The sequence below is a fragment of the Nyctereutes procyonoides genome, unplaced genomic scaffold, assembly GCF_905146905.1.
Source record: "Nyctereutes procyonoides isolate TBG_1078 unplaced genomic scaffold, NYPRO_anot_genome, whole genome shotgun sequence".
NCBI classification, from domain to species: Eukaryota; Metazoa; Chordata; class Mammalia; order Carnivora; family Canidae; genus Nyctereutes; species Nyctereutes procyonoides.
Window position 1 is genome coordinate 2,726,599 of NW_026575117.1, and position 118,931 is coordinate 2,845,529.

Below are 118,931 nucleotides of genomic sequence, written 5' to 3' on the forward strand. Positions count from 1 at the left end.
CCATGCAATAGGACCCTTGCATGGCAAAACATGTCCAGGCTGGACTAAGGCTAATTTTCCTGCCATCTCTAACCTGCTTTGGCACCTATTAAGAATTCTCTAATTCGACGTGTTGATCCTCCAGGACCCAGGCTGTCCGCTGTACTTTGATTCTCCGCGGTTCCCAACAATCAGCACGAATTTAATGCCCTGCAATCGGATGGCTGCTTTGCCTCTGTTACCTGGGAGCTAAGGAAGCTTGTGCAAACCTCTCAACAGGCTGTCAGGCCCACAGTGCCCCGCGCGGCGCCTGCAACAGCCTGAAAATCTGACAACTCTCCCAAGTTCAGGACCGCGGCCGCGTTTTCCGAGATTACTTTTCTGAGCATGAGCGGAAGTCACCCTTTGAGCAGTCTGCGTGTTTTTTTTTTTTTTTTAAGATGTTAGGTACCATACTAAGAAGCAACCCGCTCCATTCTGATTTTCCCCCCTGGCACCCACAGCAAGTGACCAGGGGACAAATTTGCTTTCGTTACAAGAAAATTAAAGCTCTCGCTCAAAGAAGTCCGAAGGCAGCCCAGCACCCTGTCTTCCCACAGTAAAGATGGCGGCCCCCTGCGTGTAGACTATACGGGCGATGCCACTTCCGCGTTTCTCTTTTGCCTTCGTCCAAGATGGCGGACGAGGCCACCCGGCGTGTGGTGTCTGAGATCCCGGTGCTGAAGACTAACGCCGGACCTCGAGATCGTGAGTTGTGGGTGCAGCGACTCAAGGAGGAATACCAGTCCCTCATCCGGGTTAGTTGTGCCTCTGCGGCCGATCGCGTCGCGGAAGGGTTGCGGGGAGTCCGGTGTCCCTGAGAATAGGCTCCGTGCGGAAGCCGCTTCCGGTTATAAAATTTAACGCCCAGATTCTTAGAAGCTGGACGATTGGGGGGCTGGGGGAGCTCAGCGAGCCTGGAAGGGGAGGAGGCAAAAGAAACTCGGTTTAGGGGCCCCAGTGGGGCCAAAGCAGCAGTTATTTTAGGGACACGCCTCCCCGGAAGGTGACGTGTCCCTCTGGCTGCAGGTGTTTGCTCTGCTGGATGTAGGGAGGTTGTCCGAGGAATTCCTGGGGCTCCAGGCCCCCGTGGCTTCTCTCTGCTCCCTCCTCCACCCTTCCCGAGGAAGGAACACACCCTGGGGCTGAAAACCCTAGTAAATGTTGCAGAGAGTTGAGGGGTTAGGCTCACAGCTGGGAATGAGCCATCCTCTCAGCAATTCTCCCCAATGTGCAAAGGGGAGAGTTTCTTTTCCTTGCAGTGGTCTCTGCCTCTTTCCAAGGCAGCAGCAACCCTGACACACGTATTTATTTTCATTAACACACACCCACACACACCCACACCCACATACATTTGTTGTGCACGTAGCACCTAGAATCGAGATCCAGAACCGGATAAGCTGGAGCCTACCGAGATAGGTAGGAACAAAGTCATTATAATAGATCAAGGGAGGGAGACGAAGAGATTGCTAAGATGTCCTGAGAGCAGAGGTGAGACACCTAATCCGGTGTGGGTCGGTCCGGGAAGGCTTCAATGAAGAAGGGTGCTGGAGCTGAGCCCTAAAGGGTAAACCTAAGTGAGCCTGATAAACATGAGGATGCTCCGGAGGGATGTTCACAAGAACGGCAGGAGCAAGAGCATGGAAGCTACAAATGGCACGAGGGGTACGAAGAAACAGAAGTAGTTCAGAGTTGCTGAAGTCATCCAGTGTATGGGAGGGGATGCTAGGCAAGGCTTGAGAGAGAAGCTTGAGTACTTGGATGTTGTCTTGGAGGCACTGGGATACCTTTGAAGTATTTTAAGCTGGGGAATAACATGCTCAGATTGGTTTTAAACCAATCACAGTGACTAGAGAGAAAAGTAGAACTAAAAGAGATGCGACTGAAGGCGGGAAACAAATTAGGAGGCTGGCATTAATCCAGGCAAAAGAAAGGTGATGATCTAAACTGGATGGTTCTAGTGAGGATAGAGAGAAGAGGGAGATCTGAAGACCATTCAGAAGGTAAAAATCAGTAGTATGTCGTCGGGAAGGATTGGTGTAGAGTAGAAGAGAGGGAAGGTCTGGGACGCCCGGGTGGCTCAGGGGTTGAACACCACCTGCCTTCGGCCCGGGGCGTTACCCCGGGGTCCCCGGATCGAGTCCTGTGTTGGGCTCCCTGCATGGAGCCTGCTTCTCCCTCTGCCTGTGTCTCTGTGTGTCTCATGAATACAATAAAATCTTTTAAAACAAAAGAAGAGAGGGAGAGTCCATGATGATTCCCACAGTCTGGCTTGCAGGACTGAGCGAAGGCTAATACTGTCCTCTGAGATCGATGCAGTGGAGATATGGCCTGAAGGACTGGGTGGGGGGATGGCAAGTTTGAGGTACCTGTGCAATGAAGTTAGAAGTTTCAGTATACAATTGGATAGTAGGCTCCGAAGCTCTGAGAAAGGGTCTGGATTAAAATAATGATTTGGAAATGATCAGCGTGTGGGTACTCGTCAAAACCAGGACCACATGAGGTCCTCCAGGGAGGGAGTATACCATAAAATGGCTTGTGGGCTGAGGGGCAGACACTATCAGAAATGGGAAGAAAACTCAGGCAATATTGAGTGTTTTATGCTTGCTGAACTAAGTGGGACCCAACCATTCTATTCTCTGCTCTGAACAAGTCTCCTGCTTCCCAGTGTAACTTTGTCTTCGGCTTTGCTCGTGTCAGAAAAGCTGGGTACATACTAAGAAAGAAAGTAATCACATACTTTGCTTTTGAGGGAAGAGGGACTGCCCCCTCAAAGACCTCATTCTCTGCTTTTAGTATGTGGAGAACAACAAGAATGCGGACAATGATTGGTTCCGACTGGAGTCCAACAAGGAAGGGACTCGGTAGGCAGACCCTCTTGGGAGTCTTGGGGGGTGGGAATCTTACATGGCTTGAGCATTTTAATGTCCCAAAGCCCGCTGTCAGACGCCTTCCGTGCTTCCTATTAGCTGTCCCCGCTCCCACAGCTCCAGAGTTCCCCAATTCCCATCCCATGAGTCTCCCAAGCTGATCACCTAAGCCAAAAACATCGTATGAGAAGGATGGCAGATTGGACTGAGGTTTGGTCTTTCTTACAGGTGGTTTGGAAAATGCTGGTACATCCATGACCTGCTCAAATACGAGTTTGACATTGAGTTTGACGTGAGTATGATGGAATGGGAAACATGGAGGTTAGTCCAAGGGGAGGGTTTAGGTGATTATTACAAGCTAACCTTTCTTGGATGGGCCAAAGAAAACTTTTAAAGTGGGAGGGAACCGCTAAGGCTTGAAGCAAGCATAGATGACAGCTGCTGGTCTTCATATCCAGGACCCCGGTGTGTACATGCTGCTTGGGGGTGTTTGTCAGACATTTCAGTTCATCCAAGAAATGGGTATTGATTAGATTGGTTCCTTTCTATCCTGATTCTGTTTCGTTAAGGCCTTATAATTTCTCCAGATTCCTGTCACATATCCTGCTACTGCTCCAGAAATTGCGGTTCCTGAACTGGATGGAAAAACAGCAAAGATGTACAGGTAGGACTCAATAGGAAATGGGAAAAGGGCAAAGAGGCGTTAGGAAAGAACTCTGGGCCTGGATTTTTCCCAGAGTTGGCTTGCCTAGAGGGTCTCCAGCCCTCCGTCTGCCAAGTCTGAGCAAGGTACTTAGCTGACCTTGTGCTCAATTCTGATCACTAGTGGTTGATTATCTTTTGCTTCCAAGAGGCTACTATGCTTCATGGTAAACTTTGCATGTCAACACCTTCTTCTTCTCGTCCCTCTCATAGGGGTGGCAAAATATGCCTGACTGACCACTTTAAGCCTTTGTGGGCCAGGAACGTGCCCAAGTTTGGGCTAGCTCATCTTATGGCTCTGGGGGTAAGTTTGGGGTGTTTGGCATATAAGGAGGGCGGAGAGAATTAGGCACTGAGCAATATAAGAAAAGTAATTGAGAATAAACAAGGTATGACAGTATTTACCTTGAGCATGTTCCTATAGAATCTGTATGGGAAGGAGCTTCTAATGGAACAAGAGGCATTGAGAGTGTGGTAGTCATCTCACAGGGTCTCCCTTATATTGCAGCTGGGTCCATGGCTGGCAGTGGAAATCCCCGATCTGATTCAGAAGGGCGTGATTCAGCATAAAGAGAAATGCAACCAATGAAGGATCAAGCCACTGAGGCAGGACAGAGGGACCTTTGATAGGCTACGTTCCTGCTTTCTCTGCATCACTCTTACTCATCCAGTTGCTTCCCCCAAACCCCTTCACCCATAATTGTTACTAAGTAGCTGCATCAGGCATTGCTGGGGGGAAAATAATAACAGCATTGCTACTGAATTTCCAAGGCTACACAGGGAGGGGAAAAGACCGGGGCTTTGGGAAACCAAAAGACAATCTGTATCCCTTCTCCAGGTGGGGCAATGTGAGATTCCGGAAGGATGGGGAGGGGGGGTGCCTGCCGAAAGTGGGTGCATAGCTTTTTTGGTTTTTGGAGATAAACTCATCAATAAAAGCTGCTTTCCTCTGGTGGCCCGTGGCTCTCATTGGTGGGTGTGAAGAGAGGGTGAGCTGGCTAAGCCCCAAGGCACAAGTACAACTACATTAGTTTGGGAGGGAGGGGAAATGGAGGATGATGCTGTGGTCAGGAGCTGGGAACTAAAAGGAAATCTTGGACCGCTCTCCCTCCTGCCGAGGTCTGCTTGTGTCCTTTACCGGGTGGGTACCTACTGCTTTGGTCTGCAAGATGCTTGAGGAATGGCTTTGCAGGACCAGCATTCCCCGCCCTCCAGGGATCTTCTCATCCCTGCCGCTCCACCGGTCTGCGGGCTGGACGGGCATTGCAGCTCCTCCCAGGGAAGGCTCTGTGCTGCAAGCCTGGGGGCCAGGCTACGGGTATCACGTCCACATCCCTACGGTCCCAGGACCCTGCACTTCAGGGACTCAGGAGCGATGGTTTAAAAACAATTCAGGGCAGGTCTGGGAACTGGCGCTCCCCTAGTTGGCTGCGTTTCCATGGCGGCGGCGGCGGAGCCAAGGGGGTGGGTTCACGCAAGCGCAGAGGAGGCAGGTGGGCGGCCGCCGAGTGTGGGCGCGCAGGCGCCGTGAGAGGCGGTGAAGCCGGCGGCCGGTGGCCGGGCGGGACCAACAAAGATGGCGGCGGCCCCTGCGGCGGGACAGACCTGGGCATCGGCTGCGGCCACGGCTGCAGCCCGGCCCTCGGGGGGGCTGCACGGGGGGAGCAGGGGGTGGCCCTGAGCTGGGGCTTGGCCCCAGCTGGGCTCCCCCGCCGCCTCACCGGGGGACAGGTACGGGCCCGGGCGCTGGGGCTGGGGCGGGGGGGGGGCGCGGGGAGACGGCCCGGGACCCCAGAGGACGCCGTCCGCACCGGCGGGGGGGGCCGCGCAGGCCCGGGGGAGCCGGCCTGGAGGGACAGCATCCTCGGGCCGCAGGGGATACGCCGCCGACCCCGCAGCCAATCAGCGGCCTCGGCCTTCTGCCCTCGAGGGGGGCGGACCCGGCTGAAGCCTGCGGCGGTGGGAGAGGTGCGGAGATCCGGGTCCGGGAGTAGTTCGTCGTCCCCCCCCCCGCCCTCCCCGACACCTCGTGGGCGCCCAGGGCTGGCGGGGGGGGGAGGGCCCGGTCGGGCGGCTTCGTTTGCAGCCCGGAGGGGCGGGGGGTGGAGGGCGGGGTGCTCCTTCCCGGCACCTCCCCACGTCCACACCGTGTTTGCCCCGAGGTTCTGAGTGACCCGGGGCACCCCCCGCTTGAGCAGCCGGGTGCGGGGCCCTTGGGAGCCTTGGATGGTGAAGAGGCCGAGATGGAGACTCTCCTCGGCTTTCCAGCCCAGCTGCTCCTGCAGGAGGGGCGTTCCGGAAGCCTCCGAGCCGCGGGCTGCTGTCACCGGGTCCTTTACTCGGTGGATACTAAGTATCTGCTGTGCGGAAACACCACGCCCGGCACCGGGGACACTAACTGAGAGAGATGTGCTTCCTCCCCTCAGTGCGGGTGCAAGCTAGTTGGTGCCTCCACGTTCACACGCTGACCCTCTCTTCTCCTCGTAGGTCCAGCCTGTGGTGTCCACGATGCCCCAGGCCTCTGAGCACCGCCTGGGCCGGACCCGAGAGCCACCTGTTAATGTCCAGCCACGAGTGGGATCCAAGCTACCATTTGCCCCGAGGGCCCGAAGCAAGGAGCGCCGAAACCCAGCCCCTGGGCCGAACCCCATGTTAAGACCTCTGCCTCCCCGGCCAGGTCCCCCCGAGGAACGGCTCAAGAAACTGGAGCTGGGACGGGGACGGACCTCAGGTCCTCGTCCCCGAGGACCCCTCCGGGCAGATCATGGAGTTCCCCTGCCTGGCTCACCACCCCCAACTGTGGCTCTGCCTCTCCCTTCCAGGACCAACCTAGCTCGTTCCAAGTCTGTGAGCAGTGGGGACTTGCGTCCTATGGGGATTGCCTTGGGAGGGCATCGTGGTGCTGGAGAGCTAGGGGCCGCGCTGAGCCGCCTGGCGCTCCGGCCTGAGCCTCCCACCCTGAGACGGAGCGCCTCTCTCCGCCGCCTCGGGGGCTTTCCTGGTCCCCCCACCTTGCTCAGTATACGGACGGAGCCCCCTACTTCCCATGGCTCCTTCCACGTCATATCTGCCCGGCCCTCTGAGTCTTTCTACTCCGATGACAAAATGGTGAGGACTCGCCAGCACACGTGGCCTTCCAAGCCCATGCTCCTCTCTGCCTCCAGCTTTCTTGCCATCACGTGGCTTTCTTTTCCCTCTTTTCCCCAATCCCTCATTACAGCAGCTGGGACTCTTCTCTCCCTCACTTAAGTACCACTGCGCCTCATAGACCTTTTCCAGGGTTTTCTGTGACTCCCTAGCATGATGTGCCATTTCGGTCCCCAGAGATTTAATCCAGCCATTGCGAATTCTTCTCTGGGTCCCCAGGGCCCTTACTCTCCCTTGCTTCACTTTCTCTCCTAGGACGCTGCCTAGGCCTAATTAATCTCTGGAGCTGACGAGGGGCGGGCTCAGAATATCTGAGTTAGTGTGGTTGCCCATTTCCCAAGCCAAGTGAGCTTAGGTTGATTGCAGTTGGAGCCATCAGGAGAGGGTTCAGGAAGGGGCCACGGGGGCAGGACGGGGCTTTGGGGGAAGCAAGGTGGGTGTGGGGAGCAGCTGGGCAGCCATGCCAGTGCTTGGGGAGCTGCCCCAGGAGCTGCAGCGCCGGCTAGCTGGGCAGAGGAGTAAGTGGGGAACAGGCGGGACAGCCATGGCCGAGTCCGTGGTACACTCAGCTGTGATGGGCTTACTGCTCATGGCCAGTGAGGTAGGGAGCCCCCAGTACCCCGTGAGGGAAGGAGGGTGGAGTTTGAGGGTGAAGGACGGGGATGGGGAAGCAGTGGGCAGCATGCTGTAGAAAGGTTAAAGTGCCAGGTGGGATACATGGGAACCTGCTGACTCTACTCTGACCTTCCAGGCTCATCACACACTGCTTCTGGGCTCTGGTCACGTTGGCCTCCGAAATCTGGGGAACACGGTGAGAGCCATTCTCCTGTCCAGCATTTCTAAAAGGAATGGAAATGGTGCTGGGGGCAGGGCGCTGACTTTTAGAAGGTGGGGAAGGTGGGGAAGATGGGAAAGGAGAGCACTGAAGCTCTTCTAGGCTTCCGGTCGGTCCCTGGTCTGCAGAAATAACAGCGGTGTCTCCTGCTCCCCAGTGCTTCCTGAATGCAGTGCTACAGTGTTTGAGCAGCACTCGGCCTCTTCGGGACTTCTGTCTGCGAAGGGACTTCCGGCAAGAGGTGCCTGGAGGGGGTCGAGCCCAAGAGCTCACTGAAGGTGCAGCAGCCACTCCTGCTCCCACCTTTCCAGTCCTCTCCCCAACCTCTGGGTCCATCTGCCAGCCCCGACGGCCCCGACCCTTGAGTCTGGGAGTTGTATCTTTTTACTGGTGCCTGCTTCCTTAGAGGTTGTCTTCTGCCCTCTGAGCCTCCTGTGGCTTGCCTCTTCCAGTCATTAACCCCTCTTTCCCCACACCCACCCCAACAGCCTTTGCAGATGTGATTGGTGCCCTGTGGCACCCTGACTCCTGTGAAGCTGTGAATCCTACTCGATTCCGAGCTGTCTTCCAGAAATACGTTCCCTCCTTCTCTGGATACAGGTGGGAGAGCTAGAGGGTATGACATTCTGTGGCCACATCTGGGGGTTGGACCAAGCAGGGGCCCTGGCACCATTGTTCTGAGCCTTCAGATGTGCTTGATCCAGGAAGTGGGGACCGATGTCTGGGCAGGAGATACTGTCTGTGGACCAGGGGCGGGGGCTGCCAGTTGCCCAACACTCTGTTTCTGGCTGTAGCCAGCAGGATGCCCAAGAGTTCCTGAAGCTCCTCATGGAGCGGCTGCACCTCGAAATCAACCGGCGGGGCCGCCGGGCTCCGCCAATCCTGGCCAGCAGTCCAGCTCCCGCCCAGCCCCGTCGCGGAGGAGCTCTGCTAGAAGAACCTGAGTTGAGGTAAAGTCACTTTCTCTCCCTTGTGTTCCCAGTAGTTTCTCAGCAGCCACTGTCCTTCATAGAACTGAGCTCATCAAGACAGGCTGTAGGGTCCAGGGAAACACCCAGTCTAGAAAATGGTTTGAGAAGCCGTGAAGAAGTCCGAGGAAGGAGGCCAAGGGGGGCAGATGGCGGCAGAGGCTAGTGCTAGGGGTGGCCCTGGGCTGAGGGGAGGAGAGCTCATTTACAGCCCGGTACATACAGTGTTTAAAGCCAGGTCAAGTCAGCTGTTCCCTGCCTGTGTTCCTGCCTTTCCCTCTCGCCTTGGGTTTCCCCAGAAAGTCTTCTAAAGCAGTACTCCTTTTTTTGTTGTTGTTAAGATTTTATTCACTTATTTTAGAGACAGTGAGGAGAGAGAGAGAAAGACCATGGACAAGCAGAGGGGAAGGGCAGATGGAGAGGGAGAAGCAGGCTCCCCACCAAGCAGGGAGCCCGATGTGGGGTTCAATCCCAGGACCCTGGGATCATGACCCGAGCAGAAGGCGGACACTTAACCAACTGAGCCACCCAAGCGCCCCTAAAGCATTACTCCTATGACACTTCTTTGAAATGTAGAGAAGGAGCTGGGGTTTGGGTGGGGTGCAGGGCTGTATGGGTCATTGCCATGGTGTTGGGGATGCCCAGTGTTCCCCTGTCTCATGGGTGCTCCCCACTTCCCTTGATCTGCGGTAGTGATGACGACAGAGCCAACCTAATGTGGAAGCGTTACCTGGAGCGAGAAGACAGCAAGATTGTGGGTACGGAACAGACAAAGCCATGTGGGATGATCGGGGGGGGGGGGCATTGCAGGCTTGGGAGAATTGACACTGTGGTGAGGGGTGTGGGGGCAAGGCCAGATGATGGAAGTGTGGACGGGCTTTGTTAGGGGTTTGTTAGGAGCGTGGGGGTTAGGAAGGGAAGTGTCGGCCCAGCCGTGGGAAGAGAGGGGAACCCAAGGAAGCATCTCGGGCTCCCCACAGTGACTGTTTCTCCCGCCTCTTCGCTTCTGTCTAGACCTGTTTGTGGGCCAGTTGAAAAGTTGTCTCAAGTGCCAGGCCTGTGGGTATCGCTCCACGACCTTCGAGGTTTTTTGTGACCTGTCCCTGCCCATCCCCAAGGTGGGATTCCAGAGGATTCCTGGGGTGGATGGGACATGGGTTCTGTGACCCATCCCTACCCACCCCCCACCCCCGAGCGTGGGAGGGAACCCTGCGGGTCTCTGGAATACAACTGAAGCCTGGACTGATTGAGAGGAGTTGCAGAAGGAAATTCAGAACATGCTGACCTTTCATTCCCGTCCCCCCTACCCCCCCAGAAAGGATTTGCCGGGGGCAAGGTGTCTCTGCGGGATTGTTTCAGCTTGTTCACCAAGGAAGAAGAGCTAGAGTCCGAGAATGCTCCAGTATGTGCGGTTTCACAGGGATGCAGTAAGGGTGGGAGGCCTGCTGGGGGAGGGGGTGCCATATGGGTAAAAGGGGGTGCATGGTGCTTGGTATGGGGCATGATATCCGTACTTCTTGGTGTGTGTTGGAGTCTCAGATACGTCCTAATAATCTTTGGGCGAAGGGCAGTGGCCCAGGGGATGCAGAAGTGATGGGGAGCATAGTGACTGTGAGTCGGGGTGTCAGAAAAGCCGATTGACGTGAGGGGCACATTCACATGGTGTTATCTGCCCTTTACTCAGGTGTGTGACCGGTGTCGGCAGAAAACGCGAAGTACCAAAAAGTTGACCGTACAAAGATTCCCCCGAATCCTCGTGCTTCGTATCCTAACCTTCAAATCTTATTTCTCCCATCCGTTCCCCCTGCATGTGCCCGGTCTGCGGAGGCTGGACATTTGGGAATTGAATTTCCCTTAGGAAAAGTCTGCCGTTCCACCTCACCCCACTGTGCCCCCTGGTGCCTTCCAAGAGGGGAGGGGACGGCATCCAAGACCTCAGCCCCTTCAGAGGCCCTCTGCCCCCCAGATGCTCCTTAACTAGGGCTTAGATCTTAATCGCTTTTCCGCCTCCCGAGGCTCCATCAAGAAAAGTTCGGTAGGTGTAGACTTCCCGCTGCAGCGACTGAGCCTGGGGGATTTTGCCAGCGACAAAGCCGGTGAGTGTGGAAGGGGAGGTCCTGGCAAGCTGGGGAGTGGGGGGCACGGCCGTGATGGTGGGGTTCCATCCACTCCAACGCCGCAGGAAGCCCTGTGTACCAGCTGTACGCCCTCTGCAACCACTCGGGCAGTGTCCACTACGGCCACTACACAGCCCTGTGCAGGTGCCAGACTGGTTGGCATGTCTACAACGACTCTCGGTGAGCACAGCCTCCTCGGGTTCCTGCCGGTTCTGCTCCCGCAGCCCCCCGCAGCCCCAGGGAGAGCAGTGATCTTCCTAAGGCGGGAGCTTGGGTTCATGGGGAGGAGGGAGTAGCCCTGGGCAGGAGGGAGCAGCCTTGGGGAGGAGGGAGTAGTGGTGGACAGGAGGGAGTAGCTGTGGACAGGAGGGAGTAGCCTTGGGGAGGAGGGAGTAGCCGGGGTGATCACAGCCCGCCGCTCCCTTCTTCCCAGCGTGTCCCCCGTCAGTGAAAACCAGGTGGCGTCCAGCGAGGGCTACGTGCTGTTCTACCAACTGATGCAGGAGCCGCCCCGGTGCCTGTGACCAGCCCTGTCAGCCCGGGCACCTGTGAAGCCCTTTCGACACCCCGAAGCCCCAGGCTCCCCATTTACCTCAGAGACGTCTATTTTTGTGTCTTTTTAATCGGGGAGGGGGGAGGCGGTGGTTGTAGCTCCCATTATTTTTTTTATTAAGAAGCACCCCTCCACCCGGAGGCTCCCCGGTCTCCCAGCCCCATGTACAGAGCCCCCCGGGCCCCGCCCGTGTACAGCCCCCAGGCCCTCCGCAATCTCACTTTTTGTGAATAAATTTATTAAGAAAAAAGTGATGCTCTTATTTGTATTTGTGCCGGGCGACTGCACAGGGAAGCGGGCCAGCGGGGGTCCTCCTGGGGCCCAGCTCCCTCTCTGGCCGGATGGGGGCGCTCCCGGGCCGGGCGGACGCTCGCGGGCAGCGGAGGGCGGGGCGGGCGGGGGGTGCGGGGGGCGGCCCGGAGGCCGGGGGCGGCCCGGCGCGCCACTGCTGCCCGGAGGGCCGGTCCCGGGGGGCGAGGCACCGCGGACCCCTGTTGACAAGCACGGGGCGCGTTGCCGGGCGGCCCCGGCTCCCGCAGGCCCGGGCCGTTGCTAACATCAAGGCGCTGTTTACGGCGCCGCCTCCCCACGGAGCGGCCCCAGGGTCCCCACCTGCTCTCCCTGCCCCAGCGCTCGCGGGGCCTCCCCCAGGGCTGCCGACGCGCTCCCGCCCTCGCCCCGCCCCACGCGCCCGCCGGCGCCCAAGCGGTTAAGCGCCGCTCCCTCCGCGGGGGCGGGGCCGGGGCCGGGGCCGGGGGAGGAGCCTCCGCCAGCTCCGCGCCCTCATTGGCGGGCGTGATCCGGGGCCTCCCGCGGCCACCAATCCGGAGGCGGGAGAGCGGGGGCGCCGGCGCGTCGGGCCCAGAGGGGCGGGCGGAGCGGCGGCCTCGCGGCGCGGGGGTCGGGGTCGGGGTCGGGGTCAGAGGTGGGGGCGGGGCCGCGGCGCCCCGAGCCCTGCGCCCGCAGATAGCGCGGGCGGGGCCCTTATCCGGCGGCCGCGGCGCCCCGAAACCCTCCCTCCCTTCCCTCGGGCCTCCGCGGGTGCGCCGCGGGCCCTGGGCGGGGACCTCAGTGCCCCGCCGGGTCCCCCGCAGCAGCGAGCGCCGGGGGCTGGAGCGCGGAGCCTGCGGGGGCTGCTGCGGAGCCGGGACCCCGGGGCAGCCTGGCCATCGCCGCCGCCCCCAGGCTTCGCGATGGGCCGGACCGTGGTCGTGCTGGGCGGCGGCATCAGCGGCTTGGCCGCCGGTTACCACCTGAGCCGGGCCCCCTGCGCCCCCAAGGTGAGCGCCCCGTCGCGCCGGAGGGAGCCTGCTGCGGTCCTCTCCCCCGCTGCGGCCCAGAGGGAGCGGGGCCTCGTCCCCTGCAGACCAGACCCTCTGCCGCAGCCGCAGCCGTAGCCGTGCGGCGTGTGCCCCTCCCGTCCCCAGGTGGTCCTGGTGGAGGGCAGCGAGCGCCTGGGAGGCTGGATCCGCTCGGTCCGAGGCCCCGGCGGTGCTGTCTTTGAACTTGGACCTCGAGGAATTCGGCCAGCGGGAGCCCCGGGAGCCCGGACCCTGCTCCTGGTGAGAGGCCGGCGGGGTGCCTCGGAGGGATGCCTGGGGGGGGGCTTTCCGGGGTCCTCCCTGGAGGTCACGCGGGGCGGCGGTGCTGTGGGCCAGGCCCTTCCTTAGTTTCTCCTCTTCCCGAGGACGTATGGAGAGCAGGTCTCTGAGCTTGGCTTGGACTCAGAAGTGTTGCCTGTCCGGGGAGACCACCCAGCTGCCCAGAACAGGTTCCTGTACGTGGGTGGCGCCCTGCATGCGCTGCCCTCTGGCCTCAGGTAGGTCCCTACCGCCCATCTTTCTGCCCTGCCCTCCCTCTCCCCTTTCCATTACCCCGACGCCCAGTCTGTGCGAGAGGAGCTGGATGGATGGAAATGACTGTGCCTTCCCTGGTGCAGGGGGCTCTTCCGCCCTTCACCTCCCTTCTCCAAACCTCTGTTTTGGGCCGGGCTGAGGGAGTTGACAATGCCCCGAGGCAAAGACCCTGATGAGACTGTGCACAGTTTTGCCCAGCGCCGCCTTGGACCTGAGGTAACACAGCCCGGAGGCCCCCAAGTCCCTGCCCTCCCTCCTAACCAGCGGCAGAGAGCCCCGTACTCAAACCTTCCACCTGGGGGCTCCTCTCTACGCACCCCGTAGTCGCCACAGCCCAGCGCTGGGAGTGAATGGCTTGGCTGCCTTCTTCTGTCACAGTGGGACCACACCCCACCCCACCTGCCCCACACCCCCTCCGGAGCCCGCAGGGGCAGTGGAAGGTAGTCTGTGCACCCTCTTCCTTGGCCTCTCAATCCCAGTCTCCCCCTCAAGGTGGCGTCTCTGGCCATGGACAGTCTCTGCCGAGGCGTGTTCGCAGGCAACAGCCGGGAGCTCAGCGTCAGGTCCTGCTTTCCCAGTCTCTTCCAAGCTGAGCAAAGCCATCGTTCCGTTTTGCTGGGGCTGCTGCTGGGGGCCGGTGAGTGGGGGCTTGGTTCAGGGCAAGAAGATACTAAGGGCCTGCCGGGAGGCCCGGGCTGCTGATCTAATGATTCTTCTTTGCGCCGCCTCTTCAGGGCACAGCCCTAGACCAGACTCGGCGCTCATTCGCCAGGCCCGAGCTGAGCGCTGGAGCCAGTGGTCACTCCGTGGAGGGCTGGAGACGTTGCCCCAGGCCCTTAACACCTACCTGACTAGTAGAGGGGTCAGTGTTCTCAGAGGCCAGCCTGTCTGTGGGCTCGGCCTCCTCCCTGGAGGCCGCTGGAAGGTAGGAGAGCCCCCTGCTGTGTCATGTGTGTTAAGTCTCCCTCTTTGGGCAGCCCGGGTGGCTCAAGTGGTTTAGCGCCGCCTTCAGTCCAGGTGTGATCTTGGAGACCCGGGATCAAGTCACATGTCAGGCTTCCTGCATTAAGCCTGGTTCTCTCTCTGCCGGTGTCTGTCTCATGAATAAATAAAATCTTTAAAAAAGGGGGGGGGGATCCCTGGGTGGCGCAGCAGTTTGGCGCCTGCCTTTGGCCCAGGGCGCGATCCTGGAGACCCGGGATCGAATCCCACGTCGGGCTTCCGGTGCATGGAGCCTGCTTCTCCCTCTGCCTGTGTCTCTGCCTCTCTCTCTCTCTCTCTCTCTCTGTGTGACTATCATAAATAAAAATTAAAAAAAAAAAGTCTCCCTCTTTGCCTGAATGTTTTAACCAGGCCAGGGTTGGCAGGACTAGTTATTGTTGTTTCCCTGCCCTAGATACAGTTTAAACATGGGCTACCCTAGGGTCTTAGGCCTCATTTGTAGATGGTCCTCCAGGGCCTGTTTGGTCCAACTCTGGATAGAAGTGGTGTTTACAAGTGGCTTCGTTAGGGGAAGGGACGGCCCAGCTCCACTGAACAGCTCAGAGCGGCCACACTGGCTTCAGGCCCGCTGCCTCAATAATAGAGGGGGTGGGCTCTGTGCCCACTGCAGGTCGGTCTCTTCATCCTGGGGCAGCGCCCAGTCTCTCCTGCCAGTTTGGGGCCTGGGAATCTGAGGCAAAATTCCCATTATCTCTCTGTCTCTCAAATGCTTGCATCCTGGCAGGTATCTCTGGGGGACGGCAGCCTGGAGGCAGACCACGTGATTAGTGCTGTTCCAGCTTCAGGTACTGGGGTAGCCCCCTCCCCTTCTCCAGCCAGAGTGAGGCACAGGGTTGCTTCCTGGGCCCGCAGGACCGTGCTGTGCCCCTGAACCGGTCATCCCTGCGGGAGGCCTGGGGAATCTGCCGGAAATGCCTCCTGAGCAGGCCCCTGGCTGCTCTCCCCCAGTGCTCAGCAAGCTGCTCCCTGCCCAGGCTGCGCCTCTGGCTCATGCCCTGAGTGCCATCACTGCCGTGTCGGTGGCGGTGGTGAACCTCCAGTATCGAGGAGCTCGTCTGCCTGTGCAGGTAGGCGTGGCACGGAGGAACGAGCCCCTTGGGCCCACCCGCAGTCCTTCCTTCCTCACCCGGTCTCTTCCTTTCTCCAGGGATTTGGACATTTGGTGCCATCCTCAGAAGACCCAGGAGTCCTGGGAATCGTGTATGACTCAGTTGCTTTTCCTGAGCAGGATGGGAGCCCCCCTGGCCTCCGAGTGACTGTGAGAAGCAGCAGCTTTGCTCAGTGGGGGTTTGCAGAGGGTTCATCTGTGCTCAGTGCAGGTCAGGCCAGGCTGGTCAGTGCCATATTCTCTCCCCAGGTGATGCTGGGAGGGTCCTGGTTACAGACGCTGGAAGCCAGGGGTGGTCTCTTATCTCAGGAGCTGTTCCAGCAGCAGGCACAGCAAGCAGCTGCCACCCAGTTAGGACTAAAGGAGCCACCAAGTCACTGCTTGGTCCACCTACACAAAGTGAGTTGAGTAAGCACCCCTCAGCTCCCGCTGAAGGCAGGGGCTGGTATGGTAGGTCGGTTGTCGTCTACTCGGGCTGATGTTGGCCATCACCAACAAAAATGTCTGTGTATCCCCTCTTCTCTCCCCAGAACTGCATCCCCCAGTATACACTAGGCCACTGGCAAAAACTGGGTGAGTTTGGGAGGCAGCTGTGCCGAGGTGGGGGCAAGGAAGCCAGACCCCCCCCCCCCCAGCTGTAACAGTCCCTTCATCTTTTCCTTGCAGAGGCAGCCACCCAGTTCCTGGCTTCTCAGAGGTTGCCCTTGACTCTGGCCGGAGCCTCCTATGAGGGCGTTGCTGTCAATGACTGTATAGAGAGTGGACGGCGGGCAGCGGCTCGGGTCCTGGGCTCAGAACCTAACAGCTGATCCCCAGCTCCCACCTCCTCCTGGCCGTGCTGGCGTCACCTCTTCACCCACAAAAATAAAAGTTGCTGGAACTTGGCTGGATCTGGTGGCTCGGTCACCTCCAGGCATAGGTGGCGGGGCTGGTGGTGGGGAGGAGGTTGGGGGTGGAGGAGCCGGCCACGAAGGCAGGCACAGGTGCCGGGAATGCAGCAAGCAGGAGCAGAGGCAAGACAAAGTCCTTTATTAGAAAATATATCAAAATCCCAGCCCCCTGAGGCAGGTCCAGAAGAGGAAGCTAGTCCAGCACTGGCAGAGAGTACCCAGGGAGGGGGTTCCTTCACCAAACTTACTTCCTCGGAACCATAAATAGAATAAATATTCACAGAGATCCCAGGAAAAGCCAGATCACTCTTCTCTCCATGGAAAAGGAAAGGACTTGGGGTCCAGCCCTGCTCTTACCCCAGGGGCCAGGGACTTTCAGGAGTTATCACATAAAATCATGACATCAGGGATTCACAGTCATAAACCCTGGCAGGTGACCCTAGAAAGAGGGACCCCCAGGTCCGAAGGAGCCCAGCTCCAGTACAGCACTGAGGGGAGGCCCCTGCCAACAGCGTAGCCCTGGAGTTCAGTTCCTCCACATCCCTCTAAGAGCAGTGAGGAGCTGAGGGTGGAGAGGACACAACCCCTCTGATTCAGTTTCATGATTGAGGTGGGCAGGAAGGAGTCAGTGTGAACCGTGGGGGGCTGTGTGGTTGGCAGTAGGCAGAGGGCCAGGCCTGGCCGGGGGCCGGCGCTGCAGCATCTCTTGACGGAAGGCCTGGGAGGAACCAGGTGGGTAACGGGGACCAGAGGGAGTCCGGGGGCCCCGAGGGTCAGTTCCAATGTCTGCTGTGATGTTGGTATAGAGAGGGCCCAGCTCTCGAGCCAGCAGTCGGTATGTCAGTGAGTTCATCCCATCTTGTGTCCAGGAATTCTGGGTACGGACCAGGAGGTCAAATCTGAGGGTCAGAGGTTGCAGAACTAAGGCCCAGAAAGAAAGGGCCAGGAACCTAAGGAACTTTAGGAGTTTCCTGGCTAGAATGCAGAACCCTGGGGAGCCAGTAGCAATTCCCAGGCAGGCCTCCCTACCTGTGAGGGTTTTCCTCATTGCCCTTATCTCCTCGATGCTTCACCATCTTGTAGTGCCCCACCGATGTGGGGGGCCGAGAGATCTTCATTCCAGCCAGACGTACCCTGCAGGGAGAAGTGAGGGCCTTGCCTTCTGAGGGAAGGAAAGCTGCTGACGGGTGAACAGCAAGCCAGCGGGGAAGCCATTACATGTTTCTGAACACAACAACTAGTACTAGTCGGGCCAACAGAGTGCCACATACTCGAGAGAAAGTCAAACAGAGAAGGAAACTGGCACAAGAGGCTGTAGGTCTCCACGCATCCAAATTCTCAGGGGCTGTGCTGGGTGCCCTGGGGCCCTTCAACAGCTGGCAAAGGTAGGTTTGCACCTCCCATCTTTGTTTTTTAAGTAGCTCCCAGGAACTGCCCTGGCATTTGGGTCAAAAGGACAGGACAAGACCGGGAGTTGCAGACCCAAGCTCAGCAATTCCTACCTAGAACAGTGGCTGGGCTGCCTCGGCTCCCTCACCCCACACCCCCCACCTGCCCCCAGGGTTAGGAAAAGAATGAGACCAAGTGACCAGGACCTGGAAAGAAACCAAGGCCACCTCTGACACACAAGCAAGAAATGGAGATGGCCTGGGAAAGTACTGAAACAACACATACATTTAGAAATCGCTGGGTCCTTTACACACATACAGAGGACAAGAATTCAGAGGTCATCCCAGAGGGCACGAGGGGGAGGGGAGGCAATGGGTCCAGCGGAGCAAGCCCGAATATTCACACCATAGATAGGAAATGGGGTCAGCTGAGGTGAAAGGTCAAGATGTTTCACATGCTAAAAATGAGCCGGCATCGTGCCAGTGGCACAGACTTCAAACCTAACCGTGATTCTGGGTGATTTGGAGCAGAGCCCCTCTTCCCCAGCCCCATAGGAAGTGGTCTGGATGCAACGTTAGCAGAAGGCAGGACTGAAGCATCTCTAGGCCCCTTTCCAGCTCTGGAATCCCGTGGTACTACAGCCTATTGATCTTCTCCTCTCTCCCAGAAACATAACTCACCAGAGCTAGGAGACTAGAGAGTGACAGGATGGGGAGCGGCGTGCAAAGCTCGACCCCGGTAGACAGAAAGAGCAAAGGGAGAGGAACCGTCGCAGTGCAGGGGCAGGAAGCTAAAGATGGGTGGTGCTAAAGGGCTAGAGCCAGGGATGGCCTTGGAGAAGGGGATCCAGGCCGGGGTGGGGGGTGGTGGCAGGAAGTCTGACCTGGTAGCAATGTCATCATCCTCACCACCCCAGCCCCAGTATTCGTTGGGGAAGCCGTTCATCTTCAGGTACTGGTCAGGGGTGAGTGCCGAGACTCCTCCAAAGTACTGGGGGTACGGGAGGCTAGGGAGAGAAAGATCCTTGGGTTCCACAAGTGTTTTGGGGAGGCATTCCTACCCCACGATCCCCTTGGCTCTCCTTCCAATGGATGGTGAATTTCCCTACTTCCCAGCACCCACTCGTGCCCTCTACCTGTATCCAAACTTATTCATGGCAACAGCAACATGCCGGGGTCCTCGGGGGTCACACACATACAGATTGTGATCGTTCTCAGGCAGGAGGTCCACGTCGTGCAAAAACAGGCAGTCCCACTCCTCATCACGCAGGGCTTCCCGCACACCAACGTTTAGCAGCTTGGCCCTGTTAAATGTTCCATTTCCAGCCTGGGAGGTAATGGAGAAGAATCAGACCACGTCTGTAGGTAGCATGGAGAAGGGGGTGGGGGCAGAAGGGCAAAATAGAAAGAAGAGGAATCAAAGGGGGGAATGAGGCAGGGAGAGTGAACACACTTTCATTTGTCATTCAAGTCATTGTTTTTGAGCATGAGAATGTGCCGGATTACCTACAGGCTGCTGTTCAGCATTGAATCCCGACAACCAACAGCCATGGAAGACAGGTGTCTATTAGTTTTCACCTTTTGCCCCATTATAGGGGGTGAAGAATCTTGTTCAAAGTCACATATGGGACAAATGGCAGGACTGATTTTGTCCAAATCTGTCCAATTCCAAATTTGTACATTTCCAAATTCAACCAAAGGAAAAATCATGGAAGGTACAGGACAGTCAGAGTGCCCTAAACAGAGTAAGGAGCATTATGGGGCTAACAAGCTGGGAGAGCAGTGCCAGCCTGACCCTCTTAAAATTATTCCAGGGACCCACTATGTGAGAGCGGAGCGGCATTTACTTGAGGCTTCCTTACAAGAAAGAGTGGAGTAAAAAAAAAAAAAAAAGAAAGAGTGGAGTAGGGTTCGGGGTACCTGGTGGATGACATAGATGCCATAAGCAAGCTGCTGGCGCTGCAGGAAGGGGTGCAGGTGGTAGAGCAGCAGGCGCAGGTGGTGCTCCCGGGCACGGTGGGGCACAATGATTGCTGTTCGGGAGCGGGGTTCACACCCTGCGGGACGGTACCGGCCCCCCGGTTCCACACGGGGATTCCTCTCTACAATCTCTGCCAGCGACGGCACTGGGCTAAAGGACACGGACACGGGACCCACTGTTGGGAGGGAATGACAAGGTCAGGGATTAGAGGGACAATGAGAAAAGAAAGACCTCTAGGGCCTGGGAACACGAGTGGCCCCGGCAGTCTGCTCCCCAAAGGGCTTACTCCGAAATCTCACACCTTGAGTTTCCCATCATTGGGACAGCTTTGCAAAGTCTGAAAGGCGCAGCCTCTTTAGCCAGCCTACTTTAGTTTAGTGTTCCATAACTCTCTCCTGCCTCACTAGGTTAGAAGATGGAGAAAACAGGGGCGCCTGGGTGGCACAGTCGGTTAAGCATCTGCCTTCGGCTCAAGTCATGATCCCAGGGCCCCAGGACAGAGCCCTGAGTGGCTCCCTGCTCAGTGGGGAGCCTGCTTCTCCCTCAGCCTCTGCCCTTCCCCCTGCTTGTGCTCACACAGCAGGCGCACATACTCTCTCTCTCAAATACATACATAAAAACAATCTTAAGAAGAAGATGGAGAAAACCGAAGGATTTCCAACTAACTACCTAAACCAAGGCTCACGTACAAAGGAAGCAATCCCCAGCCCAAGGCAAGAAGCACATGGATTGGGCAGGCAACGAAAAGTTGAAACCAGTTACATCAACCCCAGGTTCTAAATCCACTCCTGGGGCCCTAGCCCTCACCCCACTCCTTGGCCTTCCCTTTACTTCCTCCTTTCTGCACTCACCTAAAAAAGGAGATCGTTCTGGACAGTAGGGCAGGCCTTGAGGAGCTGGAGGGCCCCCTGGGGCAACAGGGGCCCCTGGTAGGTGACTGAGGTTACTGTAGACATCATGGGGATGAGAATAGTCAAATGTCGGCCCCTGCTCTCGGCCAAATAGGGCACTGAGGCTCCGGAAGCCCCCCAGTGACAGGTACATCATGACAGCCAGCTGGGAGCCCACCAGCAGGGCCAGTGTGCAGGGCCGCTCCAGCAGCCTCCGCAACATCCTGGGCTGAGGTCTGAGGAGGGAGAGAGGAGAGTTCTGGGGGCCGTCAGGCGAAGAGCAAGCCAGCAGAGAGACCATCAGTAAGAACCAAGGTGGTGCCAAGAGTTAAGAGGAAAAGAAGCAAAGAAGAAAGTCACAGAAGGGAGCACACAGGTGTAGAGACAGAATGTAACCACCAGCGGCCCGACCACCTGCCATTTCCAGCCTAAGTTTCACTCTCCTCCACCGCCTCCCCAAACCACTCGTGCCAACTACTCTCAGTCCCCACCCCCAAGGATGCTTACTTACATCATTCAGGTCTTTGGCAAAGGAGTCTCTGGAGAACCTCCCTCCCAATTTCAGAGGGGGATGGACTCACCTAGGTTCAAGCTGTCTTCTTCGGGATCATGGGGGCTTCAGGGGGTCCCGGGGGCGCAGAGATGTGAGGCATTATCTAAAATTGGAAATGTCACAGAGGACAGAGAAAGGCCATCCAGCGCTCCAACAGCGATCCTGGGCCCAGCTGGAACAGAAGTGGTCTAGGATAACCAGCACGCAGAGGGGCAGAGGTCAGGATGAGGGGGAAACCGGCTTCCCAGCAGGGGAAGTAAGGCCAAGTCGCTGGAGAGAAACGGGGAGGGCCCGGAGATGCTGGGTCCTCTCCGCCAGCTGCCCTACAGTGCCAGGTGCACGTGTACTTCACCATGCCCCAGCCCGACAGGACAACCTGTCCGGGAGAGGGGACAGGGCTGCTAATGGAGACAGTCGCCAAGGGGTGAGTCCGTCACCACAGGATTGCGGGGCGGCCTCAGGAGGGCCCAGGGCGGGGTAGCAAACAGGTTCCTTCCCGTTCTTCACGTGCCGGGGAGCCAGCTCCGCAGGTGCAGGGAGCGAGACCGCCTGGGAGCCACAGGCCAACAGCCGGAGCGCGGCGGGGGGGCGGGGGCGCCCTCTGCCCTGCCCGCCGGGCCGGGTGCGAGCGGGGGCAGGCGGGGGCTCGCGGCCAGGGCCCCGGGGGAGGGCGGCGGGGACCTGGGCCGGCTCACCGAAGGGGCGTGGCCAGCGCTCCGCGGGGGTCACGGCCCGGTTCCCTCGGAGCGCCCCAACCTCCCACCCCAACCTCTTGCATGTGCGATGTGAGCCCACCGGCCTCTGCCCGTATTTCCATCTGGGACCCGCTTCCCGCTCACGCCGGCGCCCAGCCGCTACCCGAAACTTCTCATCCTCCCGGCCGCCCGGACCCTTCTCCCGGGCCTCTCGCCCCATCATCCCCCAGCCCCGTACCTGCTCTCCTGCTGCCCGGCGTCACCGCCACCCCAACAGCCTGGCAGACATCGCCACCGCCATCTTGGAAGCGGGCGCCGCTGGGCGGGGCCTCGCGTCACGGGGCGGGGCTTCGCGTCACGGGGCGGGGCCGCCGGGGGCGGGGCACGGGGAGATGGGGGGAGGGCTCTCCTCTCCGGTGCCACCCAGACCTGATGCCGCGTCCCCCCCGCCGCCCCCGCCCCGGCCTGGGAAGACGGCGGCTCACCCCGGGACTCCCTTCAGGGCCGAGCCTGACCCCGAGGCCGGGGCGACAGTTTCTGGCGCGCCCCCAGACCTGCCACCGCGGCCCAGCCTCTTCCCGGAGTGTCCGTGGGGCGCCCGCAACTTAGTGCCCCTAGGGATCAGGACTGTATCTCGCTCAGGATACATTGTTGCGACTGATTGGGTCGCGCTTTTGTATCCTTGTCCCGCGCTTTTGTATCTGTGTCCCGCAGGCCTTGAAATAGAACGGTTAGTTAGTAAGACAAGGACACGTCGAGTGAGGAGGGAAGAGCGGCGGCTGCTTTATTTATTCATTCATTCATTCATTCATTCATTCATTCATTCATTTATTGGCTGCTTTAACGTAAAACTGTGTTTTTCCAGATACGAGAGTAAAACGGGCGCTTCATCAGTCCGCAGTTACGTTTGTCTCAGGGCTTCCCCACCCTGGTAGCGCGGTGCGTTCCTTAGACTCAGGTGTCACACCCGGAAAACTTAGAATAAACTCACAGCGTCTACATGCAAGGGAGGGGGAGGAGGATCAACAGTATCTGCCATAAATACGATCGCCCAGAACCTGCAAGTCGCTCACACATGGAGACTCGGGAAAGACTTCTTCCCAGAAGCCAGGGTTTGTGGGGAACCTGCTGGCACATCTCTGGCTCATCCTTCCGCCTTAGGAGTTTGTGTTTCCGTGGGATCTCTCTTCCAACTTATCCACGTCCACATTCTGTGCAGATTGAGGGTCAATGAACCCCCGACTCCCTACATTGTACCCCCCAAAAAAGAACAGTTTTTGCCTCCATTTTCGTATTCATTTCTGTATTCCAGAGCCGTAAATGTGTCTATTCTTCAGATTTCTTTTTTTTTTTTTTCAGATTTCTTTTAAACTAGGTATCACATGGTGTTGAAAGGATGGAGCTTTCTAAAATGTGTCCCGTGTAACCCACCACCTCACCTGCTCCTCGGCAGGCAGGCCGGGACTGCTGCTCGTGAGACTTCATGCTGCATAAGTGACCTCAGGAGCCTGGGTAGCTGACATTAGCTGGCCACCAGGTCAAAACTGGCCCCTCTGGTCTGGACGCCAAGAGCTAGAACGTTGCCTTGCTTCCCCTCCGACTCCCCTGGAAAGGAATCTGGGAGGGAAGGCAAACACACCTGGCCCAGGCCCCTCGACTGTAAGGACAGGATAACACGGAAACGCAGCTCGCTCCAAACTGCACGTAGGCCAACAAATGTTTTTTTTTTTTTTTCCAACAAATGTTTAACTTCAGATTCCATCATTTGCCCTGTAAATTCGGCCCTAAGGGGGACAGTCAGCTGGAAGTCCCACCTGAGGGGAGGACACTGCCCAGGCCTCTCAGTCGCCGCCTGCCTGGTCCCGCCACGGGACTCCCCGCACCTCGCCCTGGCTAGAGGTTGGATCTTCCAAGTCCCCAGTTCGAGGTAACTCTTATTTTCCTTTACTGCTTACAATTGCCCTCACCTCTGCTCAGATTTTCCTTTTCTTCTATTAGATTTTTATAATATCAATAAAGTGTTTTTTCCCCCTTTGAAACTGACGGCAGCCGTGAATCTTTTCCTTAGAACACACATCTGCCACTTCCCATGTGAGTTAAATAAACTCTGTAACATGTGTCCATTTTTACTTGGGTAGCGACAAAAACCCTGTTCTTGGCCAAACTTTAGACAGCCTCTTCGGAGGCTTCTTTTCTTTTTTTTTTTTTTTTCTTTTTTTCTTTTTCTTTTTTTTTTTTTTTTTTTTTTTTTGGAGGCTTCTTTTTGAATAAGCCTCTTCCTTGGACGACTAGCCACTTTCAGCCAGGAGCCTGGCAAGTCCAGTTGGCCAGAATCTCCTCATCCCTGATTAACTTTCCCTCCACCGACCCCCTCATTCCTCCTCTGGCTGCAAGTATCTGTCCCCTCGTCCTAGCTGGATTCAGAGTCGAGCCCAGCCTCTCTCCAGTTGGGATGGTCTTCACATGTATTACAGTAGTCCTAAGAAAAAAAAAAGGCTTCCTTACCATTTTTTAAAAAGATTTTATTTATTTGTGAGAAACACAGAGAGAGAGAGAGAGAGTCAGAGACACAGGCAGAGGGAGAAGCCGGCTCCATGCAGGGAGCCCGACGCGGGACTCGATCCCAGGACCCTGGGGTCACAACCTGAGCCCCCCAGGAGGTACCAACACTTATCAAATCTGGGGACAACCGGGTGGCTCAGCCTTGGGCCCTGCTGAGCAGGGAGCCTGCTTCTCTCTCTCCCTCTGTTTGATGCTCCCCCTGCTGTGCTCTCTCTCTCTCTCTCTCTCTCTCTCTCTCTCTCTGTGTCAAATAAATAAATAAAACCTTAAAAAAAAAAGAATAATTTAAATCTCTATTTAGTTTCTCAAGGAAACATCAGAGGTCGAGGCCCAGGGAGGGAGAGAAAATGGAGCAGGAGCACATTTAATGCACAGCCCAGTCTTTAAAATCCTCTCTTCCATTCAGCATTGTCCATTGAGATGGAAGCTTCTCCATCCACCCTGCTTGGCTTCTTACAGTATTATCCTCCAGCTTCAAGTCTGTTCACTTTACTTCTCTTCAGTTTTGCATAACAGAGAAGAGCCCTGGAGCTGACCCAGCAAGCAGAAATTCTCTCTTCCTCCATCACCATCCTACTCTCCTCGGGGGGCCTTGCAGCCTTACAGTCTATTTCTGGAAAAGGAGGCAGACACTTCCTCCAAGAATATTTCTGTGACCCTGTATTCCGTGCTAGGTGCCCCTCATCTACCACGGCATCTGTCACACTGGTCTGGCATTCTGGTCTCACCTTACTGTCTCAGCCACCAGACTGTGAACTCTGAGGATGGGGACCACGTCTTCCCTTTTATCATACCTTGAACGTAACCCAGAACTCTTAGCACAACTTCTGCAAAATAGCTCATCTTAGATCTGACCCAGACAGTTCCCTCGTATAATTACTTTCTCATGCTAATGAAGGATGGTAAAGGGGGACAGGCAAGGAAGAGATTTAAGGGGAAGAGAAGCTGCATGTACTGACACTTAGAAGCCGCACACGGAGTCAAGCACTTACTTAAATTCTGACAACCTCTCCATAAGGCAGGTAGTAGTAATACCCATTTTACATGGGACGTCTAGGTGGCTCAGCGGTTGAGCATCTGCCTTTGGCCCAGAGTGTGATCTTGGAGTCCCAGGATCGAGTCCCTGCATCAGGCTCCCTGCATGGGGCCTGCTTCTCCCTCTGCCCATGTCTCTGCCTCTCTCTCTCTTTCTCTCTCTGTGTGTCTTTCATGAATAAATAAATAAAATATTTTAAAAAGGGGGGCGGGGAGAATCCCTGTGTGGCTCAGCGGTTTAGCTCCTGCCTTTGGCCCAGGGTGTGATCCTGGAGTCCCGGGATTGAGTCCCACATCAGGGTGGCTCCCTACATGGAGCCTGCTTCTCCCTCTGCCTGTGTCTCTGCCTCTCTCTCTCTGTGTCCCTCATGAATAAATAAATAAAATCTTTAAAAAAATAAAAAATTTAAAAGTGCCCCTTTTACAGATAAAGAAACTGAGGCTCACAACAACCAAGTAATTTAAGATCACATCATTACATGTAAATAGCAAAGCTTAGATTCAGTTTGACTCCAAAAATCTGTGTCCTTTCTCTACATTGTGAGAGCATGATTTGATCCCAGTGTATAACTCAAAGGCTTTATTTATTGAACAAATGCAATAAATAGTCAATCCTCCATGGGAAACTAGGTCAATTTATATATTTTCTTCCGACTCATTTCCAGGCCAAGAAACTCATATTTCCAGCTTCTCAATGCTTATATGCATCTGCATTATCAAGAGAATGTGCTGGTGTATCTTTGTGAGGTTGGACGGGTGCATGTCCGAGTGTGTCACTGTTTCTGTACTTGTGTATTACTGGGTTCATATGGCCTGTGGCTGGTTTCCCAAAGACTGCGAGGGATGCCTTAAACGTACTTCCTCTCCTCTGTTTCCTTCCTAAGACAACTTAAGTAATCTGGGTCTGTCCCTATAGAAGGTCCTTTCTGGGGAAATTGGTGGGGATTGATGGTACAACCCCATCCCCACTCTGTTCCTCTCAGCCTTCCTCAGAGCAGTTTTAGAACTGGTGGTTTCCCTCAGAGGTCAGCTGGTTAGGTCTTGCTGCCTGTGTTTTGGCCTCCCCTCTGGCAACAGTCAATGGGGAAGTATTCAGTTGGTTCAAGAGTATTCTCTCAGCCAATAAAATAATACATTGAATTCCATTCTCTTCCCCCCCCCCCAAAATTCCATTCTCTCCCCCCCCCCCCGACCAATGAGATGCTGGTATTTCTCCCTTACCGTCCATCTGATATTTTAGAGACTAAATACAGTAATACTACATAGAGGTTAAAGAACTGGGGCTCGGGTTGGAGTAGGAGTAAACAAGAGTAGCTCACCCCAGAAACCTGGCTTTCTCATCCCCACCGCAAAAATAGAGGTTGGACAATTGCCCAGATTTCCTCTGTGCTCACCACGGAGGCAGAGAATGTGAGTGAGGAGAAGAAAGGGCTTAAAGAAATTGGCTCTGTTCAGTTATTGTCCTACCTCCCTACACCCAGCCCCCATGCACGACACTTACCATCCAATAAAATGGGTGTCTGCTGGAGCTTCCCCAAGGATAGGGCGCTCACTGCCCCCCCACCCCCCTGGCAGTCCCTGACTGGTTTTTCTTCCTCATCATTTTTCCCTTTTCCCTCTAAGACCAGATACTTGAGCTGTCTGGGTGCCTACTTCTTTCCTGTTAGGCCTGTTTCTCCTCCGATTGCTCGCCCAGACCCCAGCACAGGCCCGTGAGTAGGCCAACTGGGGAGAGACACAGCGCTAATATTGGCTCTTGCAGGGAGGTATGAACTCCTCCCATCCCAACAAGCGCTGGCTGGACTCCTGAGTTCAGGACATTAGGCCGAGTCTATAGCCCGGGTACAGGAAGGGTGGTATGAGGGAGAGCATTCCAGAAAGGGGTCGGGCCTTGCCTGGGATTGAAGGCGTGATGCCCATCACTTCGCTTTGAGGAGCTGGCCCTCTGTCCTCCCCTCACTGTATGCCTCCGTGCACACACACACCCCCAATCACAGACGTGGCTGCTGAGCTCAATCCCTTTCTGGGAAAAACTACTTCTTTTTTTTTTAAGACTTTATTTTTTCATTTTATAGAGAAAGAGAGAACGAGCAGGGGGAGGAGCAGAGGGAGAGGGAGAAGGAGACTCCCTGCTAGCAGGGGCCCCGACGTGGTGTTGGATCCCAGGACCCCGGGATCTGGACTTGAGATCCTGAGACTCACACCTCCCTTACCCTCCTGGCCATGAAGCCTGGCCTTGGCCTCCCACAGATCTGGCCCTTATCATGCGGTTCTTTGTATCTCTCGTTGCTTCTCTTTGCGGGGGTGCAGCGTCTTCACTGTGTGTACCTGGCACAAGGCGCAGGGCCTCGGCTCACCGTCCCCTGAGCTCACAGTCCCGAGATCTGTAAACCCGCTCTCGGTGGCCTGGCTTTGCTAGCTCCATGCAACAGTTGGGGACCCCTTGGGCCTTGTCTGTCTCTGTCTCGCCTCCTCCAGGCTGGCCAACAGGAGGGGTGGCGAGCCCAGGAGCCCGGGCTGCAGGGGGAGCACTGGAGAGAAGGGAGGTTCCCCTTGCTGCTGAGCCCAGGGAGGAGGCACTGAGTGCAGCACTGCCCAGTGCAGGAGGTACAGCCCTGGGGGCGCAGCGCCCAGTGCTCCCACAGGCTCCTCGACCCCGCCCCCGCCCCCCATGATCACAGACACTCGAGTGAAGCCCCCAGCTCCCCCACCCCCTGGCTGCGCCCCCATCTCAGGGAGTCTTCACCCAGGCTCCCCCCCACCTCCATACCCAGGCCCTTTCTTGGTCCCCAGAGGTCCCACTGTTGCCGTTTGGGCAGGACCCACTGGCATGCCACCCGTCCCAACCCTGTGGCCTTCCCGCGTGCCCCTTAGGTGTAGTGGAGCCTGGAGCCCCGCTAGCACCCCCTGCCCTTCCCCTCAGGTGGCCCGAGTTGCCCGCCCCCACGCCGTCCCTCTTGCCCCCTGGGCTGTCCCCTACCAACCCAGGTCCCGCTCCTGTTTATTAAATCCCGTCCTAAGGTCACGTCTTCCAAGAAGGCTGCTGTGTTTACACTGGCTGACGGCAGGCGGCCGGACCTCACCCAGGAGGCAGCAGGGGGACCTCCCACGGGGCTCAGCCTTCCATCGGATCATTTGTTCCCCCCGGACGACCCAGTGGGGCCCCGACACACACCATCTCCCCGGGCCACCAAATAGTAAGACGCTGAACCCGGCTCAGACGCAGCCCCCGGACTCCCCCATGCAGTGCTCTCCCTCCGCCGCCAGCCCCAGAGCCCCCTAGAACTCTCGTGGCTAAGTGCAGGCTTGTTCCTTTGCATGGTCTTTCTCTTACCAGTTGTGCTTATAGCCCAGTACTTATGACTTCTCTGATGCCTGGAGGTCTCTGGGGATCGGGACATGACCGTCCTTTGTCTGACGCTGTCCTGCCAACCGGAGGAATGTGGCCTGGGGCCAAGGGAGGCACCACTGGTGCGGGCAGTGCCACCTTCCGGGGCGCTGGGAACCCCAGGGGCCGCGGAGCGGGTGGTGAGGTGATGACAGGTCTAAGGGCGGCTGTCACTGCCAGGCACCGACCCAGTGCCAGGTGTTGTGCTAGTTCTTTATTTACATTATTTAGGCCTCACAACACATTTCCAAGGGAGGTATTGTTATTGGCAAACGAGGAAACTAATGTTCAGAGACGGGGAGCCAGGGTGCAACCCACATCTCTCTGACTCCAAAAGGAGCACATAAATAGCAAAATTCAATATATATTTTAAAAATATGATAATCCCTTACTCCCTGAAGGCCTATCCAACCCTCAACTCTTCCTTTCCTAGAAAACAGAATTCAGGGAGAGGAAGGCAGGGCAGGATGTACCTCATACACAAACACACACACACACACACACACACACACACATTCACATACACACAGATCACTTATGCCTATCGCCACCACCCTGGATTTCCTAGCCAGGGTGAGGGTTATGAGGGGTGGAAGTCAGCTTCCCCAGGACCCTAGCCCTCATCCCCTTCCCTGGTGCTAAATAGAAGTGAATAAATACTAAATAAATACAACTGCCCTCCCCTCTGGCTTCCCCCTCCCTCCTGTGACCAGCAGGGCAGAGGGGGCAGTTTAGAGAGGGTACTGTCCTCCAGCCCCGTCCGTCCACCACCCGTCACTGCCGTCCAGGGCAGGAAACCAGGGCAGGGCCAGCCTGCGCATCAGGGCAGGGATGAGGGCAGGCCTCATCCTCTCCGCCCCTCCCCGCGGTGTCCGCGTGTCCGTGGAGGCAGCTGCAGGAGCCACCTCCTTTTCCCTGCTCAGTCCGAGGCCCCGGTGCCCGAAAAGGGCAGCGGGGATGATGGGGTTATTTCCTGCCCGCCCAGGAGCGCCGCCGGAGGATCTCCAGAATCTGTGCCTTGCGCTGCAGCCAGTCCTGGGGCGTGGGACGGGCTGTGGCAGGGGCTGGTCGAGGGACGAAGAAGCTGTACCGCAGGCGCGCATTCTGGGGGTTGCCCGCGACCAGGACCTGCAGCGTTAAGGGCTGGGCCAGCGGCCCGTGGCCCGACAGCGTCTCAGAGGCTGCAGTGGCCCCACTGTAGCGGAGACTGACTGCCCCGGGCAGTACCACATCCGTGGGAGAGGGCATGAGCGTGTATTCGCCATTGAGGGCGTAGGAGCCATCGGGGAGCTTCAGGGCCAGGTAGAGGCTCCGGAGCCCGGGGGTCCCCTGCTGCCGGACAAGGATATGCGTGGCCCCCGCGGGGATAGTGACCACATTGTTGTATCCGTACCTGCGTGGAAGAGGGGTGGCTCAGCACCTTCCCGAATCCCCCGGCCTTTCTGAGCTGCGTGTGTGACTGTGAGTGTGAGTTTGTGTGTGCAGAGGGTTGTCTCCCCAAACCCGCATGAGGTGTCCAGCCTACATGTGAGCTCCATGCAAACGCACTCACTCTCCTCCCTCTTGGCTCCAGGCCTTCACGGCTGGGGCCCCCTGCTGGGGCCCCCTTACTGCGGTGCTGGCCTAAGCCCGCCTCTTTGGGGGTGGTCCAACTCCCCCTCTCCCTCCAGGAGCAAGTCACCCCCTGGGGAAGCCTTCCCTGATGCCCCCCAGGCCCTCACGGCAGCCCCAGGCTGACACCTGTTGAACAGGTGGGACACTGTGCTATAACTACTCATCCGTCTCCCCCACTAGACTATGAGCTCTTTGAGGACAGAGTGTCACGTCCATGTCTGTAGCCCCCGGGTCAGCGAAGAGGAAATAAATAGTGAATGAACCTGAATTTTCTGAAGGAGCCAGACTGCTTACTGCAGCTAGAACCATCCCCACCGCACACCATGCACTTGTCAAACTTCTTTTTGGAGCCAATGACACGGTCGCAGCCAGCATGGATGCAGCGGCCCTGGACACACACAGAGGAGCTGTCCGGGGAACAGGGAGTCCCATCTACCACCTGCCAAGAGAAGGAGCAGTGCAAAGGGTTCTTCTCTTCCTAAGTCGGGAGGGTTGGTGAGCCCGACGTGACCCGCAGCCTGCCAGGGAGGGGACGTCATAAAGGCTGGGTGGGAGGGGAAGTAGATGGGGTGTGGGGTGAGCCCCAGCCACGCTAAGGGGTAATAATCCCAACAAGAGTAGAAATTTTAAAGGCCATCATCTTCAGAACGCTCGCTCTGAATCAGGCGCTGTGCTAAGTGCTTTAGAAGTTAGGATATAGGGATCCCTGGGTGGCGCAGCGGTTTAGCGCCTGCCTTTGGCCCGGGGCACGATCCTGGGGACCCAGGATCGAATCCCACGTCGGGCTCCCTGCATGGAGCCTGCTTCTCCCTCTGCCTGTGTCTCTGCCTCTCTCTCTCTCTCTCTGTGACTATCATGAATAAATAAATAAAATCTTTTAAAAAAAAAGTTAGGATATAAATCTTACAACCGCCGTTTGAGGTTCCTAGAGACGGAACACTGAGGTTTAGAAAGATGAAGAGACTCTCCCAAAGCTGGGACAGCTGGCAAACAGAGGAGCCAAGACGAAACTGTGGGTCTGACTCTCAACACCAGCCCTGAACCTGGACGGAAAGGACCCAGATGGACGCTAGAGGGCGGCCGACGTGTAAGATTTCTCCCCAGGGTCAGGCCGCAAAGTCTGCTAGTCGGCTAAGGGCTTGTTCTTCCCGAAGCCTTCGACATTCAGCCCTATCCCAGACAGGGAGTCTGGGGACACCACTGACTCCAGGAGGCCTGTCCAGTGAGGGACTGGCCTTCCATGAGCCGAACGAGGCCTCCCCTGTAATTGATAGAGGAGCCCACAGAAGGGTCAAAGACTTGCCCAAAAGGCCACGTCCGTTCTCACGAAGTAGAGACGTGGGAACTGGGAAGGGAAGGGATGGGAAGGGAGGGATGGGAAGACGTGGGATGGGAAGGGAGAGAAAAGAAACTAAGGGAAATGAGATAGGCTAGAGCTGCCTGGCTGGTGACTTATTCAGAGTCTGGGGCTCGTTTCCCAAATGCCTGCAGATGGTGAGTGTGAGTGGACCCTATGCTGGCCTGACGTGGCTGTGGGGGTGCCGGCCACGGTGCTGCTTTGAGGGATCTTGGCCATCAGAAAGTTGGGGGCTTCGGGAAAGAGCGAGCGCAGACAGTGCCCAAGCATCTGGCCCTCACCCGCGGCTCCAGCACATAGTAGTAGCCCAGGGCCCGGGCCTGGCAGGTGAGTTTGCATTGGTCCCGGGGTGCCACACCGGTGTAGCGCGGGACCCAGTCCATGGGCCCCGGGAAGCTCTTGAAGAGGTCAGTGCGGTGGTTGTAAGCAGCACACTGCTCCTCACGGAAGGTCAGTGCTGTTGGGATAAGAATGGCCAGTCAGAGCCCTGTCCTCATGACGTCCCACGCGAGCCCCTCCACCGGAGCCACCCAGACCTCAGGGCAGTGTGGCACCTCGCTCTCCCACAGACTGCCAGAGAAGGTTCCTGAAGGGTGACGTCACTCCCCTCAACAGCAGGGATAGTCTCTACACTCAAGGGGACGATGGTTCCTGCTCGACCACCCGCCGATGGCTTCTGTCCCTCCCATGCCTCACCTGAACCAGTCGGGCAGTCCTGGGTGTTGCAGGAACGGAAGCGGGTACGGCGGCCCTCACAGTATTTGCCACCGTTCCGTGGGACGGGCCTTGTGCAGTCCCGGGAGGAGAACTGGACGCCGCCCCCGCAGCTCCGAGAGCAGTCGCCCCACGGTCCCCAGGGACCCCAGCCACCAGCCTGTGGGATCTGCGGAAACACAGAATGGGAGGGTGGGATAAGTCCACGCTCTCCTGGACTCAGGGCCGGCCCCACTCCTCCAGGCCCGCTGCCCCATCCCTGCCCTGGCATCTCACGTTGAAGTCCTGCAGCTGGTCCACGTGGAGGCAGCGGCCACCCATGCAGGCCTGTGCTGGCCCACAGGGGGTGCCGTCGGCCCAGGGCGAATGCTTGGTCTGGCACATGGCATGGCCATTGAGATGGCCAGAGCACCAGAGGGCAGCACAGGGCGGCGGCAGCTGCGGACAATGGCGCGAGTCGGGCCCGAAGGTCAGCTGGCACTGGCGATCAGCATCATAGTCCTTGCCGGGAAAGTCACAGGCAGATGCAGGGGAGCCTCTGGCTTGTCTAAGAGACAGTGCCCTGGGAAGGAGGTAGGGGTAGGAACTCAGCAATGGGCTGAGCGAACAGTCTAGATGGCTAGCGGAAAGCCTGGCCTCCCCAGGGCCTGATGGATTCAGGGGCTGGAATCCAAATCCCGGGGCTGGAAAAGCTTCAAGTAGCAGATACAACTTCTCGGGCACTTATGATGTGATGGGCACTGGCTAATGGCCTGACCAACCCTTCTGGGTTACCCATGGCAAACGCCCACGAGGGGGTTTCCGTTATTATGCCTTACAGGTCAGCCACGCGGAGGTGAAGAATCCTCCAGGCACGTGTCTACACACGTCTGAAGAACAGAATCAGGATAGGGATCCCAAGTACTAAGTCTTCCTACCTGTTCTAACCAACTACAGAGCTCTCGAGTCTGCCCAGCGGTAGCCATCCTGCCAGGCTTGCACACCCCGGGTGACAGGCAGTCACCTCCTTCACAGCCAGCCCTTTCTCGGGTGAAGAGCTTTGACCCTTAGAAGGTCAGATGGAACTCTACTGCACCGAGAGTGGCCTGCCTTGGCCTGCCTTGGCCGTGCCGATCGTGCGAGAGGGAGTAGGAACCACACAAAGGCAGAAGCGTCTCGCACCCCATCCCACACTGCAGAGGAAAGCCAGGTGAGGGAGCCACAGGGACCGTGCAGAATGCAGCAGGAGAGAGGACCACGGGCGGGAGCGGAGCGCCCCACAGGGAACAGCAGCGCCATCTGCTTACCATAGCCGTTGTCCAGGAACTCGGTGATGAAGTGGGCACTACAGGGGGACCAGGGCTCCTCGGGGTCCACGTGAGCCATGACAGGAGCCATGACATGGCGGGAGGTGCTCCCAGGCCCATTGAGATCAGCACATGACTTTGAGTTGTCATGGAGCATGTTGAAGACGTGGCCTGTGAGAGCAAAGGCTTTGCTAGGGCCCGCGGGTCCCATCTCTGTGCCTTCAGGGGGCTTCAAGCCCATGAAGGGCATGCAGGGCCGCCGCAGCAGCGGACGGTCAGATCCATTCCCTGTCCTGCCCTGCCCCCCCATCTCCTTCTGGAGCTCTAGGGCTCCTCAATATGAGGCCCCTGCTGCTCTGTCTCTGCTGCTCCCCAGACACACTAAGGGCACCTCCCTCCCCACTCCTCCTGTAGCCAACATTCCTAACCCTGAACCCCCCTCCCAATTCCATCACTGACCCTTAGGAATAGTATCTCTCTCAAAATTGTGCCCTCCCCCCACCACACACACAAAGGGTTCACAGTAAATGTCCACACACTATCTCATTTAATAGAAAAATCTGAATGTCAACGCCCACAGCAAAGAAGGATAAGACCCCTAGGCCTGGGGAGGAGGGAGCACTACCCTGTGACCCCCATTTGCCTTCTAGTGGCCTCCCTGTCCCCTGATACCTCTCTCATCCATCCCGGTTGCCCCACAGCCCTACTCCCACGTTACCCAGTTCATGAGCAGCAGTGAAGGCCGACTGAAGCCCATCATCCTCCACGACAGCACAGCTCCGAGCCGGGTCACACACAGTGCCCACGTCGGCCATGCCCAGAGTGTCACAAGTAGACACCCCGCACAGGTCCTGTGGAGAGGGATCGTAGAAGATGCGTGAGGAACTAAGACCCCAGGGCCACCGGGGATGAGGGCTGGGTCAGTGGGGACCTGGGCACTGAGTGCGCCGTCAGGGCCCGGATGGCAGTGTGGCTGGGGCCAGGTGCCATGTTGAAGAACTCCAAGGGCACCATTTCTAGCACAGCGCACACGGCGGTGCTTCTGGGAGTTGGGCAGCGCCTGGCCTAGGGGGCTATCGGGGCCTCACCTGCCGGGTGAACAGAATGGCCGTGTCAAAGTGGTCAGGGTCCGAGTCCTCAGGGGTGTTGAGTCCTCGCTGCCAGGCGCAGAAACTGCGCAGGGTCTGGGCAGCGCTGGGCCCCACTTGGGGCCCTTCCTCGCCGGGCCCCAGAATCACGAGCCGAGTCACCACCAGGCTGACGGGGTTGCGGATGCTTGGGTGCTTGAAGGCCTTGGCTGCCGCGGCCATGACCGTCAGCAGGTAGCGCTTCAGGCCTGCGCCATGAAATGCTGCCATCTTGTCGTCGGCCACGACCAGAGTCTCCACAAATCGACTCAGTGAAGCAAAGCGCTGGATTGGAAGAAGGAGGGAGCGGCGTGAGGTAGGCGTGAGGTAGCCTCCCGGCCGTGGCCCCCTCCCGCTCCCCGTCTTCCTGGGCCGCAGAGCCCAGGCAGAGCCCAGGCATTCCTGGCGGGTCGCCGGGCCCTCCCCCAACCCCGGGCCCAGGGCGCTCTGGTGACTCTAGACTCAGCTGTTGGTTCTGAGAAGGGGAGGGGAAGGGGATGCCACGTCCCCGGGCTGCTGCGGAGCCCCAGAGGTGAACGGCAGCTGGGACTGCCTCTGGGAGGGGCTCCGGGGTCCCCCAGGCCCGAGTGCGCTGGGGCCTGCAGCGGTGCAGCTAGAGGGCCGGGCTGCAACGTGTCTGCCCTGTGTGGTTGGAGTAACAATTCAGTCAGCAGCTAGGGCCGGGGCCAGATCTCAGCGTGGCGGGTGTGGAGGGCGAGCGGCTGGTCTGGATTAGAGCTGGAGAGGGAGGGGGAAGAAGGGGGAGGCGGGGAGGGTGAGGGAGGGAAGGATGGAGTGTCAGGCAGCCCTGCAGTCGGTCCGCAGTGTGGGAAGGGGACCGCCGGGGGAGGTATGGGACGCCTCTCCTCCCCGTCCACTTTTGCCCTACTTTGCAGTTTTGCCACAACTATTTCGAAGGCAGCACCAGGAGACAGAGGCCAATCCCTTGGGCTTCAAACCTCCCTCCTTTAGCCGGTGGTGGGGGTTGAAAATCAAATTGGGGGCACAGCAAAGAGTCAAGGCCAAGGGGGCGGTTAGGAAAGCCTCATGGCAGGAGGTGGTGCCAGCAGAATGCAGCGGCCAAGCAGGGTCGGGGTGGGCAGAGGGGCGGGCACTCCCAGCCTGGAGACTCTGGCCCCTCTGGGAACCCTCCTTAGGTCCCCTTGGACCAGCAGCCTGGCCAGGGGCAGGGCTGGGGCAGGGAGAAAGCAGAGCCTTCCCAAGGAACGAGGCCGGCGGGGGGAGGAGAGGCAGGCAGGAGGCAGGGATGCAGCAGGATGGCCAGCAGTGGAAGTGGGTGGAGAGAGGGTGAATGGGGGTCAGTAGGACACGCATGGCGGGAGGACGCTGCAAGACAGACTCTAGGGCTGCCTACCTTGGCTCTTCGAGGGCTGGGGCTGGGATTCCCTGGGGGAGCCTTGACGTTGCACATGGGGCCCTGGCCGCTGGCTGGACTCTTCCGGCGTAGGATGTGAGCCCCGGGCCCTCCGGCGGAGTTCAGGGAGCCCCCCTCCAGGGGCTGGATGTGCAGTTCGGTCCCCCGGTACTGCAGCACCCCTAGCAGGGCTCCCCCGTCCCAGTGCAGGGACGCCACCGACTCCGGATCTCCGTTGATGCTGCCGGTGAGGTAGGTGCCCGGCTCTGCGCCCCCCAGCAGCTCAGGTGCGCGGCCCAGGTACTGCACCGTCAGCCCCTCGACCCGCACGCCGGGGTCCTGCTCCAGCTCTAGCAGCAGCGTCTCCCCGAAGGCGGGCAGGCGGCACAGAAGCCGGGCGGGGGAGCCCAGCCCTGGCGGGACGCTGCCGTTGAGCCGCTCGGGAAACACGATCTCCTCCTCCCAGGGGAGGGGGCCGGCCGGGCGGCCCGAGGGCAGCAGGGCGCTCAGCAGCAGCGGCAGCAGCAGGCGCGCCGCCGGCCGGGCCATGGGCAGCGTGGGCAATGGCAGGCGGGGCCCGGCGCCCCACGGCCAGCACCCCGCCAAGCCTCTCCGGGGCCACCAGTCCGTCAGGGCCATGGCACTGGCACCGCGGCCCGGGAGGGATGGAGGCCGGCTGCGCACCAAGTTCTCCCCGCCCCGGCTTTGGAAAACTCCTCTCCGCAGCCTGGGGGCTCGGACTTGTGCCAGGGTCAGAGGCAGAGTTTGCAGGAGGGCTCCGGACCGTCCGAGGAGATGGAGGGAACCTGGCCCTTCGGCTGCGGAGAGGCGCCCGGTGGCCTGGCTCCTCCAAACTCCTCTCGCACCCCCTCCTCTCCCGGGTCTTTGTCTCCCCCTGCCCGTGCCTCCTGCAGCCCCTCGGGCCTCCCTGTGCCCCTCACACTTTCTGGCCTTCCTCTGGGCCTGCCCTGTCTCTGGCTTCGTCCGCTGTGCCTTTGTCTCTGTCTCTCTCCTCCTCTCTTGCCCGTGTCTATGTGTCTGTGGGTCTCCCCGTGGGTCCTTCCCAGCCTCTCTCCGCGCGCCAGCGCTTTTAAGCATCTCGAGCTTCTGCGATTGGCTGAGCTATAAGCCATTCAGCCAGGAGCTCTGTTGGTAGGACTTAGATGGTGTCTCATTGCTTCCCAAAAATCCCAGTTTTGTTTTCCTTTAAAAAAATAATGGGACTTGCCCAGGGGAGGAGAATCTCCAGCAGCCGGATGGATCATAGGCACTGGGCCAGCTGATGACATAGCCTTTCCCCAAACCCCACAGTCGGCTCTCAGCTGTCTCTTTCCCTTTTTGGTGGGACAGAGCCCCAGGAGGGGTAGGAAGTCAGGGAAAGGGCCTGGTCAACACGCACAGAAAGGCCGCGGTCCCAGGAGAATTCTCGCTCTCATTCTCTAACCTGGCACGGCCACCCTTTTCTCAGGGCTTCCTCGCGCTGCCCTCTGCCCCTAGAGGCTGGTTTCTAGAGCCCAGGCAACTGAGTGAACTGCCAGGGAAAGACCCTGGGGAACAGGTAAGGAAGCACCCAGAGGGCAGAACAAAGAGAGGAGATGGCTGGACCTGGACCAAGGGGTGGGTGGGAGAGCGAGCAGGCTGCAGGGATATGGGGCAGGCGAGGAGACAGGGATCACAGGGCTTACTGCCCAAAGGTAGGATGAGTCTGCTTAGAATGGGCAGGCACACGCAGCAGGCAGGGGAGAAGGCAGGAGGGGTTAAGGACTTTTCCTTTTACAGAAGGAAGATCCAGGGTGGCACCTCTTTTTCTTTAACAGCCCTCTCCTGCAGGCTCCCCGTTCCTGAGTTACCACTACCCACCCCCTCCAAAGCCCCAAAGCCCTGAACAGCCAATCCGCCGCCTCCATTCCCCCCCCAGGGCTCCCCCTCCCCACTTCCTGACTCCCCATTTCCCTGGCCCTGCTCCCGGTAGCTTCCCCCAGGCTCTTGGCCCTGTTCCTACCCACTCCCAACTGCCCTGAACCCTCCCCCAGCCTCAAGTCAGCCAGCCCCCAGCACAGAAAGACTTGCTCTCTTAGGAACCCAGATGCACCCAAAGTGAATCCATCCTAGGGAATCCCCACCTGACTCGCTCTTTGGCCCCACCTTGCCCTGAGAACGTAATGGTTCCTGGAATAGCTAGTAATCTTTTATTTCTCATTCCCCTTGGGACATGGAGAAGGTGAAGGCTGCATCGTGTACCTGGGGAAATCAGAGCACTGAGAGACAGGAACCCAGGGCCTGAGGTTGGGGAGCGTGCCTGGGTGGGGGGGGGAGAGGTAGTGGTAGAAGAAGGAAGCCAGATGATTCCCTCGGTTTGGTCCTGGATCTTCTGGATGGGAGACGAGTCAGCAAGGAGGTTTTGGGGGTGGACTCTCAGGATAAGGAAGTAAAGGGTACAGAAATAGGGGCAATGGTCTGCACACTCTATGCGAGGGCCACTCCTTTCCCCAGGATATCCCCAGGAAAGAGAATGCAGTCAGCGGTCCCCTTCCTTTCCCAGAGGCAGATCACCTGCCCCTACTCCCATTCCTCTACCCACTCTCTGCCTTGTCACCTCCTGTGTCCCAGATCATATCCGCCCCATTGCTTCCTTTCCCCCTCCCTTCCTGCTCAGGTCGTGAATACCTGCCCTGGTGCCCACTACTTCCTGAGTCGCCCACCAAGGCCAGACCTACCTCTTGACCCACCACATGCCCTGACTTTGGTCCTAACTCTGGAGGGGGTTGGGGCTGCAGGAGTCAGACAAAGGAAAGGAGACCAGAAGGGGCAGGGGCAAGAGGAGCTATCACCAGAGGACTCTTACTGCGCCTTTCCAACCCCCCATCTGAGATGAGGACAAAGGGGGTGACTAAACAGTGAGAGACAAAGGGCCTTAGAGTCCCAGCAGCAGTGTGTGGGGGTGTCGGCTGCAGGGAGAAGGCACAAAAGATGCAGTGTCCTAGGTAGCCCCCCGGGGAGCCCTCACCCTGGTCCCAGCTCAAGCTGCCTCCAGGGCCTAGCAGCGCAGACTCCATCCTGACTTCTCCCAGGCTTCATTCCACCGAATGAACGCAGCCCCCCACCTCCCACCTCCCATTCACCGTGTTCCAACTACAGAGGGGGAGAAGCCCCAGGGGAAGAGTGGAGAGGGAGGCAGGCAGGGAGGCAGAGCCTCTGCCGGGCTGTGCAGGCTGCCCAGTCCACCGCGGCCCGGTCAGTTCCCACAGCCAGGGATAAGGCCCCACCCTTTGGGATCCTTCCCATTAGGTCAACTCTCAGGCTAGAAGTCTGGCCTTCTCCTTCTCCACGGCAAAGAATTCCCGGTCTCCGCCACTTCCCTGGTCTGTGTGCCCCACCCTGCTGCACTGCTGGTGGGCTGTCTCGGGGACCCTGTCTGGGGGGAGATCTGGGGAAGGCCTCTTTCCAGGCTCAGAGTGGGAGGCATGTGCAAACTCAACGGGTGGCCCAGCTGGAGCCGGGCTTGGAGGCACGGGCAGGGGACAGGGACCGGCCTCCCAGGCTGCACAACTCTTGGTCTCTTCCACGCAGCACTGGGATGGGACTCCTGGCAGCCCGCCCTCCCTAAGCTGTCGCCACTGGCCAGGACTAAGGCAGGGTCAGAAGGACCGGAGGGCAAGAGGGCGTGACCCAGGGCGGAAGTGGGCAAGATGCATCTCCAGGGACGCTTCCCGGCTCCGGCTCCACCGTCCTGCAGCTTCCGGAAGCCCGGCGGGGCTCGGGGTCACCCCGAGGGGCCCTCCCCTCCTGCCTGGGCTGAGGTGGCTCCTCCACCCGGCAGCCTGCTCCAGTGCTGGTGGCCTTGGCGTCCTCCTCTTCTCGCCTTCGGGCTTGGCGGGAGCTCTCAGACCCGCCCAGCGCCGCCTGGGCCCCCATCCCTAACCCACTGGGGCCATCTGGAAATTAGCTGGCGGTCCCCGCTCCCAAGCATTTGGCAAAGCCTGGGGCTGCCCCGGGAGGGCCGGGCTCCGCCGCCGCCGCCGCCGCCGCCGCCGGGAGCGGGCGGCCCCGGGCGCGGGGCTCGGGCGGGCGGAGAAGCGCCGGGGCGAGCGGAGGCGCGAGCCGCACGCCTCTCCCGCTCCGGCCCCGGCAGGTCGGGCTCGAGCGGCAAGAAGAAGCGAGAGCGCGCAGGCGCAGAGCGCGCACGGTGCCGGCTCGCGGCGGCCACCCTGCCAGCTTCCAAGAGGGCGGCCCCGTGTGCCGAATAGGCAGGAAGCCGCCAGGCGGCGCGCAGGAGGCACTTCCGCCCGTCCTCCTTCCCGCAGTCCGCGGCGAGGCAAGATGGCGGCGCTGAGGGCTCTGCGCAGCCTCCGGGGCGCCGCGGCCCAGGCGCTGCGGTCGGGGGCCGGCGGCCGGCTGCCGCTTCAGCCCAGCAGGTGAGACCTCGGGTCGCCCCCGACGCCGGGGTTCGTCGTGCCCGGCGCCTCCGCGGGCCCGGTGACACCCCCCCGCCCCCGGGGAAGGATGACCCAGGCCTGTGACCCCTCGGCCGGGCCTGCCGTCCCGCGCTCCAGGATGCAGCGGCGCCCGCCCCGGCCGAGGGAGGACAGAGGGGGCCGCCAGCGGGGGGAGACGCTGCCCCTGCACGGTAGTGGGTGGCCGTGTCCCCTCCGTGGCCCTGCTGCTTCTCCCGAGCCTCATCGTGGGTGGCGTGCGGCTGGTGGAAAGTCTCCGTAGACGAGAGGAGGGGAGCGTGCCTGATGGAGTTAAAGGAGGAACACAAACCCGCGCTCATCCCCCCTCGGTCCCCAGGACTCCTCTCGGGTCTCCCCCAGGCCGGGCCGAGCCCGAGGAGGCAGCAGCCCCTCCCCCCGGGCACCGCACACCTTAGTCTCCCCTTGACCTTGAACAGGCACCTGGCTTGCATTCGTGTTCACCGAGATGGGAATAGGAATGTGCATATGCGAGGTGTTTGGGGGAGCTCGGGGGAGCCCCGGCCTTGCATGCACAGCGCTGACGGGTGCAGTGATTCCAGGAATAAGTTGTTAGTAGTAATGGAAGCTCTGGAGCTCCAGCTTGTTCTCCCAAAGCTGCACTGTGTGCCAGTGAACCTGGCCTTGGAGAATCCGAGGCTCCCTTCTCTGGGCTCACCTGACATTGCCTGGGGATGGAGGAGCCCAGCACTGTTGAGGCCCTGTTTCTAGGATCTGTCTTTGACTCCCTAGAGGTGCTCGGCAGTGGCAGCCAGATGTGGAATGGGCAGAGCAGTTTGGGGGAGCTGTCATGTACCCCACCAAAGAAACAGCCCACTGGAAGCCTCCACCTTGGAACGGTGAGTTCCTGAGCCCCACGCTGATTCCTAAGCGCTCTTGAGCTCTGTCCAGGCAGGTTTGTGCCCTCGCCCTTCCCTTTTTGTGTCTTTGAGCAACTCGGTGACACTGATAATAGGGCAGGTGTTTGTCAAGTAGAGGAGGAAAAGAAGAACGTTCCAGCAGAAAAAGAGTAGGTCTTCGTCAACCCTTGGAGGTCCCTACCAGATTTATATTTTTGGCTTCAGCTCTTTCCAGAGATTCAGTATATTTCCATCTCCCTTTGGTAGAGAAGGTACTTTCTCCCTGGTAGTGAAGTCTTCCAGGCTACGGAGCATTCCCCGCACCGAAAGTAGCTCTTCCTTGTGATTTTTAGATTTTCATCAGTGGTACCCACAATAAATAAATAAAATTAAAAAGAAAAAGATGTAAGATTTTATTTATTCACGACAGACATAGAGAGAGGGGCAGAGACATGGGCAGAGGGAGAAGCAGGCTCCATGCAGGGAGCCTGACATGGGACTTGATCCTGGGTCTCCAGGAGCAGGCCCTAGGCTGAAGGCAGCGCTAAACTGCCACCGGGGCTGCCCTGTATTAGACCTTAATTATTAGGGGGTCTCTTCACTGGGTTTTTGCCGCTGATCTGGTCCCCTCCCTGCCCCCAGCTCTCCAGTTCAATGTAATCACCTTAATCTTCCCCAGACATCATTTTACCATGGCATTCATTCTCTTGGTCAGAAACTTTCGAAAGCACTTGCAGTTACTTTTCAAAAATCTAACAGTAACAGTAGCTGAGTGCTTTTCCATGTGTCAAGTGTTTTGTATGCATAATTTCACCTAGGCCTTGCAACAACTCCATGAGAGCAGTACTGGTATTTTACCACTTTTGAGAAAATTATGGTGCAGGGATATTAAAACTTGATCGAGGACACATCCGTAGATTTGTACTCGGGTCTGTCTGACTCCAAAGCCCATGGGAAGGATTTTGGTTGAAAAGTTAAGCTCTGGTTTCAATTCTCTGTTCTCCCATTTACCAGCGAATATAAAGTGCCTATTTCATAGCATTGCAGTAAGGATGAAATGAGATCATAACGTGAACCAGTTAGTGTAGTGACTGGCACATGGTAAGTCCTCCGTAAGTGTTGGTATTAATGATACTGATAATTGAATCACTACCCCCTACTGCTGCCAACACTCATCTTCTGCCTCTTGGTAGATAAAGAGTTCCACAGATACTCCCTTGTTTCCAAGATTTGACCTTTGTTGATTCCATAGCCTGGGATGCTCTACTCTCTACCCATTTGAATCCTTCCCTGTGTGTAAGAACCAGCTCAGATCCTGCCTTCATAGAGTCTTGACAGTGTTCTTTTTTCCCTTTAAATACTTAACGGCTAAGCCACTAACTTGGTAACTCATAAATTTGGCCTGTTTCTAGTTCCTCACAGGTACTTCCTCCCAAATTAAATTGTATGGTTTTTAAGGGTAAAAACTCATTTGGTAGTAGTAAGAATTTTTTTTTTTTAAGATTTTATTTATTTGGGGGATCCCTGGGTGGCGCAGCGGTTTGGCGCCTGTCTTTGGCCCAGGGCGCGATCCTGGAGACCTGGGATCGAATCCCACAATCTCCCGGTGCGTGGAGCCTGCTTCTCCCTCTGCCTGTGTCTCTGCCTCTCTCTCTCTCTCTCTCTCTCTCTCTCTCTCTCTCTCTGTGACTATCATAAATAAATAAATAAAAATTAAAAAAATATTTTATTTATTTATTCATGAGAGACACACAGAGAGAGAGGCAGAGATACAGGCAGAGGGAGAAGCAGGCTCCATGCAGGGAGCCCAATGTGGGACTCCATCCTAGGTCTCCAGGATCAGGCCCTGGGCTGAAGGTGGCGCTAAACCCCTGAGCCACCTGGGCTGCCCGGTAGTAGTAAGAATTAAGGATACATTTTCTGATTGGTTGGGCATTCATCAGATAGATTTGAAGGGCAGTGTGTTGTAGAGGTTAAGAATGTGGACCCCAGGGGCACCCAGGTGGCCCAGTTGATGGAGTATATCAGACTTTGTCTCAGGTCATGATCCCAGGGTCATGGGATGGAGCCTCGCAATGGGCTTCCTGCTCAGTGAGGAGTTGGCTTCTCCCTCTGCTCCTCCCCCAGCTCCTGCAGTCCCACTTGCCCCCCCAACTCAAATAAAATCTTTCAAAATAAATAAAATAGTATTGAAAAAAAAAAAAAAAGAATGTGGACTCCGGAGCCGAACAAGTTGAGATCAAACCGGACTCTGCCACTTGCTAGCTCTCTGAGAAGTCCTGTATCTTCTCTGGCCTCGGTTTCACCAATAAAATAAGGATAATAATAGTACCTATTATTCATATGGTTGTTAGGAGAATTAAATTAGTTAAAATCAGTGAAGTGCTTAGAGTAGCCCTTGGCACATAATAAGGGCTATGTGAGTGTTATTAGTATTATTGTCATTATTGTCTTTATCTTTTTTTTTTTTTTTTGAAGACTTATTTGAGACAGAGAGATCACACATATGCCAGGGAGAGGCAGAGGGAGAGGGTGAAAGAGAATCAGACTCTGTGCTGAATGTGGGCCCAACGCAGGGTTTGATCCTGGGACCTGGAGATCATGACCTGAGCCAAAACCAAGATCAGACACTTAACCAACTTAGCCATCCAGGTGCCCCAGTAGCATCATCTTTAGAAAGGTATCTGGGAAACCTAGAAAGAGTGAGGTTCGTGTGTAGTCCCTTTCATCAGAAAATTCAGATCTTCCTTCCATTTTTCCCACATAACGGTTTTCTTCCTGATTATGTTGGTGATCAGGGAATTAACGGTGTGGAGTGGTGACACACCAGATCTCTAGGGAGAGCTAACTCCTTGCTGTCCTTTGGGGGTTCTCTAGGGAATCAACCATTTAGCTCTGAACTCTTTCCCACTTCTCAGATGTGGACCCTCCAAAGGACACAATGGTGACAAACCTGACCCTGAACTTTGGGCCCCAGCACCCAGCGGCTCACGGAGTCCTGCGGCTAGTGATGGAGTTGAGTGGGGAGATGGTGCGGAAGTGTGACCCCCACATCGGCCTACTGCACCGAGGCACTGAGAAGCTCATTGAATACAAGACCTATCTGCAGGTGTGGGGGTGAACAGGGCCCTGCTCTCGGGACCAGGGGATGCCGTGGCCTGGGACTTGGCCAGTGTGCTGCCCCCAAAACCGGGGGTGGGGTGTTGGGGATGAGGGCAGTCTTGGTTGGGTGGATGGAGGGACATGGTAGGGGATGCTTGATTGAAATCTGTCTAGATTTGGTTTATGCAACAGAAATGCTTGCAAGCCAGAGGTTCCCCCCACTCGACTCTTTTCCAGTTGACTCTTGGCTGGCCCCTTCACCCTCACTCTAGTGCCTCAGTTTCCCTGTTCTTATATCAAACTAGTACGTCAAAGCCGGTGTCTCTGGGGACAGGGAAAGGAGAGAGGGACGTCAGCTCCCTAGGATTAATAGCTGATTCTTGTATCTTCCGGCTGTGGAAGTTTGTTTTCGAAACAGTCAGTGAGTCAGAGTGACCAGGGAGGGAGTTTGTGGCAGTGTGCAGTATTTCGGAGAACTCTGTGACCCAAGTGGTGAGGGTCAGCTCTGAAGGAACTGGAGCCAGGACAGGCATCTGAAACTTTCTCTTACTGTCACGAAGAAAGGTCTCGCTAACAGAGGGTGATGGGGGCCGGTAACCAGCTAACTAGAATGTGATGCCCCCAGGGAGTCCGGGCAGTGACAGTTTCTGGTCCCACAGAGTATGGAGCTAAACCGTGCAGCATTAATCCACGTCACAGTGACATCAGAACAAGTACTGGCTGTCCCAAAGAGGGGCATCCTAGCTCCGCCTCCTTCCTGGAAGCTGAAGCTAGTTCAGCAGACGGCTAGACTAGCTTTCTTGGCATTCTGGGGAAAGACCCGTTTCTACCCAACCGTCCGTCCCAGAAGCCAGTCTGGTCCTTCTCGGGGCTCTGTCCTCCTTAATCCCTTCACTCCCACCCAGTTACTCCTAAGATTGGTTGCCTTTCTCCTTCAAGATCTCAGAGACACTTTAAGAAAGTTGTGGGCCAGAGGAGTGTTGGCAGTGGTGTGCTGGAGCGAGCTCATATTGGCTCCCGAGAACAGATTGTTAAGTTTTCAGGAATTTTGTGAGCCAGTTGTTAAACAGGGCCATTATTAAGAATGATCTTAGCTTACAGTTTAATAAATTATATAAAAAGCCAGAGTTCATCCCTTTCCTACTTGAATGCTGTGTCCTAAGTTATTCTGTTGTACATGCTTGGCAGAAATACCGTATAACGTGTGCTCCTCTGCCCAGGGCTGCGTTCAGTTACGTGGCATAAAGCTGGCCCTGCTGGGTGTATTTTCACCACAGAAATTGGCACACACAAATCAGGGTTCCCTCCCACCCCTGATCTGATTTTTACACATTGTCCAGCATAGACTACTGGATATCGGATGCTGCCTTGCTGTTAGCTCCTGAGACTAGAAGGCTTTGTGCAGCACTGACTTCTGATGCCCGCTGAGAGCAGTGCTTTGGGCAGGCAGCCTGAGGGCTCCTGGCCCAGTAGGTGTGACCTCGGTTCTTCCCTCTTCCCAGGCCCTTCCATACTTTGACCGTCTAGACTACGTGTCCATGATGTGTAACGAACAGGCCTATTCGCTGGCCGTGGAGAAGTTGCTCAATATCCAGCCTCCGCCACGGGCACAGTGGATCCGAGGTACGCTCCGTCACCCTCCTGTGGCCCTCCCTGGCCACTGCCCATCTTAGGAATGTTGAACCCAAACCTAGTGTGCAGACCCCAGGCTCTGTGTGGAACTGCCCTGTCAGCATCGGTTGTTGGCTCCTATGTCCTTCTCTTCCTGTTGTCTTCACCTGTCTACAGTGCTATTTGGAGAAATCACACGGCTTTTGAACCACATTATGGCTGTGACTACACATGCCCTGGACATTGGAGCCATGACCCCTTTCTTCTGGATGTTTGAAGAGAGGGAGAAGGTAAGAGGAGGAGGGAAGGACAGGAGAGACAAGGGAGTAGAGGAAGTGGAGAAGGTTCTTGAAGGAGACAGGAGACCAGCAGGAGAGAGAACATGAGAGGGAGAAGGGCCACTGAACTTGGGTTATATTCTTAAGGAAGCCTGTGGTTTGCTTGGGCCCAGGAAGCCAGGGGGCTGGGGAGTGGACCAGTATGTTGTCAGACTTGGGGGCGCAGGACTTTGTCACTAATTCCCAGTGTGCCCTGTCCAGATGTTTGAATTCTACGAGCGCGTGTCAGGGGCCCGCATGCATGCTGCTTATGTCCGGCCAGGAGGCGTGCACCAGGTGAGCAGGCTCCCCCGCCTTCCAGAGCCTCCAGCCCACGCCTGTACTCTCGGTGGCCACTGGAGGGCAGCGCTGGCCGATGAGACGCTCCCCTTCCCCCAGTGCAGCCCTGGGGCTGGGCAGGGAGGCTGAGCCTCCCTCACCGTCAGGCTCCATTTGGCTTCTAGGACCTGCCCCTTGGGCTTATGGACGACATCTATGAGTTTTCTAAGAACTTCTCTCTCCGGGTTGATGAGCTGGAAGAGGTAAGATAAGAACCAGGGGGAAACCCCTCCTGTCCCCTCAAGATGGGCTTGTGGGGTTTTAATTCCCAGTTGTAAACGGCAACCAGGAGGTATCTGAAGCGGGGGATGAAGAGTGTTCATATTCCAGTTTCCTTGGTTGGTAGATGCTGACCAACAATAGGATTTGGAAGAATCGGACAGTTGACATTGGGGTTGTGACGGCCGAAGATGCGCTGAACTATGGATTTAGGTGCGAGGAATGTGACTTCTCCACTTGGCCATGGGGGTTCCAGCCTAACGTCTTGGCTTCAGGAAGGGGTGACACCGTCATATCCTGCGCCCAGGGCGTGGGGGAGGGCATGGGGAGAGCAGGGAGGAGAGTGGTTCCTTTCTGGGTTTGTGGAAAGTGACCCTTGGTCCCCATGATGCTCTCCAGTGGTGTGATGCTCCGGGGCTCGGGCATCCAGTGGGACCTGCGGAAGACTCAGCCCTATGACGTTTATGACCAGGTGGACTTCGATGTTCCTATTGGCTCTCGAGGGGACTGCTATGACAGGTAAGGCCTAGAACCTCTCAGCTCATTTTCCAGCTGCTTCCCCTGTCCGACTTCTCTTTTGCTTCCTTTTTCATTCCCCCATTTTCCGGTATCATTGGAGCTCTTGTGTCTGTTAAGCTAGGTGGTTTTTCAAAGCCGTCTTATTTTACCTTCACTTATCCTCATATCTCAGATGGAACCAGTTTGGGCTGCATTTTTGTAGTTGAGGCGTAAAGGTTGGAGATCAGCCTGGGATTATCCTGTTGGTAGTGCTTGAGACTCGAATTCTCCAGACCCAGTGCTCTTTCCACTGAATTCTAAACTTCACATTCCATTCCTGTTTACTGACCCTAAATAAGACCGTGTTTTCTTTTTGAGTTGATTTGACCCTCACCCGTTGTGTAGTCCAGGAAGTATCCAAGAGGGTAATGGAGGAGGGAAGCGCTCCAAGACATGGCCTGAGACCAGGAGAGGCCTTGGGGCAGCAGCCGATACCAGAACCAGAGACTAGAGGGTTTCCATGGGCAGGTGGCCAAGCCAAGCAGAGGTGCTCCCCTGGGAGAAAAGACAGAGGGAGGCAGTTAGCCAGCACCTTTTGGGTCAGCCAGGGGTGTCCTTCCTGGGCTCCTGTCTCATGCTTTGACTGCTCCCCTCTTGCTCTGAGCCTATCTCCTCCACTTCAGGTACCTATGTCGGGTGGAGGAGATGCGCCAGTCCCTTCGAATCATCGAGCAATGTCTGAACAAGATGCCTCCCGGGGAGATCAAGGTTGATGATGCCAAAGTGTCTCCGCCGAAGCGAGCAGAGATGAAGGTTGGCTCTGTGGAGAGGGCCAGGGCGGGGGGCGGGGGGAGCAGCAGCCAGGAAAGAGTGTCCTTGGATTACATCCTGCTCCCCAGCTTTCGTTCTTTGAAAGACTTGACATTACATGAGTCTTAACCTCCCACAGCCACGTCTTTCACTGTGTCTCGCTTGCTCACAGTGTGGGTTGTAATCTCCCCGGGGGACGGTTATTTCCTGTGCCGCGGGAGACCCAGGAGACATCTGGCCCTGGCTTACTGCTGCTCCCTTTCTCCTCTGTCCAGACTTCAATGGAGTCATTGATCCACCACTTCAAGTTGTACACGGAGGGCTACCAGGTCCCTCCGGGGGCCACGTACACTGCCATCGAGGCTCCTAAGGTGAGGAGGGACAGGGAAGGCAAATGTCCCCATAGAGGGCTGGGGACAGATGCCCAGGCAGAGGCTCGGTCCTCAGCGAGAGAGGACACGCGGGTGAATAGAGAGGCTCCGTTGGCAGAGAAGAGCGCTCTTCCTGTTCACGGGAGCCAACCTTCTTCCTCGGACAGGGAGAGTTTGGGGTGTACCTCGTGTCTGATGGCAGCAGCCGCCCTTACCGATGCAAGATCAAGGCTCCTGGTTTTGCCCACCTGGTAAGAGCCAACTCCAGTGATTCTCACTCCAGTCAATGAATCCATCGCGAGTGACGTTGATTGAGATTTTGATGAACGTTCCTTCCTTCTCCTCCCGCCCTGCTCATCTTGCCTGTCTCAATCTCTCCAGGCCAGTTTGGACAAGATGTCCAAGGGACACATGCTGGCGGATGTTGTTGCCATCATAGGTACAAGGCCTGTTGGGTGGTAGAGATGCTGTAGATGAGGGAGTCTGGAACTCTTAACGGGGGCAGAGACCGAACATTTCCTGTGGAGCATGGACATAGACTATGGGCATGGACTTGAATCCTCAGTGTGCTGGGCATGGTAATGAGTGCTGGATTTTAACACTGCCCCCCCCCCTTTAGGTACCCAAGATATCGTGTTTGGAGAAGTGGATCGGTGAGCTGGGGAACAGTGTTTGATTCCCCTGCTTCTCTGCTTCCTCCTCGGAGCCCGGCCGTCACTGGACAGTAACTCTGTGTGTGTGTGTGTGTGTGTGTGTGTGTGTGTGTGTGTACACATGTGGACATTCAGCCATCAGGCTTTCTGTGCATGCACTAGAAAAGGAGAAATTATAATAAATTAGCCATCTTCCGGCCCCTCTGCCCAAACTTCTGGTATGTCTTTTTCGGTATCTTACCGTCTTTCACTTTGTCAGAAAACTCAAGAATGTGACTTAACCCTCCCGTTCTCTGAGACTCAGTTATGCCAGTTTTTCCTGCGTTGCGCATCTCCACCCCCTTCTCTGACTCTTGTCCTTTCCACTTCTCCATTCCCCGTTTCCTCTTTTTCCCCTGCCCAGGCTTGACTGCCTACACAAATCGGTAAACCTCTGGAATCAAGACGGGGGTACAGTTCCATGTGGAAGGGAAAGGGCCGCATGGGGTGGGGTGTCAGGGACTCCGAAGGGAAGGTGGGCTCCAGATGTGTGTGAACGTGGAGTGGCCGTGGATTCAGATGGCCTTTCTCAAGCACGGGCGGACCCCGCCATCCCTTGGTGACTGGGGCTTGGCCACCGAAAAACTGCCCCTTCCCTTGGTGACTGGGGCTTGGCCACCAAAGAACTGAGGCTCGAGAGCACAGACCTAGCTCCTTTGGTTGGCCCTTCCGGGAGCCGCCCGGGCTCTGATGCAGGAAGGGGAAGGGGCCAAAGCTGGGGGAAGGCGGGGCAGGAAGGGGGGAACTCTGTGGTCAGGGAGCCGCTCTGAGCACAGCTGCGCAGTGCTGCCGGAGCGTCCGATCCCCGGTTCCCCGCCCTCCAGCCCCCTGTCCAAGATGGTCCCAGCAGTGGTCTTGCTCCTGCTCCTTTTGGTTGAACAAGCAGGTGAGAGGGTTTGCTGAGGGCCCACGAGCTGGGCACCACGGTGGGACTCGAGGGCGTGTGTCTCACGCTGAGCCAGGGGCAGACGGGGAAAGGCCGGTGGGCACAGGGTTCGGATGGACCCCGAGACCTCGAGGCTAGTCCTGGCTGGTCCCCATCAGGGCACAAGAGTCCTGGTTCCCGCCTTTCTTGTCTCCTTACCTTTTCAGGATCGATAACAGGTAAGGCTTCAGTTTGGCAGGGGAGGGAATGGTCGTGTGACACGAAAAGCCCATCTGGGGAGAAGCTCCTTTTCCCATGATCAGCATTTCCTGTGTGGTGCCTTTGGGCTGGTCCCTGGGGAGCTGGTCTCTAGCTGGCTCATAATATTTACAGAGGCCCCCTAAGGAAGGCGGGAGCCTGTCCTCCGGCTTGGGATCACTCCCAGGCAAGGATGGTCAAAGTGGAAGTGTTTTCTGCTGCTGTGAGTCATCGGGAGCACAGACCATCCTGCCACCAGCTGCTACGGGCGGGGGAGGTGGTGGCAGCACGCGATGCCCGCTTCTGGAGGCCTGAGCGCCAGCCCAGAAATGGAGGCAGACGTGGGAAGGTCTCAGCGGCCTTAAGGCTCCAGTCGCTCAATTTCTGAACTGTCCCTTGCTCTCTGGGCCGTGTGCGTGTGCGTGTGCGTGTGTTGAGAGTTGCAGCTGGGGGCCAGGGAGCAGCTGGTTAGTGGAGCTTCAGGGAAATGGGAAATTGAAAGAGATTGGCCGGGGAGCCCAGCAGCCCAGCTGTGGAGCGGCGGGAGGGATTGCTGGGTGCCAGCTGGGTGCCAGCCCGCTGCCTCCCAGATGAGGATGGAGCGGGGCCCGAGGCCTACGGGGAAGGAGGCCCGCTCCAGCAGACAGCCTGGGCTCGAGCCCACCCCTGTCACCAGCCCTTGGGCCCTAAAGGAGTTACTTAGCTTTTCCGAGCCTGCATTTCATCCTTCGTAAAATGGCGATGACGACGAAGTGTCCCCCCACCCCCACCACGGGTAGTTTTGAGATTTATGCAATATTGTGTGAAGAGCGTCATGGCATAGAAAGTACCACACCGACATTAGTCATGAGCCCGTGAGCCCTTCAGATAAGGGGCTCGGGGCAGATAGAGACTGGTGCTCAGATCCTATTTTATTTTCTGTTTTTTATAATTTTTAAATCTGTTTATTTATTTATTTTTAAAAAATGTAATTCGTGAGAGACATGAGAGAGAGGCAGAGACACAGGCAGAGGGAGAAGCAGGCTCCCTGTAAGGATCCTGATGCGGGACTTGATCCCAGGATCTGGGATCACAACCCGGGCCGAAGGCAGACGCTCAACCACTGAGCCGCTCAGGCGTCCCCTATTTGATTTTTTAAATTGCACAAAACTAGGAACCCTGGGTGGCGCAGCGGTTTAGCGCCTGCCTTTGGCCCAGGGCGCGATCCTGGAGACCCGGGATCGAATCCCACGTCGGGCTCCTGGTGCATGGAGCCTGCTTCTCCCTCTGCCTGTGTCTCTGCCTTGCCTCTCTCTATCTCTGTGACTATCATAAATAAATAAAAAGTAAAAAAAAATCTAAAAATAAATAAATAAATTGCACAAAACTTCCTCTCTCTGTGGCCCAGAGTGAGTGAGTAACAGGGCAGAGTGCCCCGAGACGGAATCGGCTGTGGTCATCGCCCCAAGCCTGGGCTCCTGGGCTGAGAGCCGTCGGGGGCCGTGGGGCCTGGGCAGCTGGCACCTGTTCTTCCCCTGTGCGCCCACGAACGTGGAGCAGGGGTGAGGAGGCCGAGGCTCCGAGAGGACCCACAACCCGGCTATCGCCTTCCCTCCTCCCTCCCTTTGCAGGCTCACATCCTTCCTGTCCAGCCCTCAGCCACAGGTCACAGGACTTAGCAGAGACACTCCTGTGGTTTCTGCAGTGAAATTTGTCACTGCCTGTCCCTCACCCTACCCCTTGGGCTGAGGTTTTTGTCTTCGCTCAGTAGCTCAGATAAGTCCCTTGAGGGCTGGGAGGTGCGCAGCGATGCCTGAGGAACCTGGGGGTGTGAAAACCAGGGGGCTGGGGGCCAGGCGGTGCTCCCTGCCCAGTTCTTAGCACCAGTAAGTTCCACGGCCGGGGCAGACCGCAGGTGAGTCCTAGGCCACCCCGCCCCCTGGGGGGAGCGAGGAGGGGGGAGCCCCCTAGGCCGGCCCGGGGTGAGGGGTGAGCTAGGAGGGGGAGCAGAGAAAATCAGATCCAGAGAGGAAGATCGGGTGTGTCCTGGGGAGGCCCCCCCCCCAGGCCCGTCCCACCGGCCGGAAGCCGATTCCCTCCGGCCCCCAGCAAAGCCCGTGATGCCCCTGACCGCACCCTGCGGTCACCTCTGTCCCCTCAGCCGCCCTGGGAGAGCCTCAGCTCTGCTACATCCTGGATGCCATCCTGTTTCTGTACGGTATTGTCCTCACCCTGCTCTACTGTCGACTCAAGGTAAGGACAGGGAGGTGGATGGGGGGGTGGCATGGCTTTGAGGACAGGAAATAACGGGGTCCCCATCAAGTCGGGAGGGGCGGGGTTGGGCCACTAACTTCACCTCCACCGATTACCTCCCCTTGCAGATCCAGGTGCGAAAGGCAGCTGTAACCAGCTACGAGGTATGGCCCCTCCAGACGCTAAGCTTCAGGGGTCCCCCCACTCCCCCCCCCCACCTAGCCAACACTGAGCAGGTGACAGGGGACAGTTGAGTGGCGAGGAGCGCGGGAGAGTTGTGTGCGGTGCAGGCATTGATGAGCTGAGCCGCTAAGCTGGCCAGCTGGGCCTGGCCCCCCTCACCGGGAGGGGGAGGGCAAGGAGGTGCTAGGGCCCTGAAGGAGCGCGGGTGCCTAATCCCCTGTCCCTTTTGCCTCCGCAGAAACCAGATGGCATTTACACAGTGAGTGAGCCCGCCTCCCCCCACCCCGTCCTGGGATTTGTGTGATCTTGGGAAGACACAGGGTCTGTGGGCGAGGGTGGACTTGAGCCCCTCACCATCCTCTGGCCTCCACTTCTAGGGCCTGAGCACCCGGAACCAGGAGACTTACGAGACCCTGAAGCATGAGAAACCCCCCCAGTAACCCTAGAAGACTTCCTGCCCCTCCGGGGTCTCCTCCTCTGCCACAGACGTGCCCAGATGCTAATCGTTAATGTTTATATTCTAATCTCGCCGCCTTTCCCCACCGTCCTCTTTCCCATCTCCATGTCCCCCCCGCCCCCCCCCCCGTGGAAACGGAGTACCCAATAAAGCCCCACGGGCTGGACTCTACTCACTCGGTCACCGTATAGTCATTCGGTCTCTGCCAGGCGCTTGTCTGGGGGCTGAAGACGCCCCTTGGGGTGACAGCCCCTGACCTTACGGCGCCCACGGTCTGGTGGACGTCAGGGCTGCGTTGCTCAGTGGAGGGAGGAAGGCTGTCGCGGCTGGAGCGGGGATGAGACGCTCGGCCGCAGGCGGCGGCAGAAAGCTGGAGCAGGGCCCATGTCGGGGGTCTAGGCACACTCGGGAACGTGGGATCTAAGGACTGACGTCTGCACCCGGTAGCTTTGTGTCTGGCGACTGAAACCAAGGCTGGGCACAGAGAAGGCTGGCTGTCCAACCCCAGGCAGGCACAGTCCAGGTGAGAGTGAGCCGTAGGGAGCAGCGGGGAAGCCTGACCTGCAGAGCCGTGGCCCCCCAGGACTGTGGGCCGCTCCTGGTGGAAGGTTTGACGGGAGCAGTGAGTTCTCAGTGGGGTCCGGGGCAACAGGCACCTGAGAGGGCCTGGTAAGCGTTGGAGGAGGGTGAGGCAACAGGGAACAAGTGCCGTCTAGATGGGAGTTCAGCTCCCAGGCAGGTCGGCCTGTCCCCTTGGGCTCTCCCAGGAGGCAGGATTCCCTGTGGTACCTGCATCCCCTCAGACGCTGCGGGGCCTGCACCAGACCCCGCAGCTCAGGCAGCCTGGGCCACGCATCCCCCGCCGCCCCCAGCCGCCCCCCACCCCCCGCCGCCCCGCCCCGGGGGCGGGCTCAGCCCCTGCAGGGCGACTTACACCTGCACCCTGGTCCCTGTCTCTGTTTGAGCTGCTCACGAACCCTGGGGAGAGGATCCGGCTCTGGGAAGTTGACTAATCAGTCCAAGGGCATCTTGCAAGTGACAAACAGAACAGACTGGAGCCACGCTGGGTGCCTGGGAGCAGTGACTTCAGATGAGCTGTGAGAAATGAGCCAGGTCTGCAGGTAACTGCTCCGAGTGTGAGGGGGGAGCAAACTTTTATTGGAAAGTGCAGCCTCTTCCTTGTGCTACATTTTGGTCCTGTGAGTCTCTGACATCAGCCCAGCCTGAGTTCCATTCCATTTTGGTTTATTTTATTTTATTTTAATTATTCTATTTATTTCATTTATTCATGAGACACACAGAGAGAGGCAGAGACACAGGCAGAGGGAGAAGCAGGCTCCATGCAGGGAGCCCGATGTGGGACTCGATCCCGGGTCTCCAGGATCACACCCTGAGCCGAAGGCAGATGCTCGACCACTGAGCCCCCCCAAGGACCCCTCCATTTTCACTTAATCCAGGAGAACTGTCAGGCCCCTGGCTGGCCATCACGTCTGCGGGTTCCAGATCTGGCTACCTGGCCAGCTCTGCGAATAGCACCCAGATGACAGGGGCAGAGGTTTGGAATGGGGGTTCCTCTCTAGGTGAGAGGTTTTATTTTTATTTATTTATTTTTATTTTTTTATTTATTTTTTAGGTGAGGGTTTTTTTTTTTTTTTTAAATTTTTATTTATTTATGATAGTCACACAGAGAGAGAGGGAGAGAGAGGCAGAGACACAGGCAGAGGGAGAAGCAGGCTCCATGCACCGGGAGCCCGACGTGGGATTCGATCCCGGGTCTCCAGGATCGCGCCCTGGGCCAAAGGCAGGCGCCAAACCGCTGCGCCACCCAGGGATCCCTAGGTGAGGGGTTTTAAATGGAAGAAGGGTTTGAGCACTTTTGGGGAAAAGGAGTGAATCCACTCCGTGTCTTTTCTTCTAGGAATTGGGGGGAGCATGGCATTCCCCTGGCTCAGAAGGGAAGTAAAGGTTTTGAGTGACAGCTCTGGTTCCTTTATGGGAAGCTTTCTCCTCTTCACAGAATGATTAAGAGGAAGTTCTGGAGCAGGGGTGCCTTCCTTCCTTGACGTTCAGGAGTCAAGGGACTCAGTTTGTGAATCTTTCCCACCTTGCGCCATCCCTTACCTCTGTTGCAGGGCAGGTCCCAGGCTGTGGGAAGATGCGTGGGGCATGGAGAAGACTCAAAGACACCACTCCCCCGTTGTCTCCACCATCCATCTTTTCAACCCTCCCTCCGCTCCTCACACCAAACCCCTCTCCTAGCAGGAGCAGGCCTCTCTGTCCTGCCCTCACCAATACCCCTACTTCTCCCAGTCCCCCAAAGCACCAGGCTCACACATGACTCCTTCAATATTTATTTAGAAAACAAGGGCCCTGAGCCTGGCCAGTGGGTGTTCCAGGGGCCACCTGGGGATGGACGACAACAGTCCGGACACCTCACTGGGTGGCAGGCTGTGTTTTGAGGTCCATGAAATTGCTCAAGAAGTTGAGCAGATCAGTGCCGGCCTTCTTGACCAGGGGTGTTAGCTGCTCCTGCGTCTTCTCAAAGTAAGCCCTGTAGATTCAAAGGATTAGAGGTCAGGGTGAGAGACCCCAAGCACTGGCAGGGGCCTCGGTGGTGCTGGGAGGTGACACCCAGCTCCCCAAACTAGTGCCTGGTCCATCCTGGCATGGCAACGGTCCTAGGAGAAGAGGCAAGCCCTCCACTGGGCAGAGGAACAGACCTTGGAGACAGAAATTCAAAGCCTAGCTACTGCTGGCCCTGTCTGTCCAAGAGGACTGTGGGATCTTTGGGGGGGGGTAAAGACATTTTTCTCTCCAACTTAAACCCCCTTGAGCTCCATCTTCTGTGCAAACTCCCATCTTCTCTTCTTTTTTTAAAAAGATTTTATTTATTTCTTTAAAAGATTTTATTAATTTATTCATAGAGACACACGGGGTGGGGGGAGGGGAGAGAGGCAGAGGGAGAAGCAGGCCCCATGCAGGGAGCCCAACGTGGGACTCGAGATCCTGGGTCTCCAGGGTCACACCCAGGGCTGCAGGCGGCGGTAAACCACTGCGCCACCAGGGCTGCCCAAGATTTTATTTATTTATGAAGGGCTACTGAGCCACCCAGGCGTCCCCAGTCTTCTCTTCTTCCTCTCTATAGCTCCCTAGTTCCTGAACCTCCCTTTCTTTTTCTTCTTCCTTCCTTCCTTCCTCCCTCCCTCCCTCCCTCCCTCCCTCCCTCCTCCCTTCCTTCCTTCCTTCCTTCCTTCCTTCCTTCCTTCCTTCCTTCCTTCCTCTCTTTCTTTCTTTCTTTCTCTCGTTTTCTTTTTTAAAAGATTTTACTGGGGGTAGCCCGGGTGGCTCAGCGGTTTAGCGCCACCTTCAGCCCAGGGCACGATCCTGGAGACCAGGGATAGAGTCCCACGTCGGGCTCCCTGCATCGAGCCTGCTTCTCCCTCTGCCTCTCTCTCTCTCTCTCTCTCTCTCTCTCTCTCTGTGTGTGTGTGTGTGTGTCTCTCATGAATAAATAGGAAATTTGAAAAAAAAGAAAAAAAGATTTTCTTTTCAAGCAATCTCTACACCCAATGTGGGGCCCAAACTCACAACCTGGAGATCAAGTCGCACACTCCACTGACTGAGCCAGGCGGATGCGCCCCCTGAGCCCCTTTCACTGAGACTTACTTGGCCTGGGCCTGAAGCTCTGGGCCCTTGGCCTTCTCCATCAGGTCCTTGCCATAGTCGGTCACGGTCTGGAAGTACTGAGAGACCAAGCTCTGCAGATTTGGCTCCTCTGCCTGTCTCCGCACAAAAGCCCCTGCATATACACAGAAACACACACGGACACGTACACACACACACACACACACACACACACACACATCTTGTGGGCTGGGTCCCCAACAATGAGTCCTGGCCCCCTGCCACGTCTCTGCCGGTAGCCAGCCCCAGCTTTCAGCCCCCTCCCTGAATAGGTACCCAGCTCCAGGTCTTTGGATGAGCCTCCTGAGCTTTCGAGAGGGAACGATCTTTCAGATGGGTAGCTGGGACCCTTGGTACCTTCTCCCTCTCGGGACCCCTCTCCATATCACACCCACCTTCGAGGCTACAGATGACCAGGAGCAGCACAGTCACGGCGAGTAGCTTCATGGTGGTAACAGTGGGGATGGTGGCCTCGAAACAGCTGGGGGTGGGGGAGGACGTTGAAGCCGAATGAGCTTTAGCCCCTCCCCAGACACCCCTACCTAGGTGCCCACTGCAACCCTGGTTCCCTCCGTTCCCACGGGATCCCTTTTTGGATCCTGGCCCACCGCTCGCTCTCTTACCCTATCTTGTAGCCTCTTCGTCCTTGCTGTCTGTGCCTCACCTGGCTGGGGAGCCAGGGACTATATAGACTTCTGCTTCCCCACCCCCCTGTCAGGTGATAAGGGCTGTGGAGGGGCTCCATGGGGCAAGGAACATGTTGGAATAAACAAGCTGGGGGAATGGGATAGGAGAGGACCAGCATGTGGGGCACTCATGGTGATGAGGTGGGAGTCAAGGGGTGTGGACCTTCGTGGAGGCCAAGGGGGTATACCTCAGGCTTATTCAATAGTCATTCTTTTTGGGTGTGGGGCTATTAGTGTTTGGACTTTTTAAAAAAATATTTTATTTATTCACGAGAGACACAGAATGAGGCAGACAGATAGGCAGAAGAGAAGCAGGCTCCCTGTGGAGAGCCCGATGCAGGACTCGATCCCAGGACCCTGGGATGATAACCTGAGCTGAAGGCAGACGCTTAACCACTGAGCCACCCAGGTGCCCCCAGTCTTTGGATTTAAATACCACAGAAAGCAGGATTCCTAGTTTTCTCCCAGAAAGCCCTGGTAGCTTTTTCCCATTGTGGGTAGATTTCACCTCCTCAGCCCTACCTGCAACTTGGCAGAGAGGTATTGGGGAACAGAGGGAAGGGGAAAGGAATTGAAATTAAGAGAGGAAGGTCAGGGGAAGGAGGATTAGGAGAATAAGGGTTAGGGCCAGAGGGCATGTGTCATGGAATCGGTCTCTTTTTCAGTTAATGTGTAATGAGCTGAGGAAGTAAAAACAGGAGAGCCCAGAATGACCTCCTGAGTGCTGATGAGTCCACCCTTCCCCCAGTAAAACAAATTCAGAAAGTAGCCTCTGCCTTCCCTTGCAAGTGGCAGGCCCAGCCAGAGAGGAAGTCAATGAGTCTTCTACCAAGGATAAAGGTTGATGCCCCCTGGTCACTGGATGACCTGATCATTCTCAGGTCGTGGTCGGCCAGTATGAGTCAGCAGGGGCCACAGCATCCCTCCGGCAGAGGCCGGCCGCGGGGCTAGCCCTGATTGTGAGGGAGGACAAAGGTACACTCCCCAGGCCCAAGGCAGATGAAATCAGCTAAACATACATCAGAAGCATTTGTATCTTTTACCCTTTTGCCCTCGAAGTGTACATGGAACATTCTTGAGAGATGGAGATGGAAGTGTGAGGGCTAGTGAGGGAAGGGACCCGAGCTCCCCCAAAGTCTTATTCCACCTTCATCTATTCCCCTGTGGAGTTCTTAGTCCTGAAGGGCACGCCGCGGACTGTCCCTGGCTCTGGAGTGGAGCCCATGTGGGGGCCAGAGTCCATAGTCCTAGATTGTATTTGCCAACTATGCCTGGACAATGAGGGAAGGATTTCGCGATGGGGGGCGGGGTGGGGGGCAGCTGTTTCAGGGAGTAGTCTCCTGCTAGAACTAAGTTTGAAGCCCCTGCTCCTCTACCCCAAACTCTCACCCCTTCCCATTCCACCAAGAGAAGTAGAAGGTGAACTTTGAGAGGTGTCGACCTCCAGGTCCTCGGGAGAGCTGACCTTGGGGGTGGCACTCCTGTGCAGGTGCCCGGGGTGCTGCGGTGCACGGTGGAGGGCCGCCAGGAGGCCCTGGGGGTTGGAGGGGGGTCACCCGGGAGCCTTATGAACCAGGGTTCCATATGCTGTAGTCACAGTCACTCCCTAGGCCACCCATCACAAAACTGGAAGCCTCCAGGCTGCAGGGAGAAAGTAGTTTCGGTGCCCAAGCTCCAAGATGCTCCCTCTAGCGTCTCGCGCGCTCACAGCTTCATCCCGCCCTCGCCGAGGCCGGGCGACCTAAGGCCACCTTCCCGAGCAAGCCTGCGGAGCTACCAATCCAGTCCCGCCCGCCTCTGCAGGGCCTGGGTTGGAGCTCTCTGCACCCGAGTCAGCCCCCCCTTTGCTTCCTCCTCGCCCATTGGCCCCGGGGAGATGGAGGAGTCTTCTTTTCTTTTCTTTTCTTTTTTTTTTAACGATTGGGCGGGTCCAATCAAGGGAGGGTCGGGTCTTTGATGCCTTTTTTTGCCCGCTTCCAAGATGGCGCCCACGACCACGCTGAGAATGCAGCGTGAAGCCGCAGTTCTGCCATCACTCAAGATGGCTGCCCCCATCAAGATGACCGGGGTGTGCCGGGGGAAAAGGGGCAGCATGACAGTCTGAGACGGTAAGGGCTGTTGCTTCATTGCAAACCTCGCCTTGGGGCCTAGGAATGAGGAGTAGAAAGACTGGGAAGCTGGTTGAGGTCTGTGATGAGAGCTGGGATTAGAGAACGGAGGCGAGGACGGGGTGACAGGTGGGGGTGAAGAAGCAAAGATGGGATGGGAGCGGGTCTGGGGGTCCGTCTCCCCACCGGCATCCTCTCCCCACTCTTCCTGTTCCAGGTCTAGCATCGGACCATGTGGAAGTATCTGGGACTGGGGAGTCGGAGGATGCGGGGTGGGGCCCGAGGGGGGTAGAGGGAGCAATAGCGTCCTTTCTCAGGCTAACCCCGGCCCCTCCCGTGACCCCTGGACGGAGATGGGGAACACACTGGGCCTGGCACCGATGGGGGCTTTGCCCCGCCGGAGCCCCCGTCGCGAGGAGCCTCTGCCCAACCCTGGGAGCTTCGACGAGCTGCACCGGCTTTGCAAAGGTGAGAGCTTGGCATTTGGGGGTCTCACTTTGAAGGGGCAGAGGAGGGGAGGGTCTGGAATCTGGGGTGTCCAGTGATGGGAGCAGGAGAGGGCAGATCCCAGCGGGGGCATCCAGCCTCAGGGAGGATCAGGTGCCCCAATGGAGCGGACCATTTCGTGGTAGGACTCCAAAGGAGGTCAGTTCCTCCAAAGTGCTTTCAATGGGATGGAAAGGGGAGACGAGTCTTGGGGCAGGGGTTCCTTGTCTGTGCTTACTCCCCCTTCCCCTCCCCGCACCCCCTTCAGATGTGTTCCCAGCACAGATGGAGGGAGTAAAGCTCGTGGTCAACAAGGTTCTGAGCAGCCATTTCCAGGTGCTCCCCCTTCTCTGGCCCTCCCTACCATTCCTCCCTGCCCATCCCTGGAGCCTCTCCTCCTTGCCTTTGCACTCAAGCCTTACCCAGGCTACTGTGGGACAAAGGAGGGAGGATGCGGGGCTCTCTCCACCTCCCATGCCTGCGGGACTTGTTGCTTTGAGTCTTGGTGACCCTCTCTGTGTTGGAATATTTGGGGTTCTTGGAAGGCCTTCTGGTTGGGGAGAAGAGGAAGGGTGGGACGGGGCCTGAAAGTGGCAGGAATGCTTTCCTCCATTGACTGCTCTTCCCTCAGGTGGCTCACACCGTGCACATGAGTGCCCTGGGCCTGCCAGGCTACCACCTCCATGCGGCTTATGCAGGGGACTGGCAACTCAGCCCCACCGAGGTGAGGACTCCTTGCACCTGGGCCGTCTCTCTAGAAGCCACCACCCCACCCCACCCCCGGCCCTGGGGCTCGGGTCTAGAGGTGGAGGAAACGTGTGTGTTGGGGGGAGGGATGTGCAGGGCCCCTGCTTCTCTCGGTTTTCTCTCCGTGGGAGGAGAGAGTGGGGGCAACAGCTGTGGCAAGAGCCCGGGCTTGTCTCCGTGGCTCCACTAGGGGGCGCCGGGTACTGTTAAAGAAATCCTGGCTGGCTGGCTGCACGCTGCCGGGTGCCCCCCAGGTCCCTCTTCCTGTGCCCACTCCCCAACAGGTGTTCCCCACCGTGGTCGGGGATATGGACAGCAGCGGCAGCCTCAACGCCCAGGTCCTGCTCCTCTTGGCAGAGCGGCTCCGAGCCAAGGCTGTCTTCCAGGTGACCCGGGCTTCCTGCCTCCACCCCCAGAGCCAGGCTGCTGCTCTGGGCTGGGGGCTCGAGGGAGGAGCAGGGCAGTAGTGACGGTGCGGGGGGAGGCAGGCTTTCCTCCTTGCTCTCCCTCCCCAGACGCAGCAGGCCAAGTTCCTGACGTGGCAGTTCGATGGCGAGTACCGGGGAGACGACTACACAGCCACCCTGACCCTGGGGAATCCTGACCTCATTGGGGAGTCGGGTGAGGAACTGGGACGGGGATGCTTTTTCCTCGTGGCTGCCCACCTGCTAGTGTCGGCTGTGGCTCCTCATGGTCTGGAAGGTTCGGGGGTGAGAAGCATCCTGGGCAGGCTGGGGGGCGGGGAGCGGGCCTGGCTGCCATCCCTACGACTGACGCCGTGTCTCCCCCGCTGCCCCACAGTGATCATGGTCGCTCACTTCCTGCAGAGCCTCACCCATCGGCTGGTGCTGGGAGGAGAGCTGGTTTATCACCGGCGGCCGGGCGAAGAGGGGGCCATCCTGACACTGGCTGGGAAGTACTCGGGTATGGGCTGAGGAGGGGGCCTGAGCGGAGGGGACCCTGAACTCGGGGCAGCTCCTGGCCTGGGTCCTGCCACAGTAACTCTCCTTGCCTCCTGTGCTTTGGTTTTTGCAGCTGTCCACTGGGTGGCCACGTTGAACGTGGGTTCAGGTGGGGCCCACGCGAGTTATTACCACAGGGCCAACGAACAGGTGAGCCTGCAGATCCGCCCCCCGCCCCCCAGCCGGTCAGTCGTGAACTCTGGCCCCCACGGGCCTCTGCCGGCCCTGCTGCCCTGCGGTGCCTCCCACCCACACGGCTTGGCTGTCTCCGGCAGGCCTTCATTCTGCTGAGCCCGGGCGGCCTCCGCAGTGCCCACTGACACAGGCCCTTCCCCCATCCTTGCCGTGGTTCTCAGGTGCAGGTTGGAGTGGAGTTTGAGGCAAACACAAGGCTGCAAGACACAACCTTCTCCTTTGGTTACCACCTGACTCTGCCCCAGGCCAACATGGTGTTTCGAGGTGAGGGTTATTAAGATGGCATTTGCAGGTGCTGAGGACCTGGGGGGGGGGCAGAGGGAGGGAAGCCTACTTCTGATCCCTCTGTCCACGCCTGTGAAATAACCTAGTCTGTATCCTGTTCCCCAACAGGCCTGGTGGACAGTAACTGGTGTGTGGGTGCTGTGCTGGAGAAGAAGATGCCCCCCTTGCCCGTCACCCTAGCCCTCGGAGCCTTCCTCAATCACTGGCGCAACAGATTCCACTGTGGCTTCAGCATCACTGTGGGCTGAGGTGGCCCCAGAGCCAGCCCCCACAGACGCTGGAACCTCTGAGTCAGGTGCCCTAGGGCCAGAGACTAGGCCCCTCTCCAGAGCCCACCTTGCTGGGTGACCCCTCGGTCCCAGGAGCAGAGTGGGGGACAGGACCGTGCCCTCCTCAGAACTGGAGCTGCCACGGGGGCAGCTGCTGAGGCCGTGGTGTGAGGCTCCCACCTCCGCCACCGGCCCCAGGGTCCTCTTCCCGTGCTCTTGTGGCTCTGGACGAAGGGAAGAAAGATTAAGGGGTATGTCTGGCCGACTTTTCCCCCCTCTTCTCCCCCTTCTTCGTTTCCCTGTGGATTAAAGCTCCTAGCTTCTTCCTCTTCAGAGCAGACCAGTCTGCATGGGATTAGCTCCCTATCCTGTTTTCCATCCCAGAGTCTCCCAGGGCTGGGAAAGAAGGGCTGAAAGGCTAAACCTTGCACCTCAGAAAGTGCCCCCCACACTCTGGCCCCAGTTCCCAGAAGGAGCTTCTTTACCTCTTGGCCCTGAGGCTTCCTCCTTCCCATCTTTTGTGCATCCAGAGAACAGCTGTGTCCCCACGGTCATCATCCCCCACCACCCCAAGACTGCATGAAGCGGCGGTTAATCACTTTAGTCTTTCATTACGACCACTGGGCTCCCTTTCTACCGATCCTGACCTCCGGCCCCAGCATTTGCCCCTTTGCAGTCCAGTGTGTCCAGGTGGGCCGGGGAGGAGGCGGGCTGGGGCGTCAGCTGCAGATCTCCTGGAGCAGCGGCATCATGGCAGACAGTCCCTGGATGTGCTGGATTTGGTGTCCGTACGCATTGTTAATGCTCCGGAGCTCAGCCAACAGGCCCAGCAGCTTCGCATACAGAAACCTTTGGAGGAAGTAGTGGGGTCACCAGGGAAAGAGGGAAACGAGGCAGCCGAGAGTGTTGTCTTGAGGTCCCACTCCCCTGAACTTCCCTCAGTGAGGCTGGGTCTGAACACTACAGAAAGTCTTGCTCCGGTATGACAAGTTTATCAAAAATTCCAAAGGCCCCCAAGGGGCCCTCTGACACTGTCTTCTCTCACCATGCTGTTTTTCTTGACTCCAGAGGTCTGAGGGCCGGGTGTGAAGAAGGCCCCAGACTTGGTCAAAACTTCAACTGTGTGGAATCTGTGGATCTGGCCTTCTAGAGCAGGTTCTAGAAGGTGGGCGTGTTGTGTGGTATAAAGCATCCCTCTTCTAGCCAAACTGGCTCATTGAGGAACAAACGAGAACAGGTGGAGTGTACCTCAGAGCCTGGGTAGATCACGGACTGTTGAGCCAGGGCCTGGCTTTGGCCATGAACCTGAACGACCGTAACTTCAAGGGGAATGAAAAATGAAAGGATTGGGCCATTGGAGAGGAAGGGAAGGGCCAAGGAGAGAGAGCAAACAAGAATCTTGGAAGGCTGCGTAGCCCGGAGAGTGGGACTGGTAAGGCGATGGGTGTCATCAATCTCAGGAATGCTATCATACAGAGCCTGCGAGCTACTACTTTGCATCTACTGAATAAAAAAAAAAAAAAGTCTGGAAAAAATCCGATGAAACAGCAGTAGGAGCGGTTTGGATGCCAGAACCATATGAGGTGCAAAGGGAAGGACTAGAGCCCCCCAGGGACCCGGTTTCCCAGAGGCAAGGCCGGTAGAGCGTTGCTCCTGAGCTCAGTGCTCCCCTCGCTGTGCTGCCCCTGCAGCTCCCTAGCACCCCCTCCCCGTACCCCCTCCAACCCCCCCCACACCCCCCATACCTATCCCGAGGCCTGGGCCGCTGGCCTCTGATGTAGCTCTGCAGGGTCAGGGCCATCACCTCTTGCAGACGGTCGATCTCCTCCCTCCGGGTAACCCCAGGCCTGTCTGGAAGGCACGGGGCGGGGAAGGCCGGGCTTGGGTTTGCTGACAAAGGCCCGGGCTGGAGGGAGTCGGGGGGCCGGGAGGAGCTGAAGCTTCTGGGCTTTGGGGGATGCTCACCGGGAGAGAAGAGGGCCATGGCGGCCAGGAGCACGTACTCGGGCTCCTGGAGCTGGAGTCGCTTCAGGGTCCCATGGAAGCGAAAGAGCAACTCTAAAAACTCTTCCTGGAAGCCCGCTGGGGGAAAGGCTAGTCTTAGGCTCCTTCTGGCCGGGCCACAGGGCAGGGGGCAGGGGGCAGGGGGCAGGGGCAGGAGCAGGGGCAGGGCAGGCCGCAGCCCTGGGTGCGAGCACCGCACCGCCTCACCGTGGACGCCGTCCTCCATCGTGTAGCGCAGCGGCCCGCAGAGGAAGTGTCGTGTTTGGAGGCAGAACGTGGTGTTGAGAGCAATGTGACAGATTTCCACAGCTGCGCCCTTGAGGAGGGAGATCTGGTCCTCCATGGGCAGGGACCTTGGGGAGCACAGGAGCGCGTTAGACTCTACCTGGGCGGGGAGCTCAGAGCTCCCACTGAACCCGCTTAAGAGCAAAGGAGGGGATCTAGGACCTGGAGCTTCGGCGAGGCTGCAGGATGGGCTAGTGCGTCCGTGACTGTGTGTGTGTGTGTGTGTGTGTGTGTGTGTGTGTGTGTGTGAGAGAGAGAGAGAGAGAGAGAGAGATTGTTATTTGTTTTAAAGATTTTATTTATTCATGAGAGAGATACAGGCAGAGGGAGAAGCAGGTTCCCTGCGGGGACCCCGATGCAGGACTCGATCCCGGGACTCCAGGGTCACGGCCTGGGCCAAGGGGAGGTGCAAACCGCTGAGCCACCCAGGGATCCTGAGAGATTATAATTTCTCAGAGTGCTTTCCTCCCGAAAGGTAAGGGGAGCTCACGTACCGGAAGAGGGGCAGGTCCTTGGTGAACTTGATGACTTGCTGTACCATGAAAGTGTTGATGTCCGCCAAGTGCATGAGCAGAGGCATCACAGGGACTGCGATGGGCAAGCGCTGGTAGTGGGTGAACAGATGAGCTGGAGGCTGCAGACATCAGAGCCTAAATGAGCGGCTCGGGTCCCAGGGATCTCTCCAGCCCTGTCTTGGAAGGGTTCCGGGCCTAGGAGCCTGTCTATACTGGGGTCCTGGAGAAGTCTTGCCCTCAGGCCAGCGCCCTCGGGCACCCTTGGGGTCACATTTCAGCCCAAAGCCTCTATCGGTTCTCACCCTGAACTGCACAAACTGGTCAAACATGGTGCCCACGTGGCGGGTGTGAGCCCCCAGGAGTGTCTGGACTAGCTCTTTCTGCTCCTTGCTCAGCTGCAGAGGTGCTTGCTGGGCCCGCCGTTGGGCCTGCTTTGCTCGCCGCAGCGCCAGGGCTTCAGCCGACAGGATCACTGCCCGGGAAAGAGGACAAAGCCACTGAGGCCGGGGGAGAGCACCTCTCTCTGCCAGCCCCGTGCCCCGGACCCGTTGGATCCCCCGCACAGTGAAGGACACGGGAAGGGAGGAGCAGTCCTGAGGCCTCCTTGGGCTTGGCTGAAGTCCTGGAGGCTCAGGTGGTAGGGGTTCCTGCACATTCTCCCCAGCCTGCGAGGCACTGTCGGGGGTGAGGGAGGGGAGAGGAGGGTGGAGAATGGAGTGGTCATGGTGGAGGGAGATGTTAGCTTCTGGGCAAACACTGAAGAAGGAGGGCACTTGGTTCCTAAAACATCAGCCCTATAATTTCAAGGGTTCTGGGGTTACACCTGGCTGGATGGAACAATGCTATGGGTACACAGGGCAGGTGTTCTTATCCATATTCTTCAGATACGTGAGCGGGCTGGCTCTCCAGTGGCTGGTCCAAGGTCACAGAATACTAGAGTGATGCAGATAGAAATCCAGCGAAGATTTTTTGGCTCCTATGGTTTCCTATCCGCTGCTCCATATTGGAAACTGGTGTGATACCACGGGAAAGCTAGGGCTTGGGCGTCGGAAGGGTCTGAACACGGAGGCTGCAACTGAGGGAACTCAGGCACATTCCGTGAGCTCCAGTGACATCATCTGTTGGGAGCATAGCCTCATCATGTGGCACAGAGAAATGGCACTAAATGATTCACCCAACAGCTATCAAGTACCTACTAAGTGACGGGCACTACATGTGTGAGAGAGAAAAATCAGGCCATGTGAATATCTAGGGGAAGAGCATTCTGGGTAGAGGGAATGGCAAGCACAAGTGCACAAGTCCTGAGGAGTGTGTGCTGGGTGTGCTTGGGGTGGGGGCGGGGCACTGAAGTTAGGGTGGCCGTGATGGATTGAACCAGGAGGGAAGAGTAGGAGATAAAGTCTGGGAGGCTCTGTGGGGGAAGCTAGGCCATGAGATCTTGGACTGTAAGAGAGATGAGGGGTCACGGGGGTTTTGAGCAGAATAGGAACATCATCTGACTTGTTTCCAAAAGCTCACTCTTCTGGTGTGGAGAGTATGCTTTGGGAACAGAGGACAGAGCAGAGAGACCTGCTGGGTGGATTCTTGCGTTGGGAGGGGGCCAACTCACTTTCCTTCCTCATGCCAGCATCTAGGCACTTCTGCAACCTGCAGGCCGGGCAGTGGCGCCTCTGAGCCTTGTTGACCTTACAGCTTCCAGCGAAGGGGCAGGTGAGCCCGGTGCTTTTGCTGACCGTTCGTCTGTGAGAGATGGAGACACTCAGGAGGGTGGTCGTGGATGCCAGTGAACAGGTCGCCACGTGAGGGGCTGAGATGACATGGTCTAAAAGGATGTCTGGTGATGTGGGCCAATCTGAGCTGTGGCCAAGGGTCCCTAAGGGTGGGCAGGGTACAACACCTCTCAAGCGTTTCCACAGGGACACAGGATCACTTAGGAGAGCCTCGTTGGCACTGCACTGGCTCGGTGCTCTGCAGGTGGGGAGTACGTAATAAGTACTCTGGACCAAGGGGTTGTGTCCAGAGGACCAACACTCGGCCTTCCCTCTATTATTGTCACCTGTGTATGCAGTGTTGTGGTTGGCAAGATGTAGCATGCTAGCCACGGGGCAGTCAGGCCCTGAGAGGCAGGACTGGCTGGACAAGCCCGGGCATGTGCCAGGGCTGACAGGCTGCCCCGTGGGCAGTTAGGGAGGTCGTTTCTCCTGGGGAGGAAGCTCTTACCTGAAGAAGCCCTTGCAGCCCTCACAAGTCAGGGCATGGAAATGATAGCCCGTGGCTCGGTCCCCACATACCATACAGTTCCTGGGCTCATCGTCCCCACTGGCCATGGCCTCAGATGCTGTGATGCTGTCACAGGCCCCTGAGTGTGGGAGGGGTTAGCAGTCAGCCGGAGGCCACCCTTGATGCTCTTCTGCTCCTTCTGCCCGGCGATGGGACCTCTTCCTGAACCTTCCGTGGGCCTGACCCTCTGTCTTACCTGTGCTTTATTGCCTCTCATCTCTGGGCCCCAGAAGATTTCCTACCTGCTACTCTTAGGCCTGTCACCCGCAGACTCTGACTCTGCACCTGCTTTCCCCTGGGTCTCAGGAACTGCCAGTGTTCGGAGTTAGGGATTATGACCCTCCATACCTGGAAAACAGGGAATTTCTGTTGCGCGTGGCGTCCAGTGGTTCTCAGCAACTGCCTAGATAAGGCACAGACTCTGGACCCGGGGCAAAGGCCCAGGTGGGAGGTTTTCCCAGCATGCCCATGGTGCAGGCTGCTGGCACACAGGGAGGGACCCTGCTGGGTAGGGACGGGGCCTCATGACTCACTAGAAGCTGCTGCTTATCAGACCCACGGAGCCCTTCCTTACTACTGAGCTTCGGGCTAGATTGGCAAGCCTCCTTCGAACATGGATCTTGGACAAGCAGGGAAGGGAGAGGGAAAGAGCAAGCTTTTTCATGTGCAGTAGGACAACAGTTAAACAACAGGCATGCCAATTGCACAAGGCTCCTACAAGGAAGGTTCTTACGAAGAGACTGAGGTCTAACGAAGACCTTCTGCAAAGAGCTAGTGAGGTCTATACTTCCTAACTGGAGAGAGCTGAGAATTAAATCAGAGTAGCCTCTTATCAATTAGAGGTAGTAGTTAGGATTGATTTGAGGACTCTTGCGCCCAGCTGGCTTCGTGGGCACCTGGCCTGTGCAGTCACACAAGAGCCGGGGCTCAGGAGGGTCCTGGGTTTGGTTTCATGCTTGGCCATGGCTGTCTTGAAATTCTTTTTTTTTTTTTTAAGATTTTATTTATTTATTCATGAGAAACACACACAGAGAGAGGCAGCAGCAGAGGGAGAAGCAGGCTCCATGCTGGGAGACCGATGTGGAACCTGATCCCTGGACTCCAGGATCATGCCCTGGGCTGAAGGCAGGCGCTCAACCGCTGAGCCACCCAGTTGTTCCTGTCTTGAAATTCTTAATGATTTTTGAGTAAGGGAATGGGAATCTGCATTTCTGTTTTTCAACAAGCCCTGCAGATGATGTTCTCGGTCCTGTCTAGAGCCAAGATGAAGGGCTTCTAATTAATACGTTTAAGAATCACAAGTAGGAGTCTTCACCAGGGTTGTCTCATGTTCCATCAACACTGAAGAATATTTTGCAGGTGTGAAAACTGTGTGTGTGTGTGTTCTCTCAATATCTATGAACTGAAAAAGCATTTCAAAACTTATTTGGATGTTTTGGGGATGGACAACATTTTGGTTACACCTATGTTAGGTAAATCTGATACTACACACATGCTAAAATGGAGTCCAAAGCTGTCTTCTAATTTGAAGGTCCTCACTGCAGATCTCCCCTGGTGTTTGCTATTTTTTTTTAAGATTTTATTTATTTATTCATGAGAGAGAGAGGCAGAGACACAGGCAGAGGGAGAAGCAGGCTCCATGCAAGGAGCCCGATGTGGGACTTGATCCTGAGACTCCAGGATCACACCCCCGGCTGAAGGCAGACGCTTAACCGCTGAGCCAACTGGGCATCCCAGGTGTTTGCTATTTCTGCACTGGTACAGCCTTCTCCCACTAGAAATAAGCATATTTATTTATTTAGTCATGTCTTTTTCTTCCATTAAAAGTTCAGTCATAATTAACGTTGCTCTAAATATGAGTTTAAAACCCATGTGTAGGGGCGCCTGGGTGGCTCCATCAGTTAAACATCTGCCTTCAGCTCAGGTCATGATCTTGGGGTCCTGGGATCAGCCCCACATTGGGCTCCCTACGCAACGGGGAGTCTGTGTCTCCCTCTCCCTCTGCTGCTCCCCCTTGCTCTGTCTCAAATGAATAAAAAAACTATCGTAAATAAATAAACACGAACCCACAATCAGGTTGGAGTCATAAAAACCCAGAGAGAGAGAGAGAGATACAGAGCCTTATTTAGTCCCCCAGAATGAATTGTATTAACTATTATATTTTGAAATAAGTGGAGCTCCAGAGAGCCCAGGTGCTTAGATCTGGTTCTTGGGGGATGCTGAGCACATCTCTGGGTGCACGTCTTTTGGCATATTCTTCTGAGTGTGACTGTGAGAATTCATACTAATTCATCTAAGCAACATATATTGACTAAGAACCTACTATGTGGTAGACATTAGGAATGAAAAGCTGACTAAGATGCACTTCTGGCCTTATGGACCTTAAACGTGCTAGTGAGGGGACGCCTGGGTGGCTCAGCAGTTGAGCATCTGCCTTTGGCCCAGGGCATGATCCCGGGGTCCTGGGATCGAGTCCCACGTCGGGCTCCCTGTAGGGAGCCTGCTTCTCCCTCTGCCTGTGTCTCTGCCTCAATCTCTCTCTCTCTCTCTCTCATAAAGAAATAAAATCTTAAAAAAAGTGCTAGTGAGAAAGGCAGACGTTTGCACAGATAGAAATCTAATCAGATCAATGATGGTGCTGTGCATGGAGCATATGGGACCACAGAGCAGGGCACCTAATCCACTTTGGCAAAAAGGTGTTGAGGAGGAGGCAGGAAAGGCTTCCCGGAGGAGTGACAGCTGAGTTGATTTTGAAAGGGTAATGAGGAGTTAGGTGAAAACAAAACACAGTTTAAGCAGAAGGTGCAACGCGAGGAAGTTCCAGAAGCCAGATCCAAAAGGTACCTGTGGTCGAACCCCAAACAAACCTCTCATGCTGGAGCCCAGCACTCCAGATTGGGAGTGGGAGGGAAGAAATCTGGAGCGGTGGGCTAGGAGGCCGAGATGGAAGCAGGGCCAGTTCACAGGGGACCTCCTGTCTCCCAGACGAAGCAGGCTGGATCCATCAGAAAGCTTTTGAAATGACACGGGCAGACCTACTCTGGTTAGATCTATCTCACTCTAGATATCTTACTTTGCTGGCTGTTTGGAAGACGGATCTGATGGTGCAGGGTCTGAGGCAAAGGGATTCAGTAGGAAAGCTATGGCCGCGATGTAGTTGGGAGAAGATTACGCCTGAGGTAGCACAGTGGGAAGCTGTAGAGGAAGAGGGGGTTTTGAGAAATACACGGGAGGTGCAATCACTGGAACTTGGTGGCTACTAGAGGAAGAGGAAGAGAAAGAGGAAGAGGAGTCAAACAGGACTCCAGATTTCTAGCTTGAGTGATTAAGTGATGAAGTACCATCCCCTGGGAGAGAGATGACAGGAGGAGGACTGCGTTCTGCATACACCCACCCACCAGTTTATTAGCTGACTTCACTTGGATGTCACATAGGCATCTCAAATTCAGTAGGTCTTTTTAAAAAATATTTTATTTATTTATTCATGAGAGACACACAGAGAGAGGCAGAGATACAGGCAGAGGGAGAAGCAGGCTCCCTATGGGGAGCCCGATGCAGGACTGGATCCCAGGACCCCGGGGTCATGCCCTGAGCTAAAGGCAGATGCTCCACTGCCTAGCCACCCAGGTGTCCCTCAGTAGGTCTTAAAATGCCGCTTTACGATACCTAAGGCACAACCAGTGAAATAAAAAATAAACAAGTAGGACTGCATCAAACTAAAAAGCTGCACAGCAAAGGAAACCATCAACAAAACGAAAAGGCAACCTAGAGAATGGGGGGAAATGTTTGCAAAGGACACATCCAGTAAGGGGTTAATATCCAAAATATTTAAGATGGGATCCCTGGGTGGCTCAGTGGTTTAGTGCCTGCCTTTGGCCTAGGGCATGATCCTGGAGTCCCAGGATCGAGTCCTACGTCGGGCTCCCTGCATGGAGCCTGCTTCTCCCTCCTCCTGTGTCTCTGCCTCTCTCTCTCTATGCCTATCATGAATAAATAAATTAATTAATTTAAAAAATATTTAAGAAACTCAATAGCAAAAGCTGGAACCAAAACCAAATAATCTCCCCCCAATAACCCAATTAAAAATGAACAAAGGACCTCAAAAGACATTTTTCCAAAGAAGATGTTTAAATGGCCAACAGGTACACCAGAAGGTGCCAGCATCCCTCATCATCAGGGCAATGCAAATCAAGACCGCAGTGAGATACCATCCCACACCAGAAAAACAAGAGCTAACAAGTGGTGGCGAGAACATGAAGAAAGGAAACCCTTTTGTGTGGGAATGTAAATTCACAGCCACCATGGAAAACAGTATGGGAGTGCCTTAAAAAATTAAAAATAGAACTACCGTATAATCCAGCAATTCCATTTCTGGGCGTATATCCAAAGGAAACAAAGTCTCTGTCCTGAACGGATATGTGAACACCTGCATTCATTGTAGCATTATTTACAATAGCTTAGATGGATTGGGGTGCCTGGGAGGCCCAGGCTGTGACCCCGGGGTCCCGGGGTCGAGTCCCGCATGGGACTCCCTGCAGGGAGCCTGCTTCTCCCTCTGCCTGTGTCTCTGCCTGTGTCTGTCTCATGAATAAGTAAATAAAAATTTTTTTAAAAAGATGGGTAAAGATGGGTACACACACATTGGAATACTATTCAGCCATAAAAAGAAGGAAATCCTGCTATTTGTGACGTGGACGCACCCTGAGGGCATCATCCTAAGTGAAGTAAGTCAGAGAAAGACAAACGCTGTGTGATCTCACTTAGATGTAGAACCTCAGACAAACTCTTAGAAACAGAGATCAGATTTTTGGTTGCCAGAGGTGGAGGGTGGAAGAGGTCAAAAGGAGGGACACCTGGGTGGTTCAGTGGGGTAAGCCTCTGCCTTCAGCTCAGGTCATGATCCCAGGGTCCTGGAATCGAGGCCCGCCTCTGCCTCCCTGCTCAGCAGGGAGCCTGCTTATCCCTCTGCCTCTGCTTGCCTCTCTCCCTGCTTGTATGCTCTCTGTTTCTCTCTGTCAAATAAATAAATAAAGTCTTAAAAAAATAATTCTGACTCTGGCTCTTGCTAGCTGAATTACTTTTGTTGCTCCTTCCCTAAATATTTGACCTCCCTGAGACCCAGCTCACGGGAGTCCGATAGGATCAGGTTGGGCCACTCCCAGACAAGGGAGGGGATGCAGTCCTCCTCCTCCTGGCTCTCCCTGACGTGCTTAGGGAGGAGCTCAGGTTGGTGCAGGGATGCTCTGGCCCAGGGCTGCCCCTTCTCCCGGGGCCCAGGGATTGCCCTGAGCCTTGTTCTTGTAGTTGGCTTTGGGACACGCCTCTCGGAGCCTGCTCTTCTAGGTACAGGAGTGCTTCCAGCCTTGGGGCACCTGGCTGCCTCGTCAGAAGAGCACTGGGCTCTTAATCTCGGGGTCATGAGTTTGAGCTCCATCTGGGGTGTAGAGGTTACTTAAATAAAACTTAAAATGTGGGAGGAGGGACGCCTGGGTGGCTCAGTTAGTTAAGCACCTGCCTTTGGCTCAGGTGGTGATCCAGGAGTCCTGGGATCGAGCCCCACACTGGGCTCCCTGTTCAGCTGGGAGTCTGCTTCTCCCTCTGTTCTCTTATTCTCTCTCAAATACATAAATAAAATCTTAAAAAAATTAAAAAGAAGTGCTCCCAGTCTTAGAGTCTCCTCCACAGAGCAAGAGTGAGGCTGGGAGCTGCCGGGGTCCGCTCCTGACCTCCGTGGGGAGCAGGCTCTGAGGTTAACCCGTGTCTTACCTTCCTCCCGCATGCCTGTTCCAGGGTCTGAAAATCATCTGTGTTGGTTACGGCCTAGTGGGTTAAACTCTCTAAACTTTACTTTTCTTACCTGGAAAAGGGGGTTAATAATACCTCCTTAGCGAGGTTTGTTGTGAAGATTACATAAAGCAATATATGTAAAGTTCCTTGGTGCTTGGAACCTGGAAGGAAGTCGGTACACATTCCTTCTCTTACCCTCTTCCTTCCCCTGCATTGCCACCTGCTCCCAGATGCGAGCCAGAAGCCGGGGAGTCACCTAGCCCCCCTCCTCTCCCTCGCTCCCTGGAAACCATCGCCAGCTCGCCTGTCATTCCTGCCTCTCAGCCCGACGTGCCCACGGCTCTTACTGGGCTCAGGCCCCCCCCATCTCCCACTTATTACTGCAGTAACCTGTTAAATTATTCTCCCCACACCCAGCCTCATCTTCTTCCAGCCCGTCCTCCATGCTGTTGCTATTTCTAGAATGCAAATTTGATCATGTCTCTTTCCTGCTTAAAATTCTTCATTTGCTTCCCATCACCTTCAGGATAAAATCCAATCTCTTTAGCATGTCACACACAGTCCTTCGTGATCTGGCCCTGATTTATCACTCTGGCCTCATCTGTTCCAAACCCGCTTCCCTCCCGTGATCGAACACGACACATTTTGGCTCTAGATGTGCTTACACGCTGAGGGAGCCCTGAACGAGTGGGGCCCCGTCACCTCTGAACCTCGGCCCCTGTTCTTCTGTCGGGCTGGACTTGCCCTGCATACCTCCGCTTCCAAATCACCGCACAGCCCGTCCCGGTCCTCGTGATCCGCTTGGCCCTGTGGCTCACAGCTACCCCTCTGCACACACATCTGCCACAACCCTGATCATATTGCAGAGTAATCGTGTTTCTCTCTGACCCTGTCAATCGACTGTGAGTTGTTGAAGTCAAGAGCCGCCTCTTTTACTTTTAGATCCTTGGGGCTTATACATGCCTGACACATAGAATAAATGTTTTTGACATAAATAAATAGGCTTATATATATTAAGGTCTGATTCCAAGCTCATGCCCTTCCCACGTGCATCATGTATTATGATTTGGGAATTCATTCATTCACTTAGCAAATATTTAACGGAGATTTACTTTGTGCCAAGCATGTTCTAGCAGCACCGGCTCCATGGTGTCACCTGGATATGTTCCTGTTTCCCTTTCTCGTCGCTATCTTTCAGAGCGGATCCTGATCCTTTGCTATCCGGATTCCCTGATGGGATGCTCATTAGTCCTCCAGTCTGATTCCTGATTCCATTCTGACTTCTGGACCATGGCTACCTGAGGTTCTCACCTGCCCTGTCTGCATCTGACCTCCGACTGACCTCACTCAGGTGTCCGTTGAGCCAAACCTCTGGTCTCGGCCTGCTTTATCCTGTGCGGATCCCCAGGTTCTGGCTCAAACATGTCTCTTCTCTTCTGTTACTTTCCCTACATGCACCCAGACTCTTATACTTTGTACAACTGTCATTTTTCCACCTTGTTCTCCTTGCTCCTAATCTTTCTCTTGCCAAATCAGTCCTGTTTCCTCTGCAAGAGCAATCTAAACATGCTGTTTGTGCAAGAGTCAGGTTTACATTCCCTGTTCTGATGTTCAAGGCCCTCACATGTCTCTGGCAGCTTCCCTATCATCAACCACAATCTTACTTCATCATTTTTCTCTTGTTAACAACCAGAGGTGGTTTCCCCCCCTTCTTCCCATTCCCTTCCACCTAAAATTTGCCTAACTTTTATCTTTTCCTTAATGCCCAACCCCAAATCCCATTTTCCCCAGGAAACTTTTGGCTCTTTTGGTCCAGGACCATGTCTTTCTTCTTTGATTTATGATAGAACTTGTATTTTGAAAAAAAAAAAAAAGAACTTGTACTTTGTAGCACACTTGGGTATGTAATCATTGATGGCTGGTGAGCCAAATCTGGCCTGCTGCCTCTTTTTGCAGAGCCTATGAGCTAAGAATGGTTTTTACATTAAAATTTAAAAAGAAGAAAAAGAATATTTCATGACACATAAAAATTACATTAAGTTCATACTTCAGTGTCCACAAATAAAGTTTTATTAGAACACAGCCACACTTACTGGCTTATTGTTTAGGACCATTTTCAAAGTATAGGGGGACACTTGAGTCATCTCAATGGAGACCATCAGGCCTGCAAAGCCTAACATAGTAACTATCTGGCTGTTACAGGAAAAGCTTGCCAATCTCTGATCTAGGATCTTAAATTCTCTTTAGAATCTTTGCAAAGCTGTTTAAGAACTTTGGAGAGGTCTGCTTCATTAAAGACAATCTTTTTCATGCTAATTAGCCATTCATTAGAAAGGTAGGGGGAAGCCAGAGGGTAAGCTTCATAGAATGAGTAGGAGCTAGCCTAGTTAGAAACTGGCTAATTTAGGCAACCACATCCCATGGCAAGTGAGAGTCAGAGGATCTCAGGTGGATGGGGGAGAAGACATGATCTTGTCCCCTTCTTCTCTCTTTCTGAGCTGGCAGAGAAAGTGTAAAAGCACATTGGGTGATGTACAAAAGTGTTGAATCACTATATTGTACACCTAAAACTAATATAACACTATATGAACTCTAGGGGAGCTTAAAAACATTTTTTTTAAATTAGTGGGGTGCCTGGGTGGCTCAGTCGGTTGAGCATCTGACTCCTGGTTTTGGCTCACATCATGATCTTGGGGTCGGGAGATGGAGCCTGGTCCCCTGTGGGGCTCTGTGCTCAGTGTGGAGTCTGCTGGAGATTCTTGGTGTCTCTCCCTCTGCCCATCCCCCTGCTCACACATGCTCTCTCTCTAAAATAAATAATTAAATTAGAAAAAAAAGAAAAGAAAATGTAAAAGTTCAGAGCAGCTAGCAAGAGAAAGGGTATTTGAGGTCTTATCTGAATTCGGTTGTTGAAAAGAGATCAGTGGTTCTTGGCTGAGAGTAGCTTAGCTATTAATGACTCAGTTATTACAGGCCATGAAGGAAACTATCAAAAGGGTGTCGGAGCTGAAGCCGAGAGAGAGTTTGGTTTTGGCTCACTGAAGCTGTATGTAGGCTAAGAGGTTTTTCAATGCCTAGAAGTATCACAAGCAAGAGAGTTTGAAGGATTTCCTTAAAGTAGAAATGAAAGCTAGATGTTTAGATAAGCAGGAGTGGCAGCTGGAGTTATCAGGGAGCTCATGACTTTTCCCTCTGTGTTCTGCTTCTCTTCATCCTGCTCTGATCATATTTTCACCTTAAAGCTTACACAACATAATTATTTAATACAATTCCATCTTCTTGGAAAACAATCTGGAGAGATTGGGCTGTGGGCTTCATCTTTCACACCCGCTCCCTACACCCCACTTAGCTGCCTAGTGGACCCCAGAACTCAAACATGGACCACCAGAAGGGTCGCTCCCTGAATTGCAACAAGATACAAGCCAGACTCTAGGAGGCAGGACTTGCATGTTGAAACCCATTTTAACCCAACAAAGCTGCAAAATCATAATAAGTGTGTCTCCTTTCTTTTAACAGTCTCACCATCATGCCTGGCACAGAGGAGGGTACATTGTCACAGCGAGACACGGAATGAATAAGCAGCTGTAAATCAGCTTTGGTGGGGAGCCCATGAGCTACTCAAGTGGATGCTAAGGGACCATCTTTATTTATTTATTTATTTATTTATTTGTTGTTTATTTATTTATTTATTTATTTATTTATTTATTTATTTATTTATTTATTATTTATTGCATTATGGGGGAGGTAAGCCTGATGAGTTGTAAAAAGTCTTCTTTCTACTCCCGAGATCTGTAATGTTCACAGTCCCACAGGCCCTTCCCAACTTCCCTGTTCTCTGCCAGGGAATACGGTCCCCTTGCTCCTGTCTGCCTCTCCTCCGAGCCCTCTCCCGCGCTGTCAGGCTGCCATCCTAGACTCCCGGGGAACCCGCCACCTCTCCTGGCTGGCTTCGGCCCTTGCACTCCTGTTTCCTGCTTCTCCTGTACCCTCTCGGTCGCCCTGCGGCTCTTTCGAGGCTCTCCCACGCTCGCACACTCCTTCCTTCGCTCTCTCCGCTTCCCTCCGTCGTGTCCTCCGCCCTCCCCTCCCTGCTCCCCGGCTCCGGCTCCTGCATTTGCCGCGCTCTGGCCCCCGACGGCCTCCCCCCTTCCCGCTCTCGGGCTTACCCTAGTTTGGAAATGCAGCAGCCCTCCGGGCCCGCCCCGATTGGCTGCGAGCGGCCGTCACTCCGCGGCAGGAGGCGCTCCCATTGGTCGGCCCGGGGGCGGGTGCGGCGCCCACTATAAAAGGCGGACCCGGCGGAGGCGCGCGGAGCGGATCCCCAGGACGGGGTCGGGCGGGGGCGCGGGGCGGGAGCTGCTGGCCCGGAGCGCGGCTGCGGGCTGCGGGCTGCGGGCTGCGGGGCGGGAGCGGCGGCTCCCCGCACCAGGCTCGGCTGCTCTCGTCGGCCGGGACGCGCGCCTCGGAGCCCGGCCCCCGCGGCCGTCGCCCGCGCAGCCCCGAGGGCCCCTCGCCTCCCCTGCACGTGCGGCGCCCAGCGCGCCCCGTCCGGTCGCCGCGATGAGCGAGGTGAGGCGCGCTGCCCGGGGGGCCCCCACCCCGCTCCGGGCGAGCCCGCGGCCCGGGGCCGGGGAGCAGGGAGGGCGCGGGGACCTCGGGGGGCACCCCAGTGCCCCGCTGGAAGCTCCCGCCGGGCGCGCTGGGAAGCCCCTGGAGCCCCGAGGCTGGGAGCCCCGCACTGTGCAGGGCGCTGCGGGGCGCGGGGGCGCTGCGGTGTCAGTGAGGGGCGCCTCCCCGGGATGCTCCTGCGTCTGTCCTAGCAGCCGAGGTCGCTCTGGCTCCCCTTCACTCCCCGAACTTCAGGGGGAGCACCTGCCCGCCGCCCGTGTGCTCCCTCTCTGAGGGCTGTGTTGCACCCGCCCTCCTTAGGTGGCATCCAGCGACAGCTCCAGCCCTACCCCCCCCCACTCTTCCCCTTTTAGGGAGGGTGCATCCTCCCCTCCACCATGGGGGGGACCGTGTCTGATTTTCAGAAGCCCGGGGCGTGGGGGCACGTCCACTCCCACTCCCGGAGAGAGGTCCCCTTCTCTCCTGCCTCTCTCTGCAGTGCTCGTCACATCCCAGGTCTTTCTGTCAGGCTCCCCGGTGTCGCTCTGAGCCAGAGCCAGTCCATTAAGTGGGATGTGCTCTTTTCCCAGAACACCATCCAAAGAGGAAGGGTTCAAAGCAGAGACTGGGAAAGACCTCTTCCATTGTTTGCATGAGTTCGTGGGATCCAGAAACCGGGACCTTCCTTCCCAGGTGAAGCCAGTATGGACGGTGGCATCACAGGCTTGCTCCATGCAATTCCTTTCCTGGTGCGCAGGATCTTGTGATAAATCCAACTTCCCAGCTATGCCAGGTCCCAGCCCTACTACTTACTAGCGGCATGGCCTTAGGCAGATTACTAGACCTTTCTCTGCTTCAGTGTTTAATCTATAAAATTGGGGTAATATGGATTGTTCCAATTAAATGAGATAATATATGCAAAGTACTTAGGACAGTGGTGCAGAGGAGATACTCAATTTGCAGTAGCTATTGTTATTATGTCCCTGTTTCTTCTTTTCTGTTTTGGAATATTACAGAAAACGAGCACATGAATTCTGAAGAATACCAGGCTAGTGGGGGGACAGGACCCTGGAACCCGGGTCTCAGTTCAGATCTTTATCTTTAGTAGGAGCTCTACTGGCTCGAACCAAAACTTGTCGTCCAGGGAGCCAATTAGCGCCAACTGCTATGTTGTCTTGGTTGCCATGTCCACTGAGTTTATCCTGGAAAATCCAGCTAGTCTGGGGGGTGCAGATGAACTAAAGTGGTTTCTAGTCCCTCAGCTAGTTGTGGCTCTGACCATGGCAGGGTTTCAGAAAGAAAAGGGAAAAAATTGTTTTTTGGTCAATATTCTTTCTTCTTGCTTCTAACGTGAGCAGCCCTGATAGGAGAAGAGAGGTTTTCACTGAGGGCTGAAGTTCAAGGCCCGGTCTCGTGTTTCTAAATCTGAAAGTTGCAATTCAAGCCATCCCCTGGGAGTTCTGTGAGCTGAAGGCTGTGCCATCATGAAGATGGGTGGTTGGCCTGTGCTTCTCGGGGGAAGTGCACAGACTCCGTAGGACACGCTCCAGGGGCTGGCATTTACGGTGGTCTTTGGTGGAGTGACAAAGCGATTTCTGTGACAAGGAAAACAGTTTGATGTTTGAGGGGAAAGTCAAGTCTTGACTTCATTGCTGAGCTTGGCTAGCCTCACTCAGGAGCTCGGTAGAATGGTGACAATAGGCTCCTCGGATGGGGACTAGTTGTCAGTGTGTGAAGGGCTGCCCAGCCTCCCAGGCTGAGTCAACTGGTTCTAACTGGCAATTTAGCAGTCAAAGCTGCCCTCTAATATGGAGCCGAGCCTGGCTTCAGGGAGGAGTATTTATAAAATCCAGAAGCAGCCACCTGGGTGTACACAGAGACTAGCTCTTTCTGAAGCAGATCCCCAGAGGGTTTCTGCTTCCCTGGAGGCCAAGACCTAGCCTGTTTTCTTCCTCTTGAAAGAGCTGCGATAAAAAACGGAAATATTGCCCGGGGCTCTGGAGCTCTGGGGAGACTTCAAACTGCCTCATTCCTCTCGGTGCATCCCCAAGGGTCTCATTGCTCAGGCGGAAGTGCCTAACCCAGGAAAGCCCTGTGCACCCTGAATCTTACATAAGTTTCACCTCCCCCACCTGCTTATTTTCTGGCTTCAGAGGAACTGCATGAAATGAGAGGTTTGGGGATCTCGGTAAGAGATTCCCCAATCAACCAAAGAACAAAAGCTGGAGAGCGGTCTTCAGACCTAGGGCAACCGAAGAGTAGGGGTTCTGGTGAGGCTGCTGGGGGGATCTCCAGCTCCACTTTGCCTTCGTTGCTGTTTGCTGTCACTCAATACTGCAGCAGAGCGTTCGTGCCCCTGAAGATGTGCATGTGGATTCCTGCGCAGAGGAGCTGCAGGGACTCATCATCCCCAGCTTGTCGTATTCACAGCTGCAGGCAGGACTTGATTGCTGTGAATCACAGCTTGTCTCTTAGAGTTTTGTTAACTTTTCGCTAGTTTCAGTGAAGGATGGGAATGGGAGATGCATTCACTCCCTGAGGGCTCCTGTCTGTAATCCCTTGTCACACGGTGTAGCTGGCTACTTAACAGCACACTTGCAAGTTCTCCTGTGATCTTGTTGCATTTCCCCACTTTGAGCAGCCCCAGCTGGAGGAACCCCTGGGTCTGGCAGTCATTCTGTTGAAATGGGGGTCATGGAGGCACTTGGGTGCCTCAGTGGGTGAATGTCTTCCTTTGGCTCAGACCATGATCCTGGGGTCCTGGGATCGAGTCCCACATCGGGCTCCCTGCAGGGAGCCTGCTTTTCCCTCTCTCCCTGCCTTCTCTCTGTCTCTCATGAATAAATAAATAAAATCTAAAAAAAAAAAAAAAGAAATGGGGGTCACGAATGACTGGGGGGTTGTCCTCATGGTGTCCGTCTTGTGTTTTGGCTGGCAGAGGCTGGAGCAAGGAACAGATCAGTGAGAAATGTCACCAGGAGAGAGCTTAGAACCGATACCCCCTCCTTCGTCATTCTGCTTGCTGTCCTCTTAGGTAATAGGAATGGGATATCACATTTGGTGGATCACATTCTCTTTCCCGGGTGTATCTGTCAGAATCTGTGACCTTCCCCACAATGGAAGCTTGGTCAGGGTGATATCATCCCGTGGTCTTCTGCGAGCCAGTTTTTAGGAAACCTGGTAGCGACTTGGAGGATATCCAAGTTTCTCTCTCTCTTTGATATCTTATTATTATGGTTCTCCTGGACACATAAAATAGGATGCCTTCCACCTCTGGAAATAGTCTGTCTTCCAAAGTAAGGGAACCAGAACCTGGTTCTAGAACTTGCTTGTCCCTTTCTTAGTCACCCATCCAGATTGTTGCCTCCAGCTGCTCGAGCAGGAGCCTCTCACTGGTAAATGTGGATGACTTGCCTCCTAACTGGGAATATGGACGACTCTTTTTCCTAAACTGCAGCTGTGATCTCTTACCTCTCAGAATGTCAAGTCTCTATAGGGGCAGGCACCCATAAGTAATGTGGCTGGAGTCCAAATATGCAAACATGATGCATTTTTCACATCTGTCTGTGGAGGATCTTGACTAATGAGTGTGATGGAGACAGGGTTGAAAGAGCCGGTCAGTAATTGTCTTTTCAAGGTACTAATAGTTCTATGAATCCCTTTCTCTGTATTCTGTTTTTCTGTAGTTCCAAATTGTCTTTCATGAGTCTGTTTTTCTTCTTTCATGAGGCTATTTTATCATGGAAAAAAAATGAACTCAGTTTGCAAAAAGCTTTCAAGATAGAAATACAGGTATGTCTTTCACCAAGAGAATCTCAAATAATACATCCAAACGTTTTAGTGATATGATTTTAGATTTAGTAAGAAACCCTAAAGCTCGTGTGATCCCATCTTCTCATCTTACAGATAAGGAAACTAAGGCCCAAACCTTATGAAAGTTCACACAATGCTAGAACCAAGACTAGGGCACAGACTTCGCGTAGTGAAAGGATTCCGCAGAGTCCTTTATTTTTTTTTATTTTTTTATTTTTTTCCGCAGAGTCCTTTAATGTGAGTGTAGAATGCTTTAATTCACAGGCAACTGTTAAGGGACAGATCACAGATACTTTCTACAGGAAATGGAAGCAGTGTCATTTAGTAAATGCTGAAGGGGGGGACGTGGAGAGAGAGAAGAGATCAACGTGACGGGTGCCTGGGTGGCTGAGTGGTTGAGCATCTGGCTTTGGCCCAGGTCGTGATCCTGGGGTCCTGGGATCGAGTCCCACATTGGGCTCCCCACAGGGAGCCTGTTTCTCCCTCTGCCTCTCTCTCTGTGTCTCTCTTGAATAAATAAATAAAATCTTAAAAAAAAAGGAGAGATCTTAAATAAATAAATAAAATCTTAAAAAAAAAACATGAGAGAATTTTTAACAACAGCAGACATTTTGGTACAATATTAGGCAGGGCCAGTATTCCCCTTCCCTGACACAAGATGCCTACTGACCTTGAAAGTGGATGCAGGGATCCCTGGGTGGCGCAGTGGTTTGGCGCCTGCCTTTGGCCCAGGGCGCGATCCTGGAGACCCGGGATCAAATCCCATATCGGGCTCCCGGTGCATGGAGCCTGCTTCTCCCTCTGCCTGTGTCTCTGTCTCTCTCTCTCTCTCTCTCTCTCTCTCTCTCTCTCTGTGACTATCATGGATAAATAAATAAAAATTAAAAAAAAAAGTGGATGCAGTGAATGTGCTGAGGGGGGGTATGGGAAGCCTGGAGGCCCCTTTTTTGGTCCTTAGTGGTTTTTTTTTTAAGATTTTTATTTATTTATTCATGAGAGATAGAGAGAGAGAGGCAGAGACACAGGCAGAGGGAGAAGCAGGCTCCATGCAGGGAGCCTGAGGTGGGACTCGATCCCGGGTCTCCAGGATCACGCCCTGTGCTGCAGGCAGCGCTAAACCGCTGCGCCACCGGGGCTGCCCTAGTCCTTCGTTTCTGATGTCCATCATCGATCCCATTAACTGCAGAGCATCAGGGACTGGAAGGAGTGGTTTCCTTTCTGAAAAGAAAGAAATGAGAGCAATTCTCTTAACTCTAAAGTATTTGGGAGGACCCAGGGCAGGAAAAGTGAAATCGGTGTCCCTGCTAACCAAACAAGCGCTGAACATTTAGCCCTTCATTTGGCCACTTGGCTTCCAAGAGTCCACAAGGGCATTGGGAGGAAAACTCTAAGAAGGGGGAGACGTGAGGATGTATTAGACCTGCCCAGTAAGTGATGGGAGCCTACTGGGACCCCAGGATCCTACATGCACGGTTTTCTAAATCCGTACTCCAGACCGGCTGCTCAAAATGTCTTGACTTGGCCCAGAGTGATTTTACCTGCAAGGGTAAGCCAAGTGAGAAACAGATCCCAAACCGCTTTTTCTAAGAGATCTGCATCCCTGCAGGTGCCTGTAAACAAGTGCCTCAAAACCTGGACCTTGTCCCGCTCTCCTCCCGGAGGTCTGATGATTGCTTCGTTCCAGGCTGACTCCTGAAGGCATGCCCACCTAGGCGTCCCAGCTCCCCCTCCACCCCCATCCCCCCAGGGAAAAGAGGTGCCATTTACCCCTCCATCGTCCTTGGTGCTGCCTTCCTCCCACACAAAGTCCTCCAGCTGAGTGTTTGCTTTGTAGGCTGTGGGGGGATTAATACGTTTATTTTGGGACATTAACGCCATGGGTGGGATGCACATTGAAGATTATAGTAATAAATGATGCTTTGGCACTACTCGCTCTCCCCCACCCCCTGCCCTCAGTATGGGGTAGAAGGCGCAGCTCCAAGCTGTGTGCAGAGCACCACAAATAACCACTCATTAAACTGTGGCGGCCCATGCTGGGGGGGCTGGGGGGGGACGCCCGGGCTGTTGACTCACCGCATACCATGGGCTGGCATGGCCTAGTCGGACGCCGGTGGGGGGTTACTGCTATTCCAGGCAACTGGGCTGGGGTGGCTGGGGAGACAGGGGCTCGGGGGCTCGGACTGCTTTAGGTTCTATTCCTGTCTTGGGAGGCATCTGAGTTATAAGGTATTTGGGTTCTAGTCCTTATTTTAGGAGAAGAATGTGTGTATATAGAGCCGAAGGAAGAATTCCTAGTTCTCCTTCTGTTATTATCTGGAGGGTGACCTTGAACAAGTCTTTCTGAGGCTGTTCGAGGACTGCAGCTGGTTGCCGCGCTGGAGGAATTGAACCGGCTCCAGCAGCGCTGCAAAGGGCCGGCTGGGGTCCCTCTGGGGCAACAGGGCGCCCCTGGGGCCCCTCCCAACCCTTCAGCAGCCACCTTCATTTAGCATCCGGGAAGAAAGGTCCCCGGGGACCCTCCTTGTCACCACTTGGAAGCGATGCACTCACACCCGTCCCCCTCACTTTCTGTGCCTCTTAAGTGAGTGGGGAGCTTATACAAGCAAGGAAGGGGTTTGGGGGGGGTCCTATTTAGGACTTTGAGGATTCAGGCCCTTTCTAGGTTTCCTGCTCTGGACTGCAGGGCAGGATTCTGAGGACCTGTGCATATTCACGGGAACCAAGGGAGTCCAGCAGTACTAGAATGTGTATGTGATGTGTTTTCATTTGCAAAGCATCCAAGCTGGATCATGCAAATCGAGGTATGATGAGGTGCTCCTTTGTTCCTTCCAGTTGCTGCTGTTAACAATCTGTGAACCTCTTTTAAGAGCCCGGTGGGAAGAGGAGAAGAGGAGTTTAGAGAAATCTGGGTAGTTTACCTTCCCCAAGGTTAGTTCTAAGTTGCTGCTGGGAGCAGAGCCGGTGACACTCTCTTGCCTATTCTGGTGACACTGGTTGCTGTGGCAACACCATTAAAGATGAAAAAGACAAAGAAAGGAGAAACACAGCCCAAGAAGGAGGCAGGGAGAGTCAGGCCTAACGTGAGAAGGTACCTATTCCCCGGTGGTGGTGGCAGGGAAACAGCACTTAAGTTACCCCGGCTTGACTGTTCTCAGGTGCTTTGCCAAGACAATACCTACAAACCCTCCTCCTGAGGCAATGGATGGATTTGTACAAACATCTTTTTTTTTTTAAGATTTTATTTATTTCTTTATTTGAGAGAAAGAACACACAAGCAGGGGGAGCAGCAGAGGGAGAGGGAGAAGCTGGAGCAGGGAACCCCACTCGGGGCTCGATCCCAGGACCCTGGGATCATGACCTGAGCCAGAGGTGGATGCCCAACTGATAGAGTGACCCAGGTGCCCCCTGCACAACCATCTTTATGATTAAAAAAAAAAAAAGTATGTCATATCTTGGGTTCTTTGAAATAAAGTGTGAACCTTTATGGACGTGCTGTTCAGGACACCCCTCCTGCACACCTGGGAGTGGCTCCGGGAGGCTTCAGGGCTCCAGACCCAGGCAGCTGCTGGACAAAATGAGGTTTCCATCCAACAGACTGTTGTTGGGCCCTTTACCAGAGCCATCGTCAGCATTTCTGGGAACAAACATAGGGATGATGGAGACTTTGATTTCTAGCTTTGGTTTACAGTAAAAAGAGATCAGTTATGAAGCTCCTACAGTCTCCAAGGGTCCTTAGAGCAATCCCAGCATCGTCTTCCTCCTTCAGTTCTCCTTAATGAAGATGAACTCGGTGACTACTCTGGGCTTTGATTCCAGGACTTTAACCATACGAATCTCCAGTGACTGGACCTAGTCTTTTTTTTTTTATTATTGATTTTATTTTATTTTTTTTTAAGATTTTATTTATTTATTCATGAGAGACACACACACACAGAGAGAGGCAAAGACACAAGCAGAGGGAGAAGCAGGCTCCCTGTAAGGAGCCCGATGTGGGACTCGATCCCTGGTCTCCAGGATCACTCCCTGGGCTGCAGAGGGGCCCCAAACTGCTACGCCACCAGGGCTGCCCTATTTATTGATTTTAGATAAGAGTTGAGGAAGGAGAAGGAAAAAGAGTCTCAGGCTGACTCGGTGCTGAGCATGGAGTCCAATGTAGGGCCAATCTTATGACGCTGAGATCATGACCTGAGCTGAAACCAAGAATTGGACACTAAACTGACTGTACCACCACGTGGGTGCCCCTTGACCTATTCTTCTATATAACCCAGCGTTATATTGCTTCAAGATAATAACTATTTGATACATGCTAGGCATTTTACATACATTTCCTCCAGTTCTTTTCACTCTCCAAAATAGGTATTATATCCTTTCTGAAGATGAGAGACCTGAGCACAGCCAGGCTAAGTGATTTACCCAATGCCACACAGCTAGGAATGGCAGGGCCGGGATTTGAAGATAGTGCAGATCCAGGATATGAAACTAGATCTGTCTAGCTCTACCTAATATGCCATAATGCTCCTTCCAGGAATTTGAGGCTTAATAAAATTTGAATTCACATGAATATTGAGTTCCCACTCTGCGCAAGACATAGGTTGCTATTACCATGATACACAAATAAATGGTTAACTATGGACTTTGCTTTCAAGGGAATGGCAATCTGGTGGGTGGGAAGGGCGGAGAAGAGAAGGCAAATACACAGTAGTGCTTTTTTTTTTTTTTAAGATTTTACTTCTTTATTTGAGACAGAGAAAGAGAGAGCACAAGTGCAGAGAAGGGTCAGAGGGAGAGGGAGAATGGGATCATGACCTGAGCCAGAGGCAGATGCTTCACCAACTGAGCCACCTGGTGCCCCTATACAGTAGCTCTTATACAGATAATAGGAAATACACTTCTAGAGAAGTTCTCCTTCATCCTCAGCTCCTTTTTAGGCACATGTGGAACTTGAGGAAAAGCAGTGACCTGGCTTCTAATATTTTTCACAATCTCTGAACCAGTTATGTCGAGGCCCTCAGCAATCTGAATACAACTTTGATTTCAGAAACCTAGATGAGGTGGCAAGTAGAACAGACTGGGAACTCCTTTCATTCGTTCCACAAGTATTGAGTGTATATCATGTGGGAAAGCCTTGTGTTAGACCCCGGGGTACAGTAGCAAATAAGATAGATACAGCCCCTCTCCACATACAAACTTGCACAGAAATGGAAGAGAATACATTCAGGGGGCACCTGAATGAGAAATCTCAGTGCTATTAAAACATAATGAAGGCCCTAGTTGAGTCTGGGGAGCTGAGAAGAGCTTCCTGGGAGAAGGAGCCCTTGAGGGGAGCTCTGAAAATAAGCAGGAATTAACTAAATAAAAGGGAAACAGGGGATAAGAGAAGCAGCTGCCAAGGTCCTGAGGTGGAAAGGGACCAGGCATGTTCCAGACATGAGGTTTCTGAAGTAACGAGAGGCTGCATAATGTAGAGCCCTTTCAACCACTTCAAGGATTTTATTTATCGTAAGGGCATCGGTACCCCCTCGGGCTGTTGCAGTGGTCCACATAGGAAACAACTGTGTTAGGTCCTAGCAGTGGGGAGAAGTGAATGGAGTCAGAGATATGTGGGAGACAAAGTTAACAGGAGTTAATACTGAACCGGATATGCAATGTGAAGGGAGGGCGATATCAAGACTGACTGCCAAGTGTCTGACTTGTAAAAGTGGGTGAGATAGAGAATATTTGCAGAAGAAGAAGAAGGTTGGGTAAGTAAGATTATGATTCCAGTTTGAGACACATGGAGGGTGGGGAGGCAGAGACAGGCAGAGGGAGAAGCAGACTCCACGCAGGGAGCCCGATGTGGGACTCAGTCCTGGGTCTCCAGGATCACGCCCTGGGCTGAAGTTGGCGCTAAACCGCTGAGCCACCTGGGCTGCCTTTTTTTTTTTTTTTAAGGATTTGATTGATTGATTGATTGATTGGAGAGCGAGAAAGAGCATGCAAATGGGTGGGGGGTGTGTGGGAAAGGGACAAGCCTACTCGACCTGGGGCTTCATCCCACAACCCTGAGATCATGACCAGAGCCAAAATCAAAAGCCAGTCGCTTAACCAACTGAGCCACTCAGGTGCCCCTAGAGTTTGAGGTTTCTGTAAAACAGGCAGTAGAGGTGTTTTAAAAAGTATTTGAGGGGATCCTTGGGTGGCTCAGTGGTTTAGCACCTGCCTTCGGCCCAGGGCATGATCCTGGAGACCCGGGATCGGGTCCCACGTCGGGTTCCCTGCATGGAGCCTTCTTCTTCCTCTGCCTGTGTCTCTGCCTCTCTCTCTGTATCTCTCATGAATAAATAAATAAAATCTTAAAACAAAAACAAAGAGCAGTTCTTGTTAAAAGTAGAGCTACCCTGTGATCCAGCAATTGTACTACGAGGTATTTACCCCCCCAGAGGATACAAAATTACAGATTCAAAGGGGTACAGGCACACTGATGTCTATAGCAGCATCACCTACAATAGCCGAACTATGGAAAGAGTCCAAAAGTCCGTCAACCGATAAATAAAGAAGGTGTGAGATTTATTTATTTATTTAAGATTTTATTTATTCATGAGAGACACACACACAGAGAGAGAGAGGCAGAGACATAGGCAGAGGGAGAAGCAGGCTCCATGCAGGGATCCTTATGCGGGACTTGATTCCAGGACCCCAGGATCACACCCTGAGCCGAAGGCATGCGCCAAAACGCTGACCCACCGAGGCGTCCCAAGATATAGATTATGATGGGATATTACTCAGCCATCAGAAATAATGAAATCTTGAAAATTTGCAATATTACTCAGCCAACAGAAAGAGTGAAATCTTGAAAATTTGCAACGACATGGATAGCATTAGAGTGTGTCATGCTGAGTGAAATAAGTCATTCTGAGAAAGACAAATACTATTGATTTCATTCCTATGTGGAATATAAGAAACAAAACAGATGAACATGTGGGAAGGAGGAAAAAAGGAAGCAAACCTAAGAGACTCTTAATGATAAAAAACAGAGTTGCTGGGTGTTGTATGTAAGTGATGAATTGCTAATTCTACTCCTGAAACCAATATTACACTATATGCTAACTAACTAGAATTTAAATACAAATTTGAAAAACAAAACAAAAAAAAAAAACAAAGAGGAGTTCTTAATTTTGAGAAAGTCTAATTTATATATATTTTTTCTTTTACGGATTCTACCTTTGGTATATCTAAGAAATCTTTGCCTACCCCAGGGTTGCAAAGATTTTTATTTTTCTGTTTTCTTCTAGAAGTGTTATAGTTTTAAGTTTTGTGTGCATTTGGAGTTAATTTTTGTATGAAGTACAAGGTTTAGATCGAGGTTTTTTTTGGCGGTTTTTGTTTTGTTTTTTGGGCGGTATTTTTAAATATGGCTATTAATATTTGTTAAAAAGATCCCCCTAAAAAAGATCCTCCTAACCTTTAGATATTGGGGTTCCTCAAGGCATGGTCCTAGACCTGCTTCTTTTCCCTCTTTTCCTTCTAATTGAAGAAGGAATTCAGATTAAAGAAGCCTCCCGTCCCCCATCCCCCCCCCCCCCCCCCCCCGTTCTTTAAAGAGAGGGAGAAATTCTCTATATAAGAGAGTGAGAACAGTTACAAGGACTCCGGAGAAGGCGAGAGGGGAATGGGATCTAAAGCTCTGGGTGGGGATCCCTGGGTGGCGCAGCGGTTTGGCGCCTGCCTTTGGCCCGGGGCGTGATCCTGGAGACCAGGGATCGAATCCCATGTCGGGCTCTCTGCATGGAGCCCGCTTCTCCCTCTGTCTGTGTCTCTGCCTCTCTGTCTCTCTCTCTCTGTGACTATCATGAATAAATAAATAAAATCTTTAAAAAATAAAAATAAAAAAATAAAGCTCTGGGGGAAAAATAAAAATAAAAATAATAAAAACAAAAAAAAAAAAGCCTGAGGGGATGAGAATTCACCTGAATGCTGATGAATGCCCTGGGAGGAGGTACCCTACAGGGAAAGGATGCAGTTGCCAGATCAGATCCCTCTCTGCAGCCTCAAAGCCTGAAGACAGGAGAGCCTTAAGCTACCAGGCCTGGCCTCTCCTTTTCTGCCTTCCCCGTGGGAAGGCAAAGTCCACAACTTTGAGCTGCAGAGGAAATGAGGATCCTCACGGGGAACCAACAGCTCCCGGTGAGATGATGGGAATGGAACTTTGGAGAACGTCAGGCCCCAAGGTGGGGAGAAAAGGAATACACGAAGGTAGGCAAGGCAACAAAGTGTGGCCCTCTGGGGGAAGGCGAGAGTTGATGGGCCTCACAGTTGCTAATTAGTGTTTGGTGTGGGGCGCCTGGGGGGCTCAGCAGTTGAGTGGCTGCCTTTGGCTTGGGTCTTGATTCCCGGGTCCCAAGATAGAGTCCCACATCGGGCTCTCCGCATGGAGCTTGCTTGTCTCTGCCTCTCTCTCTCTGTCTCTCTGGAATAAATGAATAAAACCTTAAAAAAAAAATGAGAGAGAGAAGTGATTGAGTCCTGTGTGCGGGGTGAGGCTGAAGTGAACCAAGCTCCCCAGCTCACTAGAAATGTGAATTAACAGACTTGAACTTAAGTGAGGAAGTCATTTGAAATGGAAACCAATGGGATGGCCCTAAAAAGATCCCCCTAACTTTTAGATATTGGGGTTCCTCAAGGCATGGTCCTAGAGGAATCTGAAGGTCTAGCTAGCATCTGGCCCTGGGAGTGAAGAACGTAGCCTCAGGTTATATCTGTGCCTCAGGGGTCAGGAGGCCCACTGAAGATGAAAGCCAAAATCAGGGCGGTCAGCTCAACTGGAAGAGTAGGATTGAGTCAGTAGGCATGGCCTGGGGTCAGATTCTTTTATTTTATTTTATTTATTTTAATTTTTTTAATTTATTCGTGAGAGACCCAGAGGCAGAGACACAGGCAGAGGAGAAGCAGGCTCCCTGCGGGGAGCCCGATGTGGGGCTCGATCCCAGGATTTGAGCCCAAGACAGACGCTCAACCACTGAGCCACCAGGTGCCCCGGAGTCACTGTCTTGACTCAAACTCTGGCTTTGCTACTTCTTAGCTGTATGACCGCAGGCAAGTTCATGAACCTCTCTTAGCTCAGCGTCCTTACCCGTGAAATGAGAACACTGTCAACGGCCGTCTCGTAGGCCTGTTATAATGACGCAGCCTGCCGGTGTTTGTAGAGTGTAGAAACGTGACTGGCACATAGCAGGGATCGCACGTGCGATTATTAATAAGGCCAGGTGAGGTGGCGTGCTGCAGTCCGGGATTTCTGCTGGCTCTCCTGCCGGGTCCTATGAGGAAGAGGACAGGTCTGCTGACCCATTTCGCGGTTGTTACTACAGGTCAGAAGAGCTCAGTGGTGAACGATGTAGAAGAGCACCTGAGAGTTAGTGACCCATACCTGGCCAGGTACGAGGCAGAGAGGCGGAGAAGTGCTCCCTAGTCCCTGCTCCTGTGGGTTAGCACCGGTCCGGGAAGGCCTGCTTTCCGTGGGAGGCGCTCTCCCGGGGCAGCCCTTGTGCCTCGGTTTACCCACAGTGCAGTCAGTCTGACTGCTCTCGGGTGATGTACCCAGAGGACCCCGAGTCACCTAAAACTGCTGGGTTTCTGGAAAACAGGGTTGGGGCAGAGACCAGGCACTAGCAGAGGGCCGAGCACTACCAAGAGTGTGCGAGCCGACAACCTGTGGCCTGGCTGCCTCCCCCACCTCAGCAAACCACCAAAAATGAAATCTAGCCGACCCGTGTTCCAAGTGGCTATTTTGAGACCTGGCTGCAGAGGGCGGAGGGAGGAGGGGCCGAGGGTAGAGACTCAGCATACTCCTTTTCAGTGGAAGGTACCAGGGAGATCTCGAGGGGCATCGTGAGCAATAGGGGTTTCTCTGCCCTATAGCACCCTTTTCTGGTCTCCCTGACACCCTCTCATAAATTGAAGCCAAATGGAGCTGGGAGCCCCTGGAGGACCTGACAGCATCTGAGCCATGGCCCCATTCCAGGGTCAGTCATCTCAGGAGAGACCCAGGAAGGGGGACAGCTGGCAGGGCGGAGGGAAAGCAGTGGCCTGAGTGGTTCTGTCCTGACACATATTCCAGCTTGGAAGGTGCTCGAGATGAGCTGGTCCAAGAAGCAAAGTAGAGGAAGAGACCGCCATCAGAGGGGAGATATTTAGACTTGAGTCCAGATTTTCCGGCAAAGGGGAGGGCCTGGGGTGAGAGAAAAGAATTGGTGGATTAAGGGAACAGGCTTAGCCTCAGACAGAGGGATAACAGTTAAAGCAAGGATCAGAGTCGGGGATTTGCCGGCAATAGAGGAAATAGGATCCGAAGTCAGAGATCATGGGACTATAGAATTTGCCTCTTGACCCATGACCCTCTTGTCTGGCCATGGTTAGCCCATTACCCATCCATGCCCTGCTTTTGCTGTGTGGACAAACCTCTTGCGATGACAGTGTACCAGAGCGGGACGTGTCATGTAGGTGACTGCTGGGCCGTGGTATTGATCGTGTGCAAGACAAATAATGACTCTGACCACAACAAGATCACAGGGGAAGAAAGCAATGACCGGCCGGCTCCCGGGAATCACAGGAACAACCTTGCTTGTCATGGACCCTTTCTTTTGGTCAAATGGAGACTCCCAGGAATTCCGAAGAGTTTCAGGAACATTTTTGTAAATGTTCTTCCAGATTTTTAAATAAAAATGTAGATAGATAGGTAAGCAGTGTATATCTTTTACAAAATTGGACCCTCTCAATTTGCAACCTACTTTAAAAATACTTGTTAATAATTTTTGTTTTACTTTAAATTATTATTTTCTTTCTTGCCCCTAACTTAAAAAATATTGATTTATTTATTCATGAGAAACACACACACACACACACACACAGAGGCAGAGACACAGGCAGAGGGAGAAGCAGGCTCCCTGTGGGGAACCCGATGCAGGACTCCATCCCAGGATCCCAGGATCATGCCCTGAGCCAAAGGCAAACACTTAACTGAATGAACCACCCAGACGCCCTAGCACAGTGATTCTTTAAAAAGATGTCAAACCATTTCTCCAAAGACGACATCCAGATGGCCAACAGGCACATGAAAAAATGCTCCACATCACTCAGCATCAGGGAAGTACAAATCAAAGCCACATTGAGGTACCGCCTCACCCTGGTCAGAATGCCTAAAATTAACAAGCCAGGAAATGGTGATGTTGGCGAGGATGCAGAGAAAGGGGAACCCTCTCACGCTGCTGGTGGGGATACAAGCTGGTGCAGCCGCTCTGGAAACCAATGTGGAGGTTCCTCAAAAAGTTGAAAATAGTACGACCCAGCAATTGCACTACTAGGGATTTACCCCAAAGGTACAAATGTAGTGACCCGAAGGGGCACCTGCACGTACCCCAGTGCTCATAGCAACAATGTCCACAGTAGCTAAGCTATGGAAAGAGCCCAGATCTCCATTGACAGATGAATGGATAAAAAAGATGTGGTGTAAAAAAAAAAAAAAAGATGTGGTGTATATATACAATAGACTACTCTCAGCCATCAAAAAAAAAATCTTACTGTTTGCAACCACATGGATGAAACTAGAGGGTATTATGCTGAGCAAAATAAGTCAGAGAAAAACAATTGTCATATGATCTCACTCATGTGGAATTTAAGAAACAAAACAGGATCATAGGGGAAGGGAGGAGAAATAAAATAAGATGAAATGAGATAGAGGGAGACAAACCGTAAGAGACTTTTTTTAAAGATTTTATTTATTTATTCATGAGAGACAGAAAGAGAGAGAGGCAGAGACACAGGCAGAGGGAGAAGCAGGCTCCATGCAGGGAGCCTGATGTGGGACTCGATCCCGGGACCCCAGGATCATACCCCGGGCTGAAGGTGGCACCATACCACTGGGCCATCGGGGCTGCCCCCATAAGAGACCCTTAATCATAGGAAAAAAACTGAGAGTCGCTGGAGGGGAGGTGGTAGGGGGAGGGGGTCACTGGGTGACGGGCATGGAGGAGGGCACGCGATGGGATGAGCACTGGGTGTTATACAAGACTGATGATGAATCGCTGACCTCTATCTCTAAAACTAGTAATACCCTATATGTCAATTACTTGAATTTAAATTTAAAGAAATAAAATAAGATAAAAACCATGTTTTCCCCTGCCCCGAACTTTGTAATGCCTTTATGTCAACTCAGAGGAAAGCCCAAAGCCTTTGCTCTGGTCCAGACATATTCCTATTCTGGTCACCCAGCCAGCTTCATTTCTCCTACTCTCTCCCTGACTCACTCAGCTCCAGCCATGCTGGTTGTCTGAGCCTTCCTTGAACATCACCAGGCACAAAACCTGCCTCAGGAACTTTCCACCTCATGTTTCATCTGCCTAGAAGGCTCCTCTCCCACACACTCACATGGCTTGCTTTTATATGTCACTCAAACCTCTGCTCAAATGTCACTCATCAGAGAGGCCTTCCTAGACTACTCTGTTTTATTTTCCTTCTTGGAACATGTCACTAACTGGCATAATTATTTAATGAGTTCAGGAACTTTATTTTGCTCACTGCTGTATCCCAGTGTCTAGAATAACATTTGACATGTGTGAAGCACGGATGTATTGGTTGAATAAATGAATCTTGTGTTTCTTCTATACTCTATTAGCGCACAGAACCAAACCCAAGTAAGTGGTTGATCAATGTTTATCAAAATAGGGCATAAATGGCACCACCTATGTAACATAAACTGGATTCCCTCCGCTTCTTAAAGCAGGGCCCTTGTATATGGCAGTCATTCAACAAAGGTTTGCATCAGTAAAAGGACGGATAATGCTGTACACTCCACGTGTCTATTCTAAGGATGAGATGATAAAACCCTCGTGAGAGCACTCAGTTCCTGTGTTTTGGCAAAGAGTAAGGAATCAGATGGTGAAATGAGTAAACAGACTCCAAGGGTACCTAGGAGCCCACGGGTGGGACTCTGTCTCAGGATGAATTATACCTTGCGATGGGAACGTCCAGATGAAGCAGCTCTATTGATACCGTTCTGAGGAAGAGGAATTACTATTATTTTAAATTTAACTCTCCATCTGGACAGGAGGTTAGAAAAAAGCACACATATCAGTTGACTAATCTAATTTCAAATTCACCGTGTTGGCCTTATGAGGGCCCCAGGGCCTCCCAGCAATGCTATTACCATTCCTTAGTGCATTTGCTTTCCTACTTTTCTTCGATGAGTTTTTTTTTCTATGATAGTCACAGAGAGAGAGAGAGAGAGAGAGGCAGAGACATAGGCAGAGGGAGAAGCAGGCTCCATGCACCGGGAGCCCGATGTGGGATTCGATCCCGGGTCTCCAGGATCGCGCCCTGGGCCAAAGGCAGGCGCCAAACCGCTGCGCCACCCAGGGATCCCTCGATGAGTATTTTGTACCTTCTTTCCCCCTTCCTTCCTCCAATACCTCTTCCCCCCTCCTCTGGGATGATGACCTTGTTACCTATTTTCCTTCAAAGACAGAAGCAATGAGAAGGGACCTTGTGAATGTCCCCATGGGCCAGCCTCTGGGCCTGCCAGCACTGTCTTCCCTCCAGTTACAGTGGGTGACCTGTTCGTAGCTCCTGATCAGGGCCCCCCTCTACTTAGGCACTAGATCTCATCCCCTTTCTCCTTCTCCAGCAATGATCCTCTTTCTGTCCTACAGTTTGTCTTTACTGAATCATTTTTTTCTTTCTTTCTTTTTTAAGATTTTATTTATTTATTCGAGAGGGAGAGAGAGAGAGCAGGAGTACTAGTAGGGGGAGGGCCAGAGGCAGAGGGAGAAGCAGACTCCCCACTGAGCAGGGACCCCGATGCAGGGCTCAATCCCAGGACCCCGAGATTTTTTAATGACCTGAGCCAATGGCAGACGGTTACCCGACTGAGCCACTCAGGTGCCCCTCTACTGAATGATTTTCATAAAAACACAAACACTCTGTAATTTCTGCCATCTTAAATCAGATCTTCTCGTGACCCGTATCCCCCCTCAAACCACACACCGCCATCCCCATTTTTCCTGGAGCTCCTTCTGCATTTGCCGCTTCAGTCTTTCTCCATTTCCCTCAAGAACCCACTCTAACCAGACTTTTTCTTCCTTCCTCCACTGTGACTTCTCTTGTCAAGGCCACCAATGATTTCTTCATAGCAAAACCCAGTCATGGATCCCCAGTCTTTTTTAAGTTTATTTTTATTTATTTTTTAAGGTTTTGTTTATTTATTAGAGAGAGAGAGAGAGAGAGAGAGGCAGACACAGGCAGAGGGAGAAGCAGGCCCCATGCAGGGAGCCTGACGTGGGACTTGATCCTGGGACTACAGGATCACGCCCTGGGCCGAAGGCGGCGCTAAACCGCTGAGCCACCTGGGCTGCCCAATCCCCGGTTTTCATCTTACTTGGCCTACCTGCAGAATTAAACATAATTAATCACTCTTTCCTGCTGGAAATAGTTTCTTCAAATGTCTTCTGAATTCCTGTCATCTCTTGGCTTTTCTCCTACCTGACTTCTGTTTTCCTTACTGATTTTTCCTCATTTCTGCAGCCTCTAATCACTGGAATGCCCCAGGATATGACCCTTTTCTCTTTATCTGATGGCGATCTCACAGTCTGATGGCTTTAAATATCATCCATATGTTCATAACGGCCTAATTTCTATCTCTAGGCCAGATCTTGCTCCTTAACTCCTCCTGGATATCCAGCAGCTTTTCCTCTTGAGTGATTAATAGGCCTCTCACACTTGTGCAAAAACAAGCTCCTGATCCTTTTCCTAAAACCTGCTCCTCCTGCCATCTTCTCTATTTGGAGAAATGACAATTCTATTTATTTATTATATTTTTCCAGTTCTTCAGGCCGAATGCTTTGGAGTCATCCTTGAGCCCTTCCTCCAAATGGCACTTATCCCATCAACCAGTCCCTTTGGTCATGGCTTGAAAATATACTTGGGATCGAACCACTTCTCACCATTTGCAGTGCCTCCGTGCCCACCCAAGCAACCATTGTCTCCTACCGAGTTGTCTGCAATAACTCTAGTTTTCTTGCTTCCTCCCTCGTGCCCCCTTTGTGCAAATTGAAGGTCTCCAGTGCTTTCTCATCTCATTTGTAAAAGTCAAACTCCTTAAGTAGGCTCCCAAGGCCGTACATAATCTGCCCAGCCCAATTATCTCTGATCTCCATCCTCCCCCCCTCCCCCCTTTCCTGCCTCTCTCCACTGGGCTCCATTGGTCTCTTGCTGTTCCTCAAACAGGCTCAGCTCACTTCCGCCCACGGCTGTTGGAAGCTCCTGCCCGGACTTAGTGAACCCTTCCTCCCTTATCTCTTTTAGCTTTTGGCTCAAATGCCACTTTCAGACAGGATTTTGCTGACCACTCTGTGTAAAACTGTGTTTCTCCATTCCCACCCCAGCACTCACTGCCCCCTTCCCTGTCTTTTCTCTGTAACACATCACCACCTAACCTGGTATTTTGTTTCTCTCTCTGTGTACTGGAGTGTAAAGTCCGCAAGGTCAGGGGTTTTGTCTGTTTTGTCCTCTACTATGTCCCCAGCACCACTACATGCTTGTTGAATGAATTTTGATGACTTTTCTCCCTCTCTCTGATCTTAAGATCCACTTCTTCAAAAGACTAAGGAAAGTACTTGGTAGTAGGAGGACTTGAAATTGTTGATGATGAGCCCAAGGGGATGGCGCCATAATATTTCTGTGACTATCTAATACTCCGATTTTTCTCTCCTAGCTTAACACCAAAACATCCCCAGCAACCAACCAGGCACCTGGCCCAGAGGAAAAGGGTGAGTGGAGTCTGGCCAGGCAGTGTATAGAGCTGGTGAAGCCAGGGACATGAAGGCAGGTAGGGCTGTAAGTCCGGGAGCTCCTGGAGTCAGGTATAATTGGGACAGGAATGTGGGCTAGGGAAACAAGGCCTGAGAACTACTACATCCATAGGCTTTCTTCCACTTTTTCCTAAGAAGTAAATCTACCAGTATATACACTCTGATTTTTGGAAACTGGCTCTGGAGTGCTTGGAAACAGGCAGTGTGGTAGGAAGAAGCCTATCAGACAGTCCAGCCACTGTCTGAATCAGAAATTGAGGGAAAGCTGGGGAAAGTGAGTGCATATGCTCTGGGACTCTGAATTGTAAGATTGAGGAATAAGTGGCGGTAGAAGACATTTGTCGTCTTGGTCTAAGAGCAGCAAAGCTCCTAAGTAACTAGAGCTAGTTCTCAGCTTGGGTGCCCTGAGTCAGGCTCCCAGGGAGGGTAATCAGGTGCTCTCAGTCCTGGCAAAGATTGGAGACCCTCCCAGAGCCGAGCAGGAGGCCGACGCTAACCACTGTATTTGAGGCCTCGAGAAAGGGGTGGGGGCAGCAGGTTTACTCGTTAACGAATCTCTCAACTATCTGCAGGGAAAGCTGGCAATGCCAAGAAGGCTGAGGAGGAGGAAGAGATTGACATTGATCTGACGGCGCCGGAAACAGAGAAGGCCGCCCTTGCTATTCAGGGCAAGTTCCGGAGATTCCAGAAAAGAAAAAAGGATCCTAGCTCCTGAACAAGCAGCCTTGCCCTTCACCCTCTCCCTTCTCTCCCCTTCTCTGCAGTTCTGACTCCCATATACCTTGTCTCTTTGTCCCTCTCGCCTCTCGTTGAGGCACAGTCAACCCTTATGTATTATTTTCTCTGGTCCCTCCTCAAGCCATTGCAACAGCGGAGGCACAAGGAATGTAAGGAAAGATGAAGAAATCAGTTGGCAGCCACTTGCCTAAGGGAGGACCAGTTTCTCTTTGGGATAAGCCTCCTTGATCAGTCCCTATGCCCGGCCTGTGACATTGAAGAGCAAGAGGCTCTGGGGCCAGAGAGGGAGGGACCCCTGGCAGTGTGGGAGGGAGGGGGAAGCCTTCAGAGAAGGGTGCCTGAGGTGGGCCTCGGCCCTGTCCTGCCCGTTACAACATTCACACTTCAGGTAACGTGTGTTTGCTCTTCACACCCTCTCGTACCACCACACCCGCCCTCCCTCCTCCGTGGGGGCCCTAGCCTCCGTCTCCTCTAGGCAGACCCAGATCGAGCACCTTCCACGTTAGTGCATGCTGAGTAGACGAACTCCAAGGCAGGGATCCTGGGCCTGGTGGAGGCCAGAAAAAGCGTCCTTCATCATCTGGAGGAGGACCATAAGGGGCAGAAGCAGAAGAGGCTCAGAGGGCCGCAGGCAGGGAGATGGGACTCGAGGGGATGTGGGGAGGAAAGAAAGGTGACGGAGGGGAGCTTTCTGGAGACACAGCTACTGCTGGTGGAAGGGACTAGACGGATTTCTGCTAACCTGCCTACCTCTAACCGCCCAGATCTAGCCATCCCTCGAGGCCACACCAACCGAGTGACCCCTGTAGTTTCCCCCTCACCATGGAGTCGGAGCAGAAGTGGACTAGCCACTCTGTGTGATTTTAGCATGTTTAATACCGATTAAAAACAAAACAAAACCCTCCAGTGGGGCTGTTTAACCTCTACTTCTGTTTTTTCTTGGGAGGAATGCGCAAGTAAGCCTGAGCTGGCCTCAGGGAGGGTGGGAGACTGACCGCATGTACCACGCTGCCTGAGCAACTTCTAGGCTGCAGACACCCTGCCTCCCTCCCACCGACCTTGCCCTCACCTTGATCTGCCGCCCACAGGCCTCTGCTGCTGTCACCGCCCCCAGTACACCTGCAGGGATGTGATGATGATGATGCTCTATGATGATGCTCAGATGCTCCCTGCTGAGAGCACACTTGGGATACATCCCTTGGGAAACAGACCCAGGCTTCCCTGCTCCCTCCCCCCAGGTGATCTGTCCCTCCTGCTCTGTCTTCCTCCCACATTCCCTCTCCCTCCCACTGCTTCTCCAACTTAGGGGAAGGAGAAGAGGACTCTGGGTCAGTAGAGAGAAACCACGGGTCGTGCTGAAGATTCTAAGCAGTGAATCAAATAAAACGACGGCATTCACGGGAGCTTGCGGTGCTGAGAAGTGGTCTCTACAGGATAACCAGAGGCTGAAGACTTGGAGATCAAGGAAAAAAAGCTCATTCTCTCACACTCGCTCACTTCTTAGTATGCAGCCCTCCTTTCCTGATTCAAGAATACAGAAGCCAAGAGGCACCTGGGGGGTGGTGCAGTTGGTTGAACCACTGACTCTTGGCTTCAGCTCAGGTCACGATCTCGGGGTTCATGAGATCGAGCCCCACGTTGCGTTCCGTGTTCAGTGGGGAGTCGGCTTGAGATTCTCTTCCTCTTCTTCTGCCCCTCCCCTTGCTTGCATTGTCTCTCTCTCTCTCTCTCTCTCTCTCTCTAATAAATAAATACATAAATACATAAAATCTTTAAAAAAAATACGGAAGCTGAAACTACATAGCAGCTAGGAGTAGGAAGCAAGGGACAATATCCCTGGAAGTCACCCTATATCCCAAAGTTGATCCACGCCATGCAAGCCTGTGGCTACAGAATTCTCCATGGACATGACTTGGGGGTGGGCCACGCCTCACGTTGGTCTGCTCCTGTGGGTGCTGATGTGAGATCCCAGTGATCTGGGCCTCTGAGAGCTGGGGGTGCTGAGGCAACAGTGGGGTTCGTCATCGCCACCCTCCTATTGGCTCCACTGCTTGGAGGATATCTACCCACTGGATTTTCCCCACACTGATCTGGAGCACGATGCTGAAACGTTTTCCTCCTTCCTCATTTCTTGTTCTAGAAGCGTTACACTTGCCTTCATACATCTTTTAAGAGAAAGGGCAGGGGCACCTGGGGGGCTCGGTTGGGCGCCTGCCTTTGTCTCAGGTCATGATCTCAGGGTCCTGGGATGTCCCGCATCGGGGTCCCTGCTGGGTGGGGAGCCTGCTTCTCCCGCTCCCCCACCCTCTCTCATGCTCTCTCCCTATCTCTCTCTTTCAACTAACTAAATAATACTAATTTAAAAACCGAAGAGCATTGTAGCAAAAATATAGTCTGTAGCTTTGGGAAAGATAGTCCTAACCAGGCAGAAAGGTTCAGGCATGGGGAGGGGGTGTAGTTGTTGAACCTTCCTCTGTAAAGTTTCTCAAAGCTAGTTTCTCTGGGCCAGCCGGCTCGCTCCTACGGTGCGGCACTCGGCACTCGAAGGGACCCTCTTCTCTCTGGCGTCCCTGTAGCTCCTCCTTGGGACCCTGGACTGGGGCTGGGATCTCTTGCTTAGGGCCCTAGAGCCCCATTTCCATCCCCTTCCCTCTGGTTCCTGCCACCAGAGACAATCCTGGAGTATTTGTCCGTCTTAAGGACTTTGTTTCTGGAGGAGCAGAGACGAGGGTCTTTGGAGACTGGGGACTGCTCTTAGAATAAATGGCTTATCAGAACAGACAGGCAGAAACAGTCAAAGGAAAAAGCAAATCCGGTTGTCCCCTCTCTTCCACTGACCGGCCTCTGGTGCTTTTTCGCCTGGGGGCAGGCACTGGGCATGCAGCCCTGACCAAAGGGGAAGAGGTTTGGAGATCTGAGCAGGGGATAGTTCAGAATATGCTCCCCAAGCCCAGACTGGAAGCTGAAGGTTTTGGGAGAAATGCCAGCAGGACTGACGGAGGATCCTGCTTCCTGGGAACCCCCCTACTTGCAGGGCCGTCCGGGTATAGGACTCCTGACCTCTCCTTGACCGCGTGGCCCTGGAGGTGGCTTTCCCATGGCTCTTGCACGCCCGGCCCTCCTGTACTTCTCGGGAGCTGCCCTTCCTGCCACTTCTACCTCTCTCTCTGCCCTTCTCGCCCTTGCTGGGTTTCCTTTATTTCAGGGCTGTTTGCGGGGGGGGTGAGGGGGGGTGGGGGGTGGGGGGGTGGCGGTTCCTGGCAGCGGCTCAGTCCCTGCCACCCTTGGCCCCTGAGGCCCAGCCTTCCTGGAATCAACCTCCAGGAGCCGCTCCTTCCTCTTCCTCACCATCTCCTCCCCAAACACAGCCCCTCTGCTGGCGCCTCTGAAGACCCAGGCTTTGGAGGTTCCCTTTCCGGTGGTTCAGGCAGCCCCGCCCGCCCAGCTCTGCAGGCCACAGGGCTCATTATTGCCTCCTCAACCCCTTGGCATTGACCACTCGCCCTCCTCCATCCCGCGTCCTAGCTTTCCCTTAGTGTGGTGATGGGGATGACGATGACAACGGCCACGATTGGCCTTTCTTACTCCCGGTCACCTAGATCATCAAGAATGAAGGAGGGGAGCCCTCTGTGCCAGATTAGCTGCGAGTGTCCTTACTTGCACGACTCTGTCAGTTTCAGTGTCATCATCGCTGGGGCCCTTAGGAGTGCTCACTCCCCAAGTCGGGGTAGCTCCCTGGCCTGATGCTCCCCGAAGGGCACAAATGCTGATGACCATAACAATATCTAAGATTTGCAAAATACTATGTGCCAGACACCGTTCTAAGCATTTTTTAAAAAAAGATTTATTTATTTATTTATGATAAACACACCTACACACACACACAGAGAGAGAGAGAGAGAGAGAGAGAGAGAGGCAGAGACACAGGAGGAGAACCAGGCTCCATGCCGGGAGCCCAATGTGGGACTCGATCCGGGGACTCCAGGATCACGCCCTGGGCCAAAGGCAGGCGCTAAACTGCTGAGCCACCCAGAGATCCCTTCTAAGCATTTTTTTAAAGACTTTATTTATTTATTCATGAGAGACACAGAAAAAGAGAGAAAGAGAGAGGCAGAGACACAAGCAGTCCCCTTGTGGGGAGCCGGACATGGGACTCGATCCCGGGTCTCCAGGATCACGCCCTGGGCTGAAGACGCACTAAACTGCTGAGCCACCCAGGCTGCCCCGTTCTAAGCACTTTTGCATATAGTAACTCATTTAATTCTGAGAACCCGATGACCCCATTTTACACATGAAGCAACTGAGGCACAGAGATTAACCACCTTCCCGAAGCAAAGCGAATGGTTGAGCTAGGACCAGAACTCAGGCAGCCTGGCTCCAGAGTCCGGGCTCCTTTGTGCCGCCTTGATTAGGGACGGGGCGTGAGGGCGACGCCCGGATGGTGCCCAGCCAGGTGGGAGGGCAGGGCTGCCCTTAGCCGAGCTCACGCGCGCTCGCCTGGCCCCTCGTGGCCCACACAGGGAAGGTGTGGATCCTCTCTGGCCCCCATCCTCCCGGGAGGGAGGGAGACCTGCGCTGGCCCGAGCTGACGTCTCTGCCAGACTCCCGGAATCCTCTCAGCCCCTCTCCGCCAGCTGCTTCCCCGGGGGCTCCACGAACACGTAGCCAGTTTGAAGTGAAACGGAGAGAGAAATGGGCCTCAGAACTCGGGAGGCGGGGCTGATGTGTGGGCCTAGAAAGGAGGGGGTCACCCGCGCACAATAGGTGCAACGGTGAAGGCCAAGCCTTCCCTAACTCGCAGGAGGCCTCCAGGTCCTAGTCAGGCTCCTAAGCCGCTTCTCAATAGGGGGACGTACTGCCCTCTAGGGGATGTTTTGGAAATCCGTGAGGGTCATTTTTGGTTATCTTTAATGTTGTGGGGCTGGGTGGGCATGGAGGAGGGTCTCCTGGTGTTATCTGGTTCTGGGGGCCAGAGATGCTAGGCATACTGCAATGACTAGGACTGTGCTGCACAAAATGTCCCACATCCCACATGACTTTGAAAAGTCCCATTGGGTACGAATGTAGGTGAAAAACTTATTATCTGAGGGAGTCTAGGACTCAGCTTCATTTTACATATGAACACAAAGTATTTTTTTAAAAGATTTTGTTTATTTATTCATGAAAGACACACAGAGAGAGGGGGGGGGCAGAGACAAAAACAGGCTCCATGCAGGGATCCTGACGTGGGACTTGATCCCAGGATTCCAGGATCACGCCCTGAGCCAAAGGCAGGTGCTAAACCACTGAGCCACCCAGACTGCCCTGAACTTGAGGTATTTTTTGGACCATGTTAAACACCGAATTTCCCAGAAATGCAGCTACTGCCTAGATTGAAGCGACTTATATTTGGCTTTGTTCAGAACTCTTACCAAGAGTTGCTTACCATTTCAGAAATCCTCGCCACTGGGGCTCCTGGGTGACTCGGTGGGTTAAGCATCTACCTTCGGCTCAGATCATGATCCTGTGGTCCTGGGGTGGAGCCCTGTGTCAGGCTCCCTGCTCAGTGGGGAGACTGCTTCTCCCTCTCTCTCTGCCCCTCCCCCTGCTTGTGCTCTCTCACTCTCTCTCTGTCAAATACATGAATAAAATCTTAAAAAAAAAAAAAGAAGTCCGCGTCATCAAAGAAACTGCTACTTGCAGTATATGAACTACTGATACCTCTCCGTGTGCATCTTTTGCTGTTGCACTCACCAGGATCCTATGTTATAGGTATAGTCATGCCTGACATTAAAGATTAAGGTATTTTCCATTTTATTATAAATTCATCTTTTATTTCACCTTTATAATACAGTTAGAGATAGTATTAGATTTGTTTTTTTGAAAGTAGGTATATAGTTCATATTGCATACGAATATTGTTTGGAAGAATAAAAGGGCAGCAGACTGAGGGGTTGGGAAGTAATGCCCTGAGCCTTTGGAAAGCCCAGCACCAGCCTGAAGATTCGAGACTGTTTTCTCTCCAAAAGAGACCCCCAAAGCTTCCAGCCAAGCTCTAAGTGAGAGGGACCACAAGATGAAGAGCCACCCTTAGTGCCTAGAAAGGAAAGCCTTTGCAGGACAAAAGGATCAGGGCTGTGCTGGGAGGGTGTCTGAATTGTGAAGCAGTGCTAGACTGAGATCCAGACCCAAGGACAAAGAGTGTGTGTGTGGGTTCACTTGAACTGAAAGGAGAGGAAAAGAGAGGGCAATAGAGAATGAAGAGGCACTAGCATGGCTAGGACTTTGACGCTATGTCAAGTGCCTAGTGATGTGGTTTACATATATTATCAACGTCTTCCTGGAAATGCACCGTCGGATAGGTATTAACCTAACAAAACCAAGGTTTTGAAGTCAGGTGATCCGGGCCAGGTCACAGAGAGCTACAGCAGGAATAACACCAGGTCTGGTTCGATGCGTGTTTGAGGTCTTGCACAAAGCAGGGGTGAGTTCCTTCTCCGGACTGTTCCTAACTTGTGCTTCTCTTAGAATAACAGAGATTTAAGTGAGTCGGATTCTGTTGAGTGGTTATTCTACCCTAAAGCAATAGTGAACAACATTCACACTAGAATCACCCTCTGCTTATGAGGTTGCCCTGTGTCTCACTGTGTGTGTGTCTGCGTGTGTGTCTACAGACACCATTGCTCACACCCAGACTTCCCACTCTTGTGAGGGAAGCACACCCGTGTGGCTTCATCCACACTGGGTAACTGCGTCCCACAGAGGTGTTCTGATTCCTTTTATTTCCTGAGCACGGCTAACCAGGAGTGAGGAAATCCAGTAAAACCTGATAACTTGATGGAGCCTGGCCTAACGGACAGGACGCTGCTCTTTAGCTGTAATTTCTCACGAGGACTTTTGCAAGCATTGCATGTTCCATTTATTTCAATGCAGGAAAACTGTCTTCTGGGAAGGAATATAGAACATGATGTTTATATAGCTTTTTTCCCCAGCTTTTTTTGAGATATAATTGACCCATAACATTTTATAAGTTAAGAGTATACAACCTGTTGATTTGATACATGGCAAAGTGATGAGCAACATAGTATTAGCTACCGTCCTCCTCTCATCACACAGTTACCGTTTCTTCTTTGTGGTAACATTTAACATCTGGTCTCTTAGCAAGATTCAAGCATGTGATACAGTATTATTAGCTATTAACCATGCTGTACATTAGATCCCCAAACTTGTTAATTTTATATTGGTATCATTCTTTTTTTAAGTAGGCTCCTTATGCAGCATGGAGCCCAGCTCGAGGCTTGAACTCACAATCTTGATACCAAGACCCTGAGCCTAGGTTGAGAGTCTGATGCTTAACTAACTGGCCACCTGCCTACTCCCACCCCCCCAGTTTAATTTCTTTCTTTTTTTAAAATTTATTTCTGTATGATAGTCAGAGAGAGAGAGAGAGAGAGAGGCAGAGACACAGGCAGAGGGAGAAGCAGGCTCCATGCACTGGGAGCCCGATGTGGGATTCGATCCCCGGTCTCCAGGATCGCGCCCTGGGCCAAAGGCAGGCGCTAAACCGCTGCGCCACCCAGGGATCCCTCTTTCTTTTTTTAAAATTTTATTTATTTATTCATGAGAGACACAGAGAGAGCAAGAGAGAGGCAGAGACACAGGCAGAAGGAGAAGCAGGCTCCGTGCAGGGAGCCCGACGTGGGACTTGATCCCGGGTCTCCAGGATCACGCCCTGGGTTGAAGGCAGCGCTAAACCGCTGAGCCACCGGGGCTGCCCCCCAGTTTAATTTCTTAATAGTTGTTTTGTTAATTTCATTTTTCTAAGACAAAAATACATTAAATCAGGGGTGCCTGCGTGGCTCAGTCAGTTAAACATTTGACTCTTGATCTCAGCTCAGGTCTTGATCTCAGGGTCATGAGATCCAGCCCAGTGTGGAACCTACTTAAAAAAAAAATTCTTTGGGGACACCTGGGTGGCTTAGTGGTTGAGCATCTGCTTTTGGCTCAGGATGTGATCTTGGGGTCCTGGGATCAAGTCCCACATCAGGTTCCCCACAGGGAGCCTGCTTCTCCCTCTGCCTGTCTCTTTGTGTCTCTCAGGAATAAATAAATAAATTATTTTTAAAAAAAAGATTTTTAAACAAACAAACAAACAAATCTTCAAAAGTGAAGAGCTATATCATGATAGCTCCCTCAAGACTGACACTGAAGGACAATGGTGAAGGGAAATTCTCTTAGTGAAGGAAAAAGACTAGCCTTGGTGAGCAGTAGCCATCTACTATCTGGTATCTGGCGTGAGCGATGGCCAGAGGGACAGATCTACCCTGATTCAAGGGCGGTTACTAATGGTAACTGGTTGGGTGATCAGAGACCAGAAAGAACAGGATTGGAAGATTGGTGGCAAGGAAGTCTGGGGAAGAGGTGTGCAAATGGAATGCTGAGAATGGGCTGTGAATGCCCATCAAAGGCCCCTTCCGTGCTCACCCTGGTGCTTGCCCAATGGTCTCTTGAACAAAGTGGCCGTGTTGGTAGGCCCAGAAGCTACCAACGAGCTCAACAATGTAGAATTCCTCCTTATTAAGTTCAATCTGGTTAATACTATTGCTGAACGCTAATCTGTCAACAGCAGAGACCAACGCTGGGTCCCTGGTACGTATTATTCCCTGGGGCAGTCAGCCACACATCTGATGGCAGGTTAATTATATTGGATCTCTTTCATCACAGAGAGGGTGTATGGGCTTGTCCTCGCTGGAATAATCATATTCTGGACATGGATTTGCCTTCTTTGCTCATAATGCTTCTGCAGCACCACCACCGGTGGGTTCACATGGTGCCTTACCCAGGGTTGTAGCATCCCCTAAAGCATCGAGTCTAACGAAGGAGCTACTTCATGGCAAAGAAAGTGCAATAATGGGGTTGTGCTCATGGGATTAAGTGGTCTTACCCTATACCTACCCCATCACCTGGAGGCAGGTGCCTATTTGAAGTGTGGAAGGGCTTCCTGAAGACTACTCATAGCAACACTTGGGAGACAATACTGAAAGAATGGAATTCTGTCTCAGAAGATGCAATTGCTTTGAATCAGAGACCACCGTACGGTGTTGTCTTCCCCAGAGCCAGCATATAGGATCCAGAGGTCAGGGAAGCAGGGTGGCTCTTGCACTATCACACCTAATAACCCTCCCGCAGAATTTCTGTTTCTCTTGGCAACTTTGAGTTCTGCTGGTTTGAAAGACTTAGTCTCCAGAGGGAGAGTGTTTCTACCAGTGAACACAATGGTTCCATTGACCTGGAAGCTGAGACAGTCACCTGGTCACTTGAGAGTCTATATACCACTGAACCAAGAGGATCAGGAATTACTCAGCTGGCTGATGTGATTGATCCTGATAACCTAGGGGACATTTGGGTTGCTGGTGCACCCTGGGAGCAGGGAGCTATTTCTGGAACCCAGGGGATTCTCTGGGCACCACTACTACCACGTCTGATAGTAAAGGTTAATAGAAAAATGTAGCAACCAAAAAACAAACAAACAAACAAAAGCAGGACAATTGAGCGCTCAGATCTTGAGTCAGCAGTGGAGTGATAAAGTGGTCACTTTACCAGGTGAAGAACCCCGACTATCTGAGGTTCTGGCTGAGGCAGGGGAAATATAGAATGAGTGGTGGAAGCAGTTCATAAATATCAATTATGTCCTCTTGACCAATTATGGAAATGAGGACGATAGTGACTTGACTTATTTTTTATTTGTTTGTTTTAGATGTTTACTTGTCTAATTTAACCGTCTAATTCATCTCTTTCTTCTCGTTTTATGTTCTCATATAAGTTGTTAGATGTTACCTTTGCAATTTAGTCTTTAGGTAACAGAATATTCAGTGGGACGATGGGTGACTTTGAGGAGTACCTATCTGGAGGCGAGCACTGTGACTGGTGGCCTGTTTGAGGAATCGTGGAGAGCTGTGTGTGTGGAGGCTGCCTGCAGCCTCCCTACCCAGGCCTCACTCCCACACATAAATATTTGCCCAATTTCTTAGGTGTTTTGAGGCAGGGTAGCAAATTCATACATTAAGAGTGGTCAGGCAGGTAAGGAAATGAGTAGTGTGACTGTGGGCCTCACCCGGGAGGGGGAAACAACATTCAGCTTATGATGGTTGTTGCCCTGTGACAATCAAATCCAGCTTTAATTTAAATAAATAGGGACGCCTGGGTGGCTCAGTGGTTGAGTGTCCCTGCAGGAAGCCTGCCTCTCCCTCTGCCTATGTCTCTGCCTCTTTCTGTCTCTCATGAATAAATACAATCTAATATATATATATATATATATATATATTTTTTTTTTTAAATAAACAAATACAGGAGCCTCTGGGTGGCTCAGTCAGTGAAGCATCCTCCCTCGGCTCAGGTCATGATCCGGGAGTCCAGGGATCTGCTCCTGCTTAGTGCAGAGTCTGCTTCTCCCTCTCCCTCGGCCCCTCCCCCAACTTGTGAGTGCTCCCACTCTCTCTCTCTCAAATGAATGGATGAAATCTTAAAAAAAAAAACTTCTGAATGATGTAATTTTGTATTTAATTTTTTCAGGAACCTCCTTACTGTTTTCTGCAAGAGCTGTAACATTTTTCATTCTCACCTACAGTGTACAAAGGTTCTAATTTTTCCACATCCTCTCCAACACTTGTTTTGTTTTGTTTTTTCAAGAGTAGCCATCCTAGTGGGTGTGAAGTGTTATCTCATTGTAGTTTTGGTTTGCATTTACCCAGGGGAATCTATTAGCTTTTATATTAGAATGAATTTGGGCTAATTCTTCTTTTTAAAAAAGTGGAAGATACCCCTTGAAATAAATGACAGTACTCTGGTTTTTGGCAAAGCTGGTGTTTAAAATCTTATCTTTAACCTCTGAACAAGGCAAAGAAATGACTTGTAGGACTCTTGGGGTTTTTTTTGCCATCAATGACCCTCCCCACCACCCCAGGAAAATGATATGTGTGTACATCCACAATCACCTAAGTATTCCAAGGATATTAACGGTGTACCTAAATCCGCATACCAACAAACTAGATAATGAGGTATTAACAGCACAGCTAAAATAGTGAACCAACTGAAGTTGTGTGTGTGTGTGTGTGTGTGTGTGTGTGTGTGTGTGTGTCTTTCTAGGGCCGAATGGAATTTATACTAGTTCGTAAAGTGTAATCCTTTCAACAAGACGTAGAAATATCTCTAAAGGACTGATTCTTAATATCTTAGTTGCACATCAATTTATCATTTACAAAGGCTTCCATATACAGGATCTCATTTGGGTCTCATAAAAATCCTGGGGATTAAGCAGGACAAGTATCATCGGAGTTTATAAATACAGAAACAGGCTTAGCAAAGTCAAATAACTAGCCCTGGGTCACACAGCGAGTGAGTGGCTGACATATTTTCAAAATTCAGATCCTGGTAAAGAGGGAGTCTCTGTTTTAACCCACGTAAATGCGGAGCCTGACACACGGTTTAGCCCAGAGTATAAACCCGCGGGATTTTTGTTCAATGACTCGTCAGCTGATTTCAGAGTTCTTTCCACTACACCACGGAAGTCCATACCATAGAGCCAAAGTCTGAACTGAAACCAGTTGCTGAGGGAGAGGAGTGGGAGAAAGCAGGAGGTTGGGGATGGAAACTGGGGCAGGGATATCCCCAGGAGACTGAGGAAACTGGAGCTGGAGGCAGTACTTCTGGAAATGTCAGTGTTTATTAAACATTTAAGGACATTGGGGGTTTGAGAAGAAATATACAGAATGTAGAAAAATCCTAACAATCCCCTGTGGCTGGGAGTGCAGCCTCCCCCCTCCCCCCCCCCATTTCCCATTAGTTTTTCCTTTCTGTTTGGTTGTTTAAAAGCCATTTCTTAAGGCTTATTTGTCCCTTCCTTGATCCCCTGACCTGTGAGGATTCTGTCTCTCTCTGTCTGTCCTTCCCCATGACCTTGAGTCTCAGTACACTGCTCCAAAGTGGTCAGGGGCATCAATCCTATAGTTGAGGATTGAGGATCAGGGGCCCCTCTGCTTGGGCTGGCTCTCCATCAAGGATTTAATGGGGGGGGCGGGGGGATTGCAAAAACCACATGACGTCATTGGTACTCAGTCATGGGGGGAGGACACAGGTACATAAACAACAAAGGATGGATTAAAAAATAAAAAATAACTAACAACCTAAATAAACCCTGAAGGAGAGTCTGATGTGGATGATCCGGGTGTTAGCCGGGAGAACACAGTATGGGGACGGGCCACCTGATGGAGGGGAGGGACAGGGCAGGTCAGAAAGAAAAGCAGGAGGGACAGGGGACAGGCAGCGCGGTGCAAGGGATGGCGTGGCCAGGTGGCCTGGGGCTGAGGCGCGGGGTATCAAGGTCCCTTTCTTCTCGGTGCCGGAGGGACAGGCACCAAACACACAGTCCTTGGGGCCGGGGAGGGTAGGTAGGGTCAGCCCTGGGCTCCCGTAAGGCGGAGCCAAGGGGGGCGGGCAGGAAGCGTCTGGCAATGAACCTTGGAATGAAACTTACATCTCTGGGCGCTGAGGGCAGGGCGGGGCTGGGGCTAAGGAGGGGAGCACCTCGCCGGGTGACTGAGCCTAGGTCCCGGCTCTGGCGGGCCTGGGGGTGGTCACTTGTCTGAGTCCAGACCCATCATGTTCTTGAGGGCGTTCTTGAGGCTGGTCCTGCTGGGGGACTTGACCGCAGGCCGGAGTTCCGAGCCCTGCTCGTCCTTTCGTAGCTCCATCTCAATGACCACCACCTGGGAGCCCTTGCTGGGCTCCGCCCCTGGCCCCCGACCCCCCGCCCGGCCCGCTAACCGCTATTTCTTATCCTTGCGAGACTCCCCCAGCCCCTTGGACTTCTTTTCGCTGGCAGCCTTGGTGCTTCTGCTGTGATCCAGCATGGCATACAGCACTGGCGTCTGCGGGCAGGGGTCACCCATCCGTTAGCCGGCCTGGTGGGCCTGTCCCCCCCCCCGGGGCTGCCCGGGGCCCCACAGTTTGTCCAGGCCCCAAGTCCCACTAACCTGGCGGCCGCGCTTAGACGTGTCCTTGCCGGCCTTGTGCAATTTCCCCTTCTCCATGGCACTGCAGGGAAAAGGGGTGGCTGTCGCTGTGCCCCCCTCCCAAGGGCAGAGCCCCCTCCGGAGAGCCACTGCAGTGCCCTCTTCCCTTTGGCTCCCCGCGCCCAGGCAGCCGGTGGAGGTGCAGGGAGGGAGGCAGGCTCCCCTTACCTGAGCCTCCTCTGCAGGGCCGCCTGTCTGCGCAGCCAGCAGTACCGAATCAGATAGAACAGCAACAGCAGCAGGAGCACCACCCCGATGACACCCCCGATCACGGCTCCCAGTACCACCCCGTACCTAGTTGGCACTATGAGGGGAGGGAAGAGAAGGACAGGAGTGAGCAGGGTCGTGCACCTTTGGTCCTTAGCCCCAGGCCTGCTCCCTGCTGCTGGAGGTGAGCAGCTCCCCACCTCCCAGAGCCTGAAGGGCAACAGTCAGGCTCACAGCCTCTTCCCCGGGCCCCCCAGGCCTCCCCAGTACCCCTCACCCCATATTCCCAGAGCCCCTCACACCTTTCTCAAAGACGTAGAGTGTGACCTGAGAAGTCTTGCCCACTATGTCTGGTGGGTTTTTGACATCGCAGGTGAAAGTGCCGTTGTCACTGTAGTCCAGGTTGTGTATGACAATAGAGCCATCCTTCCAGCGAGGGTCCCCTACCCACTGGATGCGCTCTTTGAAGGTCCCCACCTCGTCAATGTAGGGTTGTCCCTTGGCATAGTGGAAGATCTATGAGGAATGAGGGGAAGTTTGTGGGTCTAGCCTCAGGGTAAGGGATCCTGGGCTGGAGAGGGTGGTCGGGGGTGGGGGAGACAGTGTAGACAGGCCCTGGTCAGATTGCCGCTTACCTTGCCCAAGTTAGGGTCATGGATTTCCCCTCCTTTGCCCAAGTTCTCTTTTCTATTGTTCTTCTTTTTTATTTAATTTTGTTTATTTATTCATGAGAGACACAGAGAGAGAGGCAGAGACACAGGCAGAGGGAGAAGCAGGCTCCATGCAGGGAGCCCGATGCGGGACTCATCCGGGAACTGGGCCCTAGCCAGATGCTCAACCACCGAGCCCCCCAGTGTCCCCCAGTGTTCTTCTAAGCCCCCCTTCATTATCCAATGCCAGAACCCGCCCCCCCCCGCACTCACCGAGATGGCATCGCGGCCGCCTTCGGGCTGGTAGCGCCAGGTAAAGGAGAGGTCATCCGAGACCCACTCGCTGGACCAGAAGGAGCAGTGCAGTGTCACCCGGGAGCCCACGGCGCCGTGGACCTCCCTGTCCGTGTAAACCACGATGGCCTGGGCGGGGGGCAGCACTGCAAGCAGAGAGGGGCCTCAGATGCGCAGGTGTACCCAAGGGGGGCGAAGAGGAGGTGAGACCAGGGGTCAAGGCTGAGTGAAAGCTGGGGCAGCAACGATCGACCCAACTCTGTCCGGGCTAACTAAGGAGTTGGGGGGCAACACTGTGCTGGAGCAGGCTCTTCAGCGCGTCCGTTAAAGACAGTGAACAGCAGTAACAGCTTTCTCGAGGACTTCCAGAAGCTGGATTCTGTCTCTTGGTCTCCCTTTCCCTTTGGGTCAATATTTAACTCTTAAGTTACTCCCTGGGATGCAGGCTTAACATTAAAAAAATTGTTTAAATTTTAAGTTAAAAAATAAAAAATAAAATTTATTACAAGTCATATGGTAATACATATTGCATTCTGTTTATAAACCACTCAAACCATAGAGATAAAGCGAGCGTCCCTCTTGAGATCTCCCCACCAAGTCCTTTCCTGCGGTCCCTCCCAGAGGTAGCCACTGTTACCAGTGCAGCATGTAACCTTTTCCTATGTAACAAGTGCAATATGGACTCAACAAATTCAAGAGGTACCTGGGTTTCTGTGAAATAGCTTTGTTTTGTGGAGTTTTCTTTTCTTTTGACATACATTGCATCATATTCTCTGCAGGTTTTTTCACTTAAGGAGATATATACATAGCTGGGGTAGCTACCCATGTGGATTCAGAGAAATCAATCTGATTGTTAACAGCCGTATAATGTTTCACAGCATCACAAACTCACATTTCTTGCGGGAAAAAGAAAAATGAAAATAACGAAAGAATGTTTTTCGCCGGCTCAGCGGTCCTCACTGCTGAACCCCTGGTTGCCGCAGGGCTTGCTATTGGCTGGGAGGCCAGGGTGGGAAGGACCTCGTACCCCTCTCATGGGAAGCTGGGTACAGAGGAAGACCCCCGGGCCCAGAGCTCTGATGAGTCTGCGGGTGAGCCTGCTGTGGTCTGACCCCCGTCACCCTCCTCTTGGCCATTCTGGCCCCGCGCCCCTCCCAAGACTCACCCACACAAGGAAGGCCATTCCAGGGAGATTATGTGTGTGGGCCGGCCCTGGGTGGGGGCAACTGGAGACCCTTTTGTTCTATGGGTGGAGGAGGAAGCAACCAAACAAACAGAGACCCATTGTCTGACCAGTGTTGGGGGCTTTTGCCACCCCTTCACCCCCCTCACTCCTAAACACCCTCCCCACTCCTGCTCCACAGTCTCAAATCTCCCACCTCAATATGCGATATGAGTGACTCGCTTCTCCCCAAAGCACCTAACTTCTCTTCCTTCTGTTCTAATATCAACCACTGCTCTTCAGTTCTGCTCGATGGTTCTATGGGTGGGACAGGTTCTGGGACAGAACTCTCTTCCTTATTCTCCAAGATTCCCTCCCCCCATGTCCCTCACCATGACCTTCTTCAACTCCCTATCTTTAACATGTTCTCTGGGTGTCCCAGAATAGTCCAGTACAGCACCCAGAAGAGTGTGGGTTCTGGGTTTAGGACTCAAAGAGCTGCCAGCAGAGAACCTTGGATGTTCTGAGCAGTTCTTCTCACCCACAATTTGCCTACTGCTCATCTCTTGTACTAGTTTGGGGGCAGCTTGGAGAAGCAAAGAATCTGTTCTAATAATCATACTTTGACCTTGTCTTGCTCACCGAGCACCTACCATGGGGTAAGGAATGGAGTTAGTCAACTTATGAAGGAAGCCAGCTTTAGATGGACAGGATCTTAGAATGTCCTAGAATCTCCCTTCTACTCCGTTCACCCACATAACAGACAATGGATCCACAGAGAGAAACTGAGGCACAAAGAGACAAAGGATTTGAGGAGTTGGGATCACAAACCCTGGACTCCTTAGATCATGTTTCCTGACTTTTCTACTTAGGGAACTAAGGTTAAGCACCTCACACACTACTAGAGAACGAGTAGGGACCAGAACCCAGGAGTCTGATCCCGTTTCCTACCATGCGACAACCCACCAGGCCCTCAGCCTGGCTTTGGAGGCATGTTACAGCTTTCCAACCTGGGCCCAGTCAGGCCCACCTCAGGGTAGTTCTCTGATTATTGCCTCCCTCTGAACGATATAGATTTTTTCCTCTGAATAGAGTATCACCTTCCTGCTCCTGCTCGCTCTTTGGGTGCATCGGGGAGTAAAGGAAGGCAGTGAGAAGGCTGCTGAGAGGTGTCCTGAGCCCCAGGGTGCCCAGGCTGGAGTGGCTCCACTTACCCAAAGAAGAGAAGAGCAGCACAGCCAGGACAGGACTGGAGCTGGACGAGGGAGCCCCAGGAGCCATAGCTGGACCAGGGGCTGGGGCCCGGAGCGTCTGCGGGGTTGGCAGAGTGGGGGACAAGGACTGAGCGGGGGGTTCCTGGAATCTGCTTAAAATCCCCTGGGGCCCCAGGATGAGGGGGCTGTCCTGAGCCAGTAACCAATTGCAGCCTGGCATGTGCCGTTGAGAGGTGGTGGGGAGGGGGACAGAGCACAGGGAGCAGAAGGGGCATTGTGTCCTCTGGGTGGCGGGGTGGGGGGGACACATACCACCCCATACACAGAGGGCTTTGTGTCTGCTGGCCTCCTCCTGTCCTGGGCTGGAATGCTGGGGGGGGGATGAAGGAGAGGGACAGCAAAGGGCCATAAACACACTTCTCTGAGGGATAGATGGCCAGGGGAACCTGAATCCTAAGGCCACGAGAAGGGATTCCTTGGTAGCTTCCTTCCCAGAGAGTGGCTCCCCCAGAACACCTGGAAATGGGATATTCCTTATTTTATTTTATTTTTTTGATGACTATAGGCTGCATTACAGGCTTCTTGAGATGACCAGGTCACTTGGGAGTCCTTTTTGTTTTTTTTCCTCTCCCTACGTCCTGGGTGATTCTTCCCTTCTTCCCTGATAGAGCTTTTCTCCATTGGAAAATATCCAGGCCAAAAAAAAAAAAAAGAAAAAGAAAGAGAAAGAAAGAAAGAAAGAAAGAAAGAAAGAAAGAAAGAAAGAAAGAAAGAAAAAGAAAAATATCCATGCAAGAATCCCTGGGCCTTTCCCTCATCATCAGAGAACGTTTCAATGCCTCATGCTGCAGTTTAAGCCCATTTCATTTTAGAACAAGGTGACAACATCGTATTGAGTGCCAGCCACACGCAAAGTATGGGTATGTGGATAACAGAAAGAGGAATAAAAAATAAGTTTCTCCTTGAAGGAATTTACAATCTAGTCGGGGGTGTGTGCAGAGAGGGGGAGGATCAGAGAACAAACCCACCAATAACCCAATATAATAAACCACGATGCTTGCCGTGGCAGAGAGATGAACGAAGTGCTGAGAGCATCGAGATGGACACACCAGATCTGCTTGAATAAGCCCGAGACTTCACAAACGTCAGGTTTGCAACAGAGATTAAAAACGAAAATGAACTGGGGCGCCTGGGTGGCTCAGTCGGTTAGGCGTCTGATTCTCAATCTCAGCTCAGGTTTTGATCTCAGGGTTGTGAGTTCAAGCCCCACACTGGGCACCATGCTGGGTGTGAAGCCTACTTAATAAATAGCTAAATATAAAATAAATGAAGTTCAGAGGGAGGAAAGGGAAGTCGTGTCTAGAAGGAATGGGTAGTGAAGGTATCCAGCCAGAGCATCAAAAGCAAAAACAAAGAGGATAGGAAGATACGTGTGTGTGCATGTGCGCGCGTGCAAGTGTGTTGGGGAGGTCTGTGGAGTACTGAGCACATTCAAGGCAGATCTTGTGCTCTGCACTTTGACTTGACTTGGGGGAGCTTGAACGGGGTCACTAGAAACAAATCTGTACAGGAAAATTGAAGCCAGTTGGAAAAGGGCAGTAAGTGGTAGACGAAGGAGGGGGGTTTTACTGTACATCATAGGGTTACAGGATTTTTGTTCCCTTAGCGGCCTTGGTTCTTGGTCGCCCCACTTCAAAGAATGAAGAGTGGGCCAGACGACGAGCTGGGGGCAGGAAAGCAGAGTTTATTGAGCAGTTGTATAAAGCTCCCGACTAGGGAGAGGGGCCCAAGAGGATTGCCCCCGGAGTTGTCTGGTCTAGGGGTCTTATGAGCTCTTGTGTGGAAGTCTCCCAAACCATCAGGGTGTGCTGAGTCGGGTCATATGTGACCATATGAGTTGGTCACATATGTGTCTACGTAGTAGGTTAGTGTCTCTGTGCGGATGGTCTTTCTTGGCTGACACCCAGGGGCTTGTGTCTTAACAGCCCCTTGTCCGTGATGTGACCAATGCCTCGTGGTTGACTGCCTTATTTTAGGACATTTTACAGAAGTCAGTGCTGCAAAGGCTGCAAAGCAGAATGCTAGTGTGGTCCTGTCTCAGCTGCAAAACAGGATGTCAGTGCTGTTCTATTTCAGCTGTCCTGACTCCGTATTTTCTTGTTGGGGACCCTAGCCCTCACCACCTAACTGTCCAACTCAATCCTAATGATAAGAATTTCCTGAAGGTTTTGGGGTGATGTATGGATGGGGTTAGGAATGGGAGTGTCTACATGATCAGAGCTGAGTTTTAAGACAAATCCAGCCAAAAAAAAAAAAAATCATTCAGACCAAGGCTCTCCTGATTGTTGCCTCCTTTGTTTCCCTCCCTGAGATTATCTGAAATGATTTCGTTTTTCACGGGACCTCTCATACTCCATTTGAAATGCTTTCCCTTCTTTCTCCCCCTTTCTCTGTTGTCAGGCCTTGGCTAGCTCCTGCTTTTCCCCTCCTGCTTATTTTTGAGATAAACCCTGGTGATAAGGGGCTTGACTTAATGTCTTGTTTGAATTTCAGCATGACTAATTTCTATCAATTATGGACCCGAAAGGGTAATTTGAGGAGAGAGGCCACTGTTGTTCTGGCAGTGGGACCACTGCAGGTTCATCTGTAAAGCCACAGGCTCCTGGTAACTACCTGTCTTCACTTTACACAGGAGATGGTGGGTTCTGTGATTAGTATTGGGTTTGGATTGTGGGACTCTAAACACAGGACTTGATCCACCTCTCTAACCCCACCTCCCCAGCTGCAAATAATCATTTTCTGCTTTCACCCACCCACCCCTTTTACCTATACCTCTTTCATGGGATCGCTACTTTCGTTGCTGTATTTTTTTACTTAATCCTGCTAAGGCTATACGTTTCTTGAGGACAATTACATGTTTGTATCTTTGAATTCTCTGAAGTACTTTCACATACTCTGGCAAAAAATTTATATATATATGAAACAATTTAAATAGCTAAGTGAAAAAGACATTGTTTAGACTTGTTAATGTGAAGTGCCAGAAGGCCAAAGTAGGATCAATGACTGAAGTTCAACAGCAGAGAACTATTATTTTAGGGATGCCTGGGTGGCTCAGCGGTTGAGCATCTGCCTTTGGCTCAGGTCATGATCCCGGGGTCCTGGGATCAAGTCCTGTTTTGGGCTCCCCAGAGGGAGCCTGCTTCTCCCTCTGCCTGTGTAAATAAACTTTTTAAAAAACCTATTACTTTATTGAAGATTTTATTTGTAAATAATCTCTTCATCCAATGTGGGCCTCCAACTCATAACACTAAGATCAAGGGTCATATGCTCCACCAAGTGAGTCAGCCAGGTGCCCCAAAACTGTATTTTTTTAAAAAAGATTTTATTTATTTGAGACAGAGTGAGTGAGAGAGAGAGAAAGAGAGCACAAGTGGGGACTAGAGTCAGAGGGAGAGGAGGAAGCAGCCTCCCTGCTGTGCAGGGAGCCCCATGCAGGTGCTAGATCCCAGTACCTTGAGATCGTAACCTGAGCGGAAGGCAGACAATTAACAGACAGCCACCCAGGAGCCCTGAAAACTGTATTTTACCAAACAACTTTCTAATGATTAGGCTGTTCACTAATGAAACTTGTGTTTTGAGGTAACCATTACCAAATGTGTTACAGCAGAGTCTTGAAAACCAGTGGCCATCAATGCTGCAGAGGAGATACCTGCACTGGATGGAAAACCAGAGCCTCTAATAGGGTCTCTTCCAGGGATTCCCTGGGAGGCCC

At 53.9% G+C, this 118,931-nt stretch overlaps 12 protein-coding genes across 23 annotated transcripts; 7 read left to right on the forward strand and 5 right to left on the reverse strand.

Moving 5' to 3' along the window:
• Positions 1–438: 438 nt before the first annotated feature.
• UFC1 (ubiquitin-fold modifier conjugating enzyme 1) lies at positions 439–4,545 on the forward strand. Its single transcript, XM_055334175.1, has 6 exons — positions 439–776; positions 2,815–2,882; positions 3,117–3,180; positions 3,476–3,552; positions 3,804–3,894; positions 4,099–4,545. The coding sequence occupies exons 1-6, from the start codon at positions 654–656 to the stop codon at positions 4,177–4,179; spliced, it is 504 nt and encodes a 167-aa protein (XP_055190150.1). The 5' UTR covers positions 439–653; the 3' UTR covers positions 4,180–4,545.
• A 607-nt stretch (positions 4,546–5,152) lies between these two features.
• USP21 (ubiquitin specific peptidase 21) lies at positions 5,153–11,454 on the forward strand. The gene is made up of 13 exons (XM_055334371.1): positions 5,153–5,321; positions 6,078–6,698; positions 7,489–7,548; positions 7,730–7,850; positions 8,061–8,172; positions 8,367–8,522; positions 9,234–9,298; positions 9,555–9,658; positions 9,856–9,942; positions 10,225–10,303; positions 10,529–10,636; positions 10,723–10,837; positions 11,091–11,454. The coding sequence occupies exons 2-13, from the start codon at positions 6,099–6,101 to the stop codon at positions 11,179–11,181; spliced, it is 1,698 nt and encodes a 565-aa protein (XP_055190346.1). The 5' UTR covers positions 5,153–5,321; positions 6,078–6,098; the 3' UTR covers positions 11,182–11,454.
• A 675-nt stretch (positions 11,455–12,129) lies between these two features.
• PPOX (protoporphyrinogen oxidase) lies at positions 12,130–16,060 on the forward strand. Of its 2 annotated transcripts, XM_055334020.1 has the most exons (12): positions 12,130–12,490; positions 12,638–12,772; positions 12,914–13,029; positions 13,150–13,282; positions 13,559–13,703; positions 13,801–13,991; positions 14,793–14,853; positions 15,017–15,135; positions 15,216–15,326; positions 15,426–15,575; positions 15,707–15,749; positions 15,843–16,060. In XM_055334020.1, exons 1-12 carry the CDS (start codon positions 12,404–12,406, stop codon positions 15,983–15,985), a joined length of 1,434 nt encoding a protein of 477 aa, XP_055189995.1. In that variant the 5' UTR covers positions 12,130–12,403; the 3' UTR covers positions 15,986–16,060. The 2 variants fall into 2 exon arrangements, with proteins under 2 accessions (XP_055189995.1, XP_055189996.1); XM_055334021.1 differs by lacking the exon at positions 12,130–12,490 and having other exon boundaries at positions 12,644–12,772; positions 12,898–13,029.
• A 124-nt stretch (positions 16,061–16,184) lies between these two features.
• B4GALT3 (beta-1,4-galactosyltransferase 3) lies at positions 16,185–21,894 on the reverse strand. Of its 6 annotated transcripts, XM_055334324.1 has the most exons (8): positions 21,812–21,889; positions 20,907–20,981; positions 20,287–20,561; positions 19,375–19,610; positions 18,591–18,781; positions 18,339–18,461; positions 17,096–17,200; positions 16,185–16,965 (listed from the first exon to the last, which is right to left on the reverse strand). In XM_055334324.1, exons 3-8 carry the CDS (start codon positions 20,546–20,548, stop codon positions 16,692–16,694), a joined length of 1,191 nt encoding a protein of 396 aa, XP_055190299.1. In that variant the 5' UTR covers positions 20,549–20,561; positions 20,907–20,981; positions 21,812–21,889; the 3' UTR covers positions 16,185–16,691. The 6 variants fall into 6 exon arrangements, with proteins under 6 accessions (XP_055190299.1, XP_055190294.1, XP_055190295.1 ...); XM_055334319.1 differs by having other exon boundaries at positions 20,287–21,066; positions 21,812–21,894; XM_055334320.1 differs by having other exon boundaries at positions 20,287–21,050; positions 21,812–21,892.
• A 6,237-nt stretch (positions 21,895–28,131) lies between these two features.
• ADAMTS4 (ADAM metallopeptidase with thrombospondin type 1 motif 4) lies at positions 28,132–37,869 on the reverse strand. The gene is given in 10 exon segments (XM_055334335.1): positions 28,132–29,951; positions 30,436–30,611; positions 31,811–31,986; positions 32,226–32,412; positions 32,520–32,758; positions 32,761–32,805; positions 33,530–33,700; positions 34,248–34,380; positions 34,618–34,941; positions 36,032–37,869. Coding segments are annotated over 10 exon segments (2,976 nt in total). The 5' UTR covers positions 37,130–37,869; the 3' UTR covers positions 28,132–29,524.
• A 2,434-nt stretch (positions 37,870–40,303) lies between these two features.
• Positions 40,304–49,468, forward strand: NDUFS2 (NADH:ubiquinone oxidoreductase core subunit S2). The gene is made up of 14 exons (XM_055334214.1): positions 40,304–40,446; positions 41,236–41,342; positions 44,261–44,451; positions 45,947–46,067; positions 46,233–46,345; positions 46,595–46,669; positions 46,837–46,914; positions 47,058–47,143; positions 47,330–47,449; positions 48,112–48,241; positions 48,514–48,609; positions 48,777–48,860; positions 48,991–49,048; positions 49,229–49,468. The coding sequence occupies exons 1-14, from the start codon at positions 40,352–40,354 to the stop codon at positions 49,264–49,266; spliced, it is 1,392 nt and encodes a 463-aa protein (XP_055190189.1). The 5' UTR covers positions 40,304–40,351; the 3' UTR covers positions 49,267–49,468.
• A 570-nt stretch (positions 49,469–50,038) lies between these two features.
• Positions 50,039–53,465, forward strand: FCER1G (Fc epsilon receptor Ig). The gene is made up of 5 exons (XM_055334215.1): positions 50,039–50,187; positions 52,565–52,656; positions 52,785–52,820; positions 53,078–53,098; positions 53,217–53,465. The coding sequence occupies exons 1-5, from the start codon at positions 50,139–50,141 to the stop codon at positions 53,277–53,279; spliced, it is 261 nt and encodes an 86-aa protein (XP_055190190.1). The 5' UTR covers positions 50,039–50,138; the 3' UTR covers positions 53,280–53,465.
• A 2,166-nt stretch (positions 53,466–55,631) lies between these two features.
• On the reverse strand, positions 55,632–57,655 carry APOA2 (apolipoprotein A2). Its single transcript, XM_055334299.1, has 4 exons — positions 57,604–57,655; positions 57,376–57,461; positions 56,963–57,095; positions 55,632–55,847 (listed from the first exon to the last, which is right to left on the reverse strand). The coding sequence occupies exons 2-4, from the start codon at positions 57,425–57,427 to the stop codon at positions 55,730–55,732; spliced, it is 303 nt and encodes a 100-aa protein (XP_055190274.1). The 5' UTR covers positions 57,428–57,461; positions 57,604–57,655; the 3' UTR covers positions 55,632–55,729.
• A 1,633-nt stretch (positions 57,656–59,288) lies between these two features.
• Positions 59,289–63,051, forward strand: TOMM40L (translocase of outer mitochondrial membrane 40 like). Of its 2 annotated transcripts, none has more exons than XM_055334305.1 (10): positions 59,289–59,774; positions 59,992–60,242; positions 60,529–60,596; positions 60,892–60,984; positions 61,292–61,393; positions 61,523–61,628; positions 61,809–61,931; positions 62,043–62,119; positions 62,326–62,428; positions 62,558–63,051. In XM_055334305.1, exons 2-10 carry the CDS (start codon positions 60,128–60,130, stop codon positions 62,695–62,697), a joined length of 927 nt encoding a protein of 308 aa, XP_055190280.1. In that variant the 5' UTR covers positions 59,289–59,774; positions 59,992–60,127; the 3' UTR covers positions 62,698–63,051. The 2 variants fall into 2 exon arrangements, with proteins under 2 accessions (XP_055190280.1, XP_055190279.1); XM_055334304.1 differs by having other exon boundaries at positions 60,092–60,242.
• A 146-nt stretch (positions 63,052–63,197) lies between these two features.
• On the reverse strand, positions 63,198–68,216 carry NR1I3 (nuclear receptor subfamily 1 group I member 3). Of its 5 annotated transcripts, none has more exons than XM_055334302.1 (9): positions 68,151–68,216; positions 67,743–67,881; positions 67,132–67,262; positions 65,825–65,994; positions 65,502–65,641; positions 64,930–65,075; positions 64,684–64,789; positions 64,464–64,565; positions 63,198–63,567 (listed from the first exon to the last, which is right to left on the reverse strand). In XM_055334302.1, the coding sequence occupies exons 2-9, from the start codon at positions 67,847–67,849 to the stop codon at positions 63,438–63,440; spliced, it is 1,032 nt and encodes a 343-aa protein (XP_055190277.1). In that variant the 5' UTR covers positions 67,850–67,881; positions 68,151–68,216; the 3' UTR covers positions 63,198–63,437. The 5 variants fall into 5 exon arrangements, 4 of the variants coding, with proteins under 4 accessions (XP_055190277.1, XP_055190275.1, XP_055190276.1 ...); XM_055334300.1 differs by having other exon boundaries at positions 64,464–64,569; positions 64,684–64,800; XM_055334301.1 differs by lacking the exon at positions 68,151–68,216 and adding an exon at positions 68,045–68,124 and having other exon boundaries at positions 64,464–64,569; positions 64,684–64,800.
• Positions 68,217–77,954: 9,738 nt separating this feature from the next.
• PCP4L1 (Purkinje cell protein 4 like 1) lies at positions 77,955–99,510 on the forward strand. Its single transcript, XM_055334066.1, has 3 exons — positions 77,955–78,158; positions 97,750–97,804; positions 98,419–99,510. The coding sequence occupies exons 1-3, from the start codon at positions 78,150–78,152 to the stop codon at positions 98,559–98,561; spliced, it is 207 nt and encodes a 68-aa protein (XP_055190041.1). The 5' UTR covers positions 77,955–78,149; the 3' UTR covers positions 98,562–99,510.
• A 10,204-nt stretch (positions 99,511–109,714) lies between these two features.
• Positions 109,715–115,272, reverse strand: MPZ (myelin protein zero). The gene is given in 6 exon segments (XM_055334055.1): positions 109,715–111,488; positions 111,594–111,654; positions 111,801–111,936; positions 112,142–112,355; positions 112,763–112,929; positions 115,160–115,272. Coding segments are annotated over 6 exon segments (939 nt in total). The 5' UTR covers positions 115,227–115,272; the 3' UTR covers positions 109,715–111,194.
• Between the last annotated feature and the right edge of the window lie 3,659 nt (positions 115,273–118,931).

Coding starts and splice junctions, on each gene's coding strand:
- USP21 (XM_055334371.1), top strand. CDS start 6,099: ATGCCCCAGGCCTCTGAGCACCGCCTGGGCCGGACCCGAGAGCCACCT. Junction 6,699..7,488: donor TCTACTCCGATGACAAAATG/GTGAGGACTCGC, acceptor CTGACCTTCCAG/GCTCATCACACACTGCTTCT. Junction 10,637..10,722: donor TTTTGCCAGCGACAAAGCCG/GTGAGTGTGGAA, acceptor CCAACGCCGCAG/GAAGCCCTGTGTACCAGCTG.
- PCP4L1 (XM_055334066.1), top strand. Junction 97,805..98,418: donor ACCTGGCCCAGAGGAAAAGG/GTGAGTGGAGTC, acceptor AACTATCTGCAG/GGAAAGCTGGCAATGCCAAG.
- NR1I3 (XM_055334300.1), bottom strand. CDS start 67,849: ATGGCCAGTGGGGACGATGAGCCCAGGAACTGTATGGTATGTGGGGAC. Junction 65,076..65,501: donor AAGGACCTGCCCCTCTTCCG/GTACGTGAGCTC, acceptor GTGCTCCCCAAG/GTCCCTGCCCATGGAGGACC. Junction 64,570..64,683: donor CATGGCCCTCTTCTCTCCCG/GTGAGCATCCCC, acceptor CGTGCCTTCCAG/ACAGGCCTGGGGTTACCCGG.
- FCER1G (XM_055334215.1), top strand. CDS start 50,139: ATGGTCCCAGCAGTGGTCTTGCTCCTGCTCCTTTTGGTTGAACAAGCA. Junction 52,657..52,784: donor TGCTCTACTGTCGACTCAAG/GTAAGGACAGGG, acceptor CTCCCCTTGCAG/ATCCAGGTGCGAAAGGCAGC. Junction 53,099..53,216: donor AACCAGATGGCATTTACACA/GTGAGTGAGCCC, acceptor CTCCACTTCTAG/GGCCTGAGCACCCGGAACCA.
- TOMM40L (XM_055334305.1), top strand. CDS start 60,128: ATGGGGAACACACTGGGCCTGGCACCGATGGGGGCTTTGCCCCGCCGG. Junction 61,394..61,522: donor GAGCCAAGGCTGTCTTCCAG/GTGACCCGGGCT, acceptor CTCCCTCCCCAG/ACGCAGCAGGCCAAGTTCCT. Junction 62,120..62,325: donor ACCACAGGGCCAACGAACAG/GTGAGCCTGCAG, acceptor CGTGGTTCTCAG/GTGCAGGTTGGAGTGGAGTT.
- PPOX (XM_055334020.1), top strand. CDS start 12,404: ATGGGCCGGACCGTGGTCGTGCTGGGCGGCGGCATCAGCGGCTTGGCC. Junction 15,136..15,215: donor GAGCTCGTCTGCCTGTGCAG/GTAGGCGTGGCA, acceptor TCCTTTCTCCAG/GGATTTGGACATTTGGTGCC. Junction 15,576..15,706: donor GCTTGGTCCACCTACACAAA/GTGAGTTGAGTA, acceptor TTCTCTCCCCAG/AACTGCATCCCCCAGTATAC.
- UFC1 (XM_055334175.1), top strand. CDS start 654: ATGGCGGACGAGGCCACCCGGCGTGTGGTGTCTGAGATCCCGGTGCTG. Junction 3,181..3,475: donor AGTTTGACATTGAGTTTGAC/GTGAGTATGATG, acceptor TAATTTCTCCAG/ATTCCTGTCACATATCCTGC. Junction 3,895..4,098: donor CTCATCTTATGGCTCTGGGG/GTAAGTTTGGGG, acceptor CTTATATTGCAG/CTGGGTCCATGGCTGGCAGT.
- B4GALT3 (XM_055334319.1), bottom strand. CDS start 20,626: ATGGTCTCTCTGCTGGCTTGCTCTTCGCCTGACGGCCCCCAGAACTCT. Junction 19,611..20,286: donor AGAACGATCTCCTTTTTTAG/GTGAGTGCAGAA, acceptor CCCTCCCAACAG/TGGGTCCCGTGTCCGTGTCC. Junction 16,966..17,095: donor AATGAGGAAAACCCTCACAG/GTAGGGAGGCCT, acceptor TCTGACCCTCAG/ATTTGACCTCCTGGTCCGTA.
- NDUFS2 (XM_055334214.1), top strand. CDS start 40,352: ATGGCGGCGCTGAGGGCTCTGCGCAGCCTCCGGGGCGCCGCGGCCCAG. Junction 46,346..46,594: donor TGTTTGAAGAGAGGGAGAAG/GTAAGAGGAGGA, acceptor TGCCCTGTCCAG/ATGTTTGAATTCTACGAGCG. Junction 47,144..47,329: donor GCGCTGAACTATGGATTTAG/GTGCGAGGAATG, acceptor GATGCTCTCCAG/TGGTGTGATGCTCCGGGGCT.
- APOA2 (XM_055334299.1), bottom strand. CDS start 57,427: ATGAAGCTACTCGCCGTGACTGTGCTGCTCCTGGTCATCTGTAGCCTC. Junction 57,096..57,375: donor GGTCATCTGTAGCCTCGAAG/GTGGGTGTGATA, acceptor GTGTATATGCAG/GGGCTTTTGTGCGGAGACAG. Junction 55,848..56,962: donor GAGCTTCAGGCCCAGGCCAA/GTAAGTCTCAGT, acceptor TTGAATCTACAG/GGCTTACTTTGAGAAGACGC.